The sequence below is a fragment of the Hypanus sabinus genome, chromosome 4 (genome assembly GCF_030144855.1).
Source record: "Hypanus sabinus isolate sHypSab1 chromosome 4, sHypSab1.hap1, whole genome shotgun sequence".
Taxonomy (NCBI): domain Eukaryota; kingdom Metazoa; phylum Chordata; class Chondrichthyes; order Myliobatiformes; family Dasyatidae; genus Hypanus; species Hypanus sabinus.
In genome coordinates this window covers 79,559,990-79,704,168 of record NC_082709.1, presented here as the reverse complement: position 1 = coordinate 79,704,168, position 144,179 = coordinate 79,559,990, and the positions used below count along the sequence as shown (strand labels likewise).

The window sequence follows — 144,179 nt, the reverse complement described above, 5'->3', positions numbered from 1 at the left end:
TCCCTCTATACTGTCCATCACACACTCCCAGGGTCAGACACAGAGTGAAGCTCCCTCCACACTGTCCCATCAAATGCTGCTGCATAGAATTCGTGAGATACTTTGGAGGAAATGCTGAGGGTCTTTTGGACGTCTGAGTGAGTGGTTGTTTTAGTGCGTAGGCTCCTTTCAGAGGTTTTCTGCCAATTTTCTGCATTTGTTGGTGGCTGCTAACTGTAGCATCTTGTGCGGCCTCTGACATCTCACCAGGAAACCGTTTCACTCCAAAAGCAGAGAGCGAAACACCATTGCTTGCCCCACTAACGTAGGGGCATTAACTCTTCTGCCTGTGCTGTCGTATTTCTGGTTCGGTGTGGGTATTGGAGTGTTTTAGACATCGCGACCTTTCATGGCCTGGGAGTTCTTCGTGACTGATGGAGCCTTTCTTGATGTTGAGATTTCAGGTGCCGTGCCAGAAAAGTACTTGAGAGTGCGGGGTATCTTCCCATTGCCCCAGCAACAGAAGATTCCTCTCCATTCCATCTGTTTAATGGGAGCAAAAACTGTCTGTAACATGTTCCAGCTTCTTGGGACCCAGAACGTCAGGCCGACCAGATCGATGGGATTTGTCGACGTTGTAGGAGCAGGTGAGCTGCGGGAAGTTCCAAACGTTTCCATCTACTCGCTCCAGGACTTTATGGCTGACACCACTGCAGATGTTTCTTGCTTTGGGCATAGTGCCATCATACCATATCAGTCTCCAGGGAGTTATACAAAGGCAGCTGCTTCTCCAGCCTTGGACATTGAGCGCAGTGGATAAAGGGAACCAATGGACACTATCTACTTGTTTGATAAGGTGCCGCATAAAAGACATCCCTAAGATAAGGATGCATAGAGTTGGGGGTGATGTATTAGCATGGATAGAGGATTGGCAACCCAATAGAAAGCAGAGAGTTGGGTGTTTCTCTGGTTGGCGGTGTGCCGCAGGAGTTGATTTTGGGCCCTCAGCTGTTCACTATACACATCAACGATCTGGAAGAGGGGACAGAGCCTAGTGTCTCTAAACTTGCTGATGATGCTAAATTGAGTGGAAAAGCAAATTGTGCAGGAGATATAGAGTCTGCAGAGAGATATCGATAGGTTAAGTGAGTGGGCAAGGGTCTGGCAGATGGAGTACAATGTTTGTAAACACAAGGTCATCCACTTTGGAAGGAGAAAAGAAAGAACAGATTATTTAAATGGTAAAAGACTGCAGCATGCTGTTGTGCAGAAGGACTTGGGAGTGCTTGTGCATGAATCACAGAAGGTTGGTTTGCAGGTACAACAGGCTATCAAGGAGGCAAATGGAATGTTCTGTTGGTAGCTGAGACTAGAACTAAGTGACATTGCTTCAAGATTCAGCGGAGCAGATTTTGGACAGAGATGAAGAGGTACTGCTTTTCACAGAGAGTGGTGAATCTACAACGATGTAGGTAAGGTGAGTGAGGGGTCCTGCTTAGAGAGTTCAGGGAGTTAGGAGTGAAGCTGAAAGGCAGGACCTCCAGGGTGACAATCTCGGGATTGCTACCTGTGCCACGTGCGAGTGAGGCGAAGAATAGAATGATTATGCACATTAATACGAGGCTGAGAGCATGGTGCAGGAAGGAAGGGTTCAGGTTTTTGGATAATTGGTCTTTGTTCCAGGGACATTGGGATCTGTTTCGAAGGGACGGTTTACATCTGAACCGGAGGGGTACTAGCATTCTTGCAGGAGTGCTCGGGGGGGTTTAAACTAGATATGCAGGGGGCAGGGATCCAGATCCAGAGGGTTGGTCAGAAGGAGCATGGGATTAAATGTGTAGAAGGTTTGGGTAATCTTGAGAAGGTCATCAAAATTCAGGGTGCAATTAGCCCGATGGAAGTTCAAGGAGCTGGGTTAGGTACAGTAGACAGTCTTTTAAGCAAAGAGAGGAGGAATGGGCTAAGAATTCTATACTTGAATGCACGTAGTGTCAGAAATAAGGCAGATGAGCTTGAAGCTCAGATGAAAATGGGGAACTACGATATTGTTGGGATAACGGAGACATGGCTGCAAGGGGATCAGGCCTGGGAATTGAGTGTACCAGGGTATACGTGCTATCGTAGAGACAGAAATATGGGAAGAGGGGGTGGGGTGGCCCTGTTGGTAAGGAATGAGATTCAGTCCTTAGCAAGAGGTGACTTGGGAACAGGGGAAGTAGAGTCTGTGTGGATTGAGCTGAGGAACAGCAAGGGTAAAAAGACCCTAATGGGTGTTGTGTACAGGCCCCCAAACAGTAGCATGGATATTGGGTACAAGTTGATTAGGGAGTTAACATTGGCATGTGCTAAAGGTAATGCAGTCGTTATGGGAGATTTCAACATGCAGGTGGACTGGGAGAATCAGGTAGGTGCTGGACCCCAGGATAGGGAGTTTGTGGAGTGTCTAAGGGATGTATTTTTGGAACAGCTTGTGCTTGAGCCAACCAGGAACGAGGCTATTTTGGACTTGGTGATGTGTAATGAACAGGAATTGATAAGTGATCTTGAAGTAAAGGAGCCATTAGGAAGTAGTGATCATAACATGATAAGTTTTTATCTACAATTTGAGAGGGATAAGGGCAGATCAGAGGTGTCAGTGTTGCAATTAAATAAAGGAGACTACGGAGCCATGAGGGAAGAGCTGGCCAAAGTTAAATGGGCGGATGCCCTGGCAGGAAAGACAGTGGATCAGCAGTGGCAGATATTCTTGGGCATAATACAAAAGATGCAAAAGCAGTTCATTCCAATGAGAAGGAAGGATTCAAAGAGGGGGAAGGGGCCACAGTGGTTGACAAAGGAAGTCAGAGATTGTATAGCATTAAAGAAAAAGAAGTATGACAGGGCTAAGATGAGTGGGAATACAGATGATTGGGAAAGTTTTAAGGAGCAGAAGATCTTAACTAAAAAGGCAATACGGAGAGAAAAAATCAGGTATGAGTTCAGTCTAGCCAGGAATATAAAAGGGGATAGCAAAAGCTTTTTTAGCTATGTGAAGAGAAAGAAGATAGTTAAGAACAATGTTGGCCCCTTGAAGAATGAATTGGGAGAAATTGTTATGGGAAACAGGGAAATGGCAACAGAATTTAATGCGTACTTTAGATCTGTCTTCACCAGGGAGGACACAAGCAATCTCCCAGATGTATGGATGGGCCAGGGTCATAAGATATCAGAGGAATTGAGACAGATTGACATTAGGAAAGAAACTGTGATGAGTAGACTGGTAGGACTGAAGGCTAATAAATCCCCGGGTCCAGATGGTCTGCATCCGAGGGTTCTAAAAGAGGTGGCTCAGGAAATTGCGGATGCATTGGTAATCATTTTCCAATGTTCCTTAGATTCAGGATCAGTTCCTGAAGATTGGAGAGTGGCTAATGTTGTCCCACTTTTCAAGAAGGGAGGGAAGGAGAAAACGGAGAACTATCGCCCTGTTAGCCTAACGTCAGTCGTGGGGAAGATGCTTGAGTCCATTATTAAGGATGAAATAGTGGCACATCTAGATGGCAGAAATAGGATTAGGCTGAGCCAGCATGGCTTTACCAAGGGCAAATCATGCTTGACTAATCTGTTGGAGTTTTTTGAGGGTGTAACAAGGATGTTAGACGAGGGTAAGCCAGTAGATGTTGTGTACCTAGATTTTCAGAAGACATTCGATAAGGTGCCACATAGGAGATTGGTGAGTAAAATCAGAGCTCATGGCATTGGGGGCAGGGTTTCAACATGGATAGAAAACTGGTTTGCAGATAGAAAGCAAAGGGTAGCAGTGAATGGGCGTTTCTCGGACTGGCTGTAGGTGACTAGTGGGGTACCACAGGGCTCTGTATTGGGACCACAGCTCTTTACGATTTATGTCAATGATTTAGATGAGGGCATTGAAAACTATATCAGCAAGTTTGCTGACGATACTAAACTGGGTGGCAGTGTGACATGCGAAGAGGACGTTAGGAGAATACAGGGAGACTTGGATAGGCTGGGTGAGTGGGCAGATACTTGGCAGATGTCATTCAATGTGAATAAATGTGAAGTTATCCACTTTGGAAGCAGGAACAAGAGGGCAGAGTATTGTCTGAACGGAGTAGAGTTAGGTAAGGGAGAAATGCAAAGAGACCTAGGAGTCCTAGTTCACCAGTCAATGAAGGTGAATGAGCAAGTGCAACAGGCAGTGACGAGGGCAAATGGAATGTTGGCCTTTGTTACAAGGGGAATTGAATACAAGAGCAAGGATGTCCTTTTGCATTTGTACAGGGCCCTGGTGAGACCACACCTGGAATATTGTGTACAGTTTTGGTCTCCAGGTTTAAGGAAGGACATTCTGGCAGTTGAGGAAGTGCAGCGTAGATTCCTGGGATGGCAGGGCTGTCTTACGCAGAGAGATTGGAGAGATTGGGCTTGTACACGCTGGAATTGAGGAGATTGAGAGGGGATCTGATTGAAACGTTTAAGATAATTAAAGGATTTGATAGGATTGAGGCAGGAAATATGTTCCAGATGTTGGGAGAGTCCAGTACCAGAGGGCATGGATTGAGAATAAGAGGTCAGTTATTTAAAACAGAGTTGAGGAAGAGCTTCTTCTCCCAGAGAGTTGTGCAGGTGTGGAATGCACTACCTCGGAAGACGGTGGAGGCCAATTCTCTGGATGCTTTCAAGAAGGAGCTGGATAGATATCTGATGGATAGGAGAATCAAGGGATATGGGGACAAGGCAGGGACTGGGTATTGATAGTGAATGATCAGCCATGATCTCAGAATGGCGGTGCAGACTCGAGGGGCCAAATGGTCTACTTCTGCACCTATTGTCTATTGTCTATTGTCTATTGAATCTGTGGAATTCTTGACCCAATGAAGCAGTGGAGGTTAACTCAGTAATTATACTTAAGACAAGGTTGGATAGATTTTTGCATAGTAGGGAATTAAGGGTTATGGGGAAAAGGAAGGTAGCTGGAGCTGAGACTATGCCGAGATCAGCCATGATCTTACTGAATGGTGAAGCAGGCTCAGCAGGCCAGATGGCCGACTCCTGCTCCTATTTCTGATGTTCTTGGTCAGAAGAGGATGAATGCGAGGTGCAGTGTATTTTGCACCCTGGAATAACTCTAGAACAGTGGAGGACTTGGTTGGGGAAGGTGGTATCTTGGCCTCTGAGCAGGAGTTTGGGAAAGCACTGTTTTATGTTGCTCTCCTTAGAGGCATTCATGCCAATAAAGTGCAGTGATACACCATCCAGGTGCACACCCGGGAACGATATTGTGGTGATACCGCATGTCGTGTCAGAACGTGATTGGACAGAGTCTTGAGCATGCGCAGAAATGATGGAATGATCTAGAAACATCGAGAAGCATGGTGCTGTAAGACACATGCGTAGCTGTTGCTGTTGTAAATAAAGTTCTAGTTCTATTCTTGCAGAATATGTTTTGTTATTAGAAACCCACGGTATGTATAAAGAACACAATATGGTGTCAGTAATCAGTCTGGAAGTATAATACATTTGCTAAACAGGGGAGAAGTGAAGATAATTGAAAAAGAGCACAAAGTTTTTTAGCGTTTGCTAACAGCTTTACAAGTGGAAGGGTTGCAAACTCCAAAAAACCTTCAGCTGACTGGAAGCATAGCTGAAAACTGGAAAGAATTTCCAACAGCTTTTTGAAATTATTTATCGGCGATCAGAGCAGATAAAGATCGAGAAAAACAAAAGCAGTGATCCTACTCCATGTAATAGGGGACAACGCAGCTGAGGTATGTAGCCATTTTACTTTTGAAAATGGAGATAATTTGTATATAAAGGTGATAATCGACAAGTTTGAAGCATTTTGTATACCAAAGTGCAATGTGACGTATGAACGGTACAAAATCTTTACATGTAAGCAGAAAGCTGGTCAAGCGATTGATCAATTTGTTACGGAATTGAGAAACCACAGTAAAACGTAAGTTTGCAGAGCTGACGGACTCTCTCATTAAAGACAGAATTGTTTGCGGCATTCTGGATAATGGTCTGAGAGAAAGACTCTTAAGAGAACCAGACGTAAATTTGGAAAAAGCTTTAATTCTCTACTAAGCGTCAGAAATGGTAAAGTTGCAAGCTAAAGAGCTTTTTATTGAGAACTGTAGCATACATGCTGTGAATAACCGCAAACATGTTAGAAAAAATAATGAAATGGCAATGAAACCGACAGAGAGCAAGACATCGTCTGAAAGAAAAAGTCTTTGTGATCGCTGTGGATGGGCGCACCAACCTAAAAAGTGTCCAGCATATAGAAAAATGTGCAGTCACTGTGGTAAGAGTAATAATTTTTCATGCTGTTTTATATTGATGTCCTTTATGAAAACAAACAAAGTAAGAATGACTGGACTATTCCTCTGCAAGTGACCAAAACAATATTCTGTTTAAACTGGATTCTGGAGCACAAGTAAATGATCTTGCAGAATCTGAGTTTAATGCATTAAAGCCAAGACCAAAGTTACATCAGACAAATATAAAAGTGACTGGGTATTCAGGTGCAGACATTCCAGTTAAAGGAAAAAGTATCACACAAAAATATTGAACATACGCTTTCATTTGTGGTTGTGCCAAAAATGTACAGTCAGTACTGGGTTTATCTGCCTGTGAGAGACTGAATTTGGTGAAAGTATTAGTCCTGGATAGTGGCACAGAGTCAGAATACAGTGACTTGATGAAAGAGAGAGAGAGAGAGAGAACAGAATTTGATTCTAACACAGCAAAAGTAAAAGAGGTCATAAAGAAAGCCCTCAGACCCATCCCTTTGTTTCCAGCTTCTGACAAAGCATTGCCACAAACACCAAACTTGCAGGCACAGTACAATACTGATCTGAAGCCAAAGAGTGACAAGAATCAGGACCCAATTGAAGAAGTGAAAGCACAAGTGAAGGAATTGAGAAGTTTTATTGAAATGATGAAATCTCAGCATAAAAAAGAGATTACACAGTTAATGAATGAATTAGATGAAGAAGATTTGTATTTAATTGCAAATGAAAGTGGAAGGAATTAAGAAAGCTACAGTACTTGAAGAAGAACAACCCAGATCATACATGGTCCAAACAGAAGAAGGAGCAGTGTTAGGAAGAAATCGCAAAGAAAGAGCCAACTTCAGAGTTTCTGTTAACTGATGCAGACCAGACAAAACATGGAAATAACAATGAAACACACGAACTGTGTGAGCCACTGAGAAGGTCTACTTGTGTTCGTAAACCCTCAGAGAGACTGATAAATTATGCATTTGTTTTGATTAATGTTGCTAATTGTTTTTCTTTTTAAGGAAAGGAAGACGTGGTGATATCACGTGTCACAAGTCAGATCATGATTGGACAAAGTTATGAGCATGCGCAGAAATGATGGAATGATCTAGAAACATCGAGCAGCATGGCGCCGTAAGACACATGTGTAGTTGCTGTTGTAAATAAAGTTCTAGTTCTATTCTTGCAGAATATGTTTTGTTATTAGAAACCCACGGTATGTATAAAGAGTGCAACAGATATCTTGGACTTCTATGATTTCCATTTGGAATGTGGGGCAAACAGGATCACCGGAGCTGGAACTGAGGTGGCCCGTGTAGACCTCCCCTTGACACTCCAGGAGCCAAGTGGAATCATCTTCTGGGACGGTAGGGGTTTCCTGAAGGAAATTCGCCACATATCTCCCTTCCCTGAGGACTGAGAGATTGTTACATCTGCGGAGAGAACCCTGCTACCATTCACGTTTGGACTAGCTACGGTGACCTCAGCACCCTTCCCAGTGAGAGTGGAGGAGCCCTCAACCATACGTTCCAGGAAAAAAAGCAGGAATGCTTTCTCCTCTACGGGCTCAAGTGGTGCCACTCCATGACGCATCATCCTCCAAAGGAGTGGGCTGCTTCCCACCCTGAGGTCTCTCACCAGATTTTCTAGGAAGGATTTAAGCTGTCGCCTATCATTCCCAGACACAGCATTCCTCTTCCCCTTCCCCTTCTGTCTGACGATGACACATAAGGACTTAATCACCCTCGGCATGCTAGACCAGCACAGGGACGCTAGTTTCAGCCAATGCTTTGCACCCTCAGAGCTGAGAATAAACTCTCTGATCTCAACGAGTATCAATGGTGACTTCTCGGGAGGGGTGAGGATGTCCAACGTCTCACTATCAAATGTATCTCCTTTCACCCCCTCAGTACACATAAAGCCCCTGTCGTCCTCCCAGTGTGTACTAGCAGTTGGGAGCATTTCTTACCCACACTCCAACACCATCACACTGAGCACGGGGGCTCCCCAGGACTGTGTGCTCAGTCCCCTGCTGTTCACTCTGCTGACCCATGACTGTGCTGCAACACCCAGCTCGAACCACATCATCAAGTGGTGGGTATCATCAGCAAGAACGAGTCTGCTTACAGAGAGGAGATGCAGCGGCTAATGGACTGGTGCAGAGCCAATAACCTGTCTCTGAATGTGAACAAAACAAAAGAGATGGTTGTTGACTTCAGGAGGGCAAGGAGCGAACACTCCCCGCTGAACATCAACAGCTCCACGGTAGAGATCGTAAAGAGCACCAAATTTCTTGGTGTTCACCTGGCGGAGAATCTCATCTGGTCCCTCAACACCAGCTCCATAGCAAAGAAAGCCCAGCAGCATCTCTACTTTCTGCGAAGGCTGAGGAAAGTCCATCTCTCAGCCCCCATCCTCATCACATTCTACAGGGGTTGTATTGAGAGCATCCTGAGCAGCTGCATCACTGCCTGGTTCAGAAATTGCACCATCTTGGATCGCAAGACCCTGCAGTGGATAGTGAGGTCAGCTGAGAAGATCAGAAGGAGGGTCTCTCTTCCCGCCATCACAGACATTTACACAACATGCTGCATCCACAAAGCAAACAGTATTATGAAGGACCCCATGCACCCCTCATACAATCTCCTCCCTCCTGCCATCTGGGAAAAGGCTCTGAAGCACTCAGTCTCTCACGACCAGTCTATGTAACAGTTTCTTCCCTCAAGCTATCAGACTCCTCAATACCCAGAGCCTGGACTGACACCTTACTGCACTATTGTCTTGTTTATTATTTATTGTAATGCCTGCACTGTTTTGTGCATTTTATGCAGTCCTGGGTAGGTCTGTAGTCTAGTGTAGTTTTTTTTCTGTGTTGTTTTTTACGTAGTTCAGTCTAGTTTTTGTACTGTGTCATGTAACACCATGGTCCTGAAAAACGTTGTCTCATTTTTACTATGTACTGTACCAGCAGTTGTGGTCAAATTGACAATAAAAAGTGACTTGACTGGACTTGACTTGTCAACCTGCTCCTGGGGCTGGCTGAAACAGTTATCTGTGGGTCCTGTAAATGGGTGGTGAAGGGATCTGCCAAGGCAGACTGCCTGGCAATATTTGGGGGTATGTCCGTGCCCGGGTAACCATTGACAGTGAGCACATGCTGTCCACAGGGACCATAGTGGCATTCCGGGACCGTTGGGTTCCGTAGGGTTTTGTGCCATCATTGATAAAGATAGAAACATTTTAGTTTGATGTAATTTGTCTAGCAGTTGTGTTGTAATTATGTTAGTCACTGTTTTTTGTATATATTTGAAGCTCTGAATTTGTAATAAAGATATTTTGTAAAAAAAAAGGTCAGACACAGATTGAAGCTCCCCCTACATTGTCCCGTCATAAACACCTGGGAATCAGAGACAGTGAAGCTCTCTCAACGCTATCCCATCAAACACTCCCAAGATCAAACAAAGAGTGAAGCTCCCTCTATACCATCTTGTGAAACTGAAAGGTCTGAAGGTAGATAAGTCACCTGGACCAGATGTTGTACCCAAGGTTCTGAAAGAGGTGGCTGAAGAGATTATGGAGGCAGTAGGAATGATCTTTCAAGAATCACTAGGTTCTAGAATGGTTCCGCAAGACCAGAAAATTGCAAATGTCACTTCACTCTTCAAGAAGGGAGGGAGGCAGAATAAAGGAGACTATAGGCCAGTTAGTCTGACCTCAGAGGTTGGAGTCGATTGTTAAGGATGAGGTTTCAGGGTACTTGGAGACTAATGATAGAATAGGCTGTAGTCTCTATGGTTTCCCCAAGAGAAAATCTTGCCTGACAAATCTATTGGAATTCTTTGAAGAAATAAGAAGCAGGATAGACAAAGGAGAATCAGATAATGTTTGGGTTTTCCCAAGGCATTTCACAAGGTGACACACACGAGGCTGCTCAAAAAGCTACGAGCCCTTGGTATTACAGGAAAGATTCCAGCATGGATAAAGCAGGGTCTGATTGGCTGGAGACAAAGAGTGGGAATAAAGGGAGCCTCTTCTGGTTGGCTGCCAGTGACTAGAGGTGTTCCACAGGGGTCTGTGTGGGGACTGATTATTATTAGGTTCTATGTCGATGATCGGGATGATGGAATTGATAGCTTTGTGGCCAAGTTTGCGGACAATATGAAGACAGGTGGAGGGGCGACTGAATGACGTAGACAGTTTGGGAGAATGGGCAAAGGAATGGCAAATGGAATACTGTGTCAGGAAGTGTATGGTCATTGCACTGTGCCAAGGGTGAGCTGGGAGTCGTGGGGAGGTGGGGGGAGGACACCGGTCTAGAAGCTCATTCCACAGCAAGTCTGAAATCTGCTGTTACCCTGGATTCAGATTCCGATTCAGAGTCAGACTTGGATTCAAATTCATTTATTTGCCATGTGTATGTCAAAACATATAGTGAATGCATTATTAATACTAACAACCAACATAACTGAAGGATGCGCTGGGGGCAGCCTGCAAACCTTACCACACAACCCAGCATCAACAAAGCATGCCTACCATGTTCAGCAGAACTACACATGCAAAAACAACACAACAAAACAAAAACAACAGAACAAACTCCTTTCACACCCCTCCGTCACACACACAAACAGACCCCCAACCCCAGGACAGGCCGACTGACGATCTCCAACCCCCAGTCCTTGGCCCCGGACTCACATGACCACACACGTTCTGGCACCAAAGCAGCATGCCCACAGCGCTGGGTGAACGACACAGAGCTCAACAGAACAGAGATGACAAGCAACAAGGCAACAACAGCAAAACCAAGCCCATTCCTCCCATGAACATACACAGTCCTCCAACCCCACTACAGGCCATCCTTGGCCTCCAGCCTCAAATGGACTCATAGCTTCACAGACTGGAATCTAACCAGGAATAAACTGGAATTGGTATTGGTTTAATATTGTCACATTTCCCAAGATGCAGTGACAATCTTGTCTTGCATACTGTCCATACAGATCAGATCATTACACAGTGCATTGAGGTAGAACAAGGTAAAACGATAACAGAATGCAGAATAAAGTGTAACAGCTGCAGAGAAAGTGCGGTGTAGGTAGATCATAAGGTGCAAGGCCATGAGAGGTTAGATTTTGAGGTCAAGAGTGGAAAAGGTTAGATTGATCTTATAGTAGGTTAAAAGGGTGGCACTACATTGTGGGCCGAATGGCCTGTATTGTGCTGTAATGTTCTATGTAACTGGTCAATAGTCTTATAACAGCAGGGGGGAAGCTGTTCTTGAACCTGGTGATATGTGCTTTCAGGCTTTTGTACCCTGTCTGATGAGAGGGGGAGAAGAGAAATTGCCCAGCGTGGGTAGATTATGTTGGCGGCATTACTGAGGCAGTGAGGAGTGTAGGCAGAATCTGGTTCCTGTGATGTGCTGCACTGTGTCCACAACTCTGCATATAAACGGGCTGAGGGAGAAACCAGAAATATGATATCAAGACAGAATATCAGACGTGATCAAAGTGATGATAGAGCAGGGTCAAAGGGCTGAATGGCCTGGTTTTATCCATCTTCCCTTCCAGAGCAACTACATCCATCACTCCCCGAGGGATCATCTTCCAACGTCTCCACTCAACAGATTTCTCCGGAAATCCTTATTAGATTTATTATTTAGAAAACCCTTCGGCCCACAATTACTGTCCTGATATTGTTTATTATCCTTGTTCTGGGGAGATTGAAAATCTGATTGAATGGTGTCGCACCAACAACCTCTCACTCAACATCAGCAAAACAATGGGCTGATTATTGCCTTCAAGAGGAAGAAATCTGAGGTCCATGAGCCAGTCCTCGTCAGGGGTCAGAGGTGCAGAGGTTCAGTAACTTAAAATTCTTGGCGTTATATCGGATGTTCTGTCCTGGGACCAGCACGTAAGTGTTGTGTCGTGGAATTCCAGTGGTGGCACTGCATATGTAGTTTCAGCACGACACCAAAAACTTTGACAAACTTACACCCTGGAGAGTGTCCGATCTGTTTACTTCACCAATGCCCAGGATCGGGAAAATCTCCAGGAAGTGACGGATACAGCCCAGTCCATCTCGGACAAAGCCCTCCTCAGCACATTTACACGGAGCGCTGCCACGAGAGAGCAGCACCCACCATCAACCACTCTCCCAGCCCCCCCACCATCTAGGCTGTACTCTCTCCATCAGGCAGGAGGTACAGGAGCCTCAGGTCCCACATCACCAAGCTTTGGAACAGTTATTACCCTTCGACCATCACTCTCCCAGCACCCCCACCACCATCCGGGCTGTACTCTCTCCATCAGGCAGGAGGTACAGGAGCCTCAGGTCCCACACCACCAGGCTTTGGAACAGTTATTACCCTTTGACCATCACTCTCCCCCCCCCCCCCCACCATCATCCGGGCTGTACTCTCTCCATCAGGCAGGAGGTACAGGAGCCTCAGGTCCCACACCACCAGGCTTTGGAACAGTTATTACCCAGCGCTGCCATGAGAGAGCAGCATCCAGCATCAGAGTCAGAATCAGGTTTATTATCACCGGCGTCTGTCGTGAACTTAGCAGCAGCAGTTCAATGCAATACATAACATAGAAGAAAAAAAAGTAAACATAAATAAATAAGTAAATCAATTACAGTTCAAGGGTTCAATGTCCATTTAGGAATCGGATGGCAGAGGGGAAGAAGCTGTTCCTGAATCGCTGAGTGTGTGCCTTCAGACTTCTGTACCTCCTGTCTGATGGCAACATTGAAAAGAGGGTATGTCCTGGGTGCTGAAAGTCCTTAATGATGGACATTGCCTTTCTGAGACACTGCTTGCTAAAGATGTCCTGGGTACTTTGTAGGCTAGTACCCAAAATGGAGTTGACTAGACTTACAACCGTCTGCAGCTTCTTTCAGTCCTGTACAGTAGCCCCTCCATATCAGACAGTGATGCAGCCTGTCAGGATGTTCTCCACAGCACATCTATAGAAGTTGACATACCAAATCTTTTCAAACTCCTAATGAAGCTGTCTTGCCTTTGTTATAACTGCATCGATATGATGGGACCAGGAACCTGAATCTGCTCACTCTCCCCACTTCTGATCCCTCTATGAGGATTGGTGTGTGTTCCTTCGTCTTATCCTTCCTGAAGTCCACAATCAGCTCTTTCGCCTTACTGATGTTGAGTGCCAGGTTGTTGCTGGGACACCACTCCACTAGTTGGCATATCTCACTCCTGTACACCCTCTCATCACCACCTGAGATTCTACCAACAATGGTTGTATCATCAGCAAATTTATAGATGGTATTTGAGCTATGCCTAGCCACACAATCGTGTATATAGAGAGTAGAGCAGTGGGCTAAGCACACACACCCCTGAGGTGCACCAGTGTTGATCGTCAGCGAGGGTTATTACCAATCCACACAGATTGCAGTCTTCCAGTTAGGAAGTTGTGGAACCAATTGCAGAGAGAGGTACAGAGGACCAGGTTCTATAACTTTTAAATCAGGATTGTGGGACTGATTGTATTAAGTGCTGAGCTATAGTTGACGAGCAGCATCCTGACGTAGGTGTTTGTGTTGTCCAGGTGGTCTGAAGCCGTGTGAAGAGCCATTGAGATTGCGTCTGCCGTTGACCTATTGTGGCGATAGGCAATATGCAATGGGTCCAGGTCCTTGCTGAGGCAGGAGTTCAGTCTAGTCATGACCAACCTCTCAAAGCATTTCATCACTGCAGGTGTGAGTACTACCGGGAGATAGTCATTAAGGCAGCTCACATTATTCTTCTTAGGCACTAGTATAATTGTTGCCTTTTTGAAGCAAGTGTGAACTTTCACCCGTAGCAGTGAAGTTGAAAATGTCCTCGAATACTCCCCCCAGTTGGTTGGCACAGGTTTTCAGAGCCTTACCAGGTACTCCATTGGGACCTTCCACTTTGTGAGGGTTCACTCTCTTTAAAGACAGTCTAACATCGGTCTCTGGACAGAGATCACAGGGTCATCAGGTGCAGCAGGGATCTTCACAGCTGTAGTTACATTCTCCCTTTCAAAGCGGCCATAGAAAGTGTTGTGTTTATCTGGTAGCGAAGCATCACTACCATTCATGCAAAGGGTTTCTCTTTGTAGGAAGAACCACTCCCCCCCCCACCACCACCACCCACCACCATCCAGGGCATACTCCCTTCTTCCTATCACTATCAGGAAGGAGTTATAGAACCGCTAGGTGTCATGGTCCGGTCCGTTGACAACTTGTTTCTGATAATTCCCTTTTCCCCGTGTTTTACCGGGCTCCTTGATTAGGGCACCTGTTTTTCGGCAGCATAAAAACTCCGGCTTACATCTACTCAGTGCAGGACCGACTCCTCAGCCGGAGCAGCAATGTACATTCTGGGCCATGGAGAGTTCTGGATGGTCGGCTGAGTGTCCTGGGCATTGCAGCAACGTACATTCCTGGCTGTCAAGAATAGGGACCGAGCCAAGACACAAATTGCCTGCCGTTGTTGGGTGCTGTTGTCTTGTATCCAGCTGAGGATGGCTGGCTGTTTGCCAATCTTCCGAGCCAAGATACCAATCGTCTGTCGTTGTTTGGTGTCGTCTCCGTGTCCAAGGTTGGAATCCCGGCTCCGTGTCCAAGGTTGGAATCCCGGCTCCGTATCCAAGGTTGGAATCCCGGCTCCGTGTCCGAGGTTCGAATCCCGGCTCCGTGTCCGAGGTTCGAGTCCCAGCTCCATGTCCGAGGTTCGAGTCCCAGCTCCATGTCCAAGGTACGAGTCCCAGCTCCGTGTCCGAGGTTCGAGTCCCAGCTCCATGTCCAAGGTTCGAGTCCCAGCTCCGTGTCCAAGGTTCGAGTCCCAGCTCCGTGTCCGAGGTTCGAATCCCGGCTCCGTGTCCAAGGTTCGAGTCCCAGCTCCGTGTCCAAGGTTCGAGTCCCAGCTCCGTGTCCGAGGTTGGAGTCCCGTCTCCGTGTCCGAGGTTCGAATCCCGGCTCCGTATCCGAGGTTCGAATCGCGGCTCCGTGTCCAAGGTTCGAATCCCATCTCCATGTCCAAGGTTCGAATCCCAGCTCCGTGTCCGAGGTTGGAATCCCGGCTCCGTGTCCAAGGTTGGAATCCGGGCTCCGTATCCAAGGTTGGAATCCCGGCTCCGTGTCCGAGGTTCGAATCCCGGCTCCGTGTCCGAGGTTCGAGTCCCAGCTCCATGTCCGAGGTTCGAGTCCCAGCTCCATGTCCAAGGTTCGAGTCCCAGCTCCGTGTCCGAGGTTCGAGTCCCAGCTCCATGTCCAAGGTTCGAGTCCCAGCTCCGTGTCCAAGGTTCGAGTCCCAGCTCCGTGTCCGAGGTTCGAATCCCGGCTCCGTGTCCAAGGTTCGAGTCCCAGCTCCGTGTCCGAGGTTCGAATCCCGGCTCCGTGTCCAAGGTTGGAGTCCCGTCTCCGTGTCCGAGGTTCGAATCCCGGCTCCGTATCCGAGGTTCGAATCGCGGCTCCGTGTCCAAGGTTCGAATCCCATCTCCATGTCCAAGGTTCGAATCCCGGCTCCGTGTCCGAGGTTCGAATCCCGGCTCCGTGTCCGAGGTTCGAATCCCGGCTCCGTGTCCGAGGTTCGAGTCCCAGCTCCGTGTCCGAGGTTCGAATCCCGGCTCCGTGTCCAAGGTTCGAGTCCCAGCTCCGTGTCCAAGGTTCGAGTCCCAGCTCCGTGTCCGAGGTTGGAGTCCCGTCTCCGTGTCCGAGGTTCGAATCCCGGCTCCGTATCCGAGGTTCGAATCGCGGCTCCGTGTCCAAGGTTCGAATCCCATCTCCATGTCCAAGGTTCGAATCCCAGCTCCGTGTCCGAGGTTGGAATCCCGGCTCCGTGTCCAAGGTTGGAATCCGGGCTCCGTATCCAAGGTTGGAATCCCGGCTCCGTGTCCGAGGTTCGAATCCCGGCTCCGTGTCCGAGGTTCGAGTCCCAGCTCCATGTCCGAGGTTCGAGTCCCAGCTCCATGTCCAAGGTTCGAGTCCCAGCTCCGTGTCCGAGGTTCGAGTCCCAGCTCCATGTCCAAGGTTCGAGTCCCAGCTCCGTGTCCAAGGTTCGAGTCCCAGCTCCGTGTCCGAGGTTCGAATCCCGGCTCCGTGTCCAAGGTTCGAGTCCCAGCTCCGTGTCCAAGGTTCGAGTCCCAGCTCCGTGTCCGAGGTTGGAGTCCCGTCTCCGTGTCCGAGGTTCGAATCCCGGCTCCGTATCCGAGGTTCGAATCGCGGCTCCGTGTCCAAGGTTCGAATCCCATCTCCATGTCCAAGGTTCGAATCCCGGCTCCGTGTCCAAGGTTCGAATCCCGGCTCCGTGTCCGAGGTTCGAGTCCCGGCTCCGTGTCCGAGGTTCGAGTCCCAGCTCCGTGTCCAAGGTTCGAATCCCAGCTCCGTGTCCAAGGTTGGAATCCCGTCTCCGTGTCCAAGGTTCGAATCCCGGCTCCGTGTCCAAGGTTCGAATCCCAGCTCCGTGTCCGAGGTTGGAATCCCGTCTCCGTGTCCAAGGTTGGAATCCCGTCTCCGTGTCCAAGGTTCGAATCCCGGCTCCGTGTCCGAGGTTCGAATCCCGGCTCCGTGTCCAAGGTTCGAATCCCGGCTCCGTATCCGAGGTTCGACTCCCAGCTCCGTGTCCGAGGTTCGAGTCCCAGCTCCGTGTCCGAGGTTGGAGTCCCGGCTCCGTGTCCGAGGTTCGAATCCCAGCTCCATGTCCGAGGTTCGAATCCCGGCTCCGTGTCCAAGGTTCGAGTCCCAGCTCCGTGTCCAAGGTTCGAGTCCCAGCTCCGTGTCCAAGGTTCGAATCCCAGCTCCGTGTCCAAGGTTGGAATCCCGGCTCCGTGTCCAAGGTTCGAGTCCCAGCTCCGTGTCCGAGGTTGGAGTCCCGGCTCCGTGTCCAAGGTTCGAGTCCCAGCTCCGTGTCCAAGGTTCGAATCCCAGCTCCGTGTCCGAGGTTCGAGTCCCGGCTCCGTGTCCAAGGTTCGAGTCCCGGCTCCGTGTCCGAGGTTCAAATCCCGGCTCCGTGTCCGAGGTTCGAAACCCGGCTCCGTGTCCGAGGTTGGAGTCCCGGCTCGGTGTCCAAGGTTCGAATCCCGGCTCCGTGTCCGAGGTTCGAATCCCAGCTCCGTGTCCAAGGTTCGAGTCCCAGCTCCGTGTCCAAGGTTGGAGTCCCGGCTCCGTGTCCGAGGTTCGAATCCCAGCTCCGTGTCCAAGGTTCGAATCCCGGCTCCGTGTCCAAGGTTCGAGTCCCAGCTCCGTGTCCGAGGTTCGAATCCCAGCTCCGTGTCCGAGGTTCGAGTCCCGGCTCCGTGTCCAAGGTTCGAGTCCCGGCTCCGTGTCCAAGGTTCGAGTCCCAGCTCCGTGTCCGAGGTTCGAATCCCGGCTCCGTGTCCGAGGTTCGAATCCCGGCTCCGTGTCCGAGGTTGGAGTCCCGGCTCGGTGTCCAATGTTCGAATCCCGGCTCCGTGTCCGAGGTTCGAATCCCGGCTCCGTGTCCGAAGTTCGAGTCCCGTCTCCGTGTCCAAGGTTGGAATCCCGGCTCTGTATCCAAGGTTGGAATCCCGGCTCCGTGTCCAAGGTTCGAATCCCAGCTCCGTGTCCGAGGTTCGAATCCCAGCTCCGTGTCCGAGGTTGGAATCCCGTCTCCGTGTCCAAGGTTCGAATCCCAGCTCCGTGTCCAAGGTTCGAATCCCAGCTCCGTGTCCAAGGTTCGAATCCCGGCTCCGTGTCCAAGGTTCGAATCCCAGCTCCGTGTCCAAGGTTCGAATCCCATCTCCGTGTCCAAGGTTGGAATCCCGTCTCCGTGTCCAAGGTTGGAATCCCGGCTCCGTGTCCGAGGTTCGAGTCCCGGCTCCGTGTCCAAGGTTCGAATCCCGTCTCCGTGTCCAAGGTTCGAGTCCCAGCTCCGTGTCCAAGGTTGGAGTCCCGGCTCCGTGTCCGAGGTACGAATCCCGGCTCCGTGTCCAAGGTTGGAATCCCGGCTCCGTGTCCGAGGTTGGAATCCCGTCTCCGTGTCCAAGGTTCGAATCCCATCTCCGTGTCCAAGGTTCGAATCCCATCTCCGTGTCCAAGGTTGGAATCCCAGCTCCGTGTCCAAGGTTCGAATCCCGGCTCCGTGTCCAAGGTTGGAATCCCAGCTCCGTGTCCAAGGTTCGAATCCCAGCTCCGTGTCCGAGGTTCGAATCCCATCTCCGTGTCCAAGGTTGGAATCCCAGCTCCGTGTCCAAGGTTCGAATCCCATCTCCGTGTCCAAGGTTCGAATCCCATCTCCGTGTCCAAGGTTGGAATCCCAGCTCCGTGTCCGAGGTTGGAATCCCAGCTCCGTGTCCAAGGTTCGAATCCCAGCTCCGTGTCCAAGGTTGGAATCCCGTCTACGTGTCCAAGGTTCGAATCCCAGCTCCGTGTCCAAGGTTCGAATCCCAGCTCCGTGTCCAAGGTTGGAATCCCAGCTCCGTGTCCGAGGTTGGAATCCCAGCTCCGTGTCCAAGGTTCGAATCCCAGCTCCGTGTCCGAGGTTGGAATCCCGGCTCCGTGTCCGAGGTTCGAGTCCCGGCTCCGTATCCGAGGTTCGAATCCCGGCTCCGTGTCCAAGGTTCGAATCCCGGCTCCGTATCCGAGGTTCGAATCCCGGCTCCGTATCCAAGGTTCGAGTCCCAGCTCCGTGTCCGAGGTTCGAGTCCCAGCTCCGTGTCCAAGGTTCGAATCCCAGCTCCGTGTCCAAGGTTGGAATCCCGGCTCCGTGTCCGAGGTTCGAGTCCCGGCTCCGTGTCCGAGGTTCGAGTCCCGGCTCCGTGTCCGAGGTTCGAATCCCAGCTCCGTGTCCAAGGTTGGAATCCCGGCTCCGTGTCCAAGGTTCGAGTCCCAGCTCCGTGTCCAAGGTTCGAATCCCATCTCCGTGTCCAAGGTTCGAGTCCCGGCTCCGTGTCCAAGGTTGGAATCCCAGCTCCGTGTCCGAGGTTGGAATCCCGGCTCCGTGTCCAAGGTTGGAATCCCGGCTCCGTGTCCGAGGTTCGAGTCCCGGCTCCGTGTCCGAGGTTCGAGTCCCGGCTCCGTGTCCGAGGTTCGAGTCCCAGCTCCATGTCCGAGGTTCGAGTCCCAGCTCCATGTCCGAGGTTGGAATCCCGGCTCCGTGTCCGAGGTTGGAATCCCAGCTCCTTGTCCAAGGTTGGAATCCCGGCTCCGTGTCCGAGGTTCGAATCCCGGCTCCGTGTCCGAGGTTCGAGTCCCAGCTCCATGTCCGAGGTTCGAGTCCCAGCTCCATGTCCGAGGTTGGAATCCCGGCTCCGTGTCCGAGGTTGGAATCCCGGCTCCGTGTCCGAGGTTCGAATCCCAGCTCCGTGTCCAAGGTTGGAATCCCATCTCTGTGTCCGAGGTTCGAATCCCGGCTCCGTATCCAAGGTTCGAATCCCGTCTCCGTGTCCAAGGTTCGAGTCCCGGCTCCGTGTCCGAGGTTCGAGTCCCGGCTCCGTGTCCGAGGTTCAAATCCCGGCTCCGTGTCCGAGGTTCGAAACCCGGCTCCGTGTCCGAGGTTGGAGTCCCGGCTCGGTGTCCAAGGTTCGAATCCCGGCTCCGTGTCCGAGGTTCGAATCCCAGCTCCGTGTCCAAGGTTCGAGTCCCAGCTCCGTGTCCAAGGTTGGAGTCCCGGCTCCGTGTCCGAGGTTCGAATCCCAGCTCCGTGTCCAAGGTTCGAATCCCGGCTCCGTGTCCAAGGTTCGAGTCCCAGCTCCGTGTCCGAGGTTCGAATCCCAGCTCCGTGTCCGAGGTTCGAGTCCCGGCTCCGTGTCCAAGGTTCGAGTCCCGGCTCCGTGTCCAAGGTTCGAGTCCCGGCTCCGTGTCCGAGGTTGGAATCCCGTCTCCGTGTCCAAGGTTCGAATCCCATCTCCGTGTCCAAGGTTCGAATCCCATCTCCGTGTCCAAGGTTGGAATCCCAGCTCCGTGTCCAAGGTTCGAATCCCGGCTCCGTGTCCAAGGTTGGAATCCCAGCTCCGTGTCCAAGGTTCGAATCCCAGCTCCGTGTCCGAGGTTCGAATCCCATCTCCGTGTCCAAGGTTGGAATCCCAGCTCCGTGTCCAAGGTTCGAATCCCATCTCCGTGTCCAAGGTTCGAATCCCATCTCCGTGTCCAAGGTTGGAATCCCAGCTCCGTGTCCGAGGTTGGAATCCCAGCTCCGTGTCCAAGGTTCGAATCCCAGCTCCGTGTCCAAGGTTGGAATCCCGTCTCCGTGTCCAAGGTTCGAATCCCAGCTCCGTGTCCAAGGTTCGAATCCCAGCTCCGTGTCCAAGGTTGGAATCCCAGCTCCGTGTCCGAGGTTGGAATCCCAGCTCCGTGTCCAAGGTTCGAATCCCAGCTCCGTGTCCGAGGTTGGAATCCCGGCTCCGTGTCCGAAGTTCGAGTCCCGGCTCCGTATCCGAGGTTCGAATCCCGGCTCCGTGTCCAAGGTTCGAATCCCGGCTCCGTATCCGAGGTTCGAATCCCGGCTCCGTATCCAAGGTTCGAGTCCCAGCTCCGTGTCCGAGGTTCGAGTCCCAGCTCCGTGTCCAAGGTTCGAATCCCAGCTCCGTGTCCAAGGTTGGAATCCCGGCTCCGTGTCCGAGGTTCGAGTCCCGGCTCCGTGTCCGAGGTTCGAGTCCCGGCTCCGTGTCCGAGGTTCGAATCCCAGCTCCGTGTCCAAGGTTGGAATCCCGGCTCCGTGTCCAAGGTTCGAGTCCCAGCTCCGTGTCCAAGGTTCGAATCCCATCTCCGTGTCCAAGGTTCGAGTCCCGGCTCCGTGTCCAAGGTTGGAATCCCAGCTCCGTGTCCGAGGTTGGAATCCCGGCTCCGTGTCCAAGGTTGGAATCCCGGCTCCGTGTCCGAGGTTCGAGTCCCGGCTCCGTGTCCGAGGTTCGAGTCCCAGCTCCGTGTCCGAGGTTCGAGTCCCAGCTCCGTGTCCAAGGTTCGAATCCCAGCTCCGTGTCCAAGGTTGGAATCCCGGCTCCGTGTCCGAGGTTCGAGTCCCGGCTCCGTGTCCGAGGTTCGAGTCCCGGCTCCGTGTCCGAGGTTCGAATCCCAGCTCCGTGTCCAAGGTTGGAATCCCGGCTCCGTGTCCAAGGTTCGAGTCCCAGCTCCGTGTCCAAGGTTCGAATCCCATCTCCGTGTCCAAGGTTCGAGTCCCGGCTCCGTGTCCAAGGTTGGAATCCCAGCTCCGTGTCCGAGGTTGGAATCCCGGCTCCGTGTCCAAGGTTGGAATCCCGGCTCCGTGTCCGAGGTTCGAGTCCCGGCTCCGTGTCCGAGGTTCGAGTCCCAGCTCCATGTCCGAGGTTCGAGTCCCAGCTCCATGTCCGAGGTTGGAATCCCGGCTCCGTGTCCGAGGTTGGAATCCCAGCTCCTTGTCCAAGGTTGGAATCCCGGCTCCGTGTCCGAGGTTCGAATCCCGGCTCCGTGTCCGAGGTTCGAGTCCCAGCTCCATGTCCGAGGTTCGAGTCCCAGCTCCATGTCCGAGGTTGGAATCCCGGCTCCGTGTCCGAGGTTGGAATCCCGGCTCCGTGTCCGAGGTTGGAATCCCAGCTCCGTGTCCAAGGTTGGAATCCCATCTCTGTGTCCGAGGTTCGAATCCTGGCTCCGTATCCAAGGTTCGAATCCCGTCTCCGTGTCCAAGGTTCGAGTCCCGGCTCCGTGTCCGAGGTTCGAGTCCCGGCTCCGTGTCCGAGGTTGGAATCCCGGCTCCGTGTCCAAGGTTGGAATCCCATCTCCGTGTCCGAGGTTCGAATCCCGGCTCCGTGTCCAAGGTTGGAATCCCGTCTCCATGTCCGAGGTTCGAGTCCCGGCTCCGTGTCCAAGGTTCGAGTCCCAGCTCCGTGTCCGAGGTTGGAGTCCCGGCTCCGTGTCCGAGGTTCGAATCCCAGCTCCGTGTCCAAGGTTCGAGTCCCGGCTCCGTGTCCGAGGTTGGAGTCCCGTCTCCATGTCCGAGGTTCGAATCCCGGCTCCGTGTCCGAGGTTCGAGTCCCAGCTCCGTGTCCAAGGTTCGAATCCCATCTCCGTGTCCAAGGTTGGAATCCCAGCTCCGTGTCCAAGGTTCGAATCCCGGCTCCGTATCCAAGGTTCGAGTCCCAGCTCCATGTCCGAGGTTCGAGTCCCGGCTCCGTGTCCAAGGTTGGAATCCCGTCTCCGTGTCCAAGGTTGGAATCCCGTCTCCGTGTCCGAGGTTGGAATCCCGGCTCCGTGTCCGAGGTTCGAGTCCCAGCTCCGTGTCCGAGGTTGGAGTCCCGGCTCCGTGTCCGAGGTTCGAGTCCCGGCTCCGTATCCGAGGTTCGAATCCCAGCTCCGTGTCCGAGGTTGGAGTCCCGGCTCCGTGTCCGAGGTTCGAGTCCCGGCTCCGTATCCGAGGTTCGAGTCCCAGCTCCGTGTCCAAGGTTCGAATCCCAGCTCCGTGTCCAAGGTTCGAATCCCAGCTCCGTGTCCGAGGTTCGAGTCCCGGCTCCGTATCCAAGGTTCGAGTCCCAGCTCCATGTCCGAGGTTCGAGTCCCGGCTCCGTGTCCAAGGTTGGAATCCCGTCTCCGTGTCCAAGGTTGGAATCCCGTCTCCGTGTCCGAGGTTCGAATCCCGTCTCCGTGTCCAAGGTTGGAATGCCGGCTCCGTGTCCAAGGTTCGAATCCCGTCTCCGTGTCCAAGGTTGGAATGCCGGCTCCGTGTCCAAGGTTCGAGTCCCAGCTCCGTGTCCAAGGTTCGAATCCCAGCTCCGTGTCCGAGGTTGGAATCCCGTCTCCGTGTCCGAGGTTGGAATCCCGGCTCCGTGTCCGAGGTTCGAATCCCAGCTCCGTGTCCAAGGTTCGAGTCCCAGCTCCGTGTCCGAGGTTGGAATCCCGGCTCCGTGTCCGAGGTTGGAATCCCGGCTCCATGTCCGAGGTTCGAGTCCCAGCTCTGTGTCCAAGGTTCGAATCCCAGCTCCGTGTCCGAGGTTCGAATCCCGGCTCCGTGTCCGAGGTTCGAGTCCCGGCTCCGTGTCCGAGGTTCGAGTCCCGGCTCCGTGTCCGAGGTTCGAATCCCGGCTCCGTGTCCGAGGTTCGAATCCCGGCTCCGTGTCCGAGGTTCGAATCCCGGCTCCGTGTCCGAGGTTCGAATCCCGGCTCCGTGTCCGAGGTTCGAGTCCCGGCTCCGTATCCGAGGTTCGAATCCCGGCTCCATGTCCAAGGTTGGAGTCCCAGCTCCGTGTCCGAGGTTCGAGTCCCAGCTCCGTATCCGAGGTTCGAATCCCGGCTCCGTATCCAAGGTTGGAGTCCCGTCTCCGTGTCCAAGGTTCGAATCCCGTCTCCGTGTCCAAGGTTGGAATCCCGTCTCCGTGTCCAAGGTTCGAATCCCAGCTCCGTGTCCGAGGTTGGAGTCCCGTCTCCGTGTCCAAGGTTCGAATCCCAGCTCCGTGTCCGAGGTTGGAATCCCGTCTCCGTGTCCAAGGTTCGAATCCCGGCTCTGTGTCCGAGGTTCGAATCCCGGCTCCGTATCCGAGGTTCGAATCCCGGCTCCGTGTCCAAGGTTCGAATCCTGGCTCCGTGTCCGAGGTTCGAGTCCCAGCTCCGTGTCCGAGGTTCGAATCCCGGCTCCGTGTCCGAGGTTGGAATCCCAGCTCCGTGTCCAAGGTTGAAATCCCGGCTCCGTGTCCAAGTCAAGCCCAAGTCCAGACTCTGAGTCCAAGTCAACGTTCAAATCAGCGTCAGAATCTAAACCCGCTCTTCGTGCCTGTGTCCTGCACCTGGGTCCACTTTCCAGACATCCATTGCAAGACTAGGTCCCACACCACCAGGTTTAGGAACAGTTATTACCCTTGAACCATCTGGACAACTTCATTCAGCATGACACTGGCCTGATACGTTGACTGTTTACTCTTTTCCATAGATGCTGCCCAGCCTGCTGAGTTCCTGCAACATTTTGTGTGTTTTGCCTTGAAGTACAGACTTGCTTTTCAAGGATTCTACAACTCATGTGCACAACATGTTTTGATTTGAATTGTTTGTCTTTTTTTGCACATTGGTTGTCTGCCAGTCTTTGTTTGTGTATGGTTTCTCATAAATTCTTTGTAATTCTTTATTTTTACTGTAAATGACTGCAAGAAAATTAATCTCAAGTAATATATACATACTTTGAAAATAAATTTACTTTGAGCCAATCCCAGTGTTTACCCAGCCAAGCCTCGTCCTCCAGTCTTCACCTCCCCTGGCGGTCGGAGTCCTCACTGTCCTGTGCCCTAACGCTCTCTCTCTGACAGCGTCTCCTGCACCACCACCGGCCGCGTCCAGTTTCACAATCGATGCAATTCTGACAGCAGGGCAGTGCCTCAGCAGGCTGCAGTGGGCGAGCGTACTGCAGATATTATCTGCTGGGAACCTCAGAGTTTTTACTGGATCTTTGACCTTAAAGGTTAGCTTTTTGTGTCACATGTGAACCTACAATGAAGTGCGATGTTTGCGTCAGGAGTTCTCCTGGTCGGTCTGCTCCTGGGCCAGGTCAAACTGGCCATTTGCGGGTCTAGGTGGCGGGCAGACGAGGGCTCTGCCCAACCCAAATGCATGCCCTTCCTTTGGGGTTACCTCTGTGCCTGGGTGCCCTTGGAGAGGGAGCACGTGGTAGTCCTGTGTACACTGGGGGAGTTTTGGGAACAGTGGGCCCTCATGAAATTGAGTCTATAATTGATAATCAAATTTGTATTTTAACTTCAACTGTAATAATGGAGAAACTTAAATTAAACAGCATTTGTTCTGTTTTGGAGTAAACTTTTATATGTAAAAAACGCAATCAACATGTGCTGGGGGCAGCCCAGCCTGTCGCCACACTTCTGGGTCAACAAAGACTAACTCTGCCCTGTGTTGGAATGAGGGAGGGAAGAGAGCTCCCAGAGGAATCCCGTGCAGTCACGGGGAGAACGAGCAAACTCCTCACCATCAGTGGCGGGAATTGAACCCCGAGCACTGGCCCTGTCAATCAATGTGTTAAATGTCATGCACCTTACACTACCTGACTTTGCTCTTTCCAACCCTTGAGAATGTGCTCCTGAATGCATTCCAGTTTAACCCCTTGACACCTAAGCAGTTTCAGTTCCTCTTCATTCCCTTGACTACACCTCACTCCCAAGTTGTTTCTGAATGGATCAGAGTTGGGCTGAATAGGGGAGATGTGGAGACCTCTCTGTTGAGTATTTAATATTTCAATAACATTAGAGTAATTTGGCATAAACTTCTGTGGGAATGATATCCTTAACACTGAAATATAACAACCAGAAAGCCACATTGAGCTTGGAAGATCAACATTGTGGGGATATGTTTGGATGAGTCAGCTACAATTTGGCTGGAGACCCATCCATCGTTTGCATGCTACACCCCTGCAAATGAAGCCAAATGAAGGTGAATTCAGAAAGGTTCTGGATGATACTGCCACTGTCTCCGTGCCAAACACCAGGAGCCAACAAAGGGCAAACTGGTGTTGGTTTTGACCTCTGTGCCTCCGGTTGGAGAGCATGTTGGACCAGGGAAGGACCACGCTGCTCAGAGGAAGCGTGAAAGTGATGGAAGCGGGGGGGGTCCAACTACAACAGTTTTTGTAGGCAACATACCTGAGAAAGCAGTTACTGGGCAAATACGGTTTTGTTTTAAGCTGGAAGAGAGTTCAAGGAGCTTCAGGGAAGTTGCAAGCATTCAGCTTTTGTGAGTATAAAGAAACAGAATCTACTCTGTGTGCATTATGGTTATTGCATGAACTTCAGGTAGAAGACAAAAAGCTGCTTGTAAAAGTAGATGCGAAGACCAAAGCCCAGCTGGGTGAATGTAAGGCCAATAACGAAGGGGTCATTGGAGGGACGAAAACAGGATTTTTCAGATGATGTTCTGGATGAGGAAACTGAGAGGAGATTGTAAAGGGAGCAATAGAAGGATTAATAAGATGATACTCCAGTGAACTAAATAGATCATGCCAAGATCAAGATGCACAAACTAGAAAAAAAAGGAGGGAAGAGATGGAGAGAAAGAACGTGAACGAGAAAGAGAAAGGTGTAAAAGAGAGAAGGGACATAAGAAAGAATAAGAAAGGGATCAAAGTAGATCGGGAGAGAGAGAGAAAAGGAAGAACAAAGGAGGCTTTTGCTGTCAGAACTACTTGCTGCAGTCCCAGAGTCAACTCTACAACCACCATGGAGGGGGCCACCACAACCTGAGATTGTTTACACAGCCACAAGTTTCTCCGGCCAAGTAGTGATTGCCCTCGTCAGGAAAGTTGTAATCCCACAGCAGTTAGAAATCCCCCCACGGCAACTAACTCTTTAGGCCTGAATGGAACAATTCAGAATTTACTATGCTGTGGATGTCTGTATATAGTAGTTGTATTATATAATATACTGTGTATATAGTTCAGATGCGTTCTGTCTTGAGTTGGAGTTTATAGCTAAGCAGGGAGGAATGTTGTGTATTTAATATTTCAATAATATTTGAGTAAACTTGTTTGATTAAGCATTCTTGTTCATTCAATAATTCATTACGGGTTATATATATAAGTATGTTAACTGCATATATTGTGCTAACATGTGACACGTGCACACCTTGCTTAAAGTATACACAAAGCCAAACCTGCATTCTTCAACTCCTGGGTTTTTCATTTGAATTAATTTAATGTTTTGAAGTTGCAAGACATAACACTGCCTCTCGGATTAGCCAGCTGAAAACAGCAGACTTTAGCAGAGTTTCTGTCTGCCCCCAGTGCACTGACTCAGTCGTGAAGAAGCTGAGTTCCTCTTCATTCCCTCAACTAAACCTCATACCAGTGTGAGAGATGAGGAGACTCCAGCACTTTGTGTGTGTTGCTCAGGATTTCCGGCATCTGCAGAATCTCACGTGCACAGGTTCCAGGTGTGTGAACCGCCTCACGTTGTGGGATGGTTGTAAAGGAAGACAGGTGAGCCACAACGAAACATTCAAACAAAACCAGGATTCGGGATTAAATCCGAATATATTCAGTGAGTGAAAGGTGGTTATGAAATGTGCTGTTGTAGGAATCAAGAATTCCGTAAGATGTTAAGCCAAACACTACCTGCCCTCGGAGATTGACACAAAAGATCCCTGGCCCTATTTAGAGAGGAGGGTTGCACTTTGACCTGGGGACAAAGTTGTTAATGTGTGTGTGTACACGTGTTCCTTACGTCACACCTGAGGAATGCAGAGAAACATGATACGATGCAGAGAGCTGTGGGACCTGTGCAGCTTCTTTATTGAACTCCCAATCTCCTTCCCAGGCAGCCCCTGACATTGAGGACCATCCCTCATTTGCCCTGGTTCTGTGGCTGCAGGCATACCGAGCACAGACTCGTTCCCGATGGGGCAGGAGGGGTGTGAGGGGGTGGGGTCGGTAGTTTGTGAGGTGACGCACTTCTTCAACCGCTCACATCGGGTCTCTGTGATCTCTTGATGACTGACCCCAGCCTCAACGCTACTTTGCCTCGCTGAGCTGCAGTGGGACACGGATCCAGTATTCAGTGGCGTTATTGACACTGGATGAATAATTTCTAATTTACCCTGTACCTCAGCTCTACACCCAATGGAAATTTGGTGTGGCTGAGCTGAGGCGTTTTGCTAAGAATGTGAAGACTGAAGAAACAGCTTTGAGTACAGGAGTCAGGATGTTATGTCACTGTATATAAGAGATTGGTGAGGCTGTGATTGGAGTATTACGCATTGCTTCGTTCACACTGCTCTCGGAAAGATGCAATTAAACTAGATCAAGTGCAGAAAGACCTTGGCATTGGGATGGAGCTGCATTTCCCTTACGCTTCTTGCAATTCAATGCACGGGAAGTTGCAAGCTGACCATTCCTCATTGTACATAGATGGCTCCCCCGGCGAGAATTAGGAGCACGAAACTTCTGAGAGGGCACATAATGGACAATCTCCTCAACACCGCCTCTTTAGTTAATAAAGCACAGCAGCGTCTCCACTTCCTGAGGTGTCTGAGACTCCCGCAGCCTCCCCCCCCCCCGTACTCATTCTAACCCTGTCTACAGGAGCTCCTTTGAGAGTGTTTTTACCAGCGGCATCACCGTCTGGTTCAGGGATTGCAAGGAGTCCGACCGTAAGACCCTACGAAGGATTGCGAGGACAGCTGAGAGGATTATTGGGGTCTTCCTCCACCCGGCTGAGCTCACTTCCGGGGGTCCAGCGTACGCAGGGCCGTTAGCATTGTCAATGACTCCTCCCACCTGTCTAACAATCTCCTTGAACCCTACCAGAGCAGGCGGTGCCATAACTTTATGACAAGAGCAGCTAGGATGGGAAATGAGTTCGTGCCCCAAGCTATGAGACGACTGAACCCCCCTCCGCCACAACCCAGGTATCACCACATATGGAGTGCCTGCCTACTTTTTAACGTGTTGCATCTTATTACTTGTTAATGTACCTGTGGTGATATTACTCCGTGTGAGCTGTACCTACTGAGCTGTGCACCTTGCTCTGGAGGAACGTTGTTGTGCTTGGCCGTATACATGTATGTGGTCGGATGGTAATAAACTTGAACTTGAAATTGACCTTGGATCCTGTGAGATCACCTCGACGTTTAAGTCAAGTTTATCACCGTGCACCCAGTGGCCACGTTCTGACGGACCGCTTGTAGCCGATGTAGTGGCCACTGAGTGTACATGGGTACTCTTCTGCTCATGCAGCCCATCCACTTCGAGGTTCGACGTGCTGTGTGCCCAGAGATACTCTTCTGCACGCCACATGGCTATTTGAATTACTGTTGTCTTTCTGTCGGCTTGAACAGCATTTAGAAGGATGAAGGGGGGATCTCACTGAAACCTTTCGAATGTTGAAAGGCCTAGGCAGAGTAGATGTGTGAAGGATGTTTCCCATGGTGGGGAAGTCCAGGACAAGAGGGCACAGCCTCAGGATAGAGGGGCGTCCATTCAAAACACAGATGCGGAGAAACTTCTTTAGCCAGAGGGTGGTGAATTTGTGGAATTTATTTCCACAGGCAGCTGTGGAGGCCAGATTGTTGGGTGTACTTAAGGCAGAGATTGATAGGTTCTTGATTGGACATGGCATCAAAGGTTACAGGGAGAGGGCCGGGGAGTGGGGCTGTGGAGGAGAAAAAAATGGATCAGCCACGATTTAATGGTGCAGCAGAGTCTCTGGGCCAAATAACCTAATTCTGCTCCTATGTCTTAGGGTCTCATGAACAATCTGGCCATTCCCCTCTGACCCCTTTTATTAATAAGACATTTCAGCTGCAGAACTGCCACCCACGGGATTTTATTTTTGTTTCTCGCACCAATCTCTGTAAACTCTATAGATTGCTGTGAGTAAAAATCCCAGAAAATCAGCAGTTTCTAAGATACTCAAACCACCCCGTCTGGCACCAACAATCATTCCACAGTCACAGTCACTTAGATCACATTTCCTCCCCATTCTGAGCAACAACTGAAACTCTTCACCATGTCTGCATGCTTCTCTGCAAGGATTTGCTGCCACACGAATGGCTGATTCGATATTTTCACTAACAAGCAGGTTTACAGAAGTACCTTATGTAGTGGCCACTGAGTGTATGCACATGATGTAAGTTACTGGGTGGGCTAATTTCTAAGGGAAAAATAGCCAAAATAAATAAGCTGGTTTTTGGTTAGGAGACTGTGTCCCATGATGCAGGAATTGGTGCTGAAACTCCAGTTATTCCCAAAACAAAGGCTTTTCTTTATTGGCTGGTTATGGAAGCAAAGTCTTTTAATCAGGTTTGCAAAAAATAGTAATAAAAAATATAAATTACAATAAGAAGTATATATTAAAAAAATGTGCAAAAACTGATGGTGGAGAGGAAGAAGCTGTTTATGAAATGAACTTCAAGCTCCTCTACCTCCTTCTTCAGGATTTTCTTGATGGTAGCACATAAAGGGGCCACTAAATGTAGGTACGAATACATGCGTTCCCAGTTGCAATGAAAAACACACTTGCAGCAGCTTCTCAGGCACAGAGCATCGGATAAGCAGCATTCACAAGGAAAATATAAATTATACGCAAAAGGAATCTGGAGCCCCGATTCGAGGTCTGGGAGGGCTGCCGTCCCACTGCACCACACCAGGTGGCGATAGTGAGCCACACTTGGGTTACAGAGTCACTGTTCACTCCAGCACAGAAACAGGCCCTTTGAGCCATCTAGACCATGCTGACTCAATCTTTTGCCTAGTCCCATCTACTTGTGTCTGGACCATAGTCCTCCATACCCCTCCCAACCATGTAATTAGCCAAACTTAAATGTTGCAATCGACTCCACATCCACCACTCATTCCATACACTCACCCCCTCTGAGTGAAGCCCCCTCAGGTCGCCCTTTAAATATTTCACATTTAACTCTTAACCCATGACCTCTTGTTCTAGTGTCTCCCAACCTCAGTGGAAAAACCCTGGTGCATTTACTCTGTCTTTACCCCTCATGATTTTATATTCCTCTTTCAAATCTCCCTCATTCTCCTACACTCCAGGGAATAAAGTTCCAACCTATTCAGCCTTTCTCTCTGACTCAGCTCCTCAAATACTGGCAACATTCCTGTAAATTCTCTCTGAACTCTTTTGAGCTTATTGATATTTTTCCCATAGGTAGGTGACCAGAACTGCACACAATACTCCAAATTTGGCCTCACCAGTGTTTTAACCAAATTCGGTCTACTAGCATCAGTCAGAAGGTACAGGAGCTTTAGGGCACATGTCACCAAGTTCAGGAACAGTTATTGCCCTTCAACCATCAGGCTTCTGAACTGGAGTGCATAACTTCACTCACAACGCTGAACTGATCCCACAATCTACAGACACACTTTCAAGGATTCAACAACTTATGTTCTTAATATTATTTATTTTAACTTCACAACTTGTCTTCTTTTGTACATTGGTTTTTGTCAGTATAGATTTTCCCAAAATTCTATTGTATTTTTTTATTTTCCTGTAAACGCCTGCAAGAAAATGAATCTCAAAGTTATATATGGTAATTTTGCAGTAACGAGTGAGAAAGCAGAGTTGTTGTAGGTGGGAGCCATTTGAAGGGAACAAGTCTCGTCGGGAGTGAGTTTTATTTGAGCCAAAGAAGCGATTCTGTCAGTGGGCCAGATTGGAGTGGTTAGGCTTTCACTCAGTGGGCTTCAGCAAGAACAGGCGGAGGCTCAAGGGGCTGGGTTGTTTGTCATCACTTGTTTCTGATTGTGGGACTTGAGCTTGAGAAGAGGAAACCAAAGGAGCAATGGGCATGGCTGAGTAGGTGATCTAGATGAGGGCAAAACTCGAAAGTTTCAGAGAGAAGACCATAAGACAAAGGAGCAGAAGTCGGCCATTCGGCCCATCGAGTCTGCTCCGTCATTTCATCATGAGCTGATCCAATCTCCCCTTTGGTCCCACTCCCCCACCTTCTCACCATAACCTTTGATGCCCTGGCTACTCAGATACCCATCAATCTCTGCCTTAAATACACCCGATGACTTGGCCTCCACTGCCACCCGTGGCAACAAATTCCACAGATTCACCACCCTCTGGCTAAAAAATTGCTTTGCATCTCTGTTCTGAATGGGCACCCTGCAATCCTCAAGTCATGTCCTCTCATACTAGACTCCCCCACCGTGGGAAACAACTTTGCCACATCCACTCTGTCCATGACTTTCAACATTCGAAATGTTTCTATGAGGCCCCCCTCCTCATTCTTCTAAACTCCAGGGAGTACAGTCCAAGAGCGGTCAAACATTCCTCATATGTTAACCCTCTCATTCCCGGAATCATTCTAGTGAATCTTCTCTGTACCCTTTCCAACATCCTCACATCCTTTCTTAAATAAGGAGCCCAAAACTGCACACAGTACTCCAAGTGAGGTCTTACCAGTGCCTTATAGAGCCTCAACATCACATCCCTGCTCCTATACTCTATTCCTCTAGAAATGAATGCCAACATTGCATTCGCCTTCTTCACCATGGACTCAACCTGGAGCTTAACCTTAAGGGTATCCTGCACGAGGACTCCCAAGTCCTGTTGCATCTCAGAACTTTGAATTCTCTCCCCATTTAAATAGTCTGCCCATTTATTTCTTATACCAAAGTGCATGACCGTACACTTTCCGACATTGTAATTCATTTGCCACTTCTTTGCCCATTCTCCCAATCTATCCAAGTCTCTCTGCAGACTCTCTGTTTCCTCAGAACTACCGGCCCTTCCACCTATCTTTGTATCATCAGCAAACTTAGCCACAAAGCCATCTATTCCATAACCCAAATCATTGATATACAACGTAAAAAGAAGCAGCCCCAACACGGACCCCTGTGGAACACCACTGGTAACCGGTAGCCAACCAGAATGGGATCCCTTTATTCCCACTCTCTGGTTCCTGCCAATCAACCAACACTCTATCTACGTATGTAACTTTCCCATAATTCCGCGGGCTCTTATCTTGTTTAGCAGCCTCATGTGTGGCACCTTGTCAAAGGCCTCCTGAAAATCCAAATACACAACATCCACTGCACAGGTATGCTTTTTTAATTATCTGTAAATCTTTCGTCCTCGGTTTAGTGTAGGTGGGATAGTTAAGGCAGTGGAATGCTCCTTCTGTGAGATGTGGGACTTCAGACTACCTGATAGTTTCCCTGATGACTACATCTGCAGGAAGTGCATCCAGCTTCAGCTCCTGACTGACCGGGTCAAGGGACTGGAGCTGGACGTACTCAGGATTAACGAGGAGGCTGAAAGCCTCACAGGTGGAACTTTTACAGAGGTGGTCACAGCGAAGTGCAGCCCTCGGACAGTAGCTGGGTGACCAGCAGGAGAAGTAAAGGGAGTGAAAAGCCAGTGCAGGGTTCTCCTCGGCAACAATACTGTTGTGGGGATGCCCTGCCAGGGCACAGCAGTCGCCAGGCCAGTGGCACTGTGGCCGGCTCTGAGGCTCTGAAAGGACAAATGAGGTCAATAATGATAGGGGATTCCATAATGAGGGGGCAGGACACAGCTTCAGCGGCTGTGATAGAGCTGCCGGGGTAATGTGTGTTAATTAGGATGCGGGATGCCTCAGAGAGGCTGCAACATACTCCAAGAGGGAGGTGAGCAGCCGGAAGTTGTGGTACGCACATTGGCACGAATAACGTCGGTAGAAATGGAAAAGAGGTCCTGATTCCTCAGTAGAGGGAGTTAGGGAAGAAGCTGAGGAGCAGGACCCTCAATGTAGTTGATGCACCTTCAATAACTCTCTGAGACGTGAGGCGAGATATCGGCTTTTATTGACTGGAAGAAAGAACAAGCAGCAATTGACCACCACACTGCATCCTGGAGACTGAGAGGCCGGGCTCAGGCCCCAATCGCCTTTATACCGGGGTCTGTGGGAGGAGCCACAGGAGCAGTCAGCAGGGGGCGTGTCCAGACAGGTATATGTAGTTCACCACAGTAGTTATCTCTGGATTACTCCCAGTGCCGTGTGCTCATCAGGGTGGGAATAGGATGACAGTGCGGATGGATGAGTGGCTGGGGAACTGGTACAGGGGGCAGGGGTTCAGGTTCTTGGATAATTTGAACCTATTCTGAGGCAAGGGTGACCTGTACAAGAGGGACAGGGTGCCTCTAAACTGCAGATGGGCCAGTTTCCTGGCTGGGTGGTTTGCTAGTGCTGCTCAGAAGGGTTTAAAGTAGTTTGGCAGGGAGATGGGAACCAGAGCACCAGGTCAGAAAGTGGAGAGATGGTGAGGAAGGTAGATGTCAGGGTCAGTAAAAACAGGCAGGAGCAAAGTAATAGATGGGATGTATAGCCTGAAGTGTGTGTATTTTAATTCTAAGGGTATTATGGGTAAAGGTGATGAACTTAGAACCTGGATCAGTACATGGAACTATGATGTTGTGGCCATTACAGAGGCTCGGCTGAGAGAGGGATGGGAATGGGTGCTTAATGTCCCAGGATTTCGATGTTTTAGAAAAGGTAGAGAGGGAAGTAGAAGAGTACAATCATTCTGATGGAGTTTAATTATAGACCCACTCCCCACCCCAATAGCCAGTTGGACATTGTGGACCAGATTAAGGAAAGGTGTAAAAACAATAGAGTTGTTGTCATGGGTGACTTCAAATTCCCTAATATAAACTGGGAGCTTCATGTGCAAGTGGCTTAAATGGGAAAGAATTTGTTAGGAGCATCCAGGAAGGTTTGTTAAATCAATATGTATAGTCGAACAAGGGGCTGTCCTGGACCTGGTGTTGGGTACTGAGCCTGGCCAGCTGGCTGACCTTTCAGTGGGTGAGCAGTTAGGGAACAGTGACCACAACTCCTTAAGTTTTAAAATAAATGTAGATAAGGATAAATATGGGAGAGCATTGAACTGGAGTAGGAAAAATTACAAGAGCATTATGCAGGAACTATGGAGCATTAACTGAGAAGAGCTGTTTTTGGGCAAGTCCACATGACACGTGGAGGGAGTTTGAAGTCCAACTGCACAGACTACAGGACAGGTATGTTCCGGTCAGAAGGAAGGACAAGATGGCAAGGTTAGAGAACCTTGGATGTCGAGAGAGGTGATACATTTAGTCAAGAAGAAAAAGGAAAAAGTATGTAAAGCTTAGGAAGTTAGGATGAAACAGAGCCCCTAAGGAATAGGGAGAAGCCGGAAAAGAATGTAGAGAATAAGGGAATTAGGAAAGCCAAAGAGGGACCACGAGAAGTCCTTGTCCCTCTCCCCTGCACTTACCCCTGTCCTCTGTCAATGGCCACTCTCTCCTTCCCTGGGAGCCATTCTTTCCTTGTCCAGGTTTCTGTCTCCCTGCCCTGTACGGATTTCCCCTCCCCTGGACCTCGCACACCTCCCTGAGGAACGCAGTATGCTACGAACTCGGGTGGTTCAGTGGGTTGGTGAGTACCATTGACGAGACAATGAGAGGTCTCACATTTGTGTAACATAAGCAGCAGCCTCCTATCCAACATTCACTGGGTATCCTCCATGTCTGCCGACCAGAAGTGATGATTAACAGCTCATGGGTTTGTACGTTTATTTTTATATAGAGATACTGCAGAGTAACAGGCTCTTTCAGCCCAAAGAGTCAGCACCACCCATTTACTCTCATGAGACCAATTAAACTACTAACCCGTACATCTTTAGAATGTGGGAGGAAACCCACACGGTCATGGGGAGAATGTACAAACTCCTTACGGACAGCAGCGGAATTGAACCCGGGTCGCTGGAGGTGTCATAGTATTTCACTAACAGCTGTCTCAAGCAAAGAAAACCAAGTTTTAGAGAACTGTGTTGAGACTGGATGGGCTGAAACAGACCTGTATTAAGTCTAAGGGCATCAATGAGGCCCCGGACCGGCCATTGTATGGTGAGGAGGGAGTTAAAAATGTGAGTGGGACTGTCCCAAGAGTGAGTCGGAACTGCTGGTGTTCTCTTCTGGCCATTAAGTTCTACAGAATTCAGCCGGATCTGAGTGCAACTCGAGACTGATGCTCTTAGAGCTTGCCGCTAATAATTGTTATTAATGTTGAAGCTCTACAAGACTCTGGTTCGACCTCACTTGGAGTATTGTGTTCAGTTCTGGTTGCCTCATTATAGGAAGGATGTGAAAGCCTTTGGGGGTGCAGGGGAGGTTTACCAGAAAGCTGCCTGATTAGAGAGCGTGTCGTCTGAGGAAAGTTTGAATGAGCTAGGGCTTTTTTCTTAGGAGCAAAGGAGTATGAGAGGCAATTTTATAGAGAGGTATAATATTATGAGAGAGTGGTCAGCCAGCACAGTTTCACCAGGGCAGCAATGGCCAACGCCACAGGACATCCATTTCAGGTGGATGCTCTGAATGCCGGGCTGGGGGCGGTAAAAGCTGATAGGAAAGGAGGCACATGGAGGGTTATGGACTGCATAGGAGGGAAGACAGATTGTGGTCTAGGTTTATGTAGGCTGAAGGGCTGCACTGCCCGATGCTCTGTTCCATCTCTTGTCTGTAGAAGATACGTCACTGTGTGGGAGCACAGGAATCCGTACCCGTGCTGTGGAAGGCTGCAGACTGAGCCACTGAATGCCCACCAGTCTTGATCTGGGACCAGCTTGTGAAGCAGAGTCTGCAATCGACCAAGAACACAGTCCAAAGTCACAGAGTTGAACCAGTCATTGATTTTACTCTCCACGGAGGCTGCCTGACCTGCTGAGGTTTTGTAGCATTTTTGTGGCTTTTATTTCAAGCATATCTTCCCCGCTGTTAACTCAGAGGTTGAGAGCAGCACTGTTTTAAGCTTGACTTTATTTATTCAGAGATACAGCACGGTGACAGGCCCTTCCGAACCAACGACCCTCGCTGCCCAATTACACCCATGTGACCAATTAACCTACTAACCCGTGCGAATTTGGACTGTGGGAGGAAACGAGAGCACCAGGAGGAAACCCACACAGTCACGGGGAGAATGTACAAACTCCTTACAGTCAGCAGAAGGAGTTGAACCCAGGTCAATGGCGCTGTAAAGTGTCATGCTAACCATTACGCTACCACGCCACCCCAAGCAGTTATACCAATCGACATGCACAAAGTAAAGTTTATATTTTAATATTCAAGGACGTGACGGGGTTTGAAAGCATGAGAGATCAGCTCCCAGCAGAAGAAAATTAGAATGCTAGAATCGAAATCTCCCTCCACATCTGGGTGTAAAATGCATTTTTTATCAGAGCCCCTTGCAGGCATTGACAGGAAAATGAAGAAATGCAATAGTAAAAATTACTATAAGAAATAAAGGAGCACTGTCACGGGAAAGCAGGGACCCACACCACCCAGGACATGCTCTGTCCATGGTGCGACGATCAGGAAGAAGCTACGTGAGCCTCAGGACTCTCACCACCAGATTTAGGGACAGTTAATATTCAGGGACAGCCATCAGGCTCTTGAACCAGTGGGGATAACTTCACTTAACTTATTACATAGAACATAAAAGAACAAGAAGTAGGCAGATGGGTGACGGTCCAGAGAGGCACGGGGAGCAGGCAGAGAGAGCAGAGCACCCCTGCGGCCATTCCCATTAACAATAAGTATACCGTACTGGATACTGTTGATGGGGATGACCTGCCAGGAATGAGTTGTAGTGGTCCTGCCTCTGGCACAGAGGTTGAACCCTCAACTAGAAAGGGGAGGAGGGAAGAGAAGAGAGTGATAGTTTTAGGGGATTCTATAGTCAGGGGGGCAGATAGGAGATTTTGTGGGGCAGATCGGGAGTCTCGGATGGTATGTTGCCTCCCTGGTGCCAGGGTCCGGGACATCTCAGATCGGGTGCAGGCTATTCTTGAGAACGAGGGCATGAACCCAGATGTAATGGTCCATGTAGGGACCAATGATGTAGATAAGGTGAGTGAGGGGGTCCTGCTTAGAGAGTTCAGGGAGTTAGGAGTGAAGCTGAAAGGCAGGACCTCCAGGGTGACAATCTCGGGATTGCTGCCTGTGCCACGTGCGAGTGAGGCGAAGAATAGAATGATTATGCACATTAATACGAGGCTGAGAGCATGGTGCAGGAAGGAAGGGTTCAGGTTTTTGGATAATTGGTCTTTGTTCCAGGGACATTGGGATCTGTTTCGAAGGGACGGTCTACATCTGAACCGGAGGGGTACTAACATTCTTGCAGGAGTGTTTGCCAGTGCTGCTTGGGGGGGTTTAAACTAGATATGCAGGGGGCAGGGATCCAGATCCAGAGGGTTGGTCAGAAGGAGCATGGGGTTAAATGTGTAGAAGGTTTTGGTGATCTTGAGAAGGTCATCAAAATTCAAGGTGCAATTAGCCCGATGGAAGTTCAAGGAGCTGGGTTAGGTACAATAGACAGTGTTTTAAGCAAAGAGAGGAGGAATGGGCTAAGAATTCTATACTTGAATGCGCGTAGTGTCAGAAATAAGACAGATGAGCTTGAAGCTCAGATGAAAATGGGGAACTACGATATTGTTGGGATAACGGAGACATGGCTGCAAGGGGATCAGGCCTGGGAATTGAGTGTACCAGGGTAGACGTGCTATCGTAGAGACAGAAATATGGGAAGAGGGGGTGGGATGGCCCTGTTGGTGAGGAATGAGATTCAGTCCTTAGCAAGAGGTGACTTGGGAACAGGGGAAGTAGAGTCTGTGTGGATTGAGCTGAGGAACAGTAAGAGTAAAAAGACCCTAATGGGTGTTGTGTACAGGCCCCCAAACAGTAGCGTGGATATTGGGTACAAGTTGATTAGGGAGTTAACATTGGCATGTGCTAAAGGTAATGCAGTCGTTATGGGAGATTTCAACATGCAGGTGAACTGGGAGAATCAGGTAGGTGCTGGACCCCAGGATAGGGAGTTTGTGGAGTGTCTAAGGGATGTATTTTTGGAACAGCTTGTGCTTGAGCCAACCAGGAACGAGGCTATTTTGGACTTGGTGATGTGTAATGAACAGGAATTGATAAGTGATCTTGAAATAAAGGAGCCATTAGGAAGTAGTGATCATAACATGATAAGTTTTTATCTACAATTTGAGAGGGATAAGGGCAGATCAGAGGTGTCAGTGTTGCAATTAAATAAAGGAGACTATGGAGCCATGAGGGAAGAGCTGGCCAAAGTTAAATGGGCAGATGCCCTGGCAGGAAAGACAGTGGATCAGCAGTGGCAGATATTCTTGGGGATATTACAAAAGATGCAAAAGCAGTTCATTCCAATGAGAAGGAAGGATTCAAAGAGGGGGAAGGGGCCACAGTAGTTGACAAAGGAAGTCAGAGATTGTATAGCATTAAAGAAAAAGAAGTATGACAGGGCTAAGATGAGTGGGAATACAGATGATTGGGAAAGTTTTAAGGAACAGCAGATCTTAACTAAAAAAGCAATACGGAGAGAAAAAAATCAGGTATGAGCTCAGTCTAGCCAGGAATATAAAAGGAGATAGCAAAAGCTTTTTTAGCTATGCGAAGAGAAAGAAGATAGTTAAGAACAATGTTGGCCCCTTGAAGAATGAATTGGGAGAAATTGTTATGGGAAACAGGGAAATGGCAACAGAATTTAATGCGTACTTTAGATCTGTCTTCACCAGGGAGGACACAAGCAATCTCCCAGATGTATGGATGGGCCAGGGTCATAAGATATCAGAGGAATTGAGACAGATTGACATTAGGAAAGAAACTGTGATGAGTAGACTGGTAGGACTGAAGGCTAATAAATCCCCGGGTCCAGATGGTCTGCATCCAAGGGTTCTAAAAGAGGTGGCTCGGGAAATTGCGGATGCATTGGTAATCATTTTCCAATGTTCCTTAGATTCAGGATCAGTTCCTGAAGATTGGAGAGTGGCTAATGTTGTCCCACTTTTCAAGAAGGGAGGGAAGGAGAAAACGGAGAACTAGCCTAACGTCAGTCGTGGGGAAGATGCTTGAGTCCATTATTAAGGACGAAATAGTGGAACATCTTGATGGCAGTAATAGGATTAGGCCGAGCCAGCATGGATTTACCAAGGGCAAATCATGCTTGACTAATCTGTTGGAGTTTTTTGAGGGTGTAACAAGGATGTTAGATGAGGGTAATCCAGTGGATGTTGTGTACCTAGATTTTCAAAAGGCATTCGATAAGGTGCCACATAGGAGATTGGTGAGTAAAATCAGAGCTCATGGCATTGGGGGCAGGGTTTCAACATGGATAGAAAACTGGTTGGCAGATAGAAAGCAAAGGGTAGCAGTGAATGGGTGTTTCTCGGACTGGCTGGAGGTGACTAGTGGGGTACCACAGGGCTCTGTATTGGGACCTCAGCTCTTTACGATTTATGTCAACGATTTAGATGAGGGCATTGAAAACTATATCAGCAAGTTTGCTGACGATACTAAACTGGGTGGCAGTGTGACATGCGAAGAGGACGTTAGGAGAATACAGGGAGACTTGGATAGGCTGGGTGAGTGGGCAGATACTTGGCAGATGTCATTCAATGTGAATAAATGTGAAGTTATCCACTTTGGAAGCAGGAACAAGAGGGCAGAGTATTGTCTGAACGGTGTAGAGTTAGGTAAGGGAGAAATGCAAAGAGACCTAGGAGTCCTAGTTCATCAGTCAATGAAGGTGAATGAGCAAGTGCAACAGGCAGTGAAGAGGGCAAATGGAATGTTGGCCTTTATTACAAGGGGAATTGAGTACAAGAGCAAGGATGTCCTTTTGCATTTGTACAGGGCCCTGGTGAGACCACACCTGGAATATTGTGTACAGTTTTGGTCTCCAGGTTTAAGGAAGGACATTCTGGCAATTGAGGAAGTGCAGCATAGATTCACTAGGTTGATTCCTGGGATGGCAGGGCTGTCTTACGCAGAGAGATTGGAGAGATTGGGCTTGTACACGCTGGAATTGAGGAGATTGAGAGGGGATCTGATTGAAGGATTTGATAGGATTGAGGCGGGAAATATGTTCCAGATGTTGGGAGAGTCCAGTACCAGAGGGCATGGATTGAGAATAAGAGGTCAGTTATTTAAAACAGAATTGAGGAAGAGCTTCTTCTCCCAGAGAGTTGTGGAGGTGTGGAATGCACTGCCTTGGAAGACGGTGGAGGCCAATTCTCTGGATGCTTTCAAGAAGGAGCTAGATAGATATCTGATGGATAGGGGAATCAAGGGATATGGGGACAAGGCAGGGACTGGGTATTGATAGTGAATGATCAGCCATGATCTCAGAATGGCGGTGCAGACTCGAGGGGCCGAATGGTCTACTTCTGCACCTATTGTCTATTGTCTATAAAACAGTACAGCACAGGAACAGGCCATTCAGCCCAAAATGTTGTGCTAAACCAGCTAAAAAAACAAATTAAAAACAGCTAAACATTAATCCTTCCTCCTACACCACGTCCATATCCCTCCATATTCCTTACATTCATGTACCTATCCATATGTCTCTTAAAAGCCTCTTAACGTAATTTCATCTACCACCACACCAGGCAGCACATTCCAGGATCCACCTCTCTCTGTAAAAACCTTACCCCTCACATCCCCCTTGAACCTGTCCCCCCTCACCTTCAATGCATGCCGCCTGGTATTACACATTTCTACTCTGGGAAACAGATACTCTCTGTCCACTCTATCGATGCCTCTCATAATCTTAAACCTCCATCAGGTCTCCCCTCATCCTCAGGCACTCCAGAGAAAACAACCCAAGTTTGTCCAGCCTCTCGTGATAGCACATGCCCTTCTAATCCTGGTAAACCTCATTCTGCACCCTCTCCAAAGCCTCAACATCCTACCTGTGGTTGGGTGACCAGAACTGTAGCAATACTCCAGATGTGGCCAAACCAGAATTCTACAAAGTCACAACATCACCTCTTGACTTTAGAACTCAATGCCTCAACAAATAAAAGCAAGCATTCCATAAACCTTCTCAACTACCTTAACAGTGTACTGTCTTCTTGCATTTACCCTACCGAGGTGCAACACTTCATATTTATCTGGGTTAAACTCCATCTGCCATCTCTCTGCCCATTTCTGCAACTGGACTATATCGTACTGTAGTCTTTGCCAGTCTTCTACACTGTCCACAACTCCACCAATCATCGACAAACTTGTGGAACACCACTAATTACAAGCCTCCAGCTCAAGTAAGCCACTTCTACCACTACCCTTTGTCTTCTATATGCAAGCCAGTTCTGAATCCAAACAGCCAATTTGCCATGGACGCTATGCACCTTAACCTTCTGGATTAGCCTGTCATGAGGGAGCTTTTCAAATGCCTTTCTAAAATCCAAGTAGGCAAGATCCACTGCCCTACCCTCATCAATCTCTCTCACCTTTTCAAAAAACTCAGTCAAGTTGGTAAAGCATGACTTGCCATGCCCAAAGCCATAATGGCTCTCCCTAGTTATTCTATGGGTTTCCAAATGATCGTATATCCAATCCCTAAGAATTTTCTCCAGCAGTTTCCCTACAACTGAGGTGAGACTCACTGATCTATAGTTCTCAGGATTTTCCTTTGTTCCTTTATTTCCTTCTTAAAAAGAGGTACATTAGCCACTTGCCAGTCCTCCGGGACCTTACTTGTGACCAGAGAGGACATGAAGATACTGGTCAAGGGCCCAGCAATCTTGTCCCTTGCCTCCTTCAATAACCTGGGGTAAATCCCATCAGGCTCTGGAGACATCCACCTTAATACTCATTAGGTGGCCAACGCTTCCTCCTCTTTGACCTCTAAACGTTCTAACTTATTTATATACTCAGCATTGATCTCCTGGTCCTCCATATCCTTTTCCTTGGTGAATACTGAAGCAAAATATTCATTAAGTACGTTCTCTGAATCCGACCAAATGATCCTCTTGCTCTTGATGTATGTATAGAATGCTTTGGATTCACCTTAATCCTACTTTACAAGGACTTTTTGTTGCCCCTCCTGTCTCTCCTAATTCACTTCTTTAGTTCTTTTCTTGCTTCTTTATACTCCCTGTGTGCTCCGTTTGATCCCAACTTCTGAAGCTTTACAATCTTCCCCTTTTTCTTCTTGACTAAATCCATCACCTCTCTGGACAACCAAGGTTCTCTTATCTTTCCATCCTCATCCTTCCTTCTAACAGGAACACACCTTTCCTGCACTCTGTGCAATTGATCTTTAAATACCCTCCACATGTCTGATGTGGACTTGCCATAAAAAAGGTCTTCCCAAGTAATGCTTCATAGTTCCTGCCGAATGCCCTCCTAATTTGCCCTACTCCAATTTAAAACTCTCCCACAAGGACCATACCAATCATTATCTACAGCTATCTTGAAATTTAAGGAATTGTAGTCATATTCCCTGACTGTTCACCCACTGAAAGGTCAGTCACCTGGCCAGGCTCATTACCCAACACCAGGTCCAGTATGACCACCTCCCCTTGTTGGACTGTTTAAGAAACCTTCCGGGATACACTCAACACACTCCACCCCATTTAAACCCCTTGCACTAAGGAGGTCCCAGTTTAAGTTAAGGACGGTGGAATCCTCCATGACAACAACCTTATTATCTTTACATGTGTCCTTAATCTGATTACATTTCAGTTCCTCACTTACTCCATCACAGAAATGTTCCCACAACCTATGGATTCACTTTTAAGGACTCCGAAACTCATGTTCTCGATATTTGATGCTCATTTATTCATTCATTCATTCATTCATTTATTTATCCATTTATTTATTTATTTGTTTATTTATTTGTTTCTTTCTTTCTTTCTTTCTTTCTTTCTTTCTTTCTTTCTCTTTTGTATTTATTTCAGTACGTTGTCTTTGCACACTGGTGGTTTGGCCGTCTCTGAAGTGCACAGTTTTTCATTGACTCTGTAGTGTTTCTTTCTAGTTACTATGGATGCTTGCAAGAAAATGAATCTCAGGGTGATGTATTTGATAATCAATTTACCTTAAACTTTTAATTTTGAGAATTTATGAAAAACTCCACATAAATAAAGTCTGACAAACACCCAGTGTGCAACAGAATAGAAAGAATGTGAAAGGAAGCTGTTGCAGATGAAACAGCAACCTGCAGATCTTGGAGTTGTGAAGTTTAGTGCGAAACTATTTCATGTGTGAAACGTTGTTCTTGACCGGACGTCAGGCCACATATTCCGGATGCCACACAGCTCAGCCACAGCTGGAAGAAAGAAAGTTTGTCGTTACTTCCTAAAGTCACTTGGTTTCAGTTTCAACTCAGTGCTGAGGTATCAGGTGAAAGGTACTTCCCAGTGGTTTCTGAGGTTTCGTTCAACTGGCACCCTGGTCGTTACCTTATTTACACAGTTGTAACCAGGAATGCAAGAGACATATGAGATGATTAGAGGCAAATATAGAGTGGACAGCCAGAAACTTTTCCCAGGGTGCAAATGGCCAACATGAGGGGGAATAATTTTAAGGTGATTGATGGAAGTAATGGGGGGGGGGGGGGGGCGTTCAGCCATTCCTAAAAACTAGATCAAACAGCAGGAATGAGATATAGTTCACAGTACTTTGTAATGGGATAAAATGCAAACATGAAAATAAAAATAGACATGATGTAAAAGATAAAAATATGTTAGTTAAAACAATTACTTCAGTTAACTCTACTCTGTTTCACTTTCCACAGATGCTGCTCAAGTTCTGAGCGTTTCTGTTGTTTTCTACTAACACCTGCAGGAACAGAGGCTAGCAATCTAAAGTGGCAACAGTGTCGTGAGGAAAGGTTGAGGCAGCTGGGGTGTACTTGTTGGAGTGAAGGAGGATGAGGGGAGACTTGATAGGGGTGTACAAGATGATAAGAGGCGTAGATTGAGTGAACAGCCAGAGACTTTTTCCCAGAGCAAAAATGGCTAATACTAGCTGTCATAATTTTAAAATGATTGGAGGAAGGTATAAAGGAGATGTCAGAGGTAAGTTTTTTTCACACAGAGAGTGGTAGAGGCAGATACATTAAGGACATTTAAGGGACTTTTTCATAGGCACATGAATGATAGAAAAATGGAGGGCAATGTAGGAGGGAAGAATTGGAGTAGGTTAAAATGTTGGCACAACATTGTGGGCTGAAGGGCCTGCACTGTTCGATGTTCTATGCGGTGAAGAGTGTTGAGGTCCAACAGGCTGAGTGATGGGGATCTGACGATGAATTTCATGGATGATCTATGGCTGATTGCCGTGATTTGGATGAGGATGTACGTGTGAGAGACTGCAGTTGCTGGAATCGGGAGCAACGCAAAAATAAGCTCCAGATGAAGGAACTTAGCTGCAATGTCAGGCGTCTATTTTGCTCTGAATTCCTCCAGTTCTTGATGTGTTACACTGGATGAGAGCAGAGTTGGTAGGATTAGTAGGTTTGCAGATGAGAACAAAATTGGTGTTATACTGGCAAGCGAAAGGGGATTTAGATGAACCGATCAAGTGGGCCATGGAGTGGCAGATGGTATTTAATTCAAACAAGTGTAAGGTGTTGTATTTAGAATATAGAACATAGAGCATGGAACATAGAACATTACAGCACGGTCCAGGCCCTTCAGCCCACAATATTGTGCCGATAAGATCAATCTAATCCTTCCCTCCTACCCTCAATTTCTCAATCATCCATGTGCCTATTTAAGACACTTGTAAATGTCTCTAATATATAGTATTGTGCAATAGTCTTAGCCACATATATACACTACACACATCTCGGGTGCCTAAGGCCTTTGCATAATACTGTAGTAATTTTATGTATTGCACTGTACTGCTGTCACAATACAAAACAAATTTTATGACATACGCGAGTGACGATTCTGTTGTGGTCTGAGAGTGGGAAGGGGGAAGCAGGAAGAGGGGAATCATGGTTGGGAAAGGGGGAAGGGAGAGGGTAGGGAGTGGTAAGCACCAGAGAGACATTCTGTAATGATCAATAAACCAACTGTTTGGAGTCAGATTGCTTTGCCTGGTGTCTCAGCATTGGTTCTGCCTGTGCCCATGCCCTCAACATTCCCAACATCCTTTGCTCTCGTTGGATTTTCTAACTCACTCTCCACTCCACAATGACAAATAGAGTACTGTGCAAAAGTCTCAGGCACCTGAGCTATATACATGTGCCTAACACTTTTGCATAGTCCTGTATTTGCCTTGACCACCACTCCTGGTAAGGTGTTCCACACACTCACCACTCTGCGTTAAAGATACCTAACAGTGACATTACCCCCCACATGCTTTTATGTGAAGTTCTTACAATTATGCCCCCTCATGTTAGCCATTTTGCTAAGTTGAACCAAGGCAGGATTTACACTGTGAATGATGGGGCTAGGGGGAATGTTGTAGAACAGAAGAAATTAGGGGCATAGTTCCATAAATGTGACAACATGAGGAGATAGGATGGGGAAGGAAGTCTTTGATATGCTTATCTTCATTGATCAGAGCACTGTAAACTTTGACACCCTAAATATACCTAATGACTTGGCCTGCACAGCTGTCTGTAGCAATGAATCCCACAGATTTAGCACCATCTGTCTATAGATGTTCCTGAATTCTGAGGCTGTGTCCTCTGGTCCTAGACTTCCCCAGTATAGGAAACATCCTCTCCACCTCCAATGTATCTAAGCCTTTCAATATTTGAAAGGTTTCAATGAGATTCCCCCTCATTTTTCTAAACTCCAGTGAGTACAAGCCCAGAGCCATCGAATGCTCCTCATATATTAACCCTGTCTTTCATAGGATTATTCTCTTGAACTTCTTCCAGACCCTCTCCAATGCCAGCACAACCTTTCTTAGATAAGGGGCCTAAAGCTGCTCACGATAATCCAAGGGTGGTCTGACCAATGCCTTATTAATCCTCAGCATTACATCCTTGCTTTTGTATTCTATTCTTCTCAAAATGAATGCTAACATTGCATTTGCCTTCCTGACCACCAACTTAAGTGGCAAGTTAACACTTAGGGAATCTTGTATGAGGACTCCCAAATCCCTTTGCACCTCTCCATTTAGAATGTAGTCCATGCCTTTTTTCCTTCTCCCAATGCGCATAGCCATTCATATCGCTGCACTATATTCCATCTGCCACTTCTTTATCCATTCTCCTGATCTGTCTAAGTCCTTCTGCAGACACTCTGCTTCCTCGACACTACCTGCCCCTCCGCCTGTCTATGCATTGTCTGAAAACTTGCCCACGAAGCCATCAATTCCTTTATCCAAATCATTGACATACAACGTGAAAAGAAGCAGTGTCTACACTGAACCCTGTGGCACGCTACTAATCACTGGCAGCCAACCAGAAAAGGCCCTATTTATTCTGACTCTTTGCCCCCTGCCATTCATCCAATCTTCGATCCATGGCAGTATCTTTCCTGTAGTTCTTGCTAAGCAGCCTCATGTGCAGCACCTTGTCAAAGGCCTGAAAATACAATAAACAACATCCACCAATTCTCCTTTGTCTATCCTGCTTGTTATTTCCTCAAAGAATTCCAACAGATTTGTCAAGCAAGATTTCCCCTTAAGGAAACCATGCTGACCTTGGCCTACTTTATCATGTGCCTCCAACAACACTGAAACCTCATCCATAATAATAGACACCAACATCTTCCCAACCACTGAGGTCAGGCTAACTTGCCTATAATTCCCTTTCTCTGATTCCCTCTCTTCTGCAATACTGGAGTGACATTTGCAGTATTCCGTTCCTCTAGAACCATTCCAGAATCTAGTGATTCTTGAACGATCATTACTGATGCCTCCACAGTCTCTTCAGCCACCTCTTTCAGAACTCTGGTGTGTAGTCCATTGAGTCCAAGTGACTTCTTTCAATCTTCAGACCTTTCAACTTCCCAAGCACCTTCTCCTTTGCAATAGCAACAACATCCAATTCTGCCCCCTGACACTCTCGAATTTCTGCCGTCCTGTGATTGTCTTCCTCACTGAAGTCTGATGCAGAAAGCTTATCAAGTTCATATGCCATTTCTTTATACCCCATTAGTACCTCTCCAGTGCCATTTTCCAGCAATCCAATATCCATTCCCATCTCTCTTTTACTCTTTCTATATCTGAAAAACCTTGCTATCCTCTTTTATATTATTGGCTAGCTTACATTCATATTTCACCTTTACTCCCTTTTTGGATTTTTAGTTGCCTGCTGTTTATTTTTAAAAGCTTCCCAATCCGCTACTTTCCCAGTAATTTGTGTTGCATTATCTGCCCTCTTCCTTGTTTTTATGCTGTCTTTGACTTCGTCAGCTGTCAGCCACAGTCATTTCATCCTCCCTTTAGAATATTTCATCTTTGGGATGTATCTCTCCTGCCCCTTCCGAATTTTCCCCAGAAGCACTAGCCATTGTTGTTCTGCCATCATCTCCGCTAGTGTCCCCTTCCAATTAACTTTGGCCATCTCCTTTCTCATGCCTCTGTGAGACCCTTTACTCCACTATAACACTGATACAACTGATTTTAGCTTTCTCAAACGGCAGGGTGAATTCTATCATATTATGATCACTGCTTCCCAAGGTCTCCTTTACCTTAGGCTCCCTAATCAAATCTGGATTATTACATAACACAGAATGTCATTCCCCTTTTGGGCTCAATCTGCTCCAAAATGGAATTCCGTAGGCATTCAACAAATTCCCTCTCTTGGAATCCAGCACTAATGTGTTTTTCCCAATCTACCTACATATTGGAGTCCTCCATGACTATCACAAAATTGCCCTTTTTATATGCCTTTTCTACCTCCCTCAGTAATTTGTAGCCTACATGCTAGCTTTAGTTTGAAGGCCTCTATATAACTCCAATCAGAGTCTTTTTTTCGTTGCAGTTTCTTAACTCTACCCACAACAATTCTACGTCTTCCAATACTACGTCATGTCTTTCTAAGGATTTGATTTCATTTGTTACCAACAGAACCTCCCCACCCCGTCCGCCTAACTGCTTGTCATTTCGATGCAATGTGTGTCCTTCAATGTTAAGCTCCCAAACCAAAGGTTCCCACAGCACAATACCTGCCAATCTTTAACTGCACTACAAGGTTACTTACCTTATTCTGTATATTGTGAGCATTCAGATATAACGCCTTCGGTCTGTATCTGTCACCCTTTCTGATTTTGGCCTTCTGTTACACTTCAACTTCCACTGACTACGATTTTGCCGTATCATCCGCCTGTCCTTCCTCACAATCTCACTACGCACTAAATCTATCAACTGCCCCATCCTCAGCCCTATCACTCTTGTTTCCATCCCTATGCCAAATTAATTTAGACCTTCCCCACAGTTCTAGCAAATCTGCTTGCAAGGGTATTGCTCCCACTTGAGTAACCCATGCTTTTTGTACAAGTCACACCTCCCAGACGAGATCCCAATGATCCCTGCCCCCTGCACTAATTCTTCAGCTACTCATTTATCTGCCAAATACCCTATTCTTAACCTCTCTTAACCTCCAGAGATTATTATCCTGGACGTCCTGCTTTTTAGCATTCTACCTAAATCCTCTCTTCAGGACCTCCTCTCTTTTTGTACCTCTGTCATTGGTACCAATATGTTTCAGGACTTCCGGCAATTCACCCTCCCCCTTGGAGAGCTGTGGACCCAATCCAAAACATCCCTGGCCCTAGAACCTAGGAGGCAGCAAAGCATTAGGATGTTTCTTTCACGTCCACAGAATCTGTTTCCTGCTCCTCTGGCTATGGAATCCCCTGTCACTACTGAACTCCTCTACTCCCCCTCTGCTTTTGAGCCTGAGAGACAGATTTAGTGTCAGCGATCTGGTTGCTACGTCTTTCCTTGGGAGTTAGTTGCCCCCAACTGTATCCAAAGCAATATACTAATTATTGAGGGGAATGGCCACAGAGGGCTCTGCACTAGCTGCCTGTTCCCTTTCCCTCTCCTGACACTCACCCAAGTACCTGCTTCCTGCAATTTAGGGGTGACCACCTCCTTGTGGCTCCTGTCTATCACCTCCTCATTTCCCCATATGAGCTGAAGGCCATCCGGTTCCTGAACACATTCCCCCTCTAAGGAGCTGCAGCTTGGTGAGAAAAATAATGTTCATCTGACTGTTACTTTCTTTATCGTTTAACAACTGCTTGTCTGCTTGTATTTTATATAATTACTTACATGCAAGTCATTGTTTTGTGTGCTTCCTAGTAATCACAGTATGTATATGCAGTTGTTCACTGTGCCAGTAAGTGATGACATTTGTATGATTCTGGAAAGATCTGGAAGCTTCTCTTGGTGCCAGATCATTTAAATAAGAGCTTTCTGATTGGCTGGGAATTTGAATGGAATTTTGGTTATCGATGGAGCTGACCACAGGGGAGAGCCATCTTCTCCTTTTGCCTTTTGGCTGTACTTCTATCTCCCTTATCTTACTAGACCTCTATCACTCTCCATTTTCAACTGTCTTTGTTCTATCAATACTTAATAAAACAATCATGAAGCAACAAGTTTTCTGCCTCTTTCCTGAAAGAACCTTAGATTAAAAATGTCAGAATCCACAATAGTTTGTTTCCAAATGCAATCGCTTGAAGTATACATAAAGGTATAAGAAAACTAATAGGCCACTCAGCCCCGCTACGCTACCTGCTATCCCTGGGCCTCATCTCGGACAGTCTCCCTTCCCCACTGTTTTTCAACATCCTTAGTGATCCAGCCTGCACACCCCTCCGGATTAGAGGTCTCCAAAGACTTGCCACCTCCTGTAGGAAGGGGTTCCTAAATCCTTTAATCTCACGTACTTTACTGAGCTTCTCACCACCAGTGGACAGGGAGGCATTACCCCTTGTATTTTCACCTGGGTTACTGATATTGATACTGAATGGGGCAGCAATGTGCTGCAGGCGGCTCCTTCTGGCACACCCAACTGCTAACGTGACAAAGCCATGTCTGGACATTTTTCAAAGATGAGCTTTATTGGTCACGTGTAGGTTAAAACACTGAAACATACATTGAAATCTAGCATAGCGGGCAGTGCGATCACCCTGCAGCCCCAGCTATAGGAGCACTGTTTGATTCCCGCTGCTGTCTCTAAGGAGTTTGTACGTTCCTCTCATGTCTGGGTGGGGTTCCTCTGGGTGCTCTGGCCTCCCCCCACATTCCAAAGATGGACAGTTAGAGTTAGTAAGTTACAGGTGTGCTCTGTTGGCACTGGAAGTGGGCTGACACTTATGGGCTGCCCCCAGAAGACCCTTGGACTGTGCTGGTTATTGATGCAAATGACGCATTCCACTGTACGTTTTTAATGTGAATGTGTCAGATAAAGCCAAACTTTATCCTAAAATGCTTCGTTTGTTTCAACGTCCAACACACTCCGAGGATATGCTGGGGTCAGGGTGCAAGTGTTGGTGCACTTCCAATTGCCAATACAGAATGCCCACAGCTTATTACCTCTAGACCTGAATGGCTTTGGAATGTGAGAGACAGACATGGGAGAACGTACGAACTCCTTATAGACAGCGGTGGGAATTGAAACTCGGCTTCACACTGACTCCTACAGAAACACGCTTCCACCCTTGGAGGGCTCTGCTCTCTGCAGGCAGCACAACTTCAGTGGTTTAAATACAGAGATGACACAGTAACTCACCAGGTAAAGCACGAAGACCACGTACAAGATGAGAATGATTGCAGCAGCAATGTACCAGTAAAGGTTGCCTAGGTTAACGACATAGACCACGACAAAGTAAGCATTGACAGCCAGGACCAGCAAAGTGATCAAGACGCCAACAAACTGGCTGAGCCTGAGGAAACACAGGATATAACATGTTTCAGTAATGAGGAACATCACAACCGGAGGAAAACAGAAACACCCAGAGTGCTGTCCATCTGGCGGTAAGTCTGTAAGACACTGGAGCAGAATTAGGCCATTTGGCCCATCGGGCCTGCTCTGCCATTCCATCATGGCTGATTTATCATCCCTCTCAAAGTCATTCTTCTGCCTTCTCCCCATAACCTTTGACACCTTAACTAATCAAAAACCTATTAAACTTTAAATATACCCAATAACTTGGCCTCCACAGCAATGAATTCCTCAGATTCACCACCCTCTGGCTGAAGAATTTCCTCCTTATCTCTGTTCTAAATGGACGTCCCTCTATTCTGAGGCTGTGTCCTATGGTCCTGTCCTAGATTCACCCACATCTGCTCCATCTGGGTCTTTCAATATTCAACAGGTTTCAGTAAGATCGCCTCTCATTCTTCTAAATTCCAGTGAGTACAGGACCAGAGCCATCAAGTGTTCCTTGTGTATTATCACTTACATTCCTGGAATGGTTCTCGTGAACCTTCTCTGGACCCTCTCCGATATCAACACATCTCTTTTCAGATAAGGGGTCCAAAATTGCTCACAATCTACTTAGTGTAGTCTGAACAATACCTTATAAAGCCTCAGCATTACATCCTTGCTTTCGTATTGTAATCCACAGGAAATGAATACTAACAGTGTATTTAACATTAATGACTCAACCTGCAAATTAACCTTCGGGGAATTCTGCACGAGAACTCCCAAGTTGATTTGCACCTCTAATTTTTTAATTCTTTTCCCATTTAGAAAGTAGTCTACTCCTTTATTCCATTTACCAAAGAGTATGACCAACATTTCCCTGCACTGTACTCCATCTGCCACTTCTGAGATGCTGGAACCTGGGGCCACAGTTGAAGTGCTGGAAGAACTCATCGGGTCAGGCAGCAACTTCAGCCTGTCTGAACGCCTGAGTTCCTTCAGCAGCTGGATTTCTGTTCCAATGTGCTGTTGAACACAGAGCGACTTCACAGAGCAGAAGCAGGTAGTGTAGGGAGATATTTTCTCTGTTGTAGCCAACCCGTGCTGCCCCTACCCTTGGTTTGCATGACAAGCCAGTGTAGAGGGAGCTTCACTCTGTGTCTGACCCTGGGAGTGTGTGATGGGACAGTGTAGAAGGAGCTTCACTCTGTGTCTGACCCTGGGAGTGTGTGATGGGACAGTGTGGAGGGAGCTTCACTCTGTGTCTGACCCTGGGAGTGTGTGATGGGACAGTGTAGAGGGAGCTTCACTCTGTCTGACCCTGGGAGTGTGTGATGGGACAGTGTAGAGGGAGCTTCACTCTGTGTCTGACCCCGGGAGTGTGTGATGGGACGGTGTAGAGGGAGCTTCACTCTGTATCTGACCCTGGGAGTGTGTGATGGGACGGTGTAGAGGGAGCTTCACTCTGTGTCTGACTCCCAGGAGTGTGTGATAGCTTGGTGTGGAAAGGGCCTCACTCTGTGTCTAACCTACGCTGATACTACCCTGAGGGTATGTGAAGGGATGGTGCGTTAAACATTTACTGGACTGGTGCAGATCAATTGTCTCCCCTGATCCTTGTCCCATGCGGACCTCCCACACCCTCCTCTGCTCCCGCAGCTCTGATCCCATCCCGCATCCCTGCTCACTGAAGTTCCCATGAAATGCACCAGTGGCTATTTACCTTCCGTTTGTGAATTCGTGCATTAGTGTCCTGAGGTTTGTGAATGTCAGGATGGGAATGAGAGCAAAGGGCAGCTGAAAACACAAAATAAACTCAAGTTAGAACATAGAACATAGAACACTACGGAACAGTACAGGCCCTTCGGCACCATGACCCATCACCTCCTGATCCCCAATGTCCCTGCACATTAGCAGTCCCCACTATTCTCCAAATCCTTCTCCTTGGTGACTTTCAGTGGAAAGTACTCGTGTGGTAACTCACCAACACCTTCTTGACTCCAAGCATAGACTCCTTCCTGTATCATTGAGTGGTCCTAACAGCTTCCACGTCATCCTCTTGCAATGCCTTGGGATTCTCTTTAATCTTACATGCCAAGGATGCATAATGGCCCCTTTAGTCCTTCCTACTAAAGTTCTTTCCTGTAATTTTTATATATTCCTCAAGGATTGCCTAATTTTAGCTTCTTAACTCTTTTCAGATTTTCACTAAATTTCACATCTTTCACCATCCAAGGTCCTTTACCCTACCATCCTTGTCCTTCCTCCTTACTGGAATTTGCTGGTCCTGAGCTCTGATCAGCTGCTCCCAACTAACCCCCAGCTCCTGGGTTTATTATGCCATAATTTACTTATTTTCTATTCATTAAAGATATAGCACAGTAACAGACTTGTCTGTCCCAATGAGCCCACACCACCCAATTAGACCCTTGTGACGAATTAACCAAATGGAACATAGAATATTACAGCACATTACAGACCCATTGGTCCTCAACGTTGTGCCGACTTTTTAACCTACTCCAATATCAATCTAACCCTTCCCTCCCACATAGCCCTCCACTTTTCCATCATCCATGTGCCTGTCTAAGAGTTTCTTAACTGTCCTTAATGTATCTGCCTCTAGTCCCACCCCTGGCAGAGAGTTCCACACACCCACCACTCTCTGTATAAAAAAACTATCTCTGACATGCCCCTATTCTTTTCTCCCGTTATCTTAAAATTACGCCCCCTTGAATTAGTCAATGGCTGTTCACTCAATCTATGCCTGATGGTAACCTATACATGCTTGGACTGTGGAAGGAAACCGGAGCACCCAGAGGAAACCCACACGGTCATGGGAAGAATGTACAAACTCCTTACAAACGACGTCAGAATTGAATTGGCACTGTGGTAGCTTAACGCTGACTGTCACGTTACCATGCCACCTTACTTGCATCTCCCCAGTTTAGCAGTGTTCAGCAAGATTCAGATGCAGTATGATTTATAAATTTCTATCAGGTCATCTCTCAGCCTCTGACATTCCAGAGAAAACAACCCAAGTTTGTCCAGTTTCATACTCTCAAATTCAGACAGCACCCTGGTGAACCCGATATGCAGATATCTTGATGAAGGGTCTCAGCCTGAAATGTCAATGCTTTTTTCTCCTCCATAGATGCTGCCTGTCCTGCTGGGTTCCTCCTGCATTTTGCGTGTGTTACTGTGCAGATGGGACTCAGGCTGCTGGTCCAGTAACTTACTGCCTCCTAGTGCAGATGTGTGCGAGCGAGCACGTGGTTTATTCTGCCGCGCTGCTCCCAAACCTGTAAGGAGGGTGGAGCGTACCGCTGATCACGGCCAGTGAAACAGTCTGGGTAACTACTGGCTGAGCTCAGGACAGGGTTTAGTCTCAGAATCAGGTTTATTATCACTCACACACACTGTGACATTCGTTGTTTTGCAGGACAGGGAAAGCCTTAAAATATACTGTAAGTTACAATAAGAAATATAAGACATATAGATAGAGATCTTTTCCCAGGTAAAAGTGGCTAATAATAAGTTTTAAGGAGATCAGAGGAAAGCATACTGGAAATATCAAAGGTAACTTCTTTACACAGAGAGTGGTGGTTGTGCGGAATGCCCTGCTGGGGACAGTGATAAAGGTAGATTCATTAGGGACATTTAAGAAACTCTTAGTTAGCCACATGGATGATAGTAAAATGGAGGGCTACGTGGGAGGAAAGGGTTAGATTGATCTTAGAGCAGGTTAAAAGATGGGCACAATATTGTGGGCTGAAGGGCCTGTACTGTGCTGAATTGTTCTATGGATGTTGTAAGGTATATAAGAAATCAATAAGTAAAGCAAAAGAGATCAAAATAGAGAGGCGATATCAGGGTTCATGGTCCATTCAGAAATCTGCTGACAGAGTGTGAGTCTTCAGGCTCCTGTATTTCCTCCTTGAGAAGTGTGCACATCTTGAATGGTGAGGGTCTTAACAATAGAGCAGAGACCCAGACCAGGGCCGAGTCTTGTTCAGTGCTGAGCTTTCAAGTGGTCTGATTCTCAGGTTGTGTGGTGTGAGCACAGTGTGGCCAGATCTGGTCAACATCTTGTTTCTCCTTACCAGAATGCTCTGCAAGACATTGAGGATATCATTCATGTTGGAGACTTTGGACACGTCCTGACAAGCTGCCACGATCACTGTGGGCACGATCGCCAGAGCCCTTGTTAATACCACTCGTTTAAACCTGGACCAGGACAGATTGAGGAAGCCCTGAGCGTGGAAAACCAGTGAGGGAGAGAGAGAGAGAGAGAGGGTTGAGAATGAAGCGACAATAATTCACCTCCCAGAGTGTCATCATCAATTATCTGGGCTTTGACAATCACGCTGTATTTACCCGGACACAAGGAGAACAGCATGCCCCCTACCAAATAACTGTTCTGAAGTCTGAACAAAGAAATGACATTTTTATACAGAAATTAACCAGCTGGATACTGATAGAAACTTTGACCACGTCTGAAAGCCATCATTTGCATAAACACAAGAGATTCGGCAGATGCTGGTAATCCTGAGTACTCAGAAAATGCTAGAGTTACTCAGCAGGTCAGGCAGCATCTATGGAGGGGAATAAACAGTTGATGTTTTGGACTGAGACCCTTTACCAGGACAGATCTTGGCCTATAACATCCACTGTTTCTTCCTTTCCAGAGATGCTGCCTGACCTGCTGAGTTCCTCCTGCTTTTTGTGTCTGGTACCCATCACTTGAATGTTTAAGTGCCATTATAATCGGTATTTTGGGTGTTAATAGCCATTTCAGTCTACATGTTAAAGATCAATAATACTTGAGAATTAGTAGAGTAACTGGCCAATAGTAAGTGCTGCCCTGGAATTCTTTGTTCCCATCTTCATCTTGTCTTGGTGTACTTGGTGACCTGTCTTGAACAGAAAGACTGTACAAAGGAGAGTTGGGCTTTCAAGGGCCATGTTCAGCCTGGGTGACACCACTATGTCTGCACGCTGTCCCTGCCAGCTTATCACCTGGACTGTTGCTTACCTATCCACACGGATCCCGTTGCCCCCATTAGGTTTGCAGCCTTCCACATATTTAGCCACAGGACCATAAGACAAAAGAGCAGAATTAGGCCATTCAGCCCATTGAGTCTGCCCTACCATTCCATCATGACAGATTTATTAATCCTCTCAACCCTATTCTCCTGCCTTCTCCCTGTAACCTTTTACACTCTGACTAATTGAGAGCCTATCAACCTCTCCACTTTAAATATCCCCAATGACTTGGATTCCACAGCCATCTGTGGCAATGAATTCCACCCATTGGCTAAATAAATTCCTCCTTATCTCTGTTCTAAAGGGGCATTCTTGTTTTCCAAGGCTGATCCGTCTAGTCCTAGACTCACTCATTATAGGAAACATCCTCTCCACATTCACTCTATCTAGGTCTTCTAATATTGGACAGATTTCACAGGGATCCCCCTTCATTCTTCTAAGCTCCAGTGACTACAGGCCCACAGCCATCAAATGCTCCTGATACTTTAACACTTTCATTGCCAGTAACATGCTCGTGAACCTCTCCAATCCTCCAATGCTACACATCACTTGTCAATCTCCCGCACTCCCACCCCTCACGCTGACTGGGATATTAACGGAAGAGACCGCTGATCTTACCTCCATTACAAACTGTCCGGAATACGTCCCTGTCATGGTGGAACTTTGACCTGCGGCAAGAATGCCAATAGCCCAGATGTAGAGAGCTGGTGTTCCGAAGTAGCAACCGAGAACCACTCCCTGGAACAAAAGGAACGCGTGTGTACACGGGCCTGGAAACACGAGCAAACAGCCAGGAGCTGCCATTTCCTCCCGTGTTCCAAAGACGTATGGCTACGGGTTAGCGAGTTGTGGGCATGCTGTGTTGGCGCTGGAAGTGTGGTGACACATGCACGTCCTCAGATGGTTAATTGTTGGCACAAATTGTTAGTGAGTCTACTCAAGATGTAGATTGGTAGTTTTCCGGATGCCAAAGAAATCAGATAAGATGGGGAGAATTCAGGAATATGGCGTGTGGAGTTGCTGCCTCACCGTTCAAGTGACCTCCATTCAATCGTGGCCTCTGGCACAGCCTCAAGAGTAGAAGGTTGTCCCCTTAGAATAGAGATGGGGAGGAATTTCTCTCACCAGAGGGTGGTGAATCTGTAGAATTCGTTGCCACAGATAGGGAGAAGGCAGGAGAATGGGGTTGAGGGGGATAATAATTGAGCCCCGTTTGAATGATGGAGCAGAATTGAGGGGCCAAAGGGCCTAATTCTACGCCTAAGTCTTAAGGCATTGTGCGTGTGGAATCTACATATTGTAGTTGTCTGCTGTGAGTCCCCATTGATGTTCTGGTTTCCTCCCATATCCCAGCAGGGTGAAAGGTCAGGCCGATGGCTATAAATTACCCCTGCTGTGTAGGTGAGATGGAAAGGAGGGAGGGGAGTTGAGAATGTGGGGGCTTTAATATGGAGTTAGCCCGATTAGGACCGGGGGCCGGTGGATGATTGGCATGAGTCCAGTGGGCCGAAGGAGCTGATTGTGTGATCAGTGACTCTGTGATCATGGTGAACAGTCGAGCATGTTTGAACAGCTCAGATATCCTCCTCCCAGTCCAGAATCTTAAGTTTCCTTGTTCACATTTGTACGACCTTGTGGAGTCCAATTACAGCTGTACAAAGCGGAAACTTCACTGGGGCATCTTAGAGTCATAGAACACCACAGCAAGAACACAGGCACTTTAGCCTGTCCAGTGCATGCTGAACTATTATTCTGCCATCGGCCCACACCTGGACCACAGCCCTCCATACCCCTCTCATCAATGTACCTATCCAAATTCTCTTAAATGTTGAAATCAAACCCATAATCACCACTTCAACTGGCAGCTCTTTCCATACTCTCACCATTCTCTGAGTGAAGAAGATCCCCCTCAGGTTGCCCTTAAACACTTCACCTTTCACCCTTAACATAAGACCTCTAGTTCTAGTCTCGCTGAACTTCAGTGCAATCTCAAAGGGAATCGATGAGTTTGTCTTGGGGGGAATTGTTTCCTGGGAGTTAAAGATAGTGAAATATGGAATGAGATGGAAAATGAAATATTACAGTACAGTGCAGAACCTTCCCTAGGGCCCCTGCCCCTTCCTTCTTCAGTCCTGAGTCTCGGCTCAAAATGTTGACTGCTTATTTCAACGGATGCTGCCCGACCTGCTGAGCTCATCCAGCTTTTGTACATGTTGATTTGACCACAGCATCTGAAGTGTACTTTGTGCTTCCCTAAATAATGTTGTGTCGACATTTTAGCCTATTCTAAGATCAATCTAACTCTTCACTCCTACATAACCATCCATTTTTCTAGCCTATCTAAGAGTCTTTTAAATGTCCTTAAGATAGACATTCGTCTGAAGTTGGGGTTGGTTCCCAGGAGGGACAGTTAAAGCAAGAACATTGATGGGGTCAGTCAGAAACACAAGAGATCCAGAAGAACACACAGAAATTGGTGGAGGAGCTCAGCAGGTCAGGCAGCTTCGATGGAAATGAATGAACAGTCGGCGTTGCTCGAGTTAGTAAGGATGCGGAATACGAGGGGAACTGTTTGGGCTTGTTTTTACTTACGATAGAGGTCATTGGCTTCTTACCCCTTTGAAGATGTCCACCTCCAAGGTGCTGTTGTCCTGGGGCAGCTGATTGATGTAGGGGCTTGAGCTGTTTGCACAGACTTGGTACTGCAGGAAAAGACAAGATTCAGGATCGTTCGTTGTCATTCCTCGGTACACGAGTGTAAACAAGACGGCTGTTCCTCCAGATGCAATGCAGCATAAAGAAATACAGTAAGCATAACGCATATTAAAAAACAAAAAAACCCAATAAATATAAACGTGAAAGAAATTTTATAGAACACAATGCACAAGTAACTGTTGTATACATAGACAATGTACGTAATGTGACTCAAGCTGATCTGTACATAGTGGTGGTAAGGGATGATGGGGTGGTTAATGTGTAGAGGTGTCGATCAGTTTAACTGCTTGGTGAAAGTAAATGTCTAAACATTGGATATTGAACAGGACGGCAGAAGAACAGGCCCTTTGACCCACAGTTTTATGTCAAACTAATTAAAGTATTCCTCCTACACCATGTCCATTCCTTCCATTTTCCTCACATTCACCTGCCTGTCCAAACATCTCTGATGTTTCGGCCTACCACCATCCCAGGCAGTGCATTCCAGGCACCCACAACTCTGTGACAAAAAAAAACTAGCCCCTCCCTCACATCTCCTTTGAAATTACCCCTCTCACCTTAAATGCATGCCCTCTGGTATTAGACATCTCAACCCTGGGAAAACGATATTGTCTGTCAACTCTGTGTATGTCTCTCATAATCTTATACATCTCTATCAGCCTTCATCACTCCAGAGAAAACAAGGCACGTTTGTCCACCCTCTCATTATAGCACTTGCCCTCTAATCCAGGCAGCATTCTGCCCCTCTCTAAGACCTCAGCATCCTTCCTTTAATGAGGCGACCAGAACTGTATACAATACCCCAAATGCAGCCACACTAGAGTTTTATAAAGCTGCAACGTAACTTCCTGACTTTTGAACTCAGCACCTGGATTAATAAAAGCAAACATGCCATATGGCTTATAACCAGCTTATCGACCTGTGTAGTCAACTATGTTGTCTGGTCGCCTGGCGTGGAACCTGCGTTGCCTTTTCCCTGATGGGAGTGGGACAAACAGTTCATGAGCAGGGTGGGTGGGTTCCTTCGTGATGTTACTGGCATTTATCTGGCACCTTGCTTTATATATGTCCTTGCTGGTGCATTGGCTGGTGCCAATGATGCATTGGACAGTTTTAATTACTTGTTGTAGAGCCTTCCTGTCCACCACAGTGCAGTTTCTGTACCATGCAGTGACACAGCATAAAAGAATGAAACCATAAAACATGGGAGCAGATGGTCACTCAGCCCATCACGTCTGCTCTACTATACTCATCATTATTTGCCATGTTGTCTGACATGGGCAGTTATGGTATTCCGTCAGTCTTTTATCTGTCTACCAAATGAGGGATCATTGCCTGTGGGGAAGAACCCCTTCACGTAGTTGCTTTATCCATGACCATGATTGTTCTTGGCAAATTTTTCTACAGAAGTGATTTTCCATGACCTTCTTCTGGGCAGTGTCTTTACGAGATGAGTGACCCCAGCTGCTATCAACAGACTTCAGAGATTGTCTGCCCGGCATACCAGGATTTGTGATATGCAACAGTTGCTCATACAACCATCCACCATGTGACCCTGATCGGGGGGCTGAGCAGGTGCTACACCTCGCCCAAGGGTGACCTACAGGTTAGCAGAGGGAAGGAGCACCTTGCACCTCCTTTGGCAGGGACGTATCTCCACCCTGATCATGGCTGATTTATTATCCCTCTCTATCCCGTTCTCCTGCCTTCTTCCTGTAATAGTTGACACCCTGACTAATCAAGAGCCTATCAATTTCCACTTTAAATATACTCAGTGACCTTGCGCCACAGCTGTCCGTGGCAATGAATTCCACAGACTCACCACCCTCTGGCTAAAGAAGTTCCTTCTCATCTCTGTTCCAAATGGACATCCATCTGTTCTGAGGCTGTGCCCTCTGGCATGGATGCTACCTAACCTTATCCCTGATGGGAACTTTTAAGATGGCGTGAAGTTTTTGCTCTAATAGCCCCATAGTGCTTTCCAGAAGCGAGGCTTTGAAAAGGAGCGGCTACTGCACAGGACTGGAAAAAGCTAAACAAGATTGTAAGCTCAGCCAAATCCATCATGGGCACTAGCCTGCCCAGCATCGAGGATGCCTTTAAAAGGCAATGTCTCAAAAAGGCAGCATCTGTCATTAAGGACCCCCATCACCCAGAATGTGCCCTCTTCTCATTCTTACCATCAAGGAAGAGGTATAAGATCTTGAAGATACACAATCAGCACTTCAGGAACAGCATTTTGCCCTCTGCCATCAGATTTCTCGATGGACAATGAACCCATATACACTACCTCATTACTTTTTGTGCTCTCTTTTTGCACTATTTATTTAATTTAATTTTAAAAAATATATTTCCTATTGTAGTATTTATTTGTTTATTATGCATGGCATGATACTGCTGCTGCAAAACGACAGATTTCATGACACGTTAAACCTGATTTTGATTCTGAAAAGACAGTTTTCAGGGCAGGTGGTACCCACAAAGATTGTTAGCACGTTTCTTTGTCCTGCAGTGATGGTAGACTGCTGCCAACTTTTCTGCACACTTGACAGTAGTTTCTGTACGTTGTGAGAGGGTGCTGCACCGAACCAGACAGTAATGGCAGATGTGAGGATGCTCTCTAGGGTGACACCAGCATGTTCTGGGAAAGATGAAATCTTACCAACTGCTGCAAGAAGTATATCTTCTGCTGATTGTTCTTGTTAATGAAGGAGGCAAAGTCCTCCTTCACGAGGTCCTGTGAAACAACGATGCCTGGTAACCTTATAAACAAGGTCAGCCCTCCATCTCCTATAATCCAGAATCTGTTTGCAGAGAGGGTTGTGTCTATGATGGATTTTCCTGGCCATTTCTTTGTCTGGATACAAACAAGCTGTGACGGTAGACAGCAGCCAACGACTTTTCTGCTGTCCTGACCGTCCCAGGAACTGCTGTTCCCTGAAGCTCTTGCCTCAGACTCCCCCCACCCCTCAGTCATGCACTTTAGAAACATGGGGGGTGGAATCTCATTGAAACCTAGAGAATACTGAATATTGAAAGCCCAAGATAGAGTTGACATGCGGAGGATGTTTCCTACAGTGGAAGAGTCTACGACCAGAGAACACAGCCTCAGAATAGAAGGATGTACCTTTAGAGCAGAGATGAGGAGAAATCTTGTTTGCCGAAGGGTGGTGAATCGGTGAAATTCTTCGCCATAGATGGCTGTGGAGCAGAGTTTGATTGGTTCTTGATTAGTAAGGGTCAAAGGTTATGGGGAGAAGGGGATTGAAAGGGATAAAAATCAGCCATGATAGAATGGGGAAGCAGACTCGATGGGTTGACGAGGCCTCTACTCACATGTGGTGGTCTTGTGGTCTTCGCACACACTTTTTCATCATCACATTCATCCTCTCTCTTCCTGTGCTCATGAAGCAGTGCTATGTAGGCCTCAGGACCAGTATCTGGACCAGCCGCTTTCTCGACGTGCAGATAATATAGAAAACCACACTAAGATCCATGCTGTATGGACTAGGCCAATCTGGTCAATCACATCTCCTCATCATTGCCCCAGGCACCTGCAGGACACTGCTCTCTGAGAATGTATCATAGACGGAGAGGGTTTTTGCCTCCAACCCACTCTCAGACACTGAGTTCCTGAACACCAGCAGCTGGATGAAAAACATTTCCATTCATCTTTCTGACAATAAACGCCAATCCCCAGATACAGATCTCTGAGCTGGGGGGAGTCGCTCCTTTCCATTTAACTTGCTTGAACCTCCCATCACTGTTCACAGCTCAGCTAAACCTCTCCTCAGCCTCTTCTGTCCCTAGCATTGACAGTGTCCCCTCAGAACAAGAAATCTCCAGCCTCGATGACACCTTTGTAAATTCCCCTTCATGCCCTCCCTGTGGCAGTCACATCCTTCCTGTGGTGTGGTGACCAGATCTGTCCCCATTGATCAGACCCATCCTCAGTGACCAGATCCAAGCCCACTGATCAGACCCATCCCCAGTGATCAGACCCATCCTCAGTGACCAGATCCAAGCCCACTGACCAGATCCGTCCCCAGTGATCAGACCCATCCCCACTGACCAGATCCATCCCCAGTGATCAGATCCAAGCCCACTGACCAGATCTGTCCCCAGTGATCAGACCCATCCTCAGTGACCAGATCCAAGCCCACTGACTAGATCCGTCCCCAGTGATCAGACCCATCCCCAATGATCAGACCCATCCTCAGAGATCAGATCCAAGCCCAGTGACCAGATCCGTCCCCAGTGATCAGACCCATCCCCATTGATCAGACCCATCCTCAGTGACCAGATCCAAGCCCACTGATCAGACCCATCCCCAGTGATCAGACCCATCCTCAGTGACCAGATCCAAGCCCACTGACCAGATCCATCCCCAATGATCAGACCCATCCCCAGTGATCAGACCCATCCTCAGTGATCAGATCCAAGCCCACTGACCAGATCCGTCCCCAGTGATCAGACCCATCCTCAGTGACCAGATCCAAGCCCACTGACCAGATCCGTCCCCAGTGATCAGACCCATCCTCAGTGACCAGATCCAAGCCCACTGACTAGATCCGTCCCCAGTGATCAGACCCATCCCCAATGATCAGACCCATCCTCAGAGATCAGATCCAAGCCCACTGACCAGATCCGTCCCCAGTGATCAGACCCGTCCTCAGTGACCAGATCCAAGCCCACTGACCAGATTCATCCCCAGTGATCAGACCCATCCTCAGTGACCAGATCCAAGCCCACTGACCAGATCCGTCCCCAGTGATCAGACCCATCCTCAGTGACCAGATCCAAGCACACTGACCAGATCCATCCCCAATGATCAGACCCATCCTCAGTGACCAGATCCAAGCCCACTGACCAGATCCATCCCCAATGATCAGACCCATCCTCAGTGACCAGATCCAAGCCCACTGACCAGATCCATCCCCAATGATCAGACCCATCCTCAGTGACCAGATCCAAGCCCACTGACCAGATCCATCCCCAATGATCAGACCCATCCTCAGTGACCAGATCCAAGCCCACTGACCAGATCCATCCCCAATGATCAGACCCATCCCCAGTGATCAGACCCATCCTCAGTGACCAGATCCAAGCCCACTGACCAGATCCATCCCCAGTGATCAGACCCATCCTCAGTGACCAGATCCAAGCCCACTGACCAGATGCGTCCCCAGTGATCAGACCCATCCCCAATGATCAGACCCATCCTCAGAGATCAGATCCAAGCCCACTGACCAGATCCGTCCCCAATGATCAGACCCATCCTCAGTGACCAGATCCAAGCCCACTGACCAGATCCGTCCCCAGTGATCAGACCCATCCTCAGTGTCCAGATCCAAGCCCACTGACCAGATTCGTCCCCAGTGATCAGACCCATCCTCAGTGACCAGATCCAAGCCCACTGACCAGATCCGTCCCCAGTGATCAGACCCATCCTCAGTGACCAGATCCAAGCCCACTGACCAGATCCGTCCCCAGTGATCAGACCCATCCTCAGTGACCAGATCCAAGCCCACTGACCAGATCCATCCCCAATGATCAGACCCATCCCCAGTGATCAGACCCATCCTCAGTGACCAGATCCAAGCCCACTGACCAGATCCATCCCCAGTGATCAGACCCATCCTCAGTGACCAGATCCAAGCCCACTGACCAGATCCGTCCCCAGTGATCAGACCCATCCTCAGTGACCAGATCCAAGCCCACTGACCAGATCCGTCCCCAGTGATCAGACCCATCCTCAGTGACCAGATCCAAGCCCACTGACCAGATCCGTCCCCAGTGATCAGACCCATCCTCAGTGACCAGATCCAAGCCCACTGACCAGATCTGTCCCCAGTGCTCTTGTTCAGTCCAGTTTTGCATGGTCCACCTTTTGGCAGAGGTCTGAGTGTCCTCCTCCTTCACGTTAAGCTGATTGACTTAATTCTGCTCCTGTGTCTAGTGATCTTCCAAGGGACAAGTTCCTGATTCCACAACAAGCCTTGAGGCAAACACCCAGTGAGTGTGGTAATCCATCGAACCATGTGTGGGGTAATGCTGGAAGCTGCGTTGTGGTCAGGTCTGACCCAGAATCAGAATCAGGCTTAATATCACTGGCATATATCATGGAATTTGTTGTTTTGCAGCAGCAGTACTTTGCAATACATAGCAATGCAAATGATCTATAAATTATAATAAGTTTCTATAAAAAATTAAATACATACTGCCAAAAGAGTGCAAACAAATACAGTGAGGTTGTGTTCCTGGGTTCATTGTCCGTTCAGCAATCTAATGGTGGACAGGACGAAGCTGTTCCTGAATCACTGAGTGTGCGTCTTCAGGCTCCTGTACCATCTCATTGATGATGGCAATGAGAAGACGGCATCTCCTGAGTGATGGGGGTCCCTAATGACGGATGCTGCCTTTTTGAGGCTTTGCCTATTCAGGATGTCCTCTATGCTGGGTCTAGTGCCCATGATGGAGCTGGCTGGGTTTACAACTTTCTGCAGCTTCTTAGGACACCAGATGGTGATTCAACCAGTTAGAATGCTCTCCTTGGTACATACTATATTCTGACCCACACCATAGTCTGTCCCACACTACCGTCTGACCCACATTTTAGTCTGTCTCACACTATAGCCTGTCACACACTACTGTCTAACCCACAGCACAGTACAGTCTGACCCACACTATATCTGACTCACACTACAGTCTGTCCCACAGTACAGTCTGACCCACACTATATCTGACTCACCCTACAATCTGTCCCACAGTACAGTCTGACCCACACTATATCTGACTCACACTACAGTCTGTTGCACACTACTGTCTAACCCACAGCACAGTACAGTCTGACCCACACTATATCTGACTCACACTACAATCTGTCCCACAGTACAGTCTGACTCACACTACAGTCTGTTGCACACTACTGTCTAACCCACAGCACAGTACAGTCTGACCCACACTATATCTGACCCACACTACAGTCTGCCTTTCACTTACCACATCCATGTTGCTCTTCTTATAGAAGGCAGCTCCAAATACAGAAATCACAAACAGGTTGATCAGCAGGGAGATGAACAGGGCGATGGAGCACTCTATAAAGTAGTACATATTTGCTTCCCTCACAGCGGCCGAATTGGACTGGTCCACCTTCCGAGACTGCAGATTGGGAGAGAGATGGGATGAATCACTGGAGATCATTGAAAGGCCTAGATAAAGCGGATGTGAAGAGGATGTTTCCTATAGTAGGGGAGTCCAGGTCTGGAGAACACAGTGTCAGGTTACGTATCCCTACGGAATTGAGATGAGGAAGAATTTCCTTAGTCAGAGGAATTAATTGCCACAGACAGCTGTGGAGGCCAAGTCATGGGGTATATTTAAAGCAGAGGTTGACTGGTCTTGATTAGTCAGGGCATCAAAGGTTCTGGGGAGAAGGTAGGAAAATGTGGCATGGTAGTGTGGCAGTTATCCACTTTACTACACCAGTGACCACCAATCAGAGGTTGATTCCATCGCTGTCTGTAAGAAGTTTGGACGTTCTTCCCATGGTCAACATGGGTTTCCACCAGGTGTTCCAGTTTCCTCCAATATTCCAACGATGTGTGGGAGAGGGGTAGTGAGTTACAGGCATGCTATATTGGTACCAGAAGCGTGGCCACACTTACGGGCTGCCCAGCACATCCTAGCCTAGCTGATTTATTCACAGTCTGAGCTTCCATGAACCTTTGATACCTAATGAGAGCAAAACTCCAGCCCTTTCTCTCTTCCCTTAGCTTGCTCCTGAAACCCTATCTCAGCGTGTTCTTTGTCAGTCTTCGTTTATAATCTTTCATTGATTCTATTGTGTTCCTTTGATCTGCTGCGAATGCCCACAAGAAAACGAATTTCAGGGTAGTATATGGGACATTTACATACTTCGATAATAACCTTGCTTTGACTTTGAACTTCTTGAGCAGGTCCATGGATATCTCCATACGTGGCTTATTGTTAGTCTGTGAAGTACTCTGAGATATTTTGTTAGCTGGAAGGTGTTATTATAAGATGTCGGTCAGTAATATACTGTGGTCAGGCTGCAGTAAACAGCTGTCAGGGTTAGGAACACTGGTACATTAATAAATTGTTTTATTATAGTCACACATACCAAGGTACGGTGAAAAAATTTTGCAGCTGCACGACAGTGTAGTGGTTCGAGTAACACTATTACAGCACTGGTGATCTAGGTTCAATTCCCTCTGTAAGTTCTCCCCATGAATGCATGGGTTTCCAAGTGCTCCGGTTTCCTCCCATATCCCAAAACCGTACAGGTTAGTAGATGAATTAGTCGCATGGGATGGGAGTAATTGGGCAGCACAGGCTCATGGGCTGGAAGGGACTATTACCATACTCTAAGTATAAAAAATATAAATACAACTTGTGCATTCAGATTAATTAATTACAACAGCACACAATAAGCGGAAACAAGAACAGAGTGCAGGGTGTTACAGTTCCAGATAAAGTAACGAGCAGGCAGACACTAAGGTGCAAGATCATAGCAAGGCAGATTGTCAGGTCAGAAGTTCATTTTAATATACCGAGGAGCCATTTAATAGATATATAAGAATGGTGTAGAAGCTGTCCTTGAGTCTGGTGGCACATGCAATTGGGCTTTTGTACTTCTGCCTGATGGTAAGGAGAATGCCCCAAGGACCTGATGGTAGTGGGAAGAGGCTGCCATTTGGATTCGGCGTCGCGGTGTGGCTGTTCAGGCTCCTGACTCTCACGCCTGAAGGCAGAAATGCTCCGGTTTCCTTGCACATCCCAAAGGTGGCAAGCTAATTGCCTTCTGTAAACTCCTCAGAGTGGGTAGGCAGCTGAGCAGAAGAATCCGGAGGAAGTTGATGGGACTATGGGGAGCAGGATAAATCAGGATTAGTTTAAATATGCTGTTGGTTTTTCTTTCCTTTATAACACAGCTACTTACCTTGACCAATGCTGAGTGGAGGTAGATATTATGGGGCATTATAATTGCCCCAACAATGCCCACTGCCTGCAGTAGCTCATTATTGCCACACCCTGCGCAGTATGGGTAGAACAGTCCCTTCACCACTTTGCCCTGGTTTGGTTTCACCACCACGTACTGGAGAGAGAGAGATCAGAATCAGGTTTCATATCACCAGAATATGTCGTGAAATTTGTTGTTTTTATGGCAGCAGTACAATGCAATATATAATAATAAAGAAACTATAAATCACAAGAAGAAATCTATATTTTAAAATTAAATTAAGTAGTGCAAAAAGAGAGCAAAAAATATTGAGGTTGTGTACTCAAAGGTTCATTGTCCATTTGGAAATCTGACCAGAAGAAGGTGTTCTTTAATTGTTGAGAGTGTGTCTTCAGGCTCCTGTACCTCCTCCTTGATGATAGTAATGAGAAGAGGGCATGTCCTGGATAATGGAGGCTCTTAATGATGGATGCTGCCTTTTTGAGGCATCACCTTTTGAAGATACTGGGGAGGAGATGAAGAATTGGTGCTTTGTGCTGAGACCCTTCATCAGGACCTGATGGAGATGCTGCCTGACCTGCTGAGTTCCTCCAGCATTTTGTGGATGTTACTCTGGACTTACAGCACATGCAGAATCTCTTGTGTTTATAACATACACTACTGCATGGTGAGGGTAGTGTAAAAAGGAACGCAAAGGCAACAGTTATTACCTTACAGCCACAAGACTGACGAGAATTTCAAGAATTGTGTTCAGTTTTGGTCACCCTGGTATAGGAAAGGTATTATTAAACTGGGAAAGCTGGCAGAAAAGACTTACAAGAATGTTGCCAGGAATGTGTTTACAGGGAGAGGCTGGACAGACGAGGACTTTATTCCTTTGAGTGTAGGAGACAAAGAGGTCATCTTATAGAGATATATACAAGGGACATAGACAGGGTGAATGCACAGCCTTTTTCCTAGGGTTGGGGTATCAAGAACAAGATGGCACAGTGCTGAGGTGAGATGAATCTGAGGGTCAATATGCTTTACACAGAGGGTGGTATCTATGTGGTATCAAGTCCCAGAGGAAGTGGTTGAAGGCAGGTGCAACAATAGATATTAAAAGACAGTTGGACAGGTGGACAATGGAATTGAAGTGCTTAGATGGACTTGGGCCAAAAGCTGGCAAATGGAGTTAAGTTAGGTGGGACACCTGGTCAACTTGCTGTGTGATCCTGGTCTTGCAGCCGGCACTGTAAAGCATTGTGTTACCACGACACTGCCATTGGCCAAGGGAGCAGGACACAGGCTGTGAATCAGTGGTGTACCACATTGAGAGGGTGGGTACAACACCTGGGCTCAGAGTGGAAGACTCAGATGTAGGGAGACTGCCTCTGCTGGGGGGCAAGTGTTAGGCTCAGGATTAGGAGACCATACCCCTTGACCCCAGTCAAAGAGCTACCTGGAGCAGGTGGCATCCATCATTAAGGATCCGCACAATTCCAAAACATGTCCTCTTCTCCTTACTACTATCAGTGAAAAGGTACAGGAGCTCAGAGACCCACCATAAATGCTTTAGGTACAGCTTCTTCCCCTCTGCCATCAGGTTTCTGATTAGTCCTTGAACCCATGAGAACTACCTCATTATTGCCCCTCCCTGCTGAATCCCAGGGGCCAACTTCTCCAACCCTCACTGGATGGCAGTCCACCCTATCTCACCCCATTCTGACCAGACCCCAGTGTCCTCCAGCCCCCTCCATCCTACACCACCCCACACCACAGCACCCTGGAGCTAATATCCCTCTCGATCCGTGAGCATCCCCGATGTCGCTGAGAATGGGACAGTGGGAAGGTCTCGGACAGAGTTAGGTTTGTGGGTTGTTGGACTGCCGGTGAGCGATGAGATTCCCTGTGATGCTGATCTACATTTCTCTGATCTTAGTTTCTTCCTCCCACAACACAGTTCACAAATCAGTACCTCGTATCCGAAGGTGATGGCCATAATCCCAATCAGGATCACAAAAAATGCTTCCAGCTTCCTGAGACCTGTAATGAACGGAGAACATGAAACAGTACAGGCCCTTTGTCCCATGACGTTGTGCCAACATTTCAATGTAAGATCAATCTAACCTTTTCCTCCCACAGTCATCTATTTTCTATCACACATGTGCCTAACTGTTCCTACCATCACTCTGGCAGTGGGTTACACACACCCACCACTCTCTGATATCCCCCCTTTACTTCCCTCCAATCACCTTCAATTTATGCCCCCTTGTATCATTCCTTTCTCTGGCTACCCACTGGATCTTTGCCTCTTACCATCTATACACTTCTACCAAGTCACCTCTCACCCTCCTTCACTCCAAAGAGAAAAAAGCCCCAGCTCACTCAGTCAACCTATCCTCTTAAGACATGCTCTCTAATCCGGGCAGCAAATCTCCTCTGCGCCCTCTATAAAGCTTCCACAACCTTTCTATACTGAGGCAACCACAAACGGGCACAGTACTCCAAGAAGACGTCAGTTAAGGAAGTGTCAGTCCATTAATCTTCCTGTGGGAATAGCCCTCAGACACACACCAATTCTGGAATATCAGTCCTCCTCTCCCTCCCAAATTCCCTTCCACTTGAACCTCAATATTTCTAAAGATCGATTCTGGGCCCAACATATTGACGTAATCATGAAGAAGGCTTGCCAGCAGCTATACTTCATTCAGAGTTTGAGGAGCTAAGTTATGTCACTAAACACTCTAGCAAAATTTCAACAGATGAATCGTGGAGAGCATTCTGACTGGTTGCAACTTTGTCTGGTATGGAGGGGCCAATGGACAAGATCAGAAAAAAACTGGAAATAGTTGTAGACTTAGTCAGCTCAATCATGAGCACTAGCTTCCCCTCCATCGAGGGCATCTTCAAGAGGTGACGCCTTAAGAAGGCACATCCCTTATCAAGTACCCTCACCACCCAGGACTTGCTCTCATACCATCAGGGAGGAGGTACTGAAGTCTGAAGACACAATGCCACATCCACTGCCTTACCCTCATCTACCCTTTTGGTTAAATCCAAAGAACTCCAAGAGGTTTGTCAGGCACTACTTCCCATGCTGATTGTCCTTAATCAAACCCTGCATCTTCAAATGCTGGTAAATACTGTCCCTCAGAATCTCCTCCGTCAATTTACCTATCACCTAGGCCAGAGTTATCCACTTGGATTGTCTTTGCTACCCTTTTTAAACAATGGTACTGCATTAGCCACTCTTTAGACATCGGGAACTTCTGTGGTCAGAGGCGAAGCAAAAATCTCTGCAAGGGACCCTGCATTTTCCAAAAATTTCTCTAAACACAACTGCGGTCTGTTTATACCCCTCTAAAGATGCTGCCTGACCTGCTGGGTTCCTCCAGAATTTTAAGTGTGTGGTCCAATAATTTCCCTACTATTTTCTCGATCTTGGCTACATTGACCACAGCCACCTGAGGCAGAGAGTGCCACAGGTTCCTAAAGGAGTTTCAGTTTTCAGTCCTAATTGTCCAACCTGAATTCTTAAGACGTTCTCACCAGTTCCAGAGCCCAACCTGATGACATAGCCTGACAGAATATACGATAAGATAGATTCTTGGCCTCACAGCGTACCTTGTTATGATCTGGCACTACTCTCTTCCACTAGCTGTTACACTTTATTCTGCATTCTGTTATTGTTTTCCCTTGTTCTACCTCAATGCACTGTGTAATGATCTGATTTGTATGGATGGTATGCAAGGCAGGTTTGTCACTGTATCTCAGTACATGTGACAATAATAAACCAATAACAATCTATAACCATATAACTATCACAGCACGGAAACAGGCTATCTCGGCCCTCCTAGTCCGTGCCGAACTCTTAATCCCACCTAGTCCCACCTACCCGCACTCAGCCCATAACCCTCCACTCCTTTCCTGTCCATATACCTATCCAATTTTACCTTAAATGACACAACTGAACTGGCCTCTACTACTTCTACAGGAAGCTCATTCCACACAGCTATCACTCTCTGAGTAAAGAGTTTCCCTTAAACTTCTGCCCCCTAACTCTCAAATCATGTCCTCTCGTTTGAATCTCCCCTACTCTCAATGGAAACAGCCTATTCACGTCAACTCTATCTATCCCTCTCAAAGTTTTAAATACCTCGACCAAATCCCCCCTCAACCTTCTATGCTCCAATGAATAGAGACCTAACTTGTTCAACCTTTCTCTGTAACTTAAGTGCTGAAACCCAGGTAACATCCTAGTAAATTGTCTCTGCACTCTCTCTAATTTATTGATATCTTTCCTATAATTTGGTGACCAAAACTGTACACAATATTCCAAATTTGGCCTTACCAATGCCTTGTACAATTTTAACATTACATCCCAACTTCTGTACTCAATGCTTTGATTTATAAAGGCCAGCGTTCCAAAAGCCTTCTTCACCACCCTATCTACATGAGACTCCACCTTCAGGGAACTATGCACTGTTATTCCTAGATCTCTCTGTTCCTCTGCATTCCTCAATGCCCTACCATTTACCTTGTAAGTTCTATTTGGATTATTCCTGCCAAAATGTAGAACCTCACACTTCTCAGCATTAAACTCCATCTGCCAAAGTTCAGCCCATTCTTTTAACCGGCATAAATCTCCCTGCAAGCTTTGAAAACCCACCTCATTATCCACAACCTTAGTATACCTAGTACCTTAGTATCATCGGCATACTTACTAATCCAATTTACCACCCCATCATCCAGATCATTTATGTATATTACAAACAACATTGGGCCCAAAACAGATCCCTGAGGCACCCTGCTAGTCACTGGCCTCCATCCCGATAAACAATTATCCACCACTACTTTCTGGCATCTCCCATCTAGCCACTGTTGAATCCATTTTATTACTCCAGCATTAATACCTAACGACTGAACCTTCTTAACTAACCTTCCATGTGGAACTTTGTCAAAGGCTTTGCTGAAGTCCATATAGACTACATCCACTGCCTTACCCTCGTCAACATTCCTCGTAACTTCTTCAAAAAATTCAATAAGGTTTGTCAAACATGACCTTCCACGCTCAATTCCATGCTGGCTACTCCTAATCTGATCCTGTCTATCCAGATAATTATTACTACTATCTCTAAGAATACTTTCCATTAATTTACCCACCACTGATGTCAAACTGACAGGTCTATAATTGCTAGGCTTACTTCTAGAACCCTTTTTAAACAATGGAACCACATGAGCAATACGCCAATCCTCTGGCATAATCCCCGTTTCTAATGACATCTGAAATATCTCTGTCAGAGCTCCTGTTATTTCTACACAGACTTCCCTCAAGGTCCTGGGGAATATCCTGTCAGGACTCAGAGATTTATCCACTTTTAAATTTCTTAAAAGCGCCAGTACTTCCACCTCTTTAATTGTCATAGGTTCCATAACTTCCTTACTTGTTTCCCACACCTTACACAATTTAATATCCTTCTCCTTAGTGAATACCGAAGAGAAGAAATCATTCAAAATCTCTCCCATCTCCCTCAGCTCCACACTTAGTTGACCAGTCTGATTCTCTAAGGGGCCAATTTTATCCCTCACTATCCTCTTGCTTTTAATATAACTGTAGAAACCTTTCGGATTTACATTCACCATATTTGCCAAACCAACCTCATATCTTCTTTTAGCTTTTCTAATCTCTTTCTTAAGATTCCTTTTACATTCTTCATATTTTCATCGAGCAATTCCTTTACTCCATGCTGCCTATATCTATTGTAGACATCCCTCCGAACCAAATTTCTAATATCCCTTGAAAACCATGGTGCTTTCAAACCTTTAACCTTTCCTTTCAACCTAACAGGAACATAAAGATTCTGTACCCTCATAATTTCACCCTTAAATGACCTCCATTTCTCTATTACATCCTTCCCATAAAACAACTTGACCCAATCCACTCTCTCTAAATCCCTTCGCATCCCCTCAAAGTTAGCCTTTCTCCAATCAAAAATCTCAACTCTAGGTCCAGTCCTGTCCTTCTCCATAATTATATTGAAGCTAATGCTATTGTGATCACTGGACCCGAAGTGCTCCCCAACACATACATCTGTCAGCTGACCTATCGCATTCCCTAACAGGAGATCCAACACTGCCCCATCTCTAGTCGGTACTTCTATGTATTGTTGCAAAAAACTATCCTGCACACATTTCAAAAATCTAGTGAACTATTTTACAGCACCTTTGTGGCAAATATTTCTTCCTAAAAGAACACAGCCTATTGATAGGCAGGTTTTCGGCTGACATCGGATATTCAGCCTATTGAGATTGCTCTGTCATACACTGGGATCCCGGCTGGTCACAAGACCTCTCACCTTCCCTTCACATTCTCGACCACGGTGAGTGAAATGGTAGTTGTCAAGGAGACTCGTTGTGGAAATATTGGAGAGGGCTCCTTCAGAGTGACCCAACACCTACCATATTTATCAAGGAACAAGAAGAAGAAGGTGTCCACAATGGTAATGAGCACTCCTCCCCAAATCGGAATCCTATAGGAGTGAAAGATTTATGTCAGATTCAGAGGCAAATTTATCTGTCTAGCACATGTACATTGAAACATGCTGTACAGCGAAATGTATTATTTGCGCTAACTGCCGATATAGTGCTGGGGCAGCTCGTAAGTGTCACTACACATTCCATGAGAACAGAGCATGCCCACCACGTTCAGCAGACCAACACCAGCAGCAACAATAACAGCACAATAACAACAACAAAACAAAAAAAAACAACAGCTAAACAACTCCCTTTCCTTCCTCCCACTCACCCACTGACAGGCCACACCCAGAGTTCTTGGCCCTGGACTTGCAGACTTGCAGATATTGGGCCTCCGACTTCCAGGCGTGCTGAGCCAGGAGCTCAGACTCTGAGCTCACAGTCTTTGGTTTTCAATCTTTGGGCTTCCATCTCCAGTATCAACACCAAGACTCGTCCATAAGGGGAGGTAAAACTTCAAACCTCACATATCCAGGTCATGCTCTCTTCTTGCTGTTGCCATCAGGAAAGAGATACAGGACCATCAGGACCTGCACCACCAGGTTCAGGAACAGCTATTACCTCTCAATCATTAGGCCCTTGAACCAGAAGGGTCAACTTCAACTTTACTCAACTTGGCTCACCCTAACTGTTCCCACTACCCATGGACTCACGCATGGGCTACCCATGGACTCACTCATGGGCTACCCATGGATTCACTCATGGGCTACCCATGGACACTCATGGATTACCCATGGACTACCCATGGACTCACTCATGGGCTACCCATGGACACTCATGGACTACCCATGGACTCACTCATGGACTACCCATGGACTCACTTGTGGGCTACCCATGGACTCACTCATGGACTACCCATGGACTCACTCATGGGCTACCCATGGACTCACTCATGGACTACCCATGGACTCACTCATGGGCTACCCATGGACTCACTTGTGGGCTACCCATGGACTCACTCATGGACTACCCATGGACTCACTCATGGGCTACCCATGGACTCACTCATGGGCTACCCATGGACTCACTCATGGACTACCCATGGACTCACTCATGGGCTACCCATGGACTCACTCATGGACTACCCATGGACTCACTCATGGGCTACCCATGGATTCACTCATGGACTACCCATGGACTCACTCATGGGCTACCCATGGACTCACTCATGGACTACACATGGACACTCATGGATTACCCATGGACTCACTCATGGGCTACCCATGGACTCACTCATGGGCTACCCATGGACTCACTCATGGGCTACCCATGGACTCACTCATGGACACTCATGGACTAACCATGGACACTCATGGACTACCCATGGACACTCATGGACGACCCATGGACTCAGTCATGGAGTACCCATGGACTCACTCATGGGCTACCCATGGACTCACTCATGGACTACCCATGGACTCACTCATGGACTACCCATGGACACTCATGGACTACCCATGGACACTCATGGACTACCCATGGACTTACTCATGGACTACCCATGGACTCACTCGTGGGCTACCCATGGACTCACTCATGGACTACCCATGGACTCACTCATGGACTCACTCATGGGCTACCCATGGACTCACTCATGGACTACCCATGGACTCACTCATGGGCTACCCATGGACTCACTCATGGGCTGCCCATGGACTCACTCATGGGCTGCCCATGGACTCACTCATGGGCTGCCCATGGACTCACTCATGGGCTACCCATGGACTCACTCATGGACTACCCATGGACTCACTCATGGTCTACCCATGGACTCACTCATGGACTACACATGGACTCACTCATGGACTACCCATTGACTCACTCATGGGCTACCCATGGACTCACTCATGGACTACCCATGGACTCACTCATGGGATACCCATGGACTCACTCATGGACTCACACATGGGCTGCCCATGGACTCACTCATGGGCTACCCATGGACACTCATGGACTACCCATGGACTCACTCATGGACTACCCATGGACTCACTTGTGGGCTACCCATGGACTCACTCATGGACTACCCATGGACTCACTCATGGGCTACCCATGGACTCACTCATGGACTACCCATGGACTCACTCATGGGCTACCCATGGACTCACTTGTGGGCTACCCATGGACTCACTCATGGACTACCCATGGACTCACTCATGGGCTACCCATGGACTCACTCATGGGCTACCCATGGACTCACTCATGGACTACCCATGGACTCACTCATGGGCTACCCATGGACTCACTCATGGACTACCCATGGACTCACTCATGGGCTACCCATGGATTCACTCATGGACTACCCATGGACTCACTCATGGGCTACCCATGGACTCACTCATGGACTACCCATGGACACTCATGGACTACCCATGGACTCACTCATGGACTACCCATGGACTCACTTGTGGGCTACCCATGGACTCACTCATGGACTACCCATGGACTCACTCATGGGCTACCCATGGACTCACTCATGGACTACCCATGGACTCACTCATGGGCTACCCATGGACTCACTTGTGGGCTACCCATGGACTCACTCATGGACTACCCATGGACTCACTCATGGACTACCCATGGACTCACTCATGGGCTACCCATGGACTCACTCATGGACTACCCATGGACTCACTCATGGACTACCCATGGACTCACTCATGGGCTACCCATGGATTCACTCATGGACTACCCATGGACTCACTCATGGGCTACCCATGGACTCACTCATGGACTACACATGGACACTCATGGATTACCCATGGACTCACTCATGGGCTACCCATGGACTCACTCATGGGCTACCCATGGACTCACTCATGGGCTACCCATGGACTCACTCATGGACACTCATGGACTAACCATGGACACTCATGGGCTACCCATGGACTCACTCATGGACTACACATGGACACTCATGGATTACCCATGGACTCACACATGGGCTACCCATGGACTCACTCATGGGCTACCCATGGACTCACTCATGGACACTCATGGACTAACCATGGACACTCATGGACGACCCATGGACTCAGTCATGGAGTACCCATGGACTCACTCATGGGCTACCCATGGACTCACTCATGGACTACCCATGGACTCACTCATGGACTACCCATGGACACTCATGGACTACCCATGGACTTACTCATGGACTACCCATGGACTCACTCGTGGGCTACCCATGGACTCACTCATGGACTACCCATGGACTCACTCATGGACTACCCATGGACTCACTCATGGGCTACCCATGGACTCACTCATGGGCTGCCCATGGACTCACTCATGGGCTGCCCATGGACTCACTCATGGGCTGCCCATGGACTCACTCAGGGGCTACCCATGGACTCACTCATGGACTACCCATGGACTCACTCATGGTCTACCCATGGACTCACTCATGGACTACACATGGACTCACTCATGGACTACCCATTGACTCACTCATGGGCTACCCATGGACTCACTCATGGACTACCCATGGACTCACTCATGGGATACCCATGGACTCACTCATGGACTCACTCATGGGCTGCCCATGGACTCACTCATGGGCTACCCATGGACTCACTCATGGACTACCCATGGACTCACTCATGGTCTACCCATGGACTCACTCATGGGCTACCCATGGACTCACTCATGGACTACCCATGGACTCACTCATGGGCTACCCATGGACTCACTCATGGACTCACTCATGGGCTACCCATGGACTTACTAATGGACTACCCATAGACTCACTCATGGACTCACTCATGGGCTGCCCATGGACTCACTCATGGGCTACCCATGGACTCACTCATGGGCTCCCCATGGACACTCATGGACTACCCATGGACTCACTCATGGACTACCCATGGACTCACTCATGGAATCACTCATGGGCTACCCATGGACTCACTCATGGACTACCCATGGACTCACTCATGGGCTACCCATGGACTCACTCATGGACTACCCATGGACTCACTCATGGGCTACCCATGGATTCACTCATGGACTACCCATGGACTCACTCATGGGCTACCCATGGACTCACTCATGGACTACACATGGACACTCATGGATTACCCATGGACTCACTCATGGGCTACCCATGGACTCACTCATGGGCTACCCATGGACTCACTCATGGGCTACCCATGGACTCACTCATGGACACTCATGGACTAACCATGGACACTCATGGGCTACCCATGGACTCACTCATGGACTACACATGGACACTCATGGATTACCCATGGACTCACTCATGGGCTACCCATGGACTCACTCATGGGCTACCCATGGACTCACTCATGGACACTCATGGACTAACCATGGACACTCATGGACGACCCATGGACTCAGTCATGGAGTACCCATGGACTCACTCATGGGCTACCCATGGACTCACTCATGGACTACCCATGGACTCACTCATGGACTACCCATGGACACTCATGGACTACCCATGGACTTACTCATGGACTACCCATGGACTCACTCGTGGGCTACCCATGGACTCACTCATGGACTACCCATGGACTCACTCATGGGCTACCCATGGACTCACTCATGGGCTGCCCATGGACTCACTCATGGGCTGCCCATGGACTCACTCATGGGCTGCCCATGGACTCACTCAGGGGCTACCCATGGACTCACTCATGGACTACCCATGGACTCACTCATGGACTACACATGGACTCACTCATGGACTACCCATTGACTCACTCATGGGCTACCCATGGACTCACTCATGGACTACCCATGGACTCACTCATGGGATACCCATGGACTCACTCATGGACTCACTCATGGGCTGCCCATGGACTCACTCATGGGCTACCCATGGACTCACTCATGGACTACCCATGGACTCACTCATGGTCTACCCATGGACTCACTCATGGGCTACCCATGGACTCACTCATGGACTACCCATGGACTCACTCATGGGCTACCCATGGACTCACTCATGGACTCACTCATGGGCTACCCATGGACTTACTAATGGACTACCCATAGACTCACTCATGGACTCACTCATGGGCTGCCCATGGACTCACTCATGGGCTACCCATGGACTCACTCATGGGCTCCCCATGGACACTCATGGACTACCCATGGACTCACTCATGGACTACCCATGGACTCACTCATGGAATCACTCATGGGCTACCCATGGACTCACTCATGGACTACCCATGGACTCACTCATGGGCTACCGATGGACTCACTCATGGTCTACCCATGGACTCACTCATGGACTACACATGGACTCACTCATGGGCTACCCATGGACTCACTCATGGACTACCCATGGACTCACTCATGGGCTACACATGGACTACCCATGGACTCACTTGTGGGCTACCCATGGACTCACTCATGGGCTACCCATGGACTCATTCATGGACTACCCATGCACTCACTCATGGGCTACCCATGGACTCACTCATGGACTACCCATGGACTCACTCATGGACTACCCATGGACTCACTCATGGGCTACCCATGGACTCACTCATGGGATACCCATGGACTCACTCATGGACTACCCATGGACTCACTCATGGGTTACCCATGGACTCGCTCATGGGTTACCCATGGACTCACTCATGGACTACCCATGGACTCACTCATGGACTCACTCATGGGCTACCCATGGACTCACTCATGGGCTACCCATGGACTCACTCATGGGATACCCATGGACTCACTCATGGGCTACCCATGGACTCACTCATGGACTCACTCATGGGCTACCCATGGACTCACTCATGGGCTCCCCATGGACACTCATGGACTACCCATGGACTCACTCATGGGCTCCCCATGGACACTCATGGACTACCCATGGACTCACTCATGGACTACCCATGGACTCACTCATGGAATCACTCATGGGCTACCCATGGACTCACTCATGGGCTACCCATGGACTCACTCATGGACTACCCATGGACTCACTCATGGGCTACCCATGGACTCACTCATGGACTACCCATGGACTCACTCATGGACTCACTCATGGACTACCCATGGACTCACTCATGGGCTACCCATGGACTCACTATTGCCTCCTAGTATCAAGGACGTCTTCAAAAACGATGCCTCAAAGAGGCAGCATCTGTCATTAAGGACCCCATCGCCCAGAACACGCCCTCTTATCATTGTTACCAATAAGGAAGAGGTACATGAGCCGGTTTCAGCACGGCTTCTTCTCAACACCATCAGAATTCTGAATGGACAATGAATCCACACTACCTCACTAATCTTTTATTTTTAGTTTACTTTTCGCGTTACTTAGTTAATTTACGTATGTCTATAAAACTCCTGAGGCTGAGGTCAGGGGTCAGGGTGTATATGTACATGATTCTGATTCTGGTGCTGAACTGGTGCTGCCCCCAGGCTGTCCTCACCTCTGACTGGATAGTAAATTGATGGCAATGGCTGTGCCGATCACCTCTTGCATGTCGGAGCCGATGATGGCGAGCTCGATGGTCAGCCAGAGCAAGATTCGGGGGCGCTGAAACACACAACGGTGAGGACTCGTACATCACTGGCAAACGGGTACTCTCCCCCACATTTACACACCCCCAGATCCAGATAGCTTCAGCCCTGACCTCGGACAGCGGGGGTAACACCTGGGACAGCTGGACTGGTCAGTCTGGGGTGTTATCTGTCCATACTGGGCTCAGGGGTCAAGGGGATATCTGCCCAGAATGGGGTCAGGGATCTTGTGATATCTGTCCATACTAGGGTCAGTTGTCAGGGAGATAGCTGCCCAGTGGGGCACCAGGGGTTAGGATGATAGCTCCCAAGACTGGAGTCTGGGTGATAGACTGAGGTCAAGGGTCAGATCTGGGTCAGAAGTCAGGGTGATATTTCCCAAGACTGAAATCTGGGGTCAGGATGATGTCACCCCAGACTGCGGATAGGGGTCGATCTGAATGCCACATGGCCTGGTGTGACAATTGCTCTCCCCAATAGCATAATAAGCTACAGAACTGTGTCTGCAGTGGAGTCCAATGCATCACAGAAACCAGCCTCTCCGCCATCAACTCCCCCACACCTCCCATTGCCTCAGGACACAGCCAACATCATCAACGACCCCCTCCCACGAGGCAGAATATACAAAAGCTCGAGAACACATCAAGGATGGTTTTCACCCACTGTTGGCAGGGTCTTGAATGGGCCTGATATCTGGGAAAGATGAACTCTGGGTCTCTCAGCCGACCCCAGCCCCGCACCATGTTTGGCTGCCTGCACTGCACACTCTCTGCAGCTGCAACGTGAGATCGTACATTGTATTTATTTCCTCATATAGGGAATGATCTGTCTCGATGGCACAGAAATGAAATCTCATCGCCGTCTCTTGGTGCATGTGACAACAAAAAGCCAATAAAAGGGGTCAGGGTGGTAAATTATCAGACTGGGGTCAGGGGTCAGGGTGGTATAGTCCCAGACTGGGGTCAGGGGTCATGGTGGTAAATTACCAGACTGGAGTCAGGGGTCAGGGTGGTAAATTACCAGACTGGGGTCAGGGGTCAGGGTGGTACATATTAGTCTGTGCAAAGGGAAGCGGCCACCAGTCCAGAATCACTAACAGCCCCCTTGGGTATGAAGGAAGCAGACTGGAAAGGGTGACAGAGACAGGAAAGGGATGGAAGGATTGGGAAAGGGTGAATGGGAGGAAGGGGATGGAGGGATTGGGAAAGGGTGACAGAGGGAAGGAAGGGGATGGAGGGATTGGGAAAGGGTGAATGGGAGGAAGGGGATGGAGGGATTGGGAAAGGGTGACAGAGGGAAGGAAGGGGATGGAGGGATTGGGAAAGAGTGACAGAGGGAGGAAGGGGATGGAGGGATTGGGAAAGGGTGAATGGGAGGAAGGGGATGGAGGGATTGGGAAAGGGTGACAGAGGGAAGGAAGGGGATGGAGGGATTGGGAAAGGGTGAATGGGAGGAAGGGGATGGAGGGATTGGGAAAGGGTGACAGAGGGAAGGAAGGGGATGGAGGGATTGGGAAAGGGTGACAGAGGGAGGAAGGGGATGGAGGGATTGGGAAAGGATGAATGGGAGGAAGGGAATGGAGGGATTGGGAAAGGGTGACAGAGGGAAGGAAGGGGATGGAGGGATTGGGAAAGGGTGACAGAGGGAGGAAGGGGATGGAGGGATTTGGAAAGGGTAACAGAGGGAGGTAGGGGATGGAGGGATTGGGAAAGGGTGACAGGGAGGAAGGGGATGGAGGGATTGGGAAAGGGCGACAAAGCGAGGAAGGGGATGGAGGGATTGGGAAAGGGCGACAGAGGGAGGAAGGGGATAGAGGGATTGGGAAAGGGCGACAGAGGGAGGAAGGGGATGGAGGGATTGGGAAAGGGTAACAGAGGGAGGAAGGGGATGGAGGGACTGGGAAAGGTGACAGGGAGGAAGGGGATGGAGGGATTGGGAAAGGGTGAATGGGAGGAAGGGGATGGAGGGATTGGAAAAGGGTGACAGAGGGAGGAAGGGGATAGAGGGATTGGGAAAGGGTGAATGGGAGGAAGGGGATGGAGGGATTGGAAAAGGGTGACAGAGGGAGGACGGGATGGAGGGATTGGGAAAGGGTGACAAAGGGAAGGAAGGGGATGGAGGGATTGGGAAAGGGTGACAGAGGGAGGAAGGGGATGGAGGGATTGGGAAAGGGTGACAGAGGGAGGAAGGGGATGGAGGGATTGGGAAAGGGTGACAGAGGGAGGTAGGGGATGGAGGGATTGGGAAAGGGTGACAGGGAGGAAGGGGATGGAGGGATTGGGAAAGGGTGACAGGGAGGAAAGGGATGGAGGGATTGGGAAAGGGTGACAGAGGGAGGGATGGAGGGATTGGGAAAGGATGACAGAGGGAGGAAGGGGATGGAGGGATTGGGAAAGGGTGACAGGGAGGAAAGGGATGGAGGGATTGGGAAAGGGTGACAGAGGGAGGAAGGGGATGGAGGGATTGGGAAAGGGTGATGGAGGGAAGGAAGGGGATGGAGGGATTGGGAAAGGGTGACGGGGAGGAAGGGGATGGAGGGATTGGGAAAGGGTGACAGGGAGGAAAGGGATGGATGGATTGGGAAAGGGTGACAGAGGGAGGAAGGGGATGGAGGGACTGGGAAAGGGTGACAGAGGGAGGAAGGGGATGGAGGGATTGGGAAAGGGTGACAGAGGGAGGGGATGGAGGGACTGGGAAAGGATGACAGAGGGAGGAAGGGGATGGAGGGACTGGGAAAGGGCGACAGAGGGAGGAAGGGGATGGAGGGATTGGGAAAGGGTGACAGAGGGAGGAAGGGGATGGAGGGATTGGGAAAGGGTGACAGAGGGAGGAAGGGGATGGAGGGATTGGGAAAGGGTGACAGAGGGAGGTAGGGGATGGAGGGATTGGGAAAGGGTGACAGGGAGGAAGGGGATGGAGGGATTGGGAAAGGGTGACAGGGAGGAAAGGGATGGAGGGATTGGGAAAGGGTGACAGAGGGAGGAAGGGGATGGAGGGATTGGGAAAGGGTGATGGAGGGAAGGAAGGGGATGGAGGGATTGGGAAAGGGTGACAGGGAGGAAGGGGATGGAGGGATTGGGAAAGGGTGACAGAAGGGGATGGAGGGATTGGGAAAGGGTGACAGAGGGAGGGGATGGAGGGACTGGGAAAGGATGACAGAGGGAGGAAGGGGATGGAGGGACTGGGAAAGGGCGACAGAGGGAGGAAGGGGATGGAGGGATTGGGAAAGGGTGATGGAGGGAAGGAAGGGGATGGAGGGATTGGGAAAGGGTGACGGGGAGGAAGGGGATGGAGGGATTGGGAAAGGGTGACAGGGAGGAAAGGGATGGATGGATTGGGAAAGGGTGACGGGGAGGAAGGGGATGGAGGGATTGGGAAAGGGTGACAGAGGGAGGAAGGGGATGGAGGGATTGGGAAAGGGTGACAGAGGGAGGGGATGGAGGGACTGGGAAAGGGTGACAGAGGGAGGAAGGGGATGGAGGGACTGGGAAAGGGCGACAGAGGGAGGAAGGGGATGGAGGGATTGGGAAAGGGTGACAGAGGGAGGAAGGGGATGGAGGGATTGGGAAAGGATGATGGAGGTAGGGTGGGATGGAGGGATTGGGAAAGGATGATGGAGGTAGGGAGGGATGGAGGGATTGGGAAAGGATGATGGAGGTAGGGAGGGATGGAGGGATTGGGAATGGGTGACAGGGAGAAAGGGAGGGAGAGAGGGATTAGGAAAGGTGACAGGGAGGAAGGGAGGGATGGAGGGATTGGGAAAGAATGATGGAGGAAGGGTGGGATGGAGGGATTGGGAAAGGATGGTGGAGGAAGGGAGGGATTGAAGGATTGGGAAAGGGTGATGGAGGAAGAGAGGGATGGAGAGATTGGGAAAGGGTGATGGAGGAAGGGAGGGATGGAGGGATTGGGAAAGGGTGATGGAGGGATGGAGGGATTGGGAAAGGGTGATGGAGGAAGGGAGGGGAATGGACTGGATGAGTAAAAGGAGATTGGAGAGAGGCGATTGGAGCTGAAACAAGGAAGTGATTTGCATATCCCAAGCACTTCTGTTGCTTTTGTAACACAGGGCATGGAGCAGGAATTTCTGGGACACAGATCAATAGAGCACAGAAAAAGACCCTTCAACCCACATTCTGCACCAACCATGATACCAAATCAACTAAATCCCTGCTGCCTGCACATGGAATTATGGAGCATTACAGTGGAGAAGCTGGCTCTTCCGCTGTGCTGACCTGATCTTGTGTACAGCCCCATCCGCAAGCACCCGGACCATAGCCCTCCGAGCAAGTGAGTGTGGGATGAGCTGCCAGCAGAAGAGGTGGATATTGGTTTGATTGCAACATTTAAGAGAAATTTAGATTAATACATCTATAGGAATGGTATAGAGGGCTATGATCCAGGTGTGAGTTGATGGGTCATGGTAGATAAACAGCTTGGCATGGACTGGATGGGCTGAAAGGCCTGTTTCTGTGCGGTAGTGCTCCATGACTCTATCACTCCATTCCCGACATTGTGTCCCTGTCTAAAGGCCCCTTGAACACCATATTATATCTGCTTTTATCACCAGCCCGGTATCCACTATCTCTGTGTAAACATGTCTCCTTTGCAGTTTCCCCCTCTCACATTTGACCTCTCTACGCTGGGGAACAGATTATGGCTGTCTACTCTATCTGTGCCCCTCATAATTTTATAAGCTTCTCTCAGGTTTCCGCTCAGCCTCCAAAAAGCGCCTGAGCAGTGTGATGCCACCCGTCCCCTCTGCCTTACCTTGGGGTAGTAGAGGCGGCAGACCTCAGCCAGGTGCATCCCAGTCACCACACCCAGGCGGGCCGCCAGCCTCTGGAGCAGCAAACCCAGCACCGTTGCAGAAAGGAGCACCCAGAGGAGCTGTGGGAGAGGCACGGAGACTGGTGGTTAGTGCTGCGTCAGTCAACACCACAGTTAGGGCATGGAGTGCGGGGATTAAAGGGTCGGGGGTGGTACGTTCTTAGGAGTTAGTGTACGTTTGCCATGTCAGCTAAAAGTTTAATGAACTTCTATAGATGTACAGTGGAGAGTATTGTAAATGGCTATATCACAGCCTGGTATAGAAACACCAGTGCCCAGAAACAGAAAAGACCGCAGACGTTGGTGGGCACAGCTCAGTCCATCACAGGAAAAGTCCCCCTAAGAAAGAGTGGATGTGGAGAGAATGTTTCCTATAGCGAGGAAGACTAAGAACAGAGGGCACAGCCTCAAAATAGAAGGATATGTACTTAGAAACAGAGATGAGGAGAAATTTCTTGAGCCAGACGATGGTGAATCTGTGGAATTCATTGCCATGGATGGCTGTGGAGACCAAGTCAATTGGTATATTTAAACTGGAGGTTGATAGATTCTTACCATTGCAATGGAGGTACAGGGGCCTTAGGACCCACACCACCAGGTTCAGGGACAGTTATTACCCTACAACCCTCAGGCTCCTGAACCAGTGTGGATAACTTCACTCACCTCAATGAGCATTGGGTCCCACACCACCAGGTTCAGGGACAGTTATTACCCTACAACCCTCAGGCTCCTGAACCAGTGTGGATAACCTCACTCACCTCAATGAGCATTGGGTCCCACACCACCAGGTTCAGGGACAGTTATTACCCTACAACCCTCAGGCTCCTGAACCAGTGTGGATAACCTCACTCACCTCAATGAGCATTGGGTCCCACACCACCAGGTTCAGGGACAGTTATTACCCTACAACCCTCAGGCTCCTGAACCAGTGTGGATAACCTCACTCACCTCAATGAGCATTGGGTCCCACACCACCAGGTTCAGGGACAATTATTACCCTACAACCCTCAGGCTCCTGAACCAGTGTGGATAACCTCACTCACCTCAATGAGCATTGGGTCCCACACCACCAGGTTCAGGGACAATTATTACCCTACAACCCTCAGGCTCCTGAACCAGTGTGGATAACCTCACTCACCACAACTCTGAGCGTCTCTGGCCCACAGACTCACTTCAATGGAATCCACGACTCATGTTCTCAGTATTATTTTTTATATATTTGTATAATTTTTCTTCTTTTGCACATTGGTTGCTTTTCAGTCTTTGCTTATACATAGTTTTACATAAATCTTATTGTATTTTTTATGTTCCTGCAAAAGCCTGCAAGAAAATAATTCTGAGGTAGGATACGGTGATATATACGTACTTAGACAATAAATGTGCTTAGACCTTGACTTTGATTAAAAGCACGGAAAGAGGAGATTTAAAGCATGGAGGGTGGTGATGGGTGCAATCGGTCAACATGGTGGATTAGGACCACACACTGTTCTTGGACTGACCTTGTAGCCCGCTGCTGCCCCAGATTGCAGGTCTGACTCGATGTTTCCTGGGTCCAGATACGCGATGCTCATCAGGTATCCTGGTCCTGTAAATGCCCATAGCTTCCTGAAGCTAAATCCAGGCTGGACATAGACGAAGATAAACATCAAGAGTGATCTCCTTTATCAAGAAAGACATTATCCCACAAGAGTAAGGAACTCCTTACAGTTAGTGGTGGGAATTGAACCTAGTTTGCCTGTACTGTAAAGCATTGTGTTAATCAGTATTCTACTGTGCCACCCATGTTCCCTCTACAGATCTAAAGCATGTTCTCTCTGTCGATCTGAGCGATGTCATCACTACAGATCCAGACCATGCCCCCCGTCAATCTGTCAACATAAAGCACCATTTTCTCTGTTGTTCTAGCCATGCCTTGTCAATCTAAAGAATTACCTGCCTGTCGATGATTTAGATCGACAAGGTATTGATAGATCTATACCATCTCTGTTGATCTAATCTATGCCATGTCTCTGTAAATATAAACCAAGCCTTCTAAATCATGTCCTCTCTGTTGCTCTAAACATTATTGTCTGTGTGTATCTCAATCTTCACTTTGTAGCTATTCTGTAGGAAAATCGTACGTAATTGTTTTATTTCCTCATTGAGACTCCCCAAAATAGGTTTCACACAGTTAATCAAAGTAGAAAGAATTGCTCTACATTAGGTGGCATGATAGTGGCTGTTATCGCTAAGGTATAAGTCTGGGTGAGTGGGTTTCTTATAGATGCCATGTCCGAGGCTACTGTCCAGTTTCCATCAGATTAATGCCATCCACAAACTCGTAAGAAAGTTCAAACCACAGTTTACGCGGGCCAAGGGTGACTTGGGACTTACAGCTGCTGTTGCAGGATTCCATGTGAATATGGAGCAGTGTATATCGGTCAGATGGGAATGCGCATCAAGGAGCATGGGGGTGGGTTACCTGGAGAAACCGGCAGTAGCAAAATATTGCCTACGCAATGGCCGTAGGATTGACTTTGATAACACAAAACCATTGTGCCATACAATGGCTTTTGGGTCTGCCTGGTGAAGGAAGCCATTGAAATAAAACTAGAGGAGAAGAATTTTAACAAAGACAAAAAGTGGGAATTACATTGTAAACAAGGTGGAACAGCGGAAACTTGATTGGATGAGAAGTAACCAATCCGGGGGGGGGGGATGGATGACGGGGGGTGTGGTATAAATAGTATCTGGTATGTAATGGTATCAGATATAGCATTGGACTTGACATACTCAGGCATCATCCCTGATGAAGATGGCAGAGTTGTCATCAAAATATCAGTTAAAATCAATAGCTGTACCTGGTGGGAAGTCTGAGAAGAGTATATTCGTCATGTCACTCTAAAGCATATCCCCTCTGTCGATCTAAACCATGCCCTCTCTGTTGATCTCAGTGATGTTGTCTCTGTAAGTCTAACCCATGTGCTGTCAATCTAAACAATATTCCCTCTGTCGATCTAAACCATGCCCTCTCTATAGATCTAAACCATCATCCCTGTTAATCTAAACCATGTCCTTTTTGTGGCTCTAAACTATGTTCTCACTGTTGGTCTAAGCTGTGTCTTCTCTGTCAATCGAAACCATGTCTAATCTGCCAATCTAAATCGTGCCCTCACTGTTTGATCTAAATCATGTCTTCTCCGTCCATCTGTACAATATCCTCTCTGTTGATCCAAAATGTGTTGTCTCTGTAGATGTAAACAATGTTGTTTACATGTTGTTCTATCAATGCCCCTTCTCTATCCATCTAAACCATGTCCTCTCTGCTGATCTTAACCATGCCCCTTCGGTCCATCTATCAATGCCCTCTCTGTTCATCTAAACCGTGTCGCCTTTGTCAATCTAAACCATGGCCTCTCTGTCGATCTAAACCACACTCTCCCCATACATCCAAATCACACCATCCCTGTTGATATAAATCATGTCCTCACCATCAATCTAAACTACATCCTTTCTGTCATTCAATCCATGCCCTGCCTACACATCTAAACTATATTGTGTCTGTTGATCTAAATCATGTCCCCTCTGTTGATCTGTACGATGTCCTCTCTGTAGATTAAACAAATGTTGTCTCTGTCAATCTAAACCACGTCATCTCCATATATCTAAATCAGGTCCTTCCTGTCAATTTACACCCTGGTCCTCTCTGTTGACCTAAACTAATTTCTCTCTGCTGATCTAAACTATGCCCTCTCTGTCAATCTAAACTATGTTCTCTCAGTCGAACTGAACCATATTTTCTCAGTTGAAATAAACAATGTCCTCTCAGTTGATCTGAACTACATATCCGCTGTTGTTCCATCCATGCTGCCTCTGTTGATCTAAACCATACCCTTTTTGCCAGTCTAATCCCTGTCATCTCTGTTATCTAAACCATGCCCTCTCTGGCGATTTGTATGATGTCCTCTCTTTAGATTCAAACTATGCCCTCTCTCTAAATCTGAACCATGTCCTCTCTGTCAATCTATAAAATCATAAGACCATAAGACATAGGAGCAGAATTAGGCCTTTCAGCCCATCGAGTCTGCTCTGCCATTCAATCAGGGCTGATTCTGGATCCCACTCAACCACATACATCTGCCTTCTCGCCATATTCTTTGACGCCCTGACCGATCAGGAAATGATCAACTTCCACCTTAAATATACCCACAGACTTGGCCTCCACCACAGTCTGTGACAGAGCATTGAAGGGTTGCCCCTCAATTTTGAGGCTGTGCCCTTTAGTTCTGGATACCCCCATCATGGGAAACATCCTCTCCACATTCATCTTATCAGACTTTTTCAACTGGTCCCTTCTAAGCCATAACATCTTTGCACAACGTTCACTAGAAACACATCAATTAAATATAAATTTATACAATGAAGAACAGAATTATAATAAGCTTGTTCTGTAGACTCACAGCCCTCCACATCAATTGTTGCCCCTCAGATCTCTTTTAAATCTTTTCCATCTCTCTTCCACACGTTCCCAATGGACAGAAGAAATGAGAGCCTGAAAGTATGTACCAGCATGCTCAAGGACAAGTTCTATCCTACTGTTATAGGACTACTGAACAATCTTCTTGTGTGATAAGATGAACCCTTGACCTCACAATCTACCTCATTATGATCTTGTCCTTAATTGTCTAACTGCACTGTACTTTCTCTGTAATTGCACGACATTATTCTTGCTGTATCTCAGTACTTGTGACAGTAATAAACCAATTCCAGTTCCGATTTCACTGAAAACCAATGCCCCTTAGTTTTAGACTCCTCTACCCTGGGGAAAGATGGCTTCCACTCACCTTATCTATGCTCCTCACAATTTTGAACACTTTAATCCCCTACATTCAAAGAATAAAGACCCAGCCTGGCAAACATCTCCCTATAATCCAGGCACTCTCATCCTAGCAACATCCTCACAAATCATTTCTGCACTCTTTCCAGTTTAACCACATCCTTCCTGTGACAAAGTGACCAAAACAATACATGGTACAGCCTCACCAATTCCCTAATTGGTGAATTAAGGGTTGTGGGGAAAAAGCAGGTAGGTGGAGATGAGTCCATGGTCAGATCAGCCATGATCTTATTGAATGGTGGAGCAGGCTCAACGTGCCAGATGGCTGACTCCTGCTCCTGTTTCTTATGTTCTTAATTCAACTGCCTCATAATGTCCCAAAACCTGTATTCAATGTACTGAAATACGAAGGCCTGTAGGCTAAATACCTTTTTCACCACCCTGTCTACCTGCGACTCTGTTTCAATGCACTATGCACTTGTAGTCCTAGATGCCTCAGTTCCATTACATTTCCTAGTGCCCTATCTTTCATAGTATGTCCTATGTTGATTTGACTTTCCAAAATGCAACATCTCACTCTTATCTGTATTTGCTACTCTTTGGCCCTTTTCCAAACTGATCAAGATCCCCCTGTGATCTAGAACAACAACTCCTCCTAATTGTGCGTCATCTGAAAACTTAGTGAAGAAGCCATTTGCATCTAAATCATTTATATAAATAATAAATAATAAGGATCCCAGCACTGACCCACGCGGCACACCACTAGTCACTGACCTGCAAGCCACGAACACAACTTCAACCATCTCCCTTCTGCTTCCTACCTCTAGATCAATTTTGGATCCATCTAAATATGTCTCCCTGGATTCCATGAGACCTAGACTTCCAGGCCAGCCTACCACAGATGATGGAATTGATTGCCTTGTGGCCAAGTTTGCGAGTGATACAAAGATATGTGGGGGGTAGGTAGTGTTGAGGAAGCAGGGAATCAGCAGAAAGGCTTGAACAGATTAGGATAAGGGGCACAGAAGTAGCAGATGGAATGCAATGTAGGGAAGTATATGGTCATGCACTTTAGTAGAAGAAATAAAGTTGTGGATGATTTTCTAAACGTGAAGAAAATTCAGAAATCAGAGGTGCAAAGTGACTTACGAGTCCAAGCACAGGATTCTCGAAAGGTTTCCTTGAGTTGAGTTGGGAGTAAGGAATGCAAATACAATGTTAGCATTCATTTCGAGAAGACAAATCATGAAAGCAAGGATATGATGCTGAGGCTTTGCAAGGCATTGGTCAGACCACACTTGGACAATGGTGAGCAGGTTTGGGCTCCTTATCTATGAAAAGATGTGACGGCATAGGAGAGGGCTCACAGAAGGTTCATAACCTAGGAATGAAAGAGTTAATGCATGAGGAGAATTTAATAGCTTTAGGACTGGAGTTTAGCAGAATGAGGGGAGAACTCATTGAAACTTATTGAATATCGAAATGCCAAGATAGAGTGGGCGTGGAGATGTTTTCAATAGTGGGAGAGTCTAGGACCAGAGGGTACAGCTCAAAGTAGAAGGATGTCCCTTTTGAACAGAGATGAGGATGGTGAATCTATGAAATTCATTGCAACAGGGAGCTGTGGAGGCCAAGTTGTTGGGTATATTTAAATTGGAGGTTGACAGGTTCTTGAATAGTCAGGGTGTCAAAGGTTATGGGGAGAAGGCAGGAGAATGGGGTTGAGAGGAATAATGATGGAATGCCGGAGCAGACTAGAGTTGAATGGCTTAACTCTGCTCCTATGTCATATGGTCTTAAGCAGGACCTTGTCAGAGGTCTTGCTAAAGTCCAACTAGACAAAATCCACTGCCCTACCCTCGTCTACATATTTTATTGCCTAGTCAATTAAAAAGTTCATCAAGCATGACTTTCCATACAGAAAGACATGCTGTCTCCTCCTAATCAGACTCTGTCCATTCAAATGCTGACAGACCCTGTCCCTCAGAACTCCCTCGAGCATGCTCCCCATCACTGATGTCAGGCTGGTGGATCTGTAGTTCCCTGGCTTGTCCTTGTAGATCCCTACTCCCCCTGTCAGCGGGATCCCATCCACTTATTGACCAGATAATATTATAAACTACTTGGAACAGCAGGAACAGGCCATTCAGCCCACAATGCTGTGCCAAGCAAATCAAATTAGTAATCCAATGGCTAACTAATGTCTTCTGCCTACAAAATGTCCACATCATTCCATTTTCCTCACATTCCTTCACATCCAGGCATCCAACACTTCCTTTCACATCTCCTTTGTAATTAACCCCCCCACCTTAAATGCATGCCCTATGGCATTAGACATTTCAATTCTTGACAAAGGATATTGTCTCTCTACTCTATCTATGCCTCTCATAATCTTATAAACTATCAGATCTCCCCTCAACCTCTGCCACTCCAAAGAAAACAACCTAAGTCTGTCCACCCTCTCATTATAGAACCTGCCCTCTAATCCAGGCAACACCCTAGTAAACCTTCCTGCACCCTCTCCAAAGCCTCAACATCCTTCCTATGACGGGATAACCAGAACTGTGTGCAATACTCCCGATGCAGCCTAACTAGAGTTTTATAAAGCTGCAGCATAACTTCCTGACTTCTGAACTCAATACCTTGACTGATAAAGGCAAACGTGTCATATGCATTCTTAATCACCCTTTCAACACGAGAATCCACTTTCAAGGAGCTATGAATTTGGACCTGAAGATCCCTCTGCTCATCAACACTGTTAAGGATCTTGAGAGTTTTGAATCAAGCCAGTTTTGAATCCTGGTGGCCAATTCACCGTGGATCCCATATGTCTCAATCTTCTGGATGAGCCTCCCATGAAGGACCTTATCAAATACCTTAATAAAATCCATGTAGGTAACATCCACTCTCCTACCTTCATCAAACACCTTTGTCACCTTTTTAAAAAAAACTCATTCATGTTAGTAAGACACAACTTGCCCCGCAAGCTGACTGTCCCTCATTAGGCCTTGGTTTTCCAAATGCTCATAAATCTTATCTCTAAGAATTCTCCCCAATAACTTCCTTACCACTAATATGACTAATTGGTCCATAGTTTCAAGGATCATCCCTCGTTCCCTTCTTGTATGATTGAATAGTATCAGCAAGTCTCCAGCCCTCTGGTATCCATACACATATCACATGGTAGTATGATAGCATACACAATTAAAATATTTTACATTAAACCCATAATTAGTTATTTAAACAAACAAGAATGCTTAATCAAATAATATGTATATACAAGATTACTCAAGTATCATTGAAATATTAAATGCATAATACAGAGCTGACTACATTGGAGGTCCAGCTCTTCTGCCTCTCACTTTTCCCCCTTTCTAGCTATGTCATTGGTGCAAATGTGCACTACGACCTCTAGTTGACCACTCTCCCCCTTGAGAATATTCTGCAGCCACTCTGGGACATCTTTGATGCTATGTTCAACGTTCCACCTTCCTCTTTGTTTCAGTTTACCAAGTTACCCTTTTGCAAGCTCCTCAGATTTCTCTGTCATCTGTCCCATGGTTGATCTTCACAATACCATTGCCTTCTCTTCAGTTTGAACCTCCTTGTCCTGTTACCCACAACCTTCTCCTTTATCCTTCTTTCCACCCTGCTGGCGCACCTTTCCCAGGGTCTGTGAAATGTTTTCATGCACATCCGTCACCTTCCTCATTGACCTTGACCAATTCATGACCTGCGTTCATCACCTTTACCCTTAAATGCCTAGCATTAACTTTAAACACACTTTAAACTATCCATCCCGTTGTATCTATTACTTTGCTCCTGCCTGGTTTTACTGGCCCTGACATCTACCTTCCTCTCCACCCCTCTACTTTCTGACCTGGTGCTCTGGTTCCCAGCACCTTCAAAACTAGTTTAAACCCTCCCGAGTAGCACTAACGAATCTCCCGGCCAGGGTATTGGTTCCTCTCTAGATTAGGTGCCACCTATTCCTCTGCACAGGTCACCCTACCCCCAGAAAAAGTTCCAATTATCCAAGAATCTGAACACCCTGCCCCCTGCACCAGTTCCTCAGCCACTCAGTCGTGAGTACTAGCATCCTGTTCCTGCCCTGAGTAACCCTGAGATTACTATATTGGAGGTCTTCCTTCCTAATTTTTTGTACAGTACTCACTGTGCAGGACTTCTTCCTCCTTTCTATGTACATCATTTGTGCCAATGTGTGTCATGAACTCTGGCTGCACACACTCCCCCTTGAGAATATTCTGCAACCTCAGTGAGCCATCCTGGGCCCTAGCATCGGGGCCCTAGCATCGGGGCCCTAGCATCGGGGCCCTAGCATCCTGGGCCCTAGCATCCTGGGCCCTAGCATCCTGGGCCCTAGCATCGGGGCCCTAGCATCGGGGACGTCTCTTTTGTGGCCATGGAATCTCCTCTCTGTCACCTTCACTACGGAATTTCATGTCGCCTCGGGTCTTTGGAAAGGAAGGCAAATGTGATGAGAGCCTTCACTTCAAGAGGGCTAGAACATAAAAGCAAGGATGTAATGCTGAGGCTTTGTAAGGAATTAGTCAGACTGTACTTGGAGTATTGTGAGCAGTTTTGGGCCTCTTAACTGAAAAAAAGGATGTGCTGGCATTGGAGAGGGTACAGAGTAGGTTCACGAGAATTATTCTGGGATTGAAAGGGTTAAAATTTAAGGCCCGTTTGATGGCTCTGGGCTTGTACTCATTGGTGTTTAGAAGAATGAAGGGGGATCTCATTGAAAACTATTGAATAGCCATAGATAGAGTGGATGTGGAGAGAATATTTCCTAGAGGGGGAGTCTAGGACCAGAGGTAACACAGCCTCAGAATAGAGGGGCATCCCTTCAGAACAGAGATGATGAGCAATTTCTTTAGCCAGTGGTGGTGAATCAGTGGAAGTCATTGCCACAAATGAATATGGAGGCCAAGTCATTGGGTATATTTAAAGCAGGGGTTGATAAATTCTTGATCAGTCAGGGTGTCAAAAGGTTATGGGCAGAAGGCAGGAGAATGGCCTTGAGGGGGATAATAAATCAGCAGTTTTGATGGGCCAAGTGGCCTAATTCTCCTATGTCTTATCATCTTACATTCATTATCACTGCACCCTTCCCTGCTGAGCCTCAGAGCTGGCCATAATCTTATCAGGGAAAATCCCCGACCTCCAGCTTTGAAAGGTTTCTCTATCTCCCTTTCAGTTCTGATCAACGGCCTCCGAAGTGAAACTTTAACTCGCTGCAGGAGCTATCTATTTCCATCAGTTTCTGTTTTTGCGTGGGGACAGTGGCAGTGAGGGCAAGCAGAACTTACCCCTCCCACATCAGGGACTGTAATCATCTCATTGAGGTACGTCTGGTCGGTGGAGGGGCTGTTATATTCTGGTAGCTCGCTGGACCCATCTCCGCTGACATCTGTGGATGAGTCTGTGGAAGATATTTTCTCCGTGATGAGCTGCTCTATAAGGAGAAGGGAGGAATCACATGCTACATGGTCAAAAGGGAGACAAGGAGTCTTTGAGTGGTGTGCAGTGACTCTCAACAATGTTCCCTCTAATTTGTAATGACCAGTATGCGCAAAAATCTTGTGCTGTGCAATTCCCGACCCAGCGACAACAACATGCGTGCACTGAATAATTTCTTCAATAAAAGCAGTATGTAAACCACTTCTAAAATCTACAAGCAAATCACTGCGTTGTCAACGCATCAGGAACAAGAGAAGGAAATGCGACTGAGTACGATTATGGAAAATACTTTAACGTGCCAATGAGGTAGAGGGAGACAACATTTCTTGTGCAGGTTAAATTCCTTTGTGTGTTAGTGGCAAAAGATGTGTATGTGCACACCTTAGAGGCAACATTGACCCTCACTGGCCACAGTGCAGAGTGACCCTCACTGGGTGCAGTATGGATTGACACTCACTGGCAACAATGTGGAGTGACCCTCACTGACCATTGTGTGGTGTGACCTTTGCTGACCACAGTTTGGAGTGAGCCTCCCAGGCCACAATGTGGACTGACCGTCACTGGCCGCAGTGCGGAGTGAGCCTCCCAGGCCACAATGTGGACTGACCGTCACTGGCCGCAGTGTGGAGTGAGCCTCCCAGGCCACAATGTGGACTGACGGTCACTGGCCGCAGTGCGGAGTGAGCCTCCCAGGCCACAATGTGGACTGACCGTCACTGGCCGCAGTGTGGAATGAGCCTCTCTGGCCACAATGTGGACTGACCGTCACTGGCTGCAGTGTGGAATGAGCCTCCCTGGCCACAATGTGGACTGACCGTCACTGGCCGCAGTGTGGAGTGAGCCTCCCTGGCCACAATGTGGACTGACCGTCACTGGCCGCAGTGTGGACTGAACCTCCCTGGCCACAACGTGGACTGACCGTCACTGGCCGCAGTGTGGAGTGAGCCTCCCTGGCCACAATGTGGACTGACCGTCACTGGCCGCAGTGCGGACTGAACATCCCTGGCCACAACGTGGACTGACCGTCACTGGCCGCAGTGTGGAGTGAGCCTCCCTGGCCACAATGTGGACTGACCATCACTGGCCGCAGTGCGGAGTGAGCCTCCCAGGCCACAATGTGGACTGCCCATTGACCTCAATGCCCTAGGAGCAGCCTCACAGTTCAAATTATAGGAAATCCTGCAGGAAGATTTTACTTAATATAACTTAATTTTTTTGATTTGGTGTATATTTTGATTGGATCTCAACACTGTGGTTTTAGTCGGCTAAAGCCTCACACCCCATAGAGAGCCTAGAGGAGTTTAACTGCATGTTAAAAACAGGTTTGAAAGGACAAGTTCTCTCTCTCTGGTCTCCTGTGATGTAGCTGTGGGCCACATCTAAGTGCAGTGCAAACAGTGAGTCCACCAAGTTCATGGAACGTGTGGTGACATAGTGATTAGCACAAGCAATCCGTGATCAGTTTCTGTCACTTTCATTAAGGAGTTTGCACGCACTTCTTATGACAGTATGGGTTTGCTCCAGGTTCACCAGTGTCCGCCCACGTTCCAAAGATATACAGGTTAGAGTGAGTATGTTGTGGGCATGGTGACACTTGTGGGTTGCCCAACATGTATGAGTTGGTTGCTGACCAGTGCATCTCACTTTGTATTTTGATGTTTTGATGTACATGTGACAAAGAAAGCTGATCTTTAATGTTTACATTCTGATTCACCCCCAGACCTTAGGAAATGTTTACGTTAAGGACCATTCATGTGCCCGAAGTTGCAACAGTCCCAGAATTTGCCTCATCCAGTCCCTTGTGCTTGGGGAAAGTCAAAGCGTTAGATGGGATGACCTTGCACCCAGGGCTGTGGAGAGAGTGCGGAGCTGGGTGGTTGGAGCCATTGCCTCAGAGATCTGGAGACCCAGGCTTGATGCCGACCTCTGGTCCTGTCCCTGTGCCATTGTGAGATTTAACGGGAAGGATTAAAGTTTAGATTTATTTGTCACATGTATATCAAAGCCAACAGTGAAATGTATCATTTGTGTCAAATCAATCATCCACAAGTGCTGCCATGCTTCTGACATGAACCTATCCTGCCAACAACTCACGAATCCTAACATACACGTCTTGGCATGTTGATGGAAACTGAAGCACCCAGAGGAAACCCATCTGGTCGTGGGGAGAACACAAAGCTTGTTACAGGTAGCAGCTAGAATCGAACCTTAATTGGTGATGCTGGAGATGTAAGCCAATGAACTAACCACAATATCAGGCTGCCCTCTACACTTCCATACCAGGTTTGATTAGACTCAAAGTTCAAAGATTGCCGTGTCCAATCTCGAACCTATCAATCTCCACCTTATATACACCCAACAACCTGGCCTCTACAACGGCGTGCGGTAACAAATTCCACAAATTCACCACCCTCTGGCTAAAGAAATTTCTCAGAATCTGTTTTAATTGTATGCCCTTCTATCCTGAGGCTGTGCCCTATTGTCCTAGACTCCCTCACCATGGGAAACATTCTTTTCACATTTACTCTGTCTAGGCTTTTCCACATTCAAAGGGATTTATTGTGATCTCCTCCCCACCATTCTTCTAAATTCCAGTGAGTACAGGCCCAGAACCAGCAAGTGTTCTTCATACCCTTTCATTCCCAAAATCTTCCTTGTGAACCTCTCGAATGCCAGCATATCTTTTCTTAGATAAGAAGCTGAAAACTGTTCACGATACGCAAAGTAAGGCCTTCTCAGTGCGTTATAAAGCCTTGGTGTCACATCCCTGCTCTTGTATTCTAGACCTCTTGAAATGAATGCTAACATTATATTTGCCTTCATTATATTATATTACATTATATTTGTCAACCTGCAAGTTAACTTTTAGATGTCCTGCCCAAGGACTCCCAAGTTACTTTACATCTCAGATTTTTGGATTTCCTCCCCGTTTAGAAAATAATCTGCACACTTATTTCTGTTACCAAAGTGCATGACCATGTATTTTCCAACATTGTACTTCATTTGCCACTTTTTTGCCCATTCTCCTAATCTGTCTAAGTCCTTCTGCATCCTACCTGTTTCCTCAACACTACCTGCCCCTCCACCAATCTTCATATCATCTGCAAACCTGGCAGCAAAGCCATCTTTTCCATCATCTAAATCTTTGATACGTAGCGTAAAAAGAAGCGGTCCCAACACCGACTCCTGCAGAACACCACTAGTCAGCCAACCAGAGCAAAGGATCCTTTTATTCCCACTCACTGTCTCCTACCAATCAACCAATACTCTAAGCATGCTATTAACTTTTCTGTAATATCATGGGCTCTTCATTTGGGAAATAGCATCATGTGTGACACCTTGTCAAAGGCCTTCTGAAAATCCAAATATATAACATCCACTGCGTCCTCTTTATTGATCCTACTTGTAATCTCCTCAAAGAATTCCAACAAATTTGTCAGGCAAGATTTTCCCTTAAGGAAGCCATGCTGACTTTGTCCTATCTTGTCCTGCGCTCCATCTTCTCATCCTTAGCATTTGACTCTAACGTCTTCCCAACCATGAGGTCAGGCTAACCAGTCTATAATTTAACGAGAACATGAGCTGGGGAGTCCTTGAAAGTAAGTCTATAGGTTGTGAAGTCAGTTTAGCATTGAGGTGAGTGAACAGAATGGATGTAGAGAGGATGTTTTCTATAATGGGTGAGTGTAGGACCATGGGCACCACTTTAGTTAACAGGTGTCTATTTAAAACAGAGATGAGGAAGAATTTCTTTAGTCAGAGGGTGGTGAATTCATGGAATTCATTGTCACTGATGGCTGTGGAGGCCAAGCACTGGGTATTTTTAACGCAGAGGCAGGAAAATGGGGCTGAGAGGGATAATAAATCAGCCATGATAAAATGGTGGAGCAGACTCAATGGGCTGAATGGCCTAATTCTGCTCCTATGCCTTATGGCTTTATTTCCCCCAGTCTGTAGGTGAGGAAGTTAATAGGGTCAAGTAGAGTATAGTATATATAGGGATAGTATAAAGGACTGGCTGGTACGGACCTGGTGGGCCAAAGGCCTTGCTGTAGGCTGTCTGGCTTTGTGGCTCCGTGGCCTCGGTGACAGGCCTGATGCCCTGCTTCCAATTCCGTTGCTTCAGTTCCCTTCAGAGGACACAACAATGTGAAAGAGCAACTTTCACCGATACTCAGCCATCAGTTTTGTCGAAACTAAGCTAAAGATAGACTCAGACTGGATGGGACGATAGTGGTTGGGGGATGAGTTAGTCAGGTTGCCTCTCATGTCATTGCTGTTTCATAAGGCAGCTTGTGAGATGTAGCTGACTGACCCTTCGCACACAGAGGAACAGATTCTGCTGAGACATCATGGCATGATCAGTGAATGTACCAGAGAATGCTGCTCCTGCACAACGTTTACATTTAAAGAGCTGCTGGGGATATCCCCCATTTAGATGGTTCGCAAGCTGGTTAAGAAATCATACCATGTGTTGGCCTTCGTTAGTTATGGGATTAAATTCAAGAGCCGTGAAGTAATGTTGCAACTCTATAAAACTCTAATTATTAGTGCAATACATTGAATTGAGTACGAAGTATGATTTGCTGACTGGCAAGAAGGAAGGAGTAGGAATACAAGAGGGCTATACTGGTTGGCTCCTGGTGACTAGCAATGTTCCACAGAGGTCGATATGTAACCAGTTCTTTTCATGTTATATGTCAATGATTTGGATTACGGAATTGATGGCTTTGTTACCAAGTTTGCGGATGATAGGTGGAGGGGCAGATAGTGCTGAGCAAGCAGGGCATTTGCAGAAGGACTTAGGCAGATTGGGAGAATGGGCAAAGAAGTGGCAGATGGAATATAGTGTAGGGAAGTGTATTGTCAAGCACTTTGCTGGAAGGAATAAAGGTGAAGACAATTTTCTAAACAGAGACAATTTAAAAATGAGAGTTGCAGACGGACTTTGGAGTCCTCGTGCAGGATTCCCTGAAGGTTAACTTGCAGGTTGAGTCGGTGGTGAAGAAGGCAAATGCAATGTTAGCATTCATTTCAAGGGAACTAAAATCCAAAATCAAGGATGTAATGCTGAGGCTTTGTAAGGCATTGGGTAGAGCACATTTGGAGGATAGTGAGCAATTTTGGAAGCCAGAGCTGGAGTTCCTAAGGCAGTCCTACGCTGAGTTCAACATTGAATGGCAACTCCTGCTGCAGCGTGAGGGCCAAACTGTATCGGGACATGTAGATTGTCTCCAATGCCAGCTTAGGAAATTTAACATCTCAGGCATATCCTAATGAATTTTTACTCAGCCTTCGTTGAGAGTGTTGTGATCACCTCTGTCACTGTTTTGTTCCCCACCACCTCCTCCCTCTCCAAGTCTTGGTTTCAGTGAGTGATCCACTCAGCAGAGTTCATCGGCTGTCAGCTACCAACATTAAAAGATCTGTTTGTTGCCAGAGCGAAGAGAAGAGCTGAAAAAATTACTGCTGACTCCACTCACCTTAACAGGCACCAATTCACCAAATTGCCATCAGGGAGACGCTACAAGTCTATCATCACCAGGACTACACGTCATCTCCAAAACTTCTTCCCTGTAGCTATCCAGCTTCTCAACAAATCTCTCTCAGGTGTAATGCCCCAACTGCCCCTGCACAACATCCGATAAAAGGCCTTTCCCGCTCACCTTGTTCTGCTGATAATTAGTTAATCAGTTCATGGTCACATTTATTTAAGTTTGATTGTTAATGTTTACACATGTGGGTGTTCTGCTGATTGTTGATTGGCCATGGCTAATTACACTATTAAAGTTTTGCTTTATTTGTCAAACGTACACTGAAACATCCAGTGAAACATGTCAACTTTGTCAAATCAAATCCATGTCAATTGAGCTATGGGGCAGCCCGCAAATGTTGCCACAACTCCAGTATTAACACAGCAGGCTTCCAGCTCACTACCCCTCACCCATACTCCTTTGGAATGTGGAAAGAAACCCACACGGTCACGAGGAGAAGATACAAACTCCTTACAGAGGGCACTGGGAACTGAACGCCTATCAGTTATTACACTAACCACTATGCCACTGTGCTGACATCTATACCACCATGTCGAGTTTGACTTTTACTCAAAGTTCAAAGTAAAAATTTATTATGAAAGTGGTGGGTGCATGGAGCTCGCTGCCGGGGCATGTGGTCAAGGCAGGCACATTCAGGACATTTAAAAAACTCTTAGCCACATGGATGATAGAAAAATGATAGGGTCTTTGTGGGAGGGAAGAGTTACATTGAGTAATGTCAGAACAACATCATAAGCTTTAGTTTTACGGTCTACGTTGCTGAGATATACATTTACGTTTTCATATATGCTCAGTGGTCACTTTATTAGGTACACCTATACACCTGCTCATTAATGCAAATATCTGATCAGTCAATCATGTGGCAGCAACTCAATGCATAAAAGCATACAGACATGGTCAAGAGATTCAGTTGATGATCAGATCAAACATCAGAATAGGGAAGAAATGTGATCTAAGTGACTTTGACTGCAGAATAATTGTTGCTGCCAGATGGGGCGGTTCGAGTATCTCTAAAACTGCTGATCTCCTCGGACTTTCCCACAAAACAGCCTCTAGAGGTTACAGAGGAGGTTGCACAAAAAAACATCCAGTGAGCAGCAGTTCTGTGGGGGGAAAATGGCTTGTTAATGAGAGAGGTCAGAGGAGAATGGTCAGCCTGGTTCAAGCTGACAGGAAGGCAACAGTAACTCAAACAACTACGTGTTACAGCAGAAGCACAGCTCTGAATGCACAAAATGTTCAACCTTCAACAGCAACAGAAGATCACTGACGTACACTCAGAGGCCACTTTATTTGGTAAAAGACATACCTAATAAAGAGGCCACTGTGTACCACCTTGTGATACATTTTCGTGCAGGCATTCAGGAAATCAAAGACAAGTAGGCAACATACAAATGTGTTATCAGAGTGGGCAACACACACAAAATGCTGGAGGAACTCAGCAGATCCTGAAGGAGGGTTTCAGCATGAAACATCGACTTTCCATTCATTTCCATAGATGTTCCCTGACCTGCTGAGTTCCTCCAGTATTTTGTGTGTTACTCTGGATTTCCAGGCTTCCTCCTGTTTCTTATCAGAGTGGGCTCTGTCATCTGACTTACCGTTGCTGGTCTTCTCTGCAGCGTCCATCACTCACTTGTTATTCTGAGAGTGAAACCTTCTGATGCAGCACGTTCCAGGCATCTGTTTGTCTGAGTGGTGATGATTTTCCGTGGCCTGATTTGAGGAAGTTGAGAGAAGAGCATATGATCTGTGGTTGTTCAGAGCTGATCTCAATACACAAACTGGTTTGTCATGTAACGAGAAATCCAGGGAATGAGAACAGTGTCAAGTACAAACACAAGGGAGGCTGCAGATGCTGGAATTCCAGAGCAAGACACACAAAACGCTGGAGGAACTCAGCAGGTCAGGCAGCATCTATGGAAAAGAGTACAGTCGATGCATCTGGCTGAGACCCTTCATCAGGACTGGAAATGAAGGGGGAAGAACCCAGCATAAGAAGGTAGGGTAGGGGGATGAGTACAAGCTGGCAGAAGATAGGTGAGGGGGAAGGTTGATGATTAGGGAGGGTGGATGAAGTAAGAAGCTGTGAGGGAACAGATGGAAAAGGTGAAGGGCTGAAGAAGAAGGAATCTGATAGGAAAGGTGAGTGAGCCATCGGAGAAAGGGAAGGAGGAGTGTAACCAAGGGGAGTTGAGGAGGAGAAGAGAAGTGGCAAGAGGGGAACCAGATTGGGGAATGATGAGTGAGGAATACCAAATGGCTGGGTCATGCAATGAGGATATTCAGTCATTGAATAACAGTAACCACAAAGACAAGAATTAAAACAAAAAGTGAACAGCACAACAGCATGAAAGCCCTACCCTGGCCTGTCTTCCCAAAGTTCAACATCTCACACTTATCTGCATTAAATTCCATCCACCATTTCTTTGTCCCCCATTACTACCTCATGAGCATCATTTTCCAGTGGTCCAATATCAACTCTCACCTTCCTTTTATTCTATATGTAACTGAAAAACTTTATATTATTGGCTAGTTTGCCCTCATATTTCATCTTTTCCCTTCTTATAGTGTTTTTAGTTGCCTTTTGTTGGATTTTAAAAGCTTTCCAATCATCCAACTTCCCACTCACTTTTACTACCTTGTATGCCCTTTCCTTGGCTTTTATGCAATCCTTAACTTCCCTTGTCAGCCATGGTTGCATACCCACTATTTGAGAACAACTTCTGTAGGACAGACCTACCCTGTGCCTTGTCAACTATTCCCAGAAATTTCAGCGATCTCTGCTTTGCCGTCATCCCCACCAGTATCCTCCTCCAATCCACCTAAGCAAGCTCTTCTCTCGAGCCTCTGTAATTCCCTTTATTCCATTGTGATACTGATACGCATGTGTGGTGAACTACACATACCTGTCTGGACACGCCCCCACTGCTGACTGCACATAGACTGTGGCTCCTCCCACAGACCCCAGTATAAAGGCGATTGGAGACACAGCCCCAGCCTCGGTCTCCAAGGTGTAGTGTGGTGGTCATTTGCTGCTTGTTCTTTCTTCCAGCCAATAAAAGCCGATATCTCACCTCACGTCTCCGAGAGTTATTGATGGTGCATCAATATGACTTCTGCTTTTCCCTCTCAAAATGATGTATGAATTCAATCATATTATGATCACTGCCTCCCAAGGGTTCCTTTACGTTAAGCTGACTAATAAAATCTCGGTTATTACGCAACACCCAATTTAAGATAGCCTTTCCCAAGTAAGCTCGAACACAAGCTGCCCTAAAAAGCCATCTCCTAGGCCGGGGGTCGGCAACCTGCGGCTCCCGAGCCATTTGTGGCTCTTTCACCTCTGTGCTGCGGCTCCCTGTGGCTTTGGGAAATAATTGGTCAGTATTTAATTAAAATGTATTTTATGTTAGTTTGTTAGCTTTTGAAATGTAATTCTAAATTTGAAGATTATGGTGATCTTGTACAATCTAAGTGTGGCGACACATTTCCTGCCACATCCGAAACGGCTCACAATTAGCCAGCATTCCGGCTAAGGGAGATAGCCTACGGGGGTTTGTGAGTACGCGTCTTTTGCAGCATCTGCGTCCATGGGGGCTGGGTTGAGGGAGGCTTAAAAGCAAGGCTGTTTAGTTCGAATAAAGCTATCTTTGACTGCAGTTTACTGACACCGCTACAACGTGTTTTTATCGCTGGCTGTCCAGACGGAAGGTGCTGAAACGCTTTGTCGCGTGTCTGGAAGAAGTGAAAACTTTCCTGGGCAGCAAAGGGCTCACCTTTCCTGAGCTGGAACAGCCAGAGTGGCTGGAAAAGCTACACTTCATGGTAGACATGACAGCGCACCTGAACACGCTGAACACAGCTCTTCAGGGGAAAGGACGCACAGCCCTGCACATGTTGGAGGATGTTTTGGCATTCGAGCGCAAGTTGACGTTGCTTGCCAGAGATTTACAGAAAGGCACTTTGTCTCACTTCCCCAATTTGAGAGAGTTCAAACAAGGTCACGACATGATAATTTCGGAGTATTTACATTCTGCAATCATCGCAATGCAAACATCGTTTGGGAAACGCTTCTGTGAGTTCAGAGAGGAAAAAAACACATTATCCTTCCCGGTCACTCCCTTAAGCATCGATCCTTCCCTACTGAATACGACTGCATTGGCAGGTGTGAGTCAACCTGATCTTGAGATGGAACTGGCCGACATAGCCGACAAAGACATATGGGTGTCCAAGTTTAGACGCTTGACAGCAGACCTTGAAGATGTTGCCCGTCAGAAGGCCGTTCTTGCTCAGAAACACAAATGGAGTGATATTGAAAAACTTGTGTTCGAAACATGGAATGCTATGCCCGACATTTATGTAAACATTAAAAAGTATGCGCTTTGAGTCCTGTCGATCTTTGGATCCACATATGTAAGTGAGCAGGTGTTCTCCAACATGAACTTTATTAAAAACAAACATCGCGCACGCCTCACAGATGACAGCTTGCGATCCTGTGTAAAGATGAAGGTGACGTCATACAGCCCTGATGTGCAGACGCTGTGCACTGAGGTCCAGGAGCAGAAATCCCATTAACCAGGTATGATAAATATTTTAATTGCCTATTATTTTATGTATATTCATATTTTTTCATTGTTCAGTGAAATAGTCCTTTTATTTTTCAGGCTGACAGCTGGCTGACGTTATTTTTGGTTTGCTGCTGGCGGAAAATTTAAGTTCGGCGTTTTTCATAAATACAAGAAGGACTCAAATAGACATTGAGTATTTTACTTAAAAGTAACTTTCAACCCAACGTCTTTTTTTCGGAGTTCAAAATGTTTTTGTTGCATGCAGAAATGTAATTTCGTTTTCTCTGCAGGAGTTCATCAATTTCATAAATGCAACACATTATAGTTTGTTTATACATAGCATAAAGGCAAAACAAAACGTTGTATGCAGTGTTATTTCATTTTAAATGTCAAACGGGTTTTGCGGCTCCCAGTGTTTTCTTTTCTGTGGGAAACGGGTCCAAGTGGCTCTTTCAGTGGTAAAGGTTGCTGACCCCTGTCCTAGGCACTCAACAAATGCCCCCTGTTGTGATCTGACACCAGCCTGCATGTTGAAGTCCCCCATTACAATTGTGACATCACCTGCTTCACATGCCTTTTCCAGTTCCCTTTGCAATCTTTACCCCACATCTTGGCTACTATTTGGAGGCCTATATATGATTCCCATAATGGTTTTTTACCCTTGCAGTTTCTTAACTCCACCCACAAAGATTAAACTTTCTCTGACCCTATTTCACTTCTTTCTAAAGATGTAATTCCATCTCTTACCAACAGAACCACACCATCACCTGTGCCTTCCTGCCTGTCCTTTCAGTACAAAGTACATCCTTTGATGTTAAGCTCCCAGTTATGCCCTTCTTTCAGCCACAACAGTGATGCCCACAATGTCATACCAACCAATCTCTAATAAGGTGGCTACGAATTTGTCCATTTTATTCTGAATGCTACGTGCATTTAAATACGCACTCTCAGTCCTGCATTCTTCACCCTTATGGTGACCTGATAGAGGTGTATGAGATGAAGAGAGGCATTGATCACGTGGACAGTCAGAGGCTTTTTCCCAGGGCTGAAATGACTAGCATGAGAGGGCACAGTTTTAAGGTGCTGGAGAATAGGTACAGAGGAGATGTCAGGGGTAAGTTTTTTACACAGAGAGTGGTAAGTGTGGGGAATGGGCTGCCAGTGACAGCGGTGGAGGTGGATATGATGGGGTCTTTTAAGAGACTCCTGGATAGGTTTGTGGAGCTTAGAAAAATAGAGGGGAAAAATAGGTAACCCCAGGTAGTTTCTAAGGTAGGGACGTGTTTGGCACAGCTTTGTGGGCCGATGGGCCTGTATTGGGCTGTAGGCTTTCTATGTTTTCTATGTTTCTATCTGCTTGTAAACCTGCAGGCTCATCCTCAGCTCAATCATACTGGTTCCCATCCCCCTGCCATATTCATTTAAACCACTCCCAACAGCTCTAGCAAACCTGCCTGCAAGGATATTGGACCCCCTCAGATTTAGGGCAACCCGTCTCTTTTGTACAGGTCGTGCCTGCCCCAGAGGATGTCCCTATGACCCAGAAACCTGTATCTCTGCCCCCTGCTCCAATTCTTCAGCCACACACTTATCCACTACCGCTTTCTGTTCCTATCCTCACCATCACGTGGCACAGGCAGCAATCCTGAGATTACTATCCTCGAGGTCCTTCCTCCCTTCCTAACTCCCTGTAATCGGGTTTCAGAACCTCCTCCGTTTTTCTACCTGTGCGGTTGGTACCAATATGTACCCCAACCTCTGGCTGCTCACCCTCCCATTTCAGGATACTGTGGACGCGTTCAGAAATATCATGAACCTTGTACCTGGGAGGAAAACCACTACCGGTTTCTCCTTTTCACATCCACAGAAGCACCTGTCTGTCCTACTGACTACAGAGTCCCTTATTACTGCTGCCATTCTCTTCAGTTTCCTGCCCTTCTGAGCCACAGGGCCAGACTCAGTGCCAAAGGCGCGGCCACTGCTGCTTCCCACAGGTAAGTCATTCCCCACCACCAACAGTACTCAAAGTGGAGTACTCATTGTTGAGGGGAACAGCCACAGGGGTGCTCTCCACTACCTGACGTTCTCCCTTCCCTCTCCTGACAGTCACTTCTTGTAGCTTTGGGGTGATTACCTCCCTGTCGTTGGCTATATTTAGAGCAGAGTTCGATATGTTCTTGGTTAGTAAGAATCAAGTCAAAAGTTATAGGGAGAAGGCAAGAAAATGGGGTTGAGTGGGAAAATACATCACCCATGATGGAAAGACGGGGCAGACTCGATGGGTCGAATGGCCTAATTCTGTTCCTGTGTCTAATGGTCTTATGAAAAATAAGAAGCACATCAGAAGCAAAGTTCTCTCAGGGATCAGCAGATGCAAGTGGAGCGAATGTTTCCCCTGGTGAAACCCTGTAGGTCAGGGATTCACGGTGTTAGAACCGGGACGCAGATTGTATCCTTGTCTTGGAACAAGAAGGCAGACTTTTAAAACCAGAATAAGAAGCTGGTCTAAAATGACTGGCATATGTCGTGAAATCTGTTGTTTTGTGTACTTAATCATAAAAAACTATAACTGACAATAAGTTATACTTAAATTAAATAAGCAGTGCAAAAAGAGAACAGGTAAAGAGAAAAAATAGTGAGGTAGCGTACATGGGTTCATTATCCATTCAAATATCTGATGGCGCTGGGAAGAAGCTCTTGCTGAATGTTTGAGTGTGTTCCTTCAGGCTCCTGTACCTCCTCCCTAATGGTAGCAATGAGAAGAGGACGTCCTGGGTAATGGGGGTCCTTCATGATAGATGCCGCCTGTCTGAGGCATCTCTGTTTGAGGATGTCCTCATTGCTGGGGAGGCTAGTGCCCATGATGGAGCTGGCTGGGTTTACAACTTTCTGCAGCTTTTTCTGATCCTGTGCAGTGGCCCCTCCACATCAGACGGTGATGCAACCTGTTAGAATGCTCTCCACTGTACATCTGTAGAAAATTGCGAGTGTCTTTGGCAACATTCAAAACCTCCTGTAACTCTTAACGAAGTCGTGCCATCAGGACGAATTTTTTTATTCAATGTTATGTAAAGGCTGATTTATACTTCTCGTAGTAGCCTACTCCACAGCATTCGTAAGTGGCCTGCGCCACTGTGAGCATTTATACCTGTGCGTTGGTGTGTTTGCGTCGCTCTGCAATTCACTGCAAAAGCAATAGTTGGCGGTGAGGTTTCTCTGCCTCTGTGTAGAATTTCTTTGTGTACTTCAAACAATGGCGACTGAGCGCATCATGCTGGAGCTGGAGCTGATAAATGTTGAACAAGGGTTACTCTTACTGAAATTACTGCAGCGCAGAAAAGAGAGAAGACGTCGGAGGAGATGGTGTGTACGGCCATTGAATGGATTGAGGCAGAGGGAGGGTGAATTTCTGTGCTTGTCCGGCCGCTGAGAGACATGGACGAGGAAATGCATTTCAAATATTTTCGGATGTCGGCAGGTAGATTTGACGATTTGGTTCATCGTCTCCAACCGTTTATTTCGCATCAGTGTACACACAGTATGCCTATAGACAGGAGGAAATGTGATGCTACCAAGCGGACCAATCACAGTTGTTGCGGTCTGCGTCGCCGCGACACACAGTTACATTTTTGGAGAGGTGCGCATCAGGGTCTGGCGTAGGGTACAGCGTAGGTTATGCGGCTACGCTGTACCTATGGCGTTCATTTGACGCAGAAGTATAAATAAACCTTAAGTCTTTGGAATTCTCCACCCTGAGGGCTGTGGAGGCAGTCTGCTAATTGAAAACAAAGGCGGCTCCACCTCTGGATGTTAAATGAGTTAATGGACAGTGCAGAAAGATGGTGCTAAGATAGCCTCTCAGCCTCTGGGGCCTGATGAATGGTCGAACAAGACTGAAAGGCTCCAGCTAAAGTTCAAGTTGAATTATCATTCAACCATACATGAGTACAGCCAAACGAAACAGTGTTCACAGACCCAACAGTCACACACAGAACAAGGCACGTATAAGACAGCAGTAAACATATAATAGGTATATATAATACTGCCCAAGTCCAGAAGTCGAACAGCTGAAACCCGGAGGCCCAGGCCCTGTCCTGAAGTTGGAGGCCTATCCGTGTCTGTCGGAGGATGGGAGTGAGGAAAGGGGTTTGCCTTGCCGTTGTTGTTTCGTTACTTGAGTTCTGTGTTGTTCTGCCGAGCGTGGTAGGCATGCTATGTTGCCGCCCGATTGTGTGGCGGCACTGGCAGGCTGCCCTCAGCACATCCTCAGGCTGTGGTGGTTGTCAGCGGAAATGATACATTGCACTGTGTACAAGTGATTAATAAATCTAAATCTGAATCTGATTCTGACTCTAAGTGGATGCCCATCACGGTGACCCACGGCTGACTAATCACAGTGTCGGTATCTTTCACCCAAGTGTGAGCTTTGCTGAGTCACGGACTGTGTCAGTCATCTTGCAGTTCAGTCTGTAGACTGGAAGGAGGAGGGCTGTTGTAAATGGCATCGGGTAGCCTGGCAGCCCAGGCTGCTGCTGAGGACCAGAGGAGAGCCGGTTGCCGACGGCAGTTCACAGCGCACTGGTAAGTAAAGCACAGCTCATCCCATTTCGATGAAAGGATCGGTGGTGGTGAAGCACCTGCAGCGAACTGCCAGGGGAGGTAATGGAGGCAGAGAGAACAGCAACTTTTGACAGCAACGTGAACGGGCAGCGGACAGGGCAGGTGGGATTACACTCAGGGTCACAATCCAGTTTATTATCGCTGCCTTGTAGGACATGAAACACTGTTACCCAGCAGTGTCTGAATGCCCTGTCACACCCCACTCCACCCCAACCCCCAACTCACGGACACACACACATCCTTCACTGGTCACTTCTCAGCCTGTGTTGCAGCAGTTTCACATATTGATAGGACTGCTTCTTTTATAACAGTGCCAGTAACATCAAACTGTCTTCCAGAAACATGCATCTTATGTCAACCTGTCCATCTTCAGGCCACGTCACTCAGGGTGTGTGTTAATATTATTCTGTGTCTGTATATACTCTATGTGTTGTGTGCTTTGGCCCCAGCAAAGCAATGTCTCATTTAGCTATATGTAATTTATCGGGAAGTGGGGCTCAGAAGGGGAAATAAAGCAACAGCTATGATTAAGTGGCAGGGCAGACTCGATGGGCCAAATGGCCGCATTCTACTCTTATGTCTTATGGTCATGTGCATGATTGAATGACTATAAACCTGAACTTGCACTTTGTTGTTTTGTGGCAGCAGTGCTATGCAATGACAGAACAATTATGATAAAATTACAAAATAAATAGATAGTGCAAAAGAAAAAGAAATTAGTGAGGTCGTGTCAGTCTCGGCCTGAAACGTCGACGGTACTTTTTCCCGTGGACGCTGCCTGGCCTGCTGCGTTCCTCCAGCATTTTGTGTGTGTTGCTCGGATTTCCAGAATCTGCAGACTTCCTCTTGCTAGTGAGGTAATGTTCTTGGGTTCATGGACCGTTCAGAAACCCGACGGCACAGGAGAGGAGGTTGTTCCTAAAACATTGAGTGTGTGTCCTCAAGCTCCCCTACCTCCTTGCTGGTGGAAGAGATGTGGAGGGGGCATGTCCAGGAAGAAGGCAGCAGAGCCTGCTCCTGTGCGGTACTGTTCCATGTTCATCCAAATAAAGATAGCTGCAGATGTACGGAACATAGACCGTCGAGCGGCATTTTAAATCTGATTGCACTGTGCACTTTACAAGTGACAACCCAGAAACAGTTGTACGTCCAGAATTGAAAGGGAAAGGGGGGGGGGCGGGGACTCAGGAAGTTTATAATCACCAGGCAAGTGGGAATGAACAAGCAGTTAGAACTGCAGCTGACCAGTCGTCAGGTCCTGAGGGACTTCAACCAAGACGTAGCCATAGTCATTGAGTCACAGAGCAGTATAGTGCAGAAACAGGCCCTTCGCTCCATCTAGTCCATGTTATTTTGCTTCATCCCATCAGCCTGCACCTGGACCTCCAATCCTTGTACTTATCCAAACTTCTCCAAGTGTTGGAATCCAACACGTATCTACCACTTCCGCTGGCTGCTCGTTCCACTCCCTCATCATCCTCTGAGTGAAGAAGTTCCCCTCAGGTTCCTCTTCAATATTTCCCTTTTCATTTGTGGTGGTGGAGGCTCATTCTCCTGACTGGAGACCTGTGACCAGAGGTGTGCCACGGGGATCTGTGCCAGGACCACTTTTGTTTATCATCTATATTAGCGATTTGGACAAGAATTCCTAAGTTTGCAGACAATGCCAAAATTGGTGAGGGAGTGGATAGTGAGGAAGGAAAACTTAGAGTTATATGGGGAACAGACAGGAGGTTCTGTCGGCCTGATAGAGATACCCACGTGGTGTGTTGCCTCCCAGGTGCCAGGGTACTGGATGTCTCGGATTGGGTGCAGAGTATTCTGAAGGGAGGGGATGGACAGCCAGAAGTCTTGATACACTTTGGTACCAATGACATAAGTAGAAAAAAGGGAGGAGGTCCTGAAGAGAGAATTCAGGGAATTATGTAGGAAGCTGAAAAGCAGGACCTCCAGGGTAGTAATCTCAGTATTGCTGCCTGTGCCAAGTGCTAGCGAGTGCAAGAATAGCATGTTCAGGCCTATTAATGTGTGGCTGAGAGACTGGTGTAGGGGGCAGGGCTTTGGGGCCTCTTCTGGGGGAGGTACGACCTTTACAAAAAGGACCCCAAAGGGGTCCAATATCCTGGCAGGCAGGTTTAATAGAGCTGTTGGGGGGGGTTTAAACTAATTTGGCAGGACTGAGGAAGCGAAAAACAGAAATCAATCAAAGATAGCATACAACAGAGATTATAGAAAGGACAGGCAGGAAATGAGGCTTAATCATAGCCAGTGGGATAATTTACAGTCAAAAAGAGGTGTGGTGCAGTTAAAATAGAAAGCAACGAATACTGAACTGAAAGTGTTATATTTGAATGCACACAGCATAAGAAATAAAATGGACAGTCTTGAAATTCAGCTACAGATTAGCAAGTATAACATCTCTGAAACTTGGCTAAAGGATGGCTGCCATTGGGAGCTGAATGTTCAAGGATATACGGTGTATTAGAAAGATAGGTTAGTAGGCAGAGGGGGTGGTGTGGCCCTGTGTACAAGAAATAATATTAAATCATTAGAAAGGGATGACATACGATCAGAAGCTGTACAGTTGTATGGGTTGAGTTAAGAAATTGAAAGGGTAAAAGCACCCTATTGGCAGTTGTATACAGGCCTCCAAACAGCAGCCGGGATGTGGATTACAAATTACAGCAGGAGATAGAAAAGGCGTGTCAGAAGGGCAATGTCATGATAATCGTTGGGGATTTTAACATGAAAGTGGATTGGGAAAACCAGGCCAGTACTGGACCTCAAGAGAGAGAATTCGTAGAATGTCTGAGGGATGGCTTTTTAGAACAGCTAGGGGATCGGCTGTACTGGATTGGGTGTTGTGCAATAATCCGGAGGTGATAAGAGAGCTTAATGTTAAGGAACCCTTAGGGAACAGTGATCACAATGTTATCGAGGTCACTTTGAAATTTGAGAAGGAGAAACAAAATTCCAGTGTGTCAGCATTACATTGGAATAAAGGAAATTACAATGGCATGAGAGGGGAACTGGCCAAAGTTGACTGGAAAGGGACACTAGCAGGAAGGACAGCTGAGCAGCAATGGCTGGAGTTTCTGTGAAAAATGAGGGAAGTGCAAGACAGATATATTCTAAATAAGAAGAAATTTTTGGATGGAAGAAGGACACTACCGTGGCTGACAAGTGAAGTCAGAGCCAAAGTAAAAGCAAAAGAGAGGGCCCACAAGGAAGCCAAAGCTAGTGGGAAGATAAAGGAAAAATCTTGAAGAAGGAAACTAAGAAGGTCATTAGGAAGGAAAAGATGAATTATGAAAGGAAGCTGGTGACTAATATCAAAAGATACTAAAAGCCTTTTTAAGTATATAAAGGGTAAAAGAGAGTTGAGGGTAGATATAGGACCAATAGAAAATGACGCTGGAGATATTGTAATGAGAGACGCAGAGCTGGCAGAGGAACCAAATGCATATTTTGCATCAGTCTTCACAGTGGAAGACATCTGCAGTATATTGGACATTCAAGAGTGTCAGCGAAGTGAAGTTTGTGCAGTGAGAATTACTGAAAAGTTGCTCAGGAAGCTCAATGGTCTGAGGGTGGATAAATCTCTTGGGCCTGATGGAATGCACCCTCATGTTCTGAAGGAAGTTGCTGGAGAGATTGTGGAGGCATTAACAATGATCTTTCAAGAATTGATAGATTCTGGCATTGTACCGGATGACTGGAAAATTGCAAATGTTACTCTGCTGTTTAAGAAGGGGGGGAGGCAGCAGAAAGGAAACTATAGACCTGTTAGTCTGACATCAGTGGTTGGGAAGTTGTTGGAATTGATTGTTAGGGATGAGATTACTGAGTACCTGGAGGCACATGACAGATAGGCCAAAGCCAGCATGGTTTCCGGAACAGAAAATCCTGCCTGACAAACTGACTGCAATCCTTTGAGGAAATTACAAGCAGGGTAGACAAAGGAGATGCTGTAGATGTGATGTCCTTGGACTTTCAGAAGGCCTTTGACAAGGTGCTGCACATGAGGCTGCTTAGCAAGATAAGAGCCCATGGAATTACAGGGAAGTTACTAGCATGGGTGGAGCATTGGCTGAACGGCAGCCTTCGCCTATTCCGAACCTCAGAATGTACACCCACTGGCTGTCCCACAGGCCCCGGATGACCAGCAGTAACCCTGGGTCATGCCACACTTGCTGAGGAATCTGGTTTCCCTTCTGTTCCTGCCACCTCGTAAACTCTCACTCACAGATTGAGGAAATGAGAAAAATGCTGTGATTGTGCCATTCATTCTGGGGACAGGGTTTGGCCCAGTCGGTGTGTGACTTGGGCGGGGGCGGGCGAGCTGGAGCCTGCAGGTGCTGCCCTTGTAGTTCTGTGTAGGAGAGGTCAAGGGTCCTGTGACAGAGGTGATACTGGAGTGTCCCGTGTTACCTGCAGACAGTGCACACAACAGGCACCGTGCGCTGCTGGTGGAGAGGGAGGGTGTTTACGGGGTGGATGGGGTGCCAAACAAATGGGAAACTTTTTCAGAACCTGAAACCGGTTTATTTTCTCTGACATACAATCCTGTGCAAAAGACTTTTGTACAGTGCCACAGTGAATTTATGTATTGCACTGTACTGCTGCCTCAAAACAAAACAAGTTTCATGATATACGTGAGTGATGATAAACCTGATTCTGATATGACTGCAGACGGGGGCGGGGAGAGGGCAATCATTACTGGGACAAGGGGGAGGGAGAGGAGAGATAGCGGGAAGCCCCAGAGAGACGTTCTGTAATGATCAATAAAGCAGTTACTTGGAAGCAAGTGACCTTGCCTGGTGCCTCCCGCACCACCCCTCACACCTTGCCACCTGTCCCAAACTGCTCCTCCATAGCGCATAGAGCACAGGGTGGAATGGCTGTCCACCCTTGCTGTTCCAACACCCTTTGCTCCCGCCAGATTTACAAACTCATTCCCTGGTCCGTGTTGACAATTTCAGTACCGTGCAAAAACCTTCAGCTCCCTAGGTCGTGAAATTTGTTGTTTTGTGGCAAAAGTACAATGCAATGCATAGTATCGGTAACTAAATTACAATAAGATGAATATATAAAAATAAATAAAATAACTGGTGCAAAAAGAGAGGAAAAAGAGTGAGGTAATGTTTCCATGGGTTCGTTGTTTATTCAGAAATCCGATGGTGGAGGGGTTGAAGCCGTTCCTGAAATGTTGAGTGTGTGTCTTCAGGCTCCTGTACCTCCTCCCTGATGGAAGCAATGAGAAGAGGGGATGTCCTGGGTGTTGGAGGTCTTTAATGATGGATGCCACCTTTCCGAGGCATCGCCATTTGTAGTTGTCCTGGATGCTGGGGAGGTCGGTGTCCCGATGGAGCTGGCTGAATTTACAGATTTCTGCAAGTTTATCCGATCCTGTGCATCGGCCCCTCCATAACAGACAGTGACGGAACCTGTTAGAATGCTCCCCATGGTGTATCTGTAGAAATTTGCGACATGCTGAGTCTCTTCAAACTGCTAATAAAATATAGCCTTCTTTGTAGTTGCATCAATACGTTGGGCCCAGGTTAGATTTTCAGAGTGCTGACTTTCAGGAACTTGAACCTGCTCACACTTTCCTCATCTAATCTCTCAATGATTTTCCCTCAACTTTCCCTTCCTGAAATCCACAATTAACTCCTTGGCATTACTGATTCCTCAGAATCACAGTAAGTGAATCGATGGGCCTAGAGTCCAGCTCCAGAGAGAGGGGAGATCTCGGGAGGGAGGAGAAGTGGATCATTCACACACTTATGTCTGAAACTGGTTTCAGTAGTTTAGGATTAGAGGTTAGCATGAATTTATTCAGCCTGATGGTATAAGACCATAAGACATAGGAGCAGAATTAGGCCATTCAGCCCATTGAGTCTGCTCCACCATTTCATCATGGCTGACCTCGGATCCCACTCAACCCTATACACCTGCCTTCTCGCCATATCTTTTGTTGCCCTGACCAATCAGGAAATGATCAACTTCCACCTTAAATATCCCAACAGAGTTGGCCTCCATGTCAGTCTGTGGCAGAAAATTCCACAGTCACCACTCTCCGGCTAGTTCTGCACACCCCAACCTTGGAAACATCCTCTTCACATCCATCCTACCCAGCCCTTTCAAAATCCCACAGGTTTCACTGAGATCCCCTCCCCACATTCTTCTAGCACAGGCCCAAAGCTGTCAAACACGCCTCATCTGTTAACCCCTTCATTCCCAGACTCATCCTTGTGAGCCTCCCCTGGACTCTCTCCAATGACAACACATCCTTTCTGAGATATGGGGCCCAAAACTGTCGACAATCCACCAAATGCAGCCTCACTAGTGTCTTATAAAGGCTCAGTATTGTGTCCTTGCTTTTATACTCTATTCCCATTGAAATAAATGGAAACAAAGCATTTGCCTTCTTTACCGCAGACTCGCTCTAACATTAACCTTCGGGGAAACTTGCACAAGGACTCCCAAGTCCCACGGCACCTCTGATGTTTGAACCTTCTCCCATTTCAGTAACAGTCCACAGTATAGCTCCTTTTACCAAAATGCATTCTCATATTTCCCAACACTGTATTCCATCTGCCAATTTTTTCCCCATTCTTCCAATTTGTCTGAGTCCTGCTGCAATCACATTGCTTCCTCAGCGCTAACTACCCCTCAACCGATCTTTGTATCATCTGCAAATGTTGCCACAAAGCCATCTATGCCATTATCTAAATCACTGACAAACAATGTGAAAAGTAGCGGTCCCAATACTGACCCCTAAGGAACACCACTAGTCACTGGCAACCAAACAGAAAAGGCCCCTTTTATTCCCACTCACTGCCTCCTGGCTGTCAGCCATTCCTCTATCCATGCCAGTATCTTTCCTCTAATGCATAGGATTTTACCTTGTCAAGCAGTCTCACATGTGGCACCTTAAAGGCCTTCTAAAAATTCAAGTAAGTGACATCCACTGTCTCTCCTTTGTCCACACTGCTTGTTACTTCCTCAAAGAACTCTAACAGATTTGTCAGGCAAAATTTCCCTTTACTGGAACCCTGCTGACCTGACTTAATTTATCATTAGTCTCCAAGTGCCCTGAAACCTCATCCTTAATACTGGACTCCAGCACTTTCCCAACCACTGGAGTTAGGCTGAGTGGCCTAGAATTTCCTTTCTTTCACCTTCCTCCCTTCTTAAAGTGTGGAGTGACATTTGCAATCTTCTAGACCCCCAGAACCATGCCACACTCAAATGATTCTTGAAAGATCATGACCAATGCATCCATTCTCTCTTCAGCAACCTCTCTCAGGACACTGGGATGTAGTCCATCTGGTCCAGGTGACTTATCCATCTTAAGTCCTTTGAGTCTGCCTAGCACTTTTTCCTTAGTAATAGCAATATCACACACTCCTGTTCCCTGACACTCACAGACCTCTCGAATACTGCTAGCGTCTCCACAGTGAAGACAGATCCAAAGCACCCGTTAAGTATGTATTTATGTTATGGATTGATCATATTTCCAGTTGACCTGCTGGGTGCAAAGAAATTAAAGATTAGCTTTATTTATCACATCAACATTTGATAATCCAAGGGGGCAGATTTTTAAGGTTTTTAGAGGAATGTTCTGATTTGGAGGAAGGGTAAGATTGATCTTAGAATAGGTTAAAATATTGACACAACATCATGAACTGAATGGCCTATACTGTACAGTAGTGCTCTATGTTCAATATTTGTATTAGGAGTGTCTGGTGGCTCTCAGCCAGCATTCGCTGGAAAAATGAGTTTTCTTATTGAAACCTATCAAATATTAAAAGGCTTAAATTGAGTGGATGTGGAGAAGGTGTTCCCTATAGTGGGGGAGTCTAAGACCGGAGGGCACAGCCTCAGAATAGAATTACATCCCTTTAGAACAGAGATGAGGAAGAATTTCTTTACCCTGTGGAATTCATTGCCACAGTCAGCTGTGGAGGGCAAGTCATTGGGCATATTTAAAGCAGAGGTTGATAGGTTCTTGATTAGTGAAGGCATCAAAGGTTACAGAGAGAAGGCAGGAGAATGGGGTGGAGAGAGATAATAAATCAGCCATGATGGAATGGCAGAGCAGACTCAATGAATGGAGAGGCCTAATTCTGTTCCTATCTCTTATGGTTTTCCATGTTCTATGAAACATACAGCATGTGGAATGGCATCCAGGACATCACCAATTACAGAACATCACCTGACTGTGCAGGTGATGCCTCCCTCCCAGATGCGCTGAATAATTTCTACGCCCAGTTTGAGGCAGAAAATCACGTGGCAGCGAGGAAGTCCACCCCTCCTACAAATGACCAGGTGCTGTGTCTCACCATGGCTGACGTGAGAAGATCTCTGTGCAGGGTCAACCCACGGAAGGCTGCTGGACCAGACAACATCCCTGGTAGAGTGCTCAGAGGATGTGCAGACCAGCTAGCAGATGTTCTCACTGACTTCTTCAACATCTCCCTGAGCAGCGCCAACATTCCAACATGCTTCAAGGCCACCACCATCGTCCCCGTGCCGAAGAAGTCTTCAGTGTCCTGCCTCAATGACTACCATCCTGTTACACTCACATCCATCATCATGAAGTGTTTTGAGAGGCTCATCATGAGGCATATCAAGACCCTGCTGCCCCTCACTGGACCCCCTGCAGTTTGCGTACCGTCCCAACCGCTCAACAGATGATGCCATTGCCACCACCCTCCACCTGGCCCTAACCCACCTGGACAAAAAAGACACGAACGTTCGGATGCTGTTCATAGACTTCAGTTCAGCATTCAACACAATCGTCCCTCAGAAACTGACTAGAAAGCTGAGCCTATTGGGCCTGAACACCTCCCTCTGCAACTGGATACTAGACTTCCTGACTGGGAGACCTCAGTCAGTCCGGATCGGGAGCAGCATCTCCAACACCATCACACTGAGCCTGGGGGCTCCCCAGGGTTGCGTGCTCAGTCCACTGCTGTTCACTCTGCTGACCCACGATTGTGCTGCAACACACAGCTCGAACCACATCATCAAGTTCGCCGATGACTGGTGGGTCTCATCAGCAAGAACGACGAGTCAGCTTACAGAGAGGAGGTGTAGCGGCTAACAGACTGGTGCAGAGCCAACAACCTGTCTCTGAATGTGAACAAAACAAAAGCGATGGTTGTTGACTTCAGGAGGGCACGGAGTGACCACTCCCTGCTGAACATCGACGGCTCCTCGGTACAGATCATAGAGAGCACCAAATTTCTTGGTGTTCACCTGACGGAGAATCTCACCTGGTCCCTCAACACCAACTCCATAGCAAAGAAAGCCCAGCAGCGTCTCTACTTTTTGCGAAGGCTGAGGAAAGTCAATCTCCCACCCCCCATCCTCATCACATTCTACAGGGGTTGTATTGAGAGCATCCTGAGCAGCTGCATCACTGCCTGGTTCAGAAATTGCACCATCTCGGATCGCAAGACCCTGCAGCGGATAGTGAGGTCAGCTGAGAAGATCATCGGGGTCTCTCTTCCCGCCATTACGGATATTTACACTACACGCTGCATCCGCAAAGCAAACAGCATTATGAAGGACCCCACGCACCCCTCATAAAAAACTCTTCTCCTTGCTGCCGTCTGGGAAAAGGCACCGAAGCATTCGGGCTCTCACGACCAGACTATGTAACAGTTTCTTCCCCCGAGCTAATAGACTCCTCAACACCCAGAGTCTGGACTGACACCAACTTACTGCCCTATTGTCCTGTTTATTATTTATTGTAATGCCTGCACAGTTTTTGTGCACTTTATGCAATCCAGTGTAGGTCTGTAGTCTAGTGTAGCTTTCTCTGTGTTGTTTTTTTACGTAGTTCAGTCTAGTTTTTGTATTGTTTCATGTAACACCATGGTCCTGAAAAACGTTGTCTCATTTTTACTATGTACTGTACCAGCAGTTATGGTCGAAATGACAATAGAAGTGACTTGACTTGACTTGATATGCATTGGTTGTGTCAACAACCAACACGGTCTGAAGATGTGCTGGGGACAGCCAGCAACTGCTGCCATGCTCCGGACACCAACATGGCTCGCTAGCCCTACCGATACGTGCTTGGAATGTGGAAGGAAACTGGAGCACCTGGAGGGAATTCACGTGATTATAGGGAGAACGTATGAAGTCCTTAGAGACTGCGGCAGAAATCAAACCCCAATTGCTGATTGCTGGCATGGTAAAGCGGTATGCTAAGCACCATACAAGCATGCAGTCTGTGAGGATTCCCCTGCCCTATGTGTCCCATAGCTGAGTGAGTGACCACCCAGTAACAGGAGAATCATGGGCCACCTACAGTAGACACCCGAAAGCCCTGAAACAATACCTCCAAAGAACCTGAAGGAAGATTTTGAAGATCTGCTGGAAAGACAGACACTGGAAGAGGGCATCATTAACAGCATCTACACCATGATAAAGCAACACCAACATACAGATATCATACAGATATCTAACTCGTGTCTCCAAACTGATCCGTTTACTCTCAGTTGAAGGTCAGCGAACCTCTGATTGGCAAAGAAAACACTTGAAAGATAGCATGATTATCTCCACACAGGGGATCTAAACACATTGTCACAGAGGCTGGTGACAGCAGATATTCCCACAACATTCAAAAATGCATTAATGTTGATAAACTTGATCAGTAAATGCATGCTCAATGGTCCACACGGGCATAGTGGGCCAAAGGGCCTGTTTCTGTATTTGGCTCTATGCCTCCCCCCAGTGGCATAAACGCAGTACAACATGCAACCCTCACAAAATGCTGGCGGAACTCTGCAAAGTCAAAGTAACATTTATTATCAAATGTATTGTGCGTATATGTTACCATAAGCTACTCGGAGATTCATTTTCTTGTGGGCATTCATAGGGAAAGCAAAGGAATACAATAGAACTTGTGAATAACTATACATAAACAAAAGCTTACAAACACCCAATATGCAGAAAAAGACCAACTATGCAAACAAAAATAAATAATACTGAAAGCATGAGCTGTCAAGTGAGTCTGTTGGCTGTGGAATGAGTTCAGTCGGGCAGAATCTTTGGTGGAAAATGAACAGCTGACATTCAAACAACACACACAAAATGCTGGTGGAATGCAGCAGGCCAGGCAGCATCTATAGGGAGAAGCACTGACGACGTTTCAGGCCGAGACTCTTCATCAGTGGACGTTCAAGACCTGTTATCAGGGGTAATCAAAGAAGAACGACAGGTGGGAGATGGAAGACCATAAGACATAGGGGAAGAATCAGACCATTCGGCCCATCACATCTGTTCTTCCATTCTATCATGGCTGATTTATTAGCCCTCTTAACCCCATTCTCCTGCCTTCTCCTTGTAACCTTTGACACCATGACTAATCAAGATTCAAAAATATCAACCTCCACTTCAAATACACCCAATAACTTGGCCTCCACAGCCATCTGTGGGAATGAATTCCACAGATTCACCATCATCTGCGTGAAGTTATTTCTCCTTACATTTGTTCTAGAGGGATGCTCTATTCTGAGGCTACATCTTCTAGTCCTAAACTCCTTCACTATAGGAAACATTCTCTCCATGTCCAGTCTGCCTAGGCCTTTCAATATTCAATAGGTTTCAATGAGATTCCCAGCCCCCCCACCATTCTTCTAAATCCCAGTGAGTACAGGCCCAGAGCCGCCATGTGCTTCTCAAACATTAACCCTCTCATTCCCAGGATTGTTCTTCTCAGTCTCCTCCAGACCCATCCAATGCTAGCACATCCTTTCTTAGGCAAGGGACCCAAAACGTCACAATATGTTAAGTGTGGCCAGATCAATACCTTATAAAGCCTCAGCATTTTGTCCTTGCTTTTACATTTTTGTCCTCTCAAAAGTATGCTAACATTGCATTTGCCTTCCTCACCACTGACTCAACCTGCCAGTTAACCTTTAGGGAATCCTGCACGAGGACTCCCAAGTCCCCTTGCACCTCCAACAACCAAAGCCTTTTGCAAATTTCTAGAGCTGTATATGGAGAGCATTCTAACCGATTGCATCACTCTCTGGTATGGAGGGGTCCCTGCGCAGGACTGGAAAAAGATGCAGAAAGTTACAAGCTCAGTCAGCTCCATCATGGGCACCAACCTCCCCAGCATTGAGGACACCTTCAAAACAGCACCATCCATCATTAAGGATCCTTATCATCCAGGACATACCATCAAGGAGGAGGTACAGGAGCCTAAAGACACGCACTCAACATCTCAGAAATAGCTTCTTCTCTTCTGCCATCAGATTGTTGAATGGACAATGAACCCATGAACACTACCTCACTAGTTTTACAACACATGCCAGTGATTTCTGAATTTTCCCCCGCTTAGAAAATAGTTAATGGAGGAAGTTCCACTGGGAGTGTGGGCTTCTGAAGAAATGTTGCCGATGGTGAAAGGTTAAAGTCAGGCTGGTCTAGAGACAGATCGCTGGGAGTTTCTGGGGCTGGAGGAGCCTATTAAGCGAGGGAGGATTGAGGCCCTGGTGGGATTTGAACTCAAAGATGGAACCTTAAAGCTGAATTACTTAATTGGGGTACTGGGGGGTGCTCAGTGAGCAGAAGGGCTGGGTAGTTGGGAGCTGGTGGGAGTTAAGATGCAGAGGGAGGTTTTCATTCAGAGAAGGTTGGGTGCAGAGGGGCTTGTGTGATTAGGAGTCGGTAGACATTCAAATGCAGAGGAAGTTTGGCCCTCACCATTCAGGACATGCCCTCTTCTCATCAGGGACGAGGTACAGGAACTTGAAGACCCACACTCAATGATTCAGAAGCAACTTTTTCTTCACATCATCAGATTTCTTGATCGTTCATCGACCAATGAACGCTACACTTTTTATTTGAGAAGTGACTTGATAGAATGTAACAAAGGATAATTTGAGTGGACAACCAGAGATGTTCTCCCAGGGTGGAAATGACTAACACAGGAGGTATTATTTTAAATTCTAAGGTGATTGGAGGAAAGTATAGAGTGGATGTCAAAGGTGGGCTCTTTACACAGAGAGCAGCAAGATGACTCCAATAAGTGGCAACTCTTTGCATGCAGCTCTGAGGGGAAACATCAAATATTCCCATTTAGGACTACTACAGCTGAAATCCACAGGCACTGCCACATTGCAAGCAACGTCGTTTTAAGACATTTAAAAAATGTATTGATACTCAAAATCGACAGACTCTGGACTGCAGATTCAGGTTGCAAGTGCAGTCTCTCTATAAGAAACAGAAGCGTGGGAAGTGGGCTGGTCTGCCAGTCCTATTGAAACACAAAGCCCTTAGCACCCAGTCCCTACCATCTTGCTGGCAAACGTACTGTCTCTGGACAGTTATACTAATGGCCTCAGAGCAAGATTGCAGTACCAGAGGGGCATTGGGGACTGCTGTGTACTTTGCTTCATGGAAACATGACTCGCCCCCACCATTTTGGACACAGCACTGCAGCCCGAGGCCTTCACCATCCACTATAAAGACAAGGCAATTGAGTCTTTTAAAGGTGGAGGAGGCAGAGTATGCTTCATGATTAACTTTTGGTGGTGTACAAAAGTGATGGTTCTGTCTCAGACATGTTTACCCAACTTGGAACATCTAGTCTTCAAGTGTCATCTATTTTATCTGCTCAAGGAGGTTTCTGCCAATATCCTGGTAGTGGTGTACCTTCCACCCCTGGTCAACGTCAGGCAGCACTGAAGGAGCTGGGCACTGAGAAACAGCGACCCTAATGCCTTCCCTATCATTGCAAAGTATTTCAACTTGACCAGCTTGAAGAAGTCTCTGACCAGCTACACAACCAGAACATCTATGAAACCGGAGCAGACAACATACTTGACCACTGTCACACCACCATCAAAAATGCTTACTGTGCCATCTGACACCTGCACCTTAGAAAGTCTGATCACCTGGCTGTACATTTACTCCCAGTGTCCAGGCAAATACTAAAGGCCATAGCACCGGTGGTGAAGACCAAGAAGATATGGTCAAGGGAGGAGGGAGGTGGAGGAGCACTTACAGGACTGGACAATATTCAGGGATTCATCTTCGAATCTGAATGAATATGCCCCATTTGTCACTGACTTCATCAAGACCTGTGTGGATGAGTGTGTGCCTTTGAGAACGTACTTGATAGATCCAAATGAAAAGCTGTGGATGAACCAGGAGATTTGTAGATTGCTGAGGCTAGATCTGTGGTACTCAAGACCACTGATCCAGGTCCATACAAGTAGTCTAGGTACAACCTCTGGAAGGCCCTCTTCTCACTGCTACCATCCAGGAGGAGTTACAAGAGCCTGAAGACACACACTCAACATTTTAAGACCATCTTCTCTCCCTCAACCATCAGATTGTACATGTACGCTAATGAACCCATGTACATTACCTCACTAATTTTATCTGCTTTTGCTGGGTTTGGACTAATTTAATTTATTTTTTAATAAATAAAATTATATGGTGGCAGTAGAGGCAAATGCATCAGGGGCATTTAAGAAACACTTAGATAGGCATCTGAATGAAAAATGTGAAGGGGGAAGAAGAGTTAGAACTTGATCTTGGTGATATGTATTTAGTATTTCAGTAATATTTGAGTATATTGTTTGATCAAGCTGTCTTGTTCATTCAAATATTCATTACAGGTTATATGGAAGTATATGTGAATTGCAAACACCATCACAATATTTGTGAATAAAGTAAACATAAAGTTGGACTCACATTTTGGACTCCCATATCTTCCTTTGAATTACATTAATGTTTTGAAGTTTCAAAACATAACAGGGGTGATAGAATTTAATGGTGCACTGAGAGATCTTTTACATTCAGGAATTTTGCAAGAAAGCATTCAAAAACAGCTCCTAACAGAAGCACAATTCACATTGAAGAGAGCAGTTGAAATAGCTGTGTCAATGGAAGCAGTAGATAGAAATGCGACCGAGTTGCAATCAGGAATGAAAGTGAGCTTGAACAAAATTGTAATGTCTAAACAGAAACCTGCCTGGCTGAAGTTGTAGCAGGGGCTTACATTCACCAGACCCATGCAGATTTAAAGGCAAAGCTTGCAGAAAATGCAACAAAAATGCATCAGGGAGTATGCTCCTGTCTTCAGGGTAGAGTTCAGCAAAATCTCCTTTGCCCTAGTCCATTTTTCCTTGCAGCACAGGATGAGATCTTCAGCCCCAACCTTGACCTCCTGCTCAGGGAAGAGTGGTGGAGAATACCCGAATTGGCATTTGAACGTGGATATCCATGTGCAGAGTGCTGGAAAGTGTTGTGGTCGCACCACTCATCTGGTTTTCCCGAGGCCGATTATCTCAGGGTTCGTTCTATATTCTGGTACACCCGCTCAGTTTGGCCAATGGTCTGCAGGTGAAACCCGGACGAAAGACTCACTGTAGCCCCAGTCAGTATACAGAACACTGTCTGAAACCATGATGTTAATTGTGGATCCTGATCTGACACAATGTGCACCAAAAATCCATGGATTGTGAGGACAATCTCAGCCATCTCCACCGCAGATGGTAGTTTGTCCAATGCAATGCATTGGCAGGCTTTCAAAAAATGATCTACAGTTACTATGATAACAGCCTTCCCCTTGGAAAGAAGAAGGCCCATGACAAAGGCCATGGAGATGTACGCCTATGGTCTATCAGGAACAAGCAGAGGGTGAAGGAGCCCTTGAGGTTGGGTATGGGGCTATTTGCTCCAGGCGCACACCTTGCATGCCTGCACATTGTCGGACCTCTCTCGACATTGCAGGCCACCGGTATCTTCTCAATGAACTTGAGGGTTCAGTCAAACCCCGGGTGAGTGGTCATTCTAGATGGTCAATCTCCTCTTGAGCCTGGCCCTTGTGACCAAGTGCACCTTTTCCCCAATGAATAAATGCTATGACCTTAGCTTGGGGCTAAATGCTGGTAGGCTGCTCCACTCTTTCGGGTTCATTGCACTGATGAGGAAAGGCATCCAGTTTTTGATTCTTTGACCCTGGTTGATAGGACAGAACAAAATTGAACCAGTTAAAGAAAAGAGACCACCTGGCCTGCCCGGAATTCAGTCATTTGGCCGCCTGAATAAGCCAAGCTTTTGTGGTCAATCCATACAATAGAAGGGTTCTTGGCCTCCTCAAGTCAGTGACACCATTCCTCTATTTCCAATGTCATAGCTCACCCCTGCCGGGGGTAGCCACCTGCAGAAGAATGCACGTGTTGCAGTTTATTGCTCGAAGGCGTCTGTTGAGAAAGAACTCCACACATTCAGATATCCAAGGCATCCACCTCCACGATGAAGGGAAAGTCCAGGTTAGGTGAAACAAAACGTGAGTTGTCGTGAACCGCTATTTGAGTTCTGCAAAGGCCGCCTCTGCTTTGGTAGTCCAAACAAAAGGACTCTTGGATCTCTTAGTTAGTGCTGTCAGCACAGCCACCACTGAGCTGAAGTCCCTGATAAACTTCCTGTAAAAGTTGGAAAATCCCAGGAATCATTGGACTTGCTTCACATAGGATGGTTGTGGCCAGTCTCTGACTGCCTGTGTCTTACTGGGGTCCATCTTGAGATTGCCATTGGAGATGGCAAAACCCAAAAATGAAGTGGTGGTCATGTGAAATTTGAATTTCTCCAGCTTGGCATAAAGTCCATGATCTACAAGCCGTTTTGAAATGTCCCTGACATGCTCCTTCATGGACTTGAAGAAGATTAGGGAGTCATCTAAGTAGATAAAGGCATACTTTATGGAGTCATCCCAGAGCATGTCGTTTATAAAGGTCTGGAAAACTGCTGGTGCGTTAGCAAGTCCGAAGGGCACGGCCAGGTACTCAGAGTGCCCTGTTGGTGTGTTGAATGCAGTCTTCCACTCGTCGCCCTCTTTATGCAGACCAGACCACGTGCACTCCAGCTTCGAGAATACACTTGGCCCTTGGGGAATCACGAAGGCAGCGTTCATGAGTGGAAGAGGGTAATGATTCTTTGCTGTTATGCGATTCAGCCTTCTATAATCAGAGCATGGCCACAGGCTCCTGTCCTTTCTCTGTACAATGAAGAAGCCTGTGCTGGCTGGTGCTAAATGCATCCCATGGCAAGAGCATCCTTTATGTACACGTGGAAGGCAAGTACCTGGCAGTAGATTTATTACACAGTCGTAGGGTCAATGCGGTGGAAGAGTCGAGGCTTTTTCCTCGCTGAAAGAGACAGAAGAGATTTCAACCAGCTTGATTTCAGCCTATTCTTCCCTCCAAGGATGACTCCTGTGACTCCTTAGGTAGCAGGGGTAGTGGGAGTCTGCAGACTCTCAAAGTCTCTTCCATAGGTTCATTAGAGTCTTTTGTTGAAACAGAATCCAAATCCTCAACTGTATCCTCAGACAATGGCACCGAGGCCCTACAAATGGTCTTTGTGCTTCTGGAACTCGGCTCCAAGGGTTTACATTTAGGAGCCTTTCCCTTAAGTGGGACCTGGCAGCTAGTTCCCTTAGGCTTGGCTGCTAAGGGGCCAGACTTGATAGGCAACTCCTTAGTGGGCCTCGTGGCTTTCTCCTGAACTAAAGACATTCTCGCTCCAGTTCCACCACACCCAGACTAGACAGGGTTGGGGCTCGCATGGTCCTGTTGGCTCAAACCAGCTTGTCTGTTCGTGGAGGTAGGACTGGGTCTCCTGTGGCCGCAGGTTACCCTGAGTAAAAGTCTGCCTCCTCATCAGCTGCTGGTCTCGTGAGGTCTCCCATTGCAGTGAGAGACGGAGAGAGAACAATGCGCTTGCGTAGGGAACAGCCTGTGCACAGAAAACAGATCAATATGTGGTGCTAAGTGGGAAGGCGTCATTGCTCTAAAAGAAATACATTACACTTCCTCCCCGCTTAGATTAATGTAACATAAAACTGTAAATGTACGGAACATTCAATTACCCTTTCAGAAACCCGTATTCCAAATAAACATGCTTTCACAGTAACAGTCCATAATGAACTTCACAGTTCTAAAGGTTCAGTCTTTTGGGTGGCTCTCTGTTTCTTTCAGGGTATTGCCTCTGGGCCTGTGGAGTGGCATCAGGTCATCAACGATAATGTTCCTGTTGTGTGGGTTTGGCAGGTGTCTTGTCTAAGACAACATTCTTGGTTTCCCATGTCACGTTGCTGTCGGTGACATGATCGTCACGGAGAGATAAGTTCGGTGGCTGTAATATGTCCATCTAGTTGGGTGCAATCGACTCAGGTGCATTCTTCGGTTGAGCATTTAGTATGTGGTCCACACGATGTCTCCATGTCTGACCTCCAACATCCACTGTGTACATCAGTGGTCCAGTTCTTGTAACTACCCTACCGGACGTCCCTTTGCCTTCTCGGTAACCATGCACGAGGTCTTCCTGTCCAATCTCGAAGCTCCTTGCTGCTGCTCTTGGCAAATGGCTGAACTGTTTATCTTGCAGGGGTCTGGTTTCAGGGGGTCAATGCGAGATCTCAGATCCCTGCTCATGAACAGCATTGCAGTTGTTTGATTTGTCGTCGCATGAACAGAGTTCCGATACACAAAAAGGACATTGTCCACCTTGTGCTGTGGAGAAATGTCCTTCTTGTCCATCACTTTAATGGACTTCTTGAAGGTTTGGATAAACTTTTCAGCTCACCCATTCATTGCTGGGTGGCAAGGAGCTGACTTGAAACGTTTGATACCATTTTACTTCATGAACAGTTGGAATTCTTCCGAGGTGTATTATGGTCTGTTGACACTCACAGTGCTGGTAAGCCATTTATGGCAAAGATAGTCCTCAGGGTGGAGACAGTCTTTGCTGACTTCATTCGTATAATCTCCGGTCACTTTGAATAAACATCACAATAATCAGAAACATGGAGTTCATGAATGACCCAGCAAAGTCAATACGTATTCTTTGACATGGTGTTGACGGCTGCTCCCACGGTTGTAATGGTGCCTATGAGGGAGTATTTTGAACTTTGTGGCATCCTGAACAGCTTTTGGCCAAGTCTTCAATCTGTTCACCCATTCTCGGCCACCACACTTGGCTCCATGTGAGGCTCTTCATCTTGACTGTACGCAGCCCTCCTTCGTGCAGACTCCCTAATAGTCTGTTGTGCGGTTTAGAGGGAACCACAACACGAGATCCACACATAGTGTTCTTTGACATGCCGACAGCTGGTCTCTTCTCACTGAGAACTCTGGAAACACAGGGTCACCATAAGCTGGCCATCCTTGCATGGTGATTTCATAGACTTCCGACAATGCTGGGTCATTCCTCGTTTCCCCTCGGATTTTGGAATTTGTTACCGGCAACTGATCCACCAATGCAGTGTGGAACACCTCTGCTGGGTCACAGTATGAAGACTTATTTTCTTCAGTTGCCAGTAGTGGAAGATGCAACGCCAAAGACAAGATGATTATTCTGGAACAATCCCTTGTGAGTGTTCATTGTGGGGAACTTCCTGTTTAACTCCTGAATCTCCATTTGCAGATAGTCTTGTGATAAGTCAACCTTTGAAAACCTCTCCCCACCTGCCAAAGATGCAAAAACGTGTTCTGTTTGTGGCAGGGGATACTGCACAGTATGCAGTCCCAGGTCGGTGCTAACCTTGAAATACATAGGTGAACAGCACTGGTCTTCCCGTTCTTAATCCCCAGGACAATGCGCATGGCCCAATCACTCCACTCAGCTTTGGAGAGAATTCCAGATTCCTCCAAACTCTGCAGTTCAGCATCCTCTTTAGGAAGGCCTTCTTGCCTTTGAGTTTACCAATCGCCTTCTCAAACACCGTCTCATTAGCATTAAGCAGATGTGGCATTCTCTGGTTAGTGTTACTGTTTGGGCTGCTGTTGTCTGTAGATTGAGTGCCACTGTAGTTGGATTTTTCTCAACCATTCATGTCCAAAAAGTGCTGGTCCTCTGCTTTTCAATACATAAAGCTCCAGCTGTTGTGTTTGGTCTCCATATGCCATACAGTGTTTACTTCCAGTTTGCCTCTGTGAGTTACTTCTTCACCTATGTAATTCTTTAGCATCACTGAGATCTTCTCTAATGGTATCTTAGAAAACAGCCTGCTGTAGTCGGCCTCTGGAATTATTGATAAAGCTGACCTTGTATCCAGCTCCATTTTCAGTTTTACACCAGATACGTCTACTGTGATCCAGATGATTTTGTGATCTTCTTCTGTTATACTATGCAGTTCTAGGCATGACAGCTCACCTTTGTCTGACTCTATGCTGTCTGATTCTGTTTTACATTCCGTCACTTTATGCATTTGCTTATTTTTGAGTTTGAAACTTTTCACTCGTTTGGACTTTTTGTCTGCTTTGTGACCTTGTCTGAGACACTTCCTGCAAAACTTTTTCTTTGAACCATTAGTCATTTGTGTCATGGGAGGATTTGTCACATTGACAACATCTTTGGATTTTTGCACCAATCCAGGGACATTTTGTACATTTCACATTCTAACCTCCTTTTCTATAGTTCTTCTGCACCCTTTGTCTCAGTTTCTAATGATATTGCAATTGTCAATGCCTGTTCTAAGGTTAAGCCTCTCTCAGTTAATAGCCTCTTTTGAATGCTTTGACTATGCAAGCCAGGTACAAGCCTAACCCTTAATGCATTAGAAAGTCCATCTTTAAAGTCACAGCACTGGGAAAGTTTGCGCAGTTCTGCAGTGTATTCAGAAATGCTTCCACCATTTGACTGGTTCCTTTGATAGAATCCAAATCTCTCACCCTTTACCAGCTGTTATGGCTCAGGTGATTTATGAAATTGTAACAGTTTCATCGAACATCTTGCTTGCTGGCTTTTTGGGCTTACTAGGTTGTGTAAGAGGTTGTACGTTCTTGAGCCCATGAAGCTAAGAAGTGTAGGAGCCTTCATTTGCTCTTCCATGTTGTTCGCATTACAAAGCAATTCGACCCTCTCGATATATGACTCGCAGCCTTCATTAGCGCTATCAAATTCGCCAACTTTCCTGATCGAAGCCACATTATTTTCACTTTACATTCAGTGTGTCTTTCACTGTCACTATGCACTGTACTCACACGTTTGTTAGCGTCTGTGACAGCCTTCTCTGCGCTGTTTAACTCTTGCTATTTCATCCTGTAACGGTCGGTGCACTGATCCTTCCCACTAATCTTTCTCCTGGCAGTTCTCCTCGCAAGTGCTACCATTCAGGGCCCCAAACAGTCCTTCCAGGTGCGGCAGCACTTCACCTGTGAGTCTGTTGGGATCATCTGCTGGATCCGGTGCTCCCGGTGTGGCTTCCTGTAGATTGGGAGACTATTTCGCTGAGCAGCTGCCAGAAAAAGCAGGATCTCCCGGTGGCCACTCATTTCAATTCTGCTTCCCATTCTCATTCCGACATGTCAGTTCATGGCCTTCTCTACTGCCGTGATGAGGCCACAGTCAGGTTGGAGGAACAACACTTTATATCAGGTAGCCTCCAACCTGATTAGATGAACATTGAATTCTCGAACTTCCAGTAATTGAACCCCCTTCACCATTCCCCATTCCTGTTTCCTTCTCTCTCCTTATCTCCTTACCTGCCCATCACCTCCTTCTGGTGTTCCTTTCTCTTCCTTTTCTTCCCTGATCTCCTGCCCTCTCCTGTCAGATTCCCGATTTACCTCTTTCATCAATCAACCTCTCAGCTCTTTACCTCACACCTCCTTCTTCCACTTCACCTATTACCTACCACCATGTACTTCTTTCTCCCACCCCCACTTTAATATTCTGACTCCTCTCCTGTTTTCCCAGTCCTGATGAAGGGTCTCGGCCTGAAACATCCACTGTTTACTCTTTTCCATCGACACTGCCTGACCTGCTGAGCTCCTCCGCCATTTTGTGTGTGTGCTCGGATTTCCAGCATCTGCAGATTTTCTCTTGTTTGAGCAACTATGAACTTATACTGGAGAAAAGATAACTCCTTTGGGAATGACTTTTGTAACAGTGAACAAGCCACTTTGAGCTTGCATGTGGTAACAAGAGGAGGACCAGCATTCTGGGAATGTGATTGGCTGAGACATCTACAACTTGATTAGAGATGTATCCACCATTTGTATGTCACATGCCCTGCAATAGAGTCAACTGAAAATGAGTACTGGATCTCACCATGAACTGTTGCTTAACAGAGGACAAACTGGTGTTAGTGTTAACCTCTGCATCCCTGGCTAAAAAGCACATCAGACCAACGAAGGACCATGCTGCTCAGAGGTATCATCAAAGTGACGAAAGCGGGGGGGGGGGGTCCAACTACAACAGCTTTTGTAGGCAACATATCTGAGAAAGCCTCTGATATGTTAATCAGGCAGTTACTTGTGAAATGTGGCTTGGTTTTAAGCTGGAAGAGAGTTCAAGGAGGTTCAGTGAAGTTGCAAGCATTCTGCTTTTGTGAGTGTAAAGAAACAGAATCTACTCTGTGTGCATTAGGGTTATTGCATGAATTTCAAAGCCGCTTGTAAACGTAATGCAAAGACCAAAGCCCAGCTAGATGAATGGAAGGCCAGAAAGAAGGGAGTCAACGGAGACATGAGAACAAAGGATTCCTCAGATAGAAACATAGAAAATAGGTGCAGGGGTAGGCCATTCAGCCCTTTGAGCCTGCACCACCATTCAGTATGATCATGGCTGATCATCCAACTCAGAACCCTGTACTTACTTTCTCTCCATACCCCCGATCCCTTTAGCCACAAGGGCCATATCTAACTTCCTCTTAAATATAGCCAATGAACCGACCTCAACTGTTCCCTGTGGCAGAGAATTCCACAGATTCACCACTCTCTGTGTGAAGAAGTTTTTCCTCATCTCGGTCCTAAAAGGCTTCTCCTTTATCCTTAAACTGTGACCCCTCGTTCTGGACTTCCCCAACATTGGAAACAGTCTTCCTGCATCTAGCCTATCCAATCCCTTTAGAATTTTATACATTTCAATAAGCTCCCCCCTCAATCTTCTAAATTCCAGTGAGTATAAGCCTAGTCGATCCAGTCTTTCTTCTTATGAAAGTCCTGCCATCCCAGGAATCAATCTGGTGAACCTTCTTTGTACTCCCTCTATGGCAAGAATGTCTTTCCTCAGATTAGGGGACCAAAACTGCACACAATACTCTAGGTGCGGTCTCACCAAAGCCTTGTACAACTGCAGTAGAACCTCTCTGCTCCTGTACTCAAATCTTTTTGCTATGAATGCCAACATACCATTTGCCTTTTTCACCGCCTGCTGTACCTGCATGCCCACCTTCAATGACTGGTATACAATGACACCCAGGTCTCGTTGCACCTCCCCTTTTCCTAATCAGCCACCATTCAGATAATAATTTGTTTTCCTGTTCTTGTAACCAAAGTGGATAACCTCACATTTATCCACATTAAATTGCATCTGCCATGAATTTGCCCACTCACCTAACCTATCCAAGTCACCCTGCATCCTCTTAGCATCCTCCTCACAGCTAACACCACCGCCCAGCTTTGTGTCATCTGCAGACTTGGAGATGCTGCATTTAATTCCCTTGTCTAAATCATTAATATATATTGTAAACAACTGGGGTCCCAGCCCTGAGCCTTGCGGTACCCCACTAGTCACTGCCTGCCATTCTGAAAAGGCCCCGTTTACTCCCACTCTTTGCTTCCTGTCTGCCAACCAATTCTCTATCCACATCAATACCATACCCCCAATACCATGTGCTTTAAGTTTGCACACTAACCTCCTGTGTGGGACCTTATCAAAAGCCTTTTGAAAATCTAAATATACCACATCCACTGGCGCTCCCCTATCCACTCTACTAGTTACATCTTCAAAAAATTCTATAAGATTCGCTAGACATGATTTTCCTTTCACAAATCCATGCTGACTTTGTCCGATGATTTCACCTCTTTCCAAATGTGCTGTTATCACATCTTTGATAACCGACTCTAGCATTTTTCCCACCACCGATGTCAGACTCACTGGTCTATAATTCCCCGGTTTTTCTTTCCCTCCTTTTTTAAAAAGTGGGGTTACATTAGCCACCCTCCAATCCTCAGTAACTAATCCAGAATCTAAGGAGTTTTGAAAAATTATCACTAATGCATCCACTATTTCTTGGGCTACAGACCATCTGGCCCTGGAGATTTATCTGCCTTTAATCCCTTCAATTTACCTAACACCACTTCCCTACTAACATGTATTTGCCTTAGTTCCTCCATCTCACTGGACCCTCGGTCCCTTACTATTTCCGGAAATTTATTTATGTCCTCCTCAGTGAAGACAGAACCAAAGTAGTTATTCAATTGGTCTGCCATGTCTTTGTTCCCTATGATCAATTCACCAGTTTCTGACTGTAAGGGACCTACATTTGTCTTGACCAATCTTTTTCTTTTCACATATCTATAAAAGCTTTTACAGTCAACTTTTATGTTCCCTGCCAGCTTCCTCTCATAATCTTTTTTCCCTTTCCCAATTAAGCCCTTTTTCCTCCTCTGCTGGTCTCTGAATTTCTCCCAGTCCTCAGGTGTGCTGTTTTCTTTTGCTAATTTATATGTTTCTTCTTTGGACTTGATACTATTCATAATTTCCCTTGTCAGCCACGGGTGCACTACCTTCCCTAGTTTATTCTTTTGCCAAACTGGGATGAACAATTGTTGTAGTTCATCCATGCAATCTTTAAATGCTTGCCATTGCATATCCACCATCAACCCTTTAAGTATCATTTGCCAGTCTATCTTAGCTAATTCACATCTCATACCTTCAAAGTTACCCTTCTTTAAGTTCAGAACCTTTGTTTCTGAATTAACTATGTCACTCTCCATCTTAATGAAGAATTCCACCATATTATGGTCACTCTTACCCAAGGGGCCTCGCACGACAAGATTGCTAACTAACCCTTCCTCATTGCTCAATACCCAGTCTAGAATGGCCTGCTCCCTAGTTGGTTCTTCAACATGTTGGTTCAGAAAACCATCCCACATACATTCCAAGAAATCCTCTTCCTCAGCACCCTTACCAATTTGGTTCACCCAATCTATATGTAGATTGAAGTCACCCATTATAACTACTGTTCCTTTATTGCACACATTTCTAATTTCCTGTTTAATACCATCCCCAACCTCACTACTACTGTTAGGTGGTCTGTACACAACTCCCACCAGCGTTTTCTACCCCTTAGTGTTATGCAGCTCTACCCATATCGATTCCACATCCTCCAGGCTAATGTCCTTCCTTTCTATTGCGTTAATCTCCTCTCTAACCAGCAATGCTACCCCACCTCCTGTTCTTTCCTGTCTATCCCTCCTGAATATTGAATATCCCTGGATGTTGAGCTCCCATCCTTGGTCAGCCTGGAGCCATGTCTCTGTGATCCCAACTATATCATATTCATTAATAACTATCTGCACGTTCAATTCATCCACCTTGTTACGAATGCTCCTCGCATTGACACACAAAGCCTTCAGGCTTGTTTTTACAACACTCTTAGCCCTTAAACAATTATGTTGAAAAGTGGCCCTTTTTGCCCTGATGATGTTGAGGGGAGATCAGATTGTAAAGGGGGCAGTAGAAGCGTTAATAAGAGAATAGCCCTGTGAACCAAACGGAGCCTCACAAGACCAAGATGCACAAGCTAGATAGAGAAAATGAAGAAGGAAAAGGGAGTTCGGAACCACTTCCTGCCATCTCAGAATCAACTTCTACACCCAACATGGAGGAGCCCCCAGAACCTGAGATTGTTTCACAGTCACAATCCAAGCTGAGTGACACCCCCCCCCCCCACCCCTCAGGAAAGACGTTATCCCACAAGAAATCCTCCACAGTGATTAAATTGTTAGGACTGAATAGGACAATTTAAATTTTATTATGCTGTGGATGTCTGTAGAGTCGTATATAGTTGAGTTGGAGTTTGTAGCTAAGCAGGGAGGAGCGTTGAGTATTTATTTCAGTTACATTTTGGACTCCGTCTTCCCTCGAATTAGTTCAAAGTTTTGAAGTTACCAAACAGAACACTTGGAGCAAGTTAAAATGTCGGCACCACCTGGTGGGCTGAAGGGCCTCTACTCTGCAGTTACTGTTCAATATTCCGTGTTATTGCTCATTTTTGCTTTTCTTGTAATTTACTATGTATTTAATATCTTTGCTGCCAGAAAGCAACAAATCTCATGTCGTGGTGGAGGGCCTTGGCATGGAACGTCAGTTCGTAATTACACTCTGCCTGACCTGCGTGTGTGGCTCTGCATTTCCACCATCTGCAGAATCTCTTGTGTTTAAAATCCACATCTTGTAAATCAGTGACAATAAATCTGATTCTGATTCTGGTGAGTTGAAGCCCTTGGGGTCCTGGGTTAGAGGGAAAAATTTAATAGTTTAGGGCTTTATTCTCTGGAGCGTAGATCTGATACAAAATTATGAGGGTATAAAGACAATGCAAGCAGGCTTTTCCCTCTCAGTTTGGGTGAGACTAGAACTAGAGGTCATGGTTTAAGGGTGAAAGGTGAAATGTTTAAGGGGAACATGAAAGTGAACCTCTTCACTCAGAGGGTGGTAAGAGTGTGAATGTGGAGTTAGTTTCAATATTTAAGACAAGTTTGGACAGGTACATGGATGGGACGGGTTTGGAGGACTATGGTCTGCGTGCAGGTCGATTGGAGTAGGCAGATTAATAGCTCAGCATGGACTAGATGGGCAAAATGGCCTGTTTCTGTGCCTCCAACACTACTTTTTTGTTTGCAGAATGCTTATGCTGAGAGATATTGAGACTATGGGAGAGAATGTGTTACCCATTGGGAGATCCCTGGAGCATTCGCAAAGGAGTGGAATTTCTCTAATCGAGGTTGGGGATTTTTCTGGAGCCTTCTCAGTTTTGAGACAGAGTTAAAGAGGAACCTGTGGGGGGAGGGTGCTGTGCAGACTGAGTGGCGATCGGGGGAGGAAATCAACACACACAGTCCACAGTCAAACCAATCACAGAGTTTGATTCAGGTGACCCAGAGATCATCCAACCAGGTTAAAACTGATGGGTAAATGTAACTGGCCCATGGGGGGTGGGGGAGGATTGAAGGGGCAGGACATTTCAGCTCCAGCTGGAAAACTTACACCAGTTCAGGGACATCTTCTTCATTCCAAGGTCAGTGGATATTGGCCACTGACTATTTCACCCCTTGTAACTCCTACCCAGCCCTCGCCTCAACCTACCCTGACCAACCCCTCCCTTCACTCTCCTTCACCGTCCCCAACACTCACCTCTCATCTTCCTATACCTACTCCCATTCCTCTCCAATTCCACTCACCCTGCCCTCTCCACATCGATGTAGCCCTCCCTACAACCTTCGCTCACAACTCTCCAGCCTAACCCTTCCCTTCAATTAAACCCTCTCCTAGATACATCCCCCTCTCCCCACAAACTTCACCCACCTCATCCCACATCCTTCATCCACTTCTCCCATCAAACTTTCACCTTCCTCTCCCCGCAACCATCAACCCCTCTCCCCACAAGCTTCACCCACCTCTTCCCTCAACCGTCACCCCCTCTCCCCACAAGCTTCACCCACCTCATCCCTCAACCGTCACCCACCTCTCCCCACAACCTTCACCCACCTCTTCCCTCAACCGTCACCCCCCTCTCCCCACAACCTTCACCCACCTCTTCCCTCAACCGTCACCCCCTCTCCCCACAAGCTTCACCCACCTCATCCCTCAACCGTCACCCACCTCTCCCCACAACCTTCACCCACCTCTTCCCTCAACCGTCACCCCCTCTCCCCACAAGCTTCACCCACCTCTTCCCTCAACCATCACCCACCTCATCCCTCAACCGTCACCCCCCTCTCCCCACAACCTTCACCCACCTCTTCCCTCAACCTTCACCCACCTCTTCCCTCAACCGTCACCCCCTCTCCCCACAAGCTTCACCCACCTCATCCCTCAACCGTCACCCCCTCTCCCCACAAGATTCACCCACCTCATCCCTCAACCTTCACCCCCTCTCCCCACAACCTTCACCCACCTCTTCCCTCAACCTTCACCCACCTCTTCCCTCAACCGTCACCCCCTCTCCCCACAAGCTTCACCCACCTCATCCCTCAACCGTCACCCCCTCTCCCCACAAGATTCACCCACCTCATCCCTCAACCTTCACCCCCTCTCCCCACAACCTTCACCCACCTCATCCCTCAACCTTCACCCACCTCTTCCCTCAACCGTCACCCCCTCTCCCCACAAGCTTCACCCACCTCATCCCTCAACCTTCACCCCCTCTCCCCACAACCTTCACCCACCTCATCCCTCAACCTTCACCCCCTCTCCCCACAACCTTCACCCACCTCATCCCTCAACCTTCACCCCCTCTCCCCACAACCTTCACCCACCTCATCCCTCAACCTTCAACCCCTCTCCCCACAAGCTTCACCCACCTCATCCCTCAACCTTCACCCACCTCATCCCTCAACCTTCACCCCCTCTCCCCACAAGCTTCACCCCCTCATCCCTCAACCTTCACCCCCTCTCCCCACAACCTTCACCCACCTCATCCCTCAACCTTCACCCCCTCTCCCCACAACCTTCACCCACCTCATCCCTCAACCTTCACCCCCTCTCCCCACAACCTTCACCCACCTCATCCCTCAACCTTCACCCCCTCTCCCCACAACCTTCACCCCCTCTCCCCACAACCTTCACCCACCTCATCCCTCAACCTTCACCCACCTCATCCCTCAACCTTCACCCACCTCATCCCCACAAGCTTCACCCACCTCTTCCCTCAACCATCACCCCCTCTCCCCACAAGCTTCACCCACCTCTCCCCACAACCTTCACCCCCTCTCCCCACAACCTTCACCCACCTCTTCCCTCAACCTTCACCCACCTCTTCCCCCACAACCTTCACCCACCTCTTCCCTCACAAGCTTCACCCCCCTCTCCCCACAACCTTCACCCCCTCTCCCCACAACCTTCACCCACCTCACCCCACAACCTTCACCCACCTCATCCCCACAAGCTTCACCCCCTCTTCCCTCAACCATCACCCCCTCTCCCCACAAGCTTCACCCCCTCTCCCCACAACCTTCACCCACCTCATCTCACAACCTTCACCCACCTCTTCCCTCAACCGTCACCCCCTCTCCCCACAAACTTCATCCCCTCTCCCCACAACCTTCACCCACCTCATCCCACAAACTTCATCCCCTCTCCCCACAAGCTTCACCCACCTCATCCCACAAACTTCACCCACCTCTCCCCACAACCTTCACCCACCTCATCCCACAAACTTCACCCACCTCTCCCCACAAGCTTCACCCACCTCTTCCCTCAACCATCACCCACCTCTTCCCTCAACCGTCACCCCCTCTCCCCACAAGATTCACCCACCTCATCCCTCAACCTTCACCCCCCTCTCCCCACAAGATTCACCCACCTCATCCCTCAACCTTCACCCCCCTCTCCCCACAAGATTCACCCACCTCATCCCTCAACTGTCACCCCCTCTCCCCACAAGCTTCAGCCACCTCTTCCCTCAACCTTCATCCCCTCTCCCCACAAGATTCACCCCCCTCTCCCCACAAGATTCACCCACCTCATCCCTCAACCTTCACCCCCTCTCCCCACAAGATTCACCCACCTCATCCCTCAACCTTCACCCCCCTCTCCCCACAAGATTCACCCACCTCATCCCTCAACCGTCACCCACCTCTTCCCTCAACCGTCACCCCCTCTCCCCACAAGCTTCACCCACCTCTTCCCTCAACCGTCACCCACCTCTTCCCTCAACCATCACCCACCTCTTCCCTCAACCTTCACCCACCTCTTCCCTCAACCGTCACCCCCTCTCCCCACAAGCTTCACCCACCTCTTCCCTCAACCGTCACCCACCTCTTCCCTCAACCATCACCCACCTCTTCCCTCAACCATCACCCACCTCATCCCTCAACCTTCACCCACCTCTTCCCTCAACCGTCACCCCCTCTCCCCACAAGCTTCACCCACCTCTTCCCTCAACCATCACCCCCTCTCCCCACAACCTTCACCCACCTCTTCCCTCAACCATCACCCCCTCTCCCCACAACCTTCACCCACCTCTTCCCTCAACCATCACCCCCTCTCCCCACAAGCTTCACCCACCTCATCCCTCAACCTTCACCCATCTCTCCCCACAACCATCACCCACCTCTTCCCTCAACCTTCACCCACCTCTTCCCTCAACCTTCACCCACCTCATCCCTCAACCGTCACCCCCCTCTCCCCTCAACCGTCACCCCCCTCTCCCCACAAGCTTCACCCCCTCTCCCCACAAGCTTCACCCACCTCATCCCTCAACCTTCACCCATCTCTCCCCACAACCATCACCCACCTCTTCCCTCAACCTTCACCCACCTCTTCCCTCAACCTTCACCCACCTCTTCCCTCAACCATCACCCACCTCTTCCCTCAACCGTCACCCCCTCTCCCCACAAGCTTCACCCACCTCTTCCCTCAACCGTCACCCCCCTCTCCCCACAAGCTTCACCCACCTCATCCCTCAACCTTCACCCCCTCTCCCCACAACCTTCACCCACCTCTTCCCTCAACCTTCACCCACCTCTTCCCTCAACCATCACCCACCTCTTCCCTCAACCGTCACCCCCTCTCCCCTCAACCTTCACCCACCTCTTCCCTCAACCGTCACCCCCCTCTCCCCAAAAGATTCACCCCCCTCTCCCCACAAGCTTCACCCACCTCATCCCTCAACCATCACCCCCCTCTCCCCTCAACCATCACCCCCCTCTCCCCACAACCATCACCCACCTCTTCCCTCAACCTTCACCCACCTCTTCCCTCAACCATCACCCACCTCTTCCCTCAACCGTCACCCCCTCTCCCCTCAACCTTCACCCACCTCTTCCCTCAACCGTCACCCCCCTCTCCCCACAAGATTCACCCCCCTCTCCCCACAAGCTTCACCCACCTCATCCCTCAACCATCACCCCCCTCTCCCCTCAACCTTCACCCACCTCTTCCCTCAACCGTCACCCCCTCTCCCCACAAGATTCACCCCCCTCTCCCCACAAGCTTCACCCACCTCATCCCTCAACCTTCACCCACCTCTTCCCTCAACCGTCACACCCTCTCCCCACAAGATTCACCCACCTCTTCCCTCAACCGTCACCCCCTCTCCCACAAGATTCACCCACCTCTTCCCTCAACCGTCACCCCCTCTCCCCACAAGATTCACCCACCTCTTCCCTCAACCGTCACCCCCTCTCCCCACAAGCTTCACCCACCTCTTCCCTCAACCATCACCCCCTCTCCCCACAAGCTTCACCCCCCTCCCCTCAAGATTCACCCCCCTCCCCACAAGCTTCACCCCCTCTCCCCACAAGCTTCACCCCCCTCTCCCCACAACCTTCACCCACCTCTTCCCTCAACCGTCACCCCCCTCTCCCCACAAGATTCACCCACCTCATCCCTCAACCATCACCCCCTCTCCCCACAAGCTTCACCCCCCTCTCCCCTCAACCATCACCCACCTCTCCCCTCAACCGTCACCCACCTCATCCCTCAACCGTCACCCCCTCTCCCCACAACCTTCACCCACCTCATCCCTCAACCTTCACCCACCTCTCCCCTCAACCGTCACCCACCTCATCCCTCAACCGTCACCCCCTCTCCCCACAACCTTCACCCACCTCATCCCTCAACCTTCACCCACCTCATCCCTCAACCGTCACCCCCTTCCCACAAGCTTCACCCACCTCATCCCTCAACCGTCACCCCCTCTCCCCACAAGCTTCACCCACCTCTTCCCTCAACCGTCACCCCCTCTCCCCACAAGCTTCACCCACCTCATCCCTCAACCGTCACCCCCTCTCCCCACAAGCTTCACCCACCTCTTCCCTCAACCATCACCCCCCTCTCCCCACAAGATTCACCCACCTCTTCCCTCAACCGTCACCCCCCTCTCCCCACAACCTTCACCCACCTCTTCCCTCAACCTTCACCCACCTCATCCCTCAACCGTCACACCCTCTCCCCACAAGCTTCACCCACCTCATCCCTCAACCTTCACCCCCTCTCCCCACAACCTTCACCCACCTCATCCCTCAACCTTCACCCCCTCTCCCCACAAGCTTCACCCACCTCTCCCCACAAGCTTCACCCACCTCTTCCCACAAGCTTCACCCACCTCATCCCTCAACCGTCACCCCCCTCTTCCCACAAGCTTCACCCACCTCATCCCTCAACCGTCACCCCCTCTCCCCACAAGCTTCACCCACCTTTTCCCTCAACCTTCACCCACCTTTTCCCTCAACCTTCACCCACCTCTTCCCTCAACCGTCACCCCCTCTCCCCACAAGCTTCACCCACCTCTTCCCTCAACCGTCACCCCCTCTCCCCACAAGCTTCACCCACCTCTTCCCTCAACCGTCACCCCCTCTCCCCACAAGCTTCACCCACCTCTTCCCTCAACCGTCACCCCCCTCTCCCCACAAGCTTCACCCACCTCTTCCCTCAACCGTCACCCCCCTCTCCCCACAAGCTTCACCCACCTCTTCCCTCAACCGTCACCCCCTCTCCCCACAAGCTTCACCCACCTCTTCCCTCAACCGTCACCCCCTCTCCCCACAAGCTTCACCCACCTCTTCCCTCAACCGTCACCCCCCTCTCCCCACAAGCTTCACCCACCTCTTCCCTCAACCGTCACCCCCTCTCCCCACAAGCTTCACCCACCTCTTCCCTCAACCGTCACCCCCTCTCCCCACAAGCTTCACCCACCTCTTCCCTCAACCGTCACCCCCTCTCCCCACAAGCTTCACCCACCTCTTCCCTCAACCATCACCCCCTCTCCCCACAAGCTTCACCCACCTCTTCCCTCAACCGTCACCCACCTCTCCCCACAACCTTCACCCCCCTCCCCACAAGCTTCACCCACCTCTTCCCTCAACCGTCATCCCCTCTCCCCACAAGCTTCACCCACCTCTTCCCTCAACCATCACCCACCTCATCCCTCAACCTTCACCCACCTCTTCCCTCAACCGTCACCCCCTCTCCCCACAAGCTTCACCCACCTCATCCCTCAACCTTCACCCACCTCATCCCTCAACCGTCACCCCCCCTCTCCCCTCAACCGTCACCCCCTCTCCCCACAAGCTTCACCCCCTCTCCCCACAAGCTTCACCCACCTCATCCCTCAACCTTCACCCATCTCTCCCCACAACCATCACCCACCTCTTCCCTCAACCTTCACCCACCTCTTCCCTCAACCTTCACCCACCTCTTCCCTCAACCATCACCCACCTCTTCCCTCAACCGTCACCCCCC

At 47.7% G+C, this 144,179-nt stretch overlaps 1 protein-coding gene across 3 annotated transcripts; it reads right to left on the bottom strand.

The window, feature by feature from the left end:
• Positions 1 to 42,764: 42,764 nt before the first annotated feature.
• Positions 42,765 to 103,438, bottom strand: LOC132392920 (natural resistance-associated macrophage protein 2-like). Of its 3 annotated transcripts, none has more exons than XM_059967507.1 (15): positions 103,350 to 103,438; positions 96,043 to 96,188; positions 87,393 to 87,515; positions 85,834 to 85,953; positions 80,973 to 81,079; positions 74,482 to 74,552; positions 69,998 to 70,065; positions 68,020 to 68,175; positions 66,060 to 66,218; positions 58,958 to 59,044; positions 56,961 to 57,080; positions 55,400 to 55,549; positions 53,023 to 53,096; positions 51,165 to 51,318; positions 42,765 to 43,781 (listed from the first exon to the last, which is right to left on the bottom strand). In XM_059967507.1, the coding sequence occupies exons 1-15, from the start codon at positions 103,375 to 103,377 to the stop codon at positions 43,695 to 43,697; spliced, it is 1,650 nt and encodes a 549-aa protein (XP_059823490.1). In that variant the 5' UTR covers positions 103,378 to 103,438; the 3' UTR covers positions 42,765 to 43,694. The 3 variants fall into 3 exon arrangements, with proteins under 3 accessions (XP_059823490.1, XP_059823491.1, XP_059823492.1); XM_059967508.1 differs by having other exon boundaries at positions 96,043 to 96,155; positions 103,350 to 103,427; XM_059967509.1 differs by lacking the exon at positions 96,043 to 96,188 and having other exon boundaries at positions 42,767 to 43,781; positions 103,350 to 103,427.
• Positions 103,439 to 144,179: the final 40,741 nt, after the last annotated feature.

Bases quoted from the DNA above. Each gene is read 5' to 3' on its own strand.
- LOC132392920 (XM_059967507.1), bottom strand. From the start codon at position 103,377: ATGGACGCTGCAGAGAAGACCAGCAACG. The intron at 59,045-66,059 runs GTAAGTGAAAGG...CTTTTCCTGCAG, and splicing joins AGAAGAGCAACATGGATGTG to TACCAAGTCTGTGCAAACAG. The intron at 43,782-51,164 runs GTGAGTTACTGT...TCTTTCTTCCAG, and splicing joins TGGTCTTCGTGCTTTACCTG to CTGTGGCTGAGCTGTGTGGC.